This window comes from Cinclus cinclus, chromosome 2 (assembly GCF_963662255.1).
Source record: "Cinclus cinclus chromosome 2, bCinCin1.1, whole genome shotgun sequence".
Lineage (NCBI taxonomy): Eukaryota > Metazoa > Chordata > Aves > Passeriformes > Cinclidae > Cinclus > Cinclus cinclus.
In genome coordinates, this window is record NC_085047.1 from 86,254,868 (window position 1) to 86,399,046 (window position 144,179).

The 144,179-nt window shown below is 39.8% G+C and overlaps 1 protein-coding gene across 1 annotated transcript; it reads left to right on the top strand.

Annotated features, from left to right (window-relative positions):
* Positions 1-6,736: 6,736 nt before the first annotated feature.
* Positions 6,737-117,078, top strand: ATP10A (ATPase phospholipid transporting 10A (putative)). The gene is made up of 21 exons (XM_062514949.1): positions 6,737-7,179; positions 49,507-49,711; positions 67,198-67,283; positions 73,615-73,721; positions 73,826-73,957; positions 76,245-76,378; positions 77,937-78,189; positions 88,995-89,212; positions 90,694-90,888; positions 92,323-92,884; positions 98,172-98,275; positions 98,443-98,569; positions 100,759-100,943; positions 102,242-102,563; positions 104,845-104,921; positions 108,284-108,409; positions 112,608-112,808; positions 114,924-115,004; positions 115,095-115,199; positions 115,549-115,736; positions 116,376-117,078. The coding sequence occupies exons 1-21, from the start codon at positions 6,737-6,739 to the stop codon at positions 117,076-117,078; spliced, it is 4,554 nt and encodes a 1,517-aa protein (XP_062370933.1).
* Positions 117,079-144,179: the final 27,101 nt, after the last annotated feature.

Consider the following 144,179-nt stretch of genomic DNA (forward strand, 5'->3'; position numbering starts at 1 on the left):
TTCTACTCTCTGAACAGGCTTCTTCCCACACAAGACACCAATCAAAGGTATGCATTCCACAGTGTTGTAGCCGCCTTCCTTCTCCAGCCCCTTACACACAAGTCAGCCTCCATGAATCCCTCAACAGACTGAACAGCTGGGAGTGGTGGAGCAGATCCTGCAACATGTACCTGGCAGGATGTGAGATGCAGGCGCCCTTGGGGCATGGTAGATGGTAAAAATATTTCCGTGAAATATATGCAGAATGTAAGGGGCTCGCTAGGTAGCACTGCTCTCACTTCCAAAAGGTAGAAGCTGTTCCTCAATAATGTCTTACCATTGCACTGAAAAGGCACAGCAGGGCTGCTCAGGCCCTGAACAAGATTGACTTCCCTTAGTTCTGCAACACTGAACACACCTCTTTCTCACATGGCTCCTGCTCACCTTGGGACACAAATCCCCCCTCTCTGCCTCTGTTTCTCTGTTGAGAAACAAAGGAGTGGGATTTCTCTGGATGTAGACAGAGTTGTGTTCAATAGCTCTTATGTCCAGTTGGAGGTCAGTGATGGGTGTTGACCCCCAGGGCTCTGTCTTGCGACCAGTGTTCTTCAGTATCTTCATCAATTACATGAATAGTGAGATTCAATAACTAGGTGACACAAAGTTGAGAGGTACAGTGGACATGACTGAAGGAGGGGATGCCGTCCTGAGAGGCCTAGAAAACCTTGAGAAGTGGGTCCATAAGAACCTGACAAAGTTCAACAAAGCCAAGTGAAAGGCACTGTATCAGAGTCAGAGCAATCCCAGAGATGAGTACAGAGTGGGAGAACTTACTGAAAGCAGCCCTGCAGAGAATGACTTTGGGGTTCTGGTAGAGGAAAAACTGGACATGACCTGTCAATATGCACCTGCAGTCCAGAAAGCAAACCAAATTCTGGGCTGAACCAAAGGAGGTGTGGCCAGCAGGTCAAGGGAGCTGATTCTGCCCCTCTACTCACTCTGTGAGACCCCACCTGGAGGACTGTGTCCAGCTCTGGAATAAGTCCTCAGCACAAGAAAGACATGGACCTGTTCGAACAGGACCAGAGGAGGAGCATGAAGATGATCAGAGGGCTGGAGCACCTCTTCGAAAAAGTCAGGATGAGACAGTTGGGGTTGATCAGTCTGGAGAAGAAAATGCTCTGGGGAGACCTCACTGGATCCTTCCAGTACTTAAAGGGGGTTTGTAAAATAGAGGGACAGTAACTTTTTACACTGGCAGATATTGAAAGAACATGGGGTAATGGTTTTAAACTAAAAACCAAGACATTAGGTGTTAGGAAGAAATTCTTTTCTCAGAGGCACTGAGACAGGTTGTCCAGAGAAGCTGTGGACGCCCCATCCCTGGCAGGATGCTCAAGACCAATTTGGATGGGGCCCTGAGCAACCTCTTCTTGTTGGTGGCAACCCTGCCCATGACAGTGAGATTAGAACTAGATGATCTTGAAGGTTCCATTCCAACCCAAGCCATTCTATGATTCTATGAGACTGCTTGTGGTGTGTATATATATATATATATATATATAAACACACACACACATATATATATGCTTCTGTATGTGCATGTGCATGTCTGTGTGTATCTACATCCTGCAGACTAGAAGGAAATGAGGAATAATGCCATTTTGGCTGCTTTCTCGCCTCATCAAATTCTGGCATTTTCAGCAGCCTGTTCACACTGAAAGCCTCTTGCCTTCTTTCTGCTTGTTCAAAACATGTATGCCTGTCCCCTTTACAGGAAGCCAGATGGGATACGCCTCATCTGCAAAGGGCAGAACAGATTTTGTCTGATGTGTGGCACCATGTCTTTACAGTTATTTTTATAGTTCTCAAAGTCCTAGATTATGACTAAGGCCTCTGGGTGGTCCCATAATATTAAGCATATTAATATTAAAATAAGTCCTCTGGACCAAAGGAGAATAACAAGTAATTTCACAAATGTTTCTGGCGATATCCAACATAGGAAATCTTTATTTTAGGATCATATAGATATTACATAAGTAGCCTAGTAAATTAGACTATATTAAAATTAGGTTTGCTTCACTTTCTTATGATAGAAAGAAGCTAATTGTTAAAATGGAATAATGGTAACTCCAAGCTTTCCAAACCCATGACAAGTCAAATCAGGAGTTATTATATGAGTAATGTATATGCAATCTTAGGTCTGTGGTGTTTTCATCCTTAGCATTCAGGTGGATGCCAATTTCCAACTGTTTTTCACAGACATTAGGCTGAAGGCATTTTTTGGTTGATTCTTGCATACTGACAAAACCCAATGCCATAAAAAATAGTTCAAATGTAATCAGGGCTGATGATCCTGAAAAGAGGAATAAAACTGGTTGTCTGATCTGTAAGCAACCAGCCTGTTCAATAACAGTTCAATAATGATTTCAAGCTCTAGCATGTGTGGCTTTTAAAAGGCCAGGTTAATACAGTATCTTGAGCTAGAAAATCCTGTAGTTCCTTCTAGCCTTAATGGTAGTGTCATACCTTAAGGCTCAGCTTTTAGTGGCCCAGGCTATCGAAGAGCTCACTAGGTATATTATCAGCATAAGTGATGCTCAGAACATCTCTCCTTTTTCGATTTTAGTCTTTGATCTGAAGAAAATGTGCACAGTTAGAAAAAAGTCAGGCACTGGGAAAGGCTCTGGAGAGAGCTTGAAATTCAAGAGATATTGGGCATCAGAGGCTGGATTCAGGTTAATGGCAGGAGAAACAGGAGAGCAGATACCAAGCAAAACGCAGTGAGATGAAGGATGCTCAGAAAAAGCCATATGACAACAAAGGAAGAGCTCTGGATAGGAAGAAGACATCAATGGGTGCACAGGGAAGAATTAGAGCACAGAGCCATCCACAGACATCACCTGGGTTTAGTGCTTCACTCCAGTCATCCTGAAAAAACAGTAAAGAGTCCACATTTTAGTTCAAGTTATCTGGTAAATCTAGTCTTTGGCTCTCGGCTCCTCCAGCTTTTCAAAACAGTTTGCTTCTGTTTCTTGAGGGTGGTACTTTGTAGGATCCATGCATCAACCAGAGTAACTTAAAGCCAATTTCCTTACACCTCCTTTCCTCCAGAAAATTCCATAAAAGAGAGATGCAGGTCTACTGCAGATGACAACAAAAGCAACATACTTGTCTTTTTGTACTCAAAAGCTAGAGACAGACTTGTGCATGTGTATCTTGTACCAGCTGAAAGCAGAATTTGCTGCCTGCTTTCCTCTTATTTCCAACCTCGCATACTTGCACTGTGTGGGCAGGGAGAGGTGAGATATGAGTTTAGATACAAATACTCATGCTTTCTCAAACCCTTTGTGCACAATTTTATTTACAAATTGAAAGGAAGGACTAAATTCTTGGGAGTGTCTACACTGACAATTTTTTTGGCTAGAAAAGTCTAACAAACACTAGGATTTAAAGGATTTTTAAAGAAAAGTTAACTCTTGTTTTTATTTATCATGGATTATATTTTATCAGGTTTTAGTATAAATATCCAGAATTTTGGCTATTTACTTAGATATTCTGTGACTGCACAGAAAGCAGAGGAGTGCCACATCCTTTCCTCATGGCACTGCCTCGCGATACTTTGGCTTGCCTCTATCAGTTAAAAAGCAGTTTACTAGCAACAGAGAAAGTCACAGTCAAATGATACAAGAAGAGCTTTTTAGGTCTTTACCAGTGGGGTGTGGCATACTTCCCACATTTTTTTAGAGTGAAACTTTGCAAGGGTGGCACTTAACTCTGCCAATACATACTCAGATACAAAGGCTTCAAACTGCTTTTTTAAAAAAACAATTCAGCAAAAAAATGCGTAACTCTTCAGAGGTTCCCACCCAACTGTTATCTTTCTGCTGCTATATCTGTTTGTAAAACTTAGCTCATGGGAATTGCATAAAAACTTCCAGCTTCTGTTCAATATCTTTAAGTTTCTCTTCTGTTGCTCAATTGCAGAAGAAATCTTGTTAATGTGAATCCTGAGCACTCCAAAACAATGCAAGTAAAACAGGTTTTAAAGTGTAGCACACTGACATGTAGACCATTTCTTATAATTGTGGGATTGTAACTGACAATTTTGGGATATTTGGTGTCACAGGTTTGGCCAATACCACTAGGTGTAAGCAGAATTCTTCTGAGGTTTGGCTTTCCAAACTTGCTCAGGTATTTTCCTTAAACAAGCAGCTGCAAGGGAATGTGAAAATTGTCTTTGCTTACTTTGCCTTGAGCACTCTGTTTGAAAGTATGATGTTACTACATACCTAATCCTTGCATTCAGTCACTGAAAGTTTGCTAATATGCAGTGCTAAACCTGATCTAGACACCATTTTTTGATGATTTACACACCATCTTTATGTAGTGGACTCAGTGACTGAGCAACTGGCTTACTTCTCCTCCCAGCATGGGTTCTCACTTCTCCACAACAGTGGTGAGTGCAGCATCTTTCCACTCAGATGTGCTATACTCAGGCCATTTGTGAGTCACCTGGCATTGATAAAGATATGAACAGTTTATTCTAAGAGGTTATGTGATTTGACAAGAGAAAGGAACAACTATTACTGTAGCTTCTCCTCTAATCTGTGCAAATAGGTTGGAGGGCTGTCTAGAGGAAAAATGAAGCCTGAACAGTGCTTCAGCTCCTGGAGGCCTGGGGTGAACCAGAGCCCACAAAACAGTGGGCTGCAGAGGCTGGAAGGCCAGTGGCAGAAAGACCTGCAATTCACTTTTTGGAGTATCTGCTGTTGCCTGTAAGGAGCCTTGGATGGGTAAAGCTCAGTTTATGGGAATATTGCACAATGATAAAATGTCCTCATCCCATTTCAGCATTTCCAAAGCAATGAAAAGGGATATTTCTTAATTCCAGCTTCCCCTTTAAGTTAACCCCAAGAATAAGCAAATAAACAAAACAAACACGCACAGAAAATTGGAATTTGGAGGGATTTTAAAATTTGTCTTATTTTTTCTCTTAACATTTTGTAGTTTTCCCTTATCAACAAAGGATCAGACTTTGGAAAAAAAAAAACAAAACAGATATTCCCTTTTCCCCTTGCACTAACTAAAACCTTGTTGTTTCTATATTCCAAGAGCTGAGAAACCCAGGAAGTCCCTGCTAAGCTTAAAGTAGCATCAGAAGAGTAGACAGTAGGATTGGCAAAAGGGTTTGTGGCTTCAAACAGTACCCTAATCATGTCATGTGCTGAACTAGCACTCACATAGTGCCTCAGAGCTTGAAAAGGGCTCATAATTAACTAGACACTTTAAAGAGCAATTACAAACATACTGCAAATGAAAGAAGGAAGGATGAAAACACAGCAGCACAATACAATCTGTGAGGCTTGGGTAATGGCTTTCAATTCTTGGTCTTCATGGAATTTGCCATGGCAGCATCTGAGACGTGGGACTAGGCACTTTCCCAGAAAATGCCCTAGTCCTGTCTTGACCTCATACCAAGACTAGATGTTTGTTCTCTATGCCTATTTTCTGTGACAACAAAAAACATGCTGACAGGTATGAAGGGTTTGCTTTATACTCAATAACACCTTGGGATATCACAGGATCAGGAAGCAAGGGTTCCACCATAAAATGCATCCGTGCTACAGGTGAGACACAGCCTGGAGTCACCTGTAGCTGCCTTTCATGCTGCTTGTGGAATTCCATCTCCAAAGGGTCTGCTTTTAAATCCCAACCTAAAGCAATGCTGTAAAGACTCATGTCACACCTAATAGCAATGATTTAATTAGTCTCTTATTATTTGTTCTTTAAATCTCTGCATTTTTTACTACATTTATTTACTTGTGATTTTAGACTAAATCTTTCAATCTAAATTATCTATCATAACCTACAACTGCATCTTTCTCCAGGAAATGCAGAACGTAAACCACAGAGCAAGAGACTGGCATTTTCCAATCCTTGCTGGTAAAACCTACAAGGAAATAGAAAAATCCACGGCGGCGAACGTGCCTTAGAGCACACCCCTGCCAGGGCGTGTGCGGGAGTGGCAGTGCCTAATGCTTTCCATCGGAAACCTCATTTCTCTGGTTCCCAGCTTTGGGGCTGTCCCAGGCACCGTGGCCGCCACCAACAGACAGACAGACGAGTCGGGGGATGTGGCGCTCTAAGTCCCAGGCTAAGCACGAGGATGGGTATAAACGTGGCACACGGATTCAGGCAGAAAGTGCAGCGTTTCGCTGTGAGTCAGCTGGCAAAAACTCCCACCAGCTGCTGCCGGGGCACCGTGGATAAAGGCCAGTGCGCAGCGCCGACGCTTCAGTGGGAATTTTCTCTTTACCCGCTCGAACCTCTTCCCCCGTCCCACACGTAGCTCAGAGTCAAAAGCCGCCGACAGTGTCCCGCCGGGTCCGCGGGCCGGGCCGGGCCGGGGCAGGCTGTGTGCGGAAAGGCCGCTCCCGTTTCCCGCTCCCCCGGCCCTCCCGCGGGACGCCGGCCCCGCATCCCCCGCGGCCGGGACGGGGAGAGGCCCGCGGGAGGAGGGCTCCGCTCCCCGCCTGCCCACGTCCCCTCCCCGGCCAGGAGGAGGAGGAGAAAGCGAGAGAGGTCCCGGCAGAGCGGCTAGGAGCGGGTTTGAGAGAGCCCTCCTCCCCCCGCCCGCCCCCGGAGGGGAAGAGGAAAGGGAGCCGTGGCGGGCGGCGGAGGATGATAACTTAGGACAGTGCCTGCCCCTGGGAGCTGCCCGCGCTGCCCGGGCGAGGACTCCGGGGCGGCGGCGATGTCCCAGGGCACGGCAGGAGGAGAGGGAGCACCCCAGGTGCTGCCGGAGGGGAAGGAGAGGCAGAGGAAGGGGAGGCGGAGGAGGAGGAAGGAGAGTAAGACGCGGCTGGTGCGCTCCAGCCTGCTGTTACCTGAGGCCGAGCCGGAGAAGTCCAAGAGGACGGTCCTGGCCTGCAACCAGCTGAAGACCACCAAGTACACGGCGTTGTCCTTCCTGCCCAAGAACCTCTTTGAGCAGTTCCACCGCCTGGCCAATGTCTACTTTGTGTTCATCTCCCTCCTAAATTTCGTGCCGGCCGTCAATGCCTTCCAGCCGGAGCTGGCCTTGGCCCCCGTGCTCTTCATCTTGGCTGTCACGGCCATCAAGGACCTCTGGGAGGATTACAGCCGCTACCGCTCCGACAAGGAGATCAACCACATGGAGTGCCTGGTGTACAGCAGGTGAGACCGGGCGGGTGAGGGCAGGGGACACGGTGGCAGACAGCACTGGGGTCCCGCCTGGCACCAGGACTCAGGATGGCGGAGGTGAGGACACAGAGATCTGAGCAGGTCCATTGTAGAGGGCTTTCGTTTCTACTTCAAGTGCAAAGAAACTTCCAGTTGCCCATGGAACTGGAACTTAACTCAGAACTGCGGGAGTTCGTACAGTCCTGTACCTACAGGTGAAAGTGAATCCGCTCTGACGGGTGGGGTCCTGCAGTAAATCACTTCATGCAAACACTTCCCAGGATGTGCAGTAAATTACACTCGTGTATAGTTTCAGACATTCATTATCATTTCATTACAATAATATGAGAACTCACACAATCTTTAAATCTATTAACTCTTCAATGAGTGAAGGAAGGATAGAGGCCAGAGGTTTCTGAAGCGCATGTGATGGTTCATGATGTGAAATTAGCAAGCCCAAACTTTGCCTTTCTAAAGAATGAACCAATCTTTCCATTGAACGTTTACTTTTAAGTGAATGTTTTTTATTTATCATCCCAAGTGTCATCATTCCCTGTGACTTTGCTATTTCCTAGTGCTTGTGATGGAGCATTAGGTCATTTATGTCTCACAGAATTAGTTTTTCTAATGATCTGGGCAATACGTTTACAGCACTGTCTTGGTGTTTGTAAATCAGACTGAAATGACTTTTGCATCAACATTTATGTGCTTAGAAGCCAGCTTTACAAAATTTTTGTTTTGCTTTCCTCAGAGTGCCTGTCATCTCCTAGTAGTCTAAGGCTAAGGTTTCCTTGGGAGTGAGAAGAATATATTTTCTGAGAAAGCAGATTTTAGTTTCATTTCTGATGCTTCTAAGTCTAAAAGAAATGAAACACGTGCCAAGAAACAAACTCTGATTCCACGGACTGTCTGGGAGGGTCTTCTGGGCTGACGTAAGCATAAGACAGAGAGCAATTCTCCTATTGCAAGAAAGGCATGAGGAAAAAAATACACTGGAAAAGAACTCGGAAAAGGCTGCATTTCCAACATCAGCCGACTCAGCTTGTTATTTCACAAACTGATATCATGTAAAAATTCTCACCCAGGGATATTCCTCTGCCAGTAGATATGGATGCATGAGTAAAAGGGCCTTATTTCTGTAAACTAAACCAAAAACGACCCAGACAAGTCATGCACATAATTATTGCTTACCTGTGCCTAGTGCCTTGCCTGTAGAGCTCTGAACACTTCTGGTGTTGGGAAAGGTAGATTTCAGGAGGTCTTGTGAGGGGTTATTCATGGAGGAAGTAAAACAGTGTTAATAAGGATGGTTAGATTAACCATCCTTTTAAAAAAAAAAATCGGTTTAGAAATAAGCTCTTGTGTCTCCTAGGTTGAAAAGCACTAAGTGCCTGGTGCAGATGTTCAAAATATTAATAAATACCACTACTAGGATATTAATTCTGGAGTGCTTTTTCCCTAGCAATTTTCCATATCCCTCTCTGCTGCCAAAAAAAAGACATGACTAAGAGAAAAGGTGTACCTTTGTTGTTAATATCACTTGTGGTCTTTTGTGAGTCCCAGCTAAGTGCACTACCCTTTGTCATGCCTGTGCTTGTCACATGCAAAGTCAGAATTGTTCCTTTTACTGCCGAGTTTAGATTGCTGCTGAGTGACACTTAGGCAGATTAATTTGGGAGTGGTTTTCCTTTCAATTGGCATCAAAGGCACGTGTTGGCCAAATCCCTGTGGGGCAGTAAACATGGAAGTGTGAGAGCTCTGTCACCTATTCAGACACAGCTTTCTGATGGATGCAGAGCTGAATGATGTGTACTTACAGCCTGCAGCAGAAGTCTGGTCCCCAGCAGCAGCTGGCCTATTTTCACCTTCCTGCAGTCCCTAGGGAAAGCTTCCCTCCCACAATTAAAAATACAACAAAAACATGCGGTTAAAGTAATTTGCTCACATGTTTTTAATCTGCCCACTTTTCCTTCTTTTGTAGCTTTTTTTTAACCTCACCAAGTCACATTTTTAAACACCCTCTAGCTCCAGTGAGCGAGATGGGACTAGAAACTTGCTACTTCTGCAGACAAGAGCTAAGATTCTTGCTAACTCGAATGACGGGGTACTAAGATTGAGAGATTTGTATGAAGGTCATTGAAGTTGCTGGGCGTGAATTCAGAATAGCTGTTTTCTTAGAGAGGTGTCATGCCAGGAGAAACACAAGGGATTGATCCTGACTTATACTTTGTTTCCTTAGTCTCTTTGTTTCTGGAAAAATGTTGAAGCATGTCACATAAGGAAGTAGTAAATGACAGCTTTCTCCTCACATGGATTTAATGCTGATCCCTTATCAGTTTTACTACCTTTTGAGCAAACTAGTCTCTCCCTCCCCCTACTTGCCACTTTCTTGTGGTAGTGGCAGACTTTGATGCAAATGTTGTCCTCGATAGAAATGCTGCTGCTGTAGGTTAATGAACATTGCTGCAGTCCTTTGGTCCCCTAGGACTGTCAGGGAGCAGTAGCTCTTCTCTTGCTGGTCAGTTGTTCACATTTTGGAAAGAGGCCTTTCTGCTACAGCATTCTAACACACTATAGCAAAATAACATTGAATTTTAACAGTCAGCAATAGGAGACAGGGACTTTTGCTTCAGTAGTAGAGAAAAGCCCTCTGTCTCATGTTCCATGTTGTTTAGTGACCAAGTAAAGATTCAAGTTGGGTATTGTGTGTTCTGTCATGTATCTATTTTATGTATAATCCCTATATGCTTTCCTGGCTGCTGAACTACCCTTCCTCTGTTAAATACAAGCATTATTTAGTGATGCAAAAGCTACAGGGCAGAGAGAATGCAGGGGTAGGCAGAGTCGAGGGGGGCTCCTCAAGAGGAGGTTCTACACTACTGCAGCAGTGTCCACTGCCTGGTGCTATGGCACAGCCTACACAGGCAATCGTGTCAAGAACTGGTCTGGGGGAGAAGTCTGTTCTTCTGCTATGCTGACTGTTTGACAGGTTGGCTTTCTGGCCTTCTTCCTCCTGCCTGCCCAGTGGATTCGGATGACCCATTCTCATGGAGCCACTGCGGAATCAATAACTCTGTGGCTCAGAGTTGGCAACACAAGACAACAAAATAGCAAAGGATGATGCAACCTAAAGTAAGAAGTTGAAGAGAGATGAAGCTTGTTTTGACAGGATACAGTTTGCATTTAGAAATCCTGGATTTTGTGGAGAGTGGAAAGTACCTCAGAAGAATATTGCTTTTTAGAGTCAGATGGAAAGGGAAAAGACCTCATTCTTTGAATAAATTGAAAGAAGCTGTTGAGTTTGAATTGGCAGCTTATGTTGGGGAGTGAAGCACACAGGCGAATTCAAGACTTGTGTTGCTCTGTGATGGACTTTGCAGGTCTGTCTGTAAGAGCAGGCAGAGTCTTGAGGAACATTTCTTAGCCAAGAGGAGTAAGTAGGGCCTCTGCAGAGGCCTTTAGGGCACCTCTCTCATATGGCAATACAGAGGAAATGAGGCACTTACTTTAGGAGCACAGCTTCACAGGTCACCTAGAATTTCAATTCTGTACAGGTGCTTAAGCTGGGAATGCTGGATGACAGCCAAAACTCTTATTTGATTTAAATGGAGGGAAGTTACAAAGGCATTAGAGCCTAGCCTGCAGAAAATTGTTTTTGGAAACCTGTCATTACCTTAGTCTCCTCTCTTTGTTCCCCTTCCTCATTTCTATCACCCAGGGATTGAGGTTGAAGACTGGACATTATAAATTTGCAATCCTAGCAGTTAAATCTGTGTTACTATCTTGGATTTGGGAGGATGGAAGGGTGACTTTTTCTTTGCAATTGGTGTCCTCCAGTGCTCACTGGCTCTCATTGGAGTGGATCATCTGTGGATGGCACATGTAAATGTCCATTGTTAAGTATTTGATAGAACTAAATTTGTCATGGGGCCAGAAGCTTTGATTTCATTGTGCTGAAATATGGTATATGTTTACATGACATGTAAATAGAAAATGAATAGTGATAACTACAATCACGAGAAATAATGGTACTTGTCCATCAGGGAATTACATTTTATTACTGTCTCAGGGCTGTGCTGGTGGAATAATATCTGCTAACATTTTTCTATGAGCCATATGTTCAAAACCAAAGGGCTTTACTTTTTAAATCTACTCTCTTAACTGTTGTTGTGTCCGAGACTATTGCTTAAGAGTGTAATGCCTGTGCATACTGCTCAGAGGGTGATAACTGCTGCTTGTGTCAACCTGTGACTTAGAAATTCCATAACAAATTGCAATTTATGACTGGATACTTGTCACCCCTGAGGTGTGGAAAATGTTTAATGGGGCACTCAACTATCAAAGGAGGCTGTTTTACATTAAATGTTAATTTCTTTCTGCAAAACTGAAGGGGCAGAGAGAAGAGAGTTTGATGCAGCCAACATTTCCTATAATTTCAAAAATAAGCTTCCTTCTTCCCTTTGTCAACCCACCTGAGAAAGCAATTCTAGCCTTGGAGGAAAAAGATACAGCAGTATTACCAAATCCTCACAAAGGCACAGTAGATCCCACTCATGGCCTCGAAAATAGCCAGATGATGACTTGCTTACAACCACTTCACTTATTAGGTGCCTTATTTTGTTGGCAACACCAGTCTCTGAGAAATTAGGTTGTGAATATCTCCCACTACTACTATAGTCAAGAGCAGCTTCTTGTCCCAGAACATGCTGCTTGGTAAGACATTTCTCACTGGAAGAAACAAGCTTGTCCCCCTTCCAGAACACAGATGTCACTGGATGTGATTCAAAAGGAAACTACCTGGGATTACTCAGTTTCCACTGTGAGTGATTTGGTGCACAAAGAGCTGAAAGCAGGAAGTAGTGGTCTGAATCTGTTGGTGAACTCAGTGTTCCTTCCTTGAGTTTCAGAAAGATGCATCTCTGTTCATTTTACTGTCTTGGTCCTTCACTTCAGTTTGAGCCAGGATGACAGCGAGTAAACTCAGTGAGCAATGTAGTAGAGGCTCCTCCCCTAGACTAACAGGTGGCAGTTTTCTTTCTGTGGTATAGTTTATCCAAGTAGCAAGGGATGTCTGTGCTAATCTTCTGAGATGCAGCCAGCTGGAATGCACAGGAGAACCCATCTCTCTGTCCAACTGTATGTATGCAGTTTATTTGCTGTTCGGCGTAGGGTAAATTTTCTAAGTGCCTGAGCTTCTTTATTGGAAAAGAAAAATGCTTGACTCTTGTTCCTAAGCTCTTTCATTTGTATAGAATGTCATGAGGGCCATTGTAGGCTGTTTCACATATCTCTGGCTGACTGCAAAAGAAGATGCTGTTAATCTCCACTGAAAGACCTGGTGATGTCCCCAAATGAATTTTTGCTGTTACATGCTTCCCTGAGGAGAGACACTATAATCTCTTGTGCTAAGCAGACCATAGCCCAGAATTATAGGTGGCCACCTTGTGTGCAGATCTCCTTGCTTTTTTGTTTCTTTATTAACTTGAGACCATGATTATTGTTAGAGGTGGCCAAAAGAATAACAGCTCTATTTGATTCTGTCAGAGCGTATTTCCAAAGAAAGCACACAAGAGTAAAGAATTGCTTGTACTGTTCAGCTCTGCCTGGTATTGTGATTCTACCTTCCCTATGTCACGTAGTCAGCAGAACTGAAAACCAGAATTGAAAGCCATGACAGCCATGCAAAAAACAATATTTATGGAACTGTTTACTAGCTAGCATGCATAACTTAGCTAGGACATTCCTCTCATGAGCAGATCAGTCCTCCAGAAGTACTAATTGCAGAAAGAGGGTCCCTGTCACTGGGCAGGATTTTTGCAGGTACCTCCCGCAGGCTTACACAACCCTCACAGATGAGCAGGTTGCTTACCTTGATGCCGCACCAGAAGTCCAAGTGCCACATCTCCCTGCTGTGTATTCCAGCATGCTTCCAATTTAAGGGATAGTCACTCTGTGCAAGAGCAGTCTCAGGGGTACCTTTCCTCTTTTCCTGCAGCACAAGACCTTTTGGGAATGTGGTGCTTTTGTGTATGGGCACAGTAACGCCAATGCAACTGGGAAGCCAAATGCACAGTTTCAGGATTACACCCAGTTTGCAGGATTTTTACTGTGCAGGCTTGGTTTTAGCAATTGTATATATTGAAAGCAATTAAGTTCATGAAAAGCAGAACAGTTTGTTTCACTTCACGTAGTTGTGGAGGTGAACCAGTTTCCATGACTTACCTTCAGCCTAAGTGTTCTCACTTTGGGAGCTGTCACTAATGTGGCTGTGGCAGCAGCCAATCATGTTTGCACCCAGAAGAGATCCACAGCAGAAACTTGATTTGTACCCACCAGCACTGCCTCACTTGGTCTCACCAAAATGTGGAAGCAAGACAGATTCACCATGCACTGGGCCAGGGAGAGTGCATTTCAGTGAATGGCATGAAGTGAGGAGCCTGCTAAAAACCAGGATATTTGCCTCTCATGGGTAGATTTGTGTAGTCACAGGCAGAAGCTTCCTCTTTGCACATCAAACACAAAAGTTGCCTCACTGCCAAAATTCAACCACAGTACATACTTGTGAAAGATGCTAGCTTATAGCTTCTCCTAAGTGGCTGCTAGTGGTGGTGTGCAGGGGAGAAGAAATGCAAAGGAGGAGCTTGAATAGCCCTAATATCGAGATCAACTGAGAAAATTTACATTTCCAAATGTATCTTTGATTCTGAAAAATCAGATAAAGCAAACCTCAGATTTAGTTGGAGATGACGTGCATGTTTCTGAGTGAATTGGTTTAATCTTTGCTGTGTGTACAGGAAGTGGGAGTGAGGGGGCTTCAAAGTAAGAGCTTATAGTGCCTGTCGTATGTGAGGAACATCTTTCTCTTTTTCACTCTTTCAGGAATACACAGCCTATCCACAACAGGCTAGCCACCCAGCTAATAGGGTATTCTGTTCTATGGGCTGTTGGGAATAAACTAACCCTTTGAAGCTGGCAAACTACCATCTAGTTCTTTGCTCCAACAGGAGGAATATTTTAACTCTGTTTTGCAGGTGAATATCTCTGCCATGGTCAGCCCACTTCCTTCAGGCCACATTGGTTAAAGGACAGTCCTGAACTGACAAGGCATGCATTTTCAAGGCTGGGAAACTTCTGCCATCTCCAGTACTATTTTGTTAGAGTTTTATTCTTGTCTGACCACAATTTCTCAAGAGTGACAAGTAGGCCACTCTCTTCAGTTCAGTGGCCAACATTTGCATCAAGCCCAGTCATCTCATAAACCCAGACTCTGCTGGAGATTTGTTTTAACAGGCATGGAGGTCACTTGTTTTATGTTCTGGTTGTCTGGAAATACTGACCTACTTCAAGGAAGAGTTTAACTCCTTGACTGACAAGTGACTTCAGTTCTTATATGTCTGTGCTGATACATCAACACTGAAGATGTGAACACTATTGCAGAATATTTAGCTTTTCTGTATTTCCCATGGAGGTTTTAGTTTGGACTTTTTGAATAAAAAGAGAAGGTCCACTGTGAAGTGACATCTTCTGTAAGCATAGGTCTTTTATCTTTGCATATTATCTTATGCTTCCTGGGCTTTTCCTGGGTCTCATAGCCATATACCTATATCCTCAGTTCCTGTCTGTTCACTTTCCCACCTTCCAGTAGCAACCTGAATATGCCTGTTTTGGCCATGTTAGCTGATTTTGTGTGTTCACTAGCGAGTCACTGGACAAGTTCTTCTGAAATCTCCCAAAATATTGACACCAACACAGGAAGGTCGGAACAGCAGTCACCTTAATGCATCTGTGAGAATGTTCTCAATATCTAGACATGGAATAAGATGCCTCAGAAAATTTGCCAGTGAACAAAGTTTGACATTTTAGCAGGCAGATTAGCAGCCAAACCCTTATAGATGCAGGAAGTTCATTAACTATGTTGGAAAGATGTAATCTATTTTGGGTGAAAGTAGATTATAAGAAATCAAGTATAATCCATTTAAGTTAGATCCCACAGTTGTAGTTCATTATTTTTGCGTGGGCCTACACTTACATTTGGAGGTTTGTATGGTTCTCGTATTTTCTTTTTCTCCCTTTTTAGGAGTCCCATGCTCTCATTCTCAGGTTCTCCTTGCTGTATGACTGCAGAGCTGTGAAGCTAAAGCTTGATCTTACACCATTTACCAGAACAATGACATATATTGGATTTATCTGCATATTTGAGAGCCTGTAGATCTTCCTTCCTTCACAGTCCTATGTTCCAGTTCTATCAGAGAAGCATGGACTGGCATACCTGTCTCCCAACAAATCCACTGATTTGTATCTTGACTCTTCTGCAAATAGTTGCTTTCCCTATAAACATTAGTGAGCCAGTGATTGTTGCTCCCTTGCAAGAAACCCTCTTACATGCTAATTAGGTTCTCTCTGACCTGACAAGGGTCTTTCCCAAAGAAATATGCAATATTCTTTCTGGAACATGGGGTGAGATTTATTTCACATGTCTTTTAGCTACAAGGTACATTTCCAGTCTGACCAAATCATCTACACCTGTGCTAAAATCAGTGGAGAGCGCTGAATGGTTTGGGGGAGGAAGGGAAGAATCTGTCCAGCTTATTTGAGACACTTAGCTTAGGTAAGTTGGAATCAAGAGGTCCTTACCTCTCTCCAGTGATGATGCAGGTGAAGCTGAACTAAATGGTCACTTACACAGCTAAGTTCAGGTGAGATGAATCCCATTAGTAAACTTAGAGGGGGTAGATTTTACTTCCTGTCAATTAACACTCCCTATGATTTTTTGACTGTAGAAGAGTAAGTAGCTTATCCTACTCAATATACTTAATGATTAATTTAAGAACTATTTTTTGAGAGTCACAGATACGAGTACATTCACCTATCAGGTGAAAGGGATAACCAAGTGCTCAGTGTTTAATCTCCTGCCACATTCTGCCTTCGGCAAGAGCCATTAACTTATTGTTCATACTTGTGTAATTCATTTATATCATCTATTGCAGTGTTGAGAAACAATATAAGAGATTAGTTGTCAATAAATAACTTTCTTCGTTAATGATTATGTTTGCATTTCTATGGAGTTTTGCAGACTGTCCTTGTAATGTAGGGAATCTTGGTATTTTGGGCATCTTATTTGTTCTTTGACCTCAGATGCAGCTTTTGGAGATGGGTATTGAAACATAAGCAAAAAGGTTCCTTGTTCTCTCTTCTGCTTCCCTGGAGGTACCTAAATATTAGGTCAACTAAAACCACTTTGCAAACTGTGTGTCTAAAATGCAGAGGGGCTGTTGTGTGTTTGACATAATCATGGATGTTAGAAGAATGAAAGAGGTGTCTCATAAATATCAGATAGGACTTCTGGGTTTTGCCCAGTAGGTTCAGATGTTGCAGGTGGTGTTGCTAGGTGATCAGGGATTGAATCAGAGGAATCACTGGTGAAATTATTTTGCAAATTTTGAGCACTGATGATTTACCTGTGGTTACCAGTTTCTATGCTGGAATTTTAGCATCCTTCCCTATGAGACCATAGGCTCTTGCAGTTATATCATGTAGCCATATAAGAAGTGCAGCAGCTTAAGACATCATACCACTGTTTGCTATCTTCAGAATCCTGAAATCTGTTCATCTAATTGCAGCATTTGGCACTCAGCTCATCCTGATCCTTTTAGGCTTAAATCTACTGAATTCTATGAGGTTTTTCTTACATATAGATCTCATTTATTTTCAGTGCAGTTCCCTCAATGTCTGCTTGTTGTGGATCCAGGCTGTGTGTAGAAGCCCCTCTTGCTGTCAGATCCTGATAGCAAGAGCCTGAATTCCTAAAATTCAAGCTCAACAGAAAAGGTGTACCACAGCTGAGTCAACCATCAGTCTAGTAGTGCTGACATATAATCTGCTACATCCATGTTCCAAGAATCCAGTTTTAAGTCTGTAATAATCTTTTATGAACTGAACAATCCATGATGTATCTTCAATTTGAGGAATGCCACACTGGACTGATAGCTGCCAGCACATGCCAGAAAAATGTGTGTGTTACTGTAAGAGCCTTCTGCAAAAAATACTGCAGTGCAGGACCCCCAGACTGACAGTGTATCTCTGCATGTAGAGCTAATGAAGCTAGCACTGAAACGTAGTCTAGGTTGGAAACCCAACAACCAATGGATTTCTTTTGTGCTTGCGAAGTGTTTGGTTGTTAAAGTGGCTTTTATTTTGCTGGTTTTGTGTGTGCATATGTTTTTTCTTCCAGTTAATAAAGAGGTAGGAATTATAATTTAGTACCCCAGTTTCAAAACTGCTGAAGAATCAGCCTGATCTTTACCAATGTCACTAAAGATAATACGAATGAGAAAACTTATGTCCAAAGTACTTATTTCCTTTTAAACAGCAGTACTGAAGAAGAATCTAGCATGATTAATAGTGTTTTTGAAGCACATACAGTCTCTAGCTTTTAAAGCCTTTGCTTTGCATTTAAGTGTAAGATTTCTCTAAAATTCCCTATGGTTATTCTAAATTCAGTCCTCCTTGGAATGCAGGGAGCAGAAAAGGGGGAGAGTTCCTGAGTTTATTTTCAATGGCATTTGGTTTGGCTCAGAGGATTTTTATAATGCTAATTTGGTCCTTCCATATTAATTCATGTTCTTCCTCTGCTGCTCTTAAATTGGAAACTTTCCATTTTACATCTGGCAGTCTTGTCCTCAGTTGTTTAACCTTTATGCTTTATCACTAGAAATAGTTGTTTTGTGCATGGGATCCATCCCCTTAGTCATAATAACATTCCCTTCAGCTGTCCGATCTGGCAACTTCTAGAAAGGTTTTCAAGTTTGAGTGGGTTTGTTTGATTGGTTGGTTTTTTTCTTTTATTTTTTTAACCATGATTTGCATTTGCAGAAAGCATGTCTGAGTTGATGGTGCTGCACCCTACCAAAATGTTTTAAGCAAGAAAACTACAAAAAAAAAAAAATACTGTTTACCACTAGTGGGAAGTATAGAAAGACAACCAAATGTAGATACAGAAGTGGTTAAGACCTGTGATCCATTGTTCCAGCCATTTGAGCAGTATTCAAATTAGATGCAAACCTGATTGCTGAGCATTTGGGAGCACAGTTCTTATTTTTCCAGTTACTGAACATACATTCCAGCTGCCCAGGACATCTCTGGGATGTGTCCTCACTGATGTCTAGCTCCTTTCTGATCTGTTCTTGTAACTCATGAGTTCCAGTCAGATTCCACAGCAGTTCATTCCACCGAGAGCATAGACAATATGAAAATAGTCTCCTTCACAGTCTGTGAAGGAGAGGTTCCCAGTCAGTGTTTTCTGTAACTTTTATTACTGTGCTCCACACCTGTACATGGTTAATGGGAGCTCTAAGGTTGTGTGCAATATGCATCAGGTATTTAGAAGGCTTAGTCTTTGCATGCTTTTGCCTAAGTGTAACTCAAATAAGAGACAAAAGCCAGAAAAAGAGGTTTGTTTAGTTTTTTAAGGCGTGACTTTAAAAAACCAACTATGCAGTTGGTTACATGAATGCCAGTTCTTAAAACTCTCAGCTGTGAAAGGTGTGTTTATGCAGCACACGTTCAGCAGGAGTCACAGCTCTCCCAGCTGGTGCACCTCAACACCCTCAGAGCCCCATGCAGAGGTGCTTGCTGCTCTGGAAGCAATTTGGGTCATTACAGCTGTCCTGTCTCTTAGCAGGGTTTTTCAGCTCAAACACAGCCAAGTTCACATGACTAATATTTTCTCTGTGTGGATGGGGCACAGCTGGTGGGGGCAACCCTGCACCCTCCTCATTTATTGATAAAACCCAATAAAAAAATTTATTCAGTAAATGAATATACAAATTACATGACTCTGCTTAAATTGGGGGTTTATTTCAGTTTAACTGTGAATGGATAGTAAACCATAATTCTGGCAGCACTGCAGCACTGTTTCCCTAATAACTTTGGATCAGAAAGTAAATTGTATGAAATAAAATCCTGTCAAAACGCTCTTCTTTTTTTTAAGATACCTATAAATAATAAGTGTGATTTGCTGCATCAGCACAGATCAGATTATCGGGAGACTCATGATTAAGGGTTAAAAAGCAAGTGAAACAAACTGCATATAAGATTAGAGATATTCAAGTAAAGTAGGTGTGCTTCTGCAAGTACTTTCAAGCAAGTGCTACTGCAAGTTGTTATCCTTCTATCATATTTCTGCCATCTCAATTCATTTTTACTGAGAACTTAAGTGGAAAAGCTGATGTTAAATTCTTAGGAAGGGAGCACAACATTCTTAGGAATTCTACAAAGCTTCAAAAAGTAGCCTGCATGCCTCACAGCAGTGTAGGCAGTTCATGTTCCAGAGTAATGTTTGCCTTACAAGAAGTCTGCAGGAGAACTCTATTTGAGCCGTGAGTTTTCACCTGGCTTTCAGAAATAAGACGCTTTTTGCAAGTCAGACCTTCCTTATGATTGACAGGATCACCTCCCATGTCCTTAAGCATCACTAGCTTTCATACTTGACGTCTGTGTGCATCTGGCTCTGTTGTAAGTGCAGTCCCTGGTGATTTGTGTGGGGGACTCAGAGGCACAGTCATTCTCCTCCCTGCAGGGTGCTGCAGCAGGCTGCTGTGTTGGTGTGGGCACAGCCCTGCACAGGATGGCTCTGATGAGCATCTATGAACTGCTCAGTAGGGATTGACAGCGTGAGGCACGTAATGCCTTGGCACAGTCACACTGCTTGGAAAGGTCGCTGTACAGCACTTGGTTCAGAAGTCTCCAACTCGAGTTTCAAGATAATTTTGCACCTCAGAAGACTCTCTGAGTCTGGTTTACATACACCAGTCAAGAAGAAATACTGAGGTTACAATATTTACAGCTGGATATGTGTATACACCATGAAATCAGCAGTCCTTGGACTGAGAAAGTATTCAGTATATGATTGGGCATTTAAGAAGTCTTTAAATGGATATAAGTGGAGTCATAGCTGTTTCTCCGTAAGAAGCAGAGGGTATTTTGTAAACATCAGTTTGGGTGCATTACGACAGGGTAGGTACGTGAGAAAATGGCTAGGGTGACAGCTTTGATGTCTTGTCAAGAGAAAATGTGGCTTAACACATAACAAGTTAGCAGTTTGTATGGTGGGACAGGTGTCTTTTTGCATAGCTGTATCAAGAAATCTCTGGGCAATAGACAGCAGCCATTTTTGGTGAGCCATGATAAAATAGCAGATAGATCTTTTTCAGCAGGCCTTCAGAGTCCAGAAACTGATGGCTAGAATAACCAGTGTTTTCATGGTACTGAAAATAGGCAAAACACAACAGCCAAGAAACTGGAAATCCAGCATTTTTGTGATGTCCTGAGATTATTCTTTGGCCAGCTCAAACTTTTGGTCCTGGTTTTACATTTCCGAGAGAGGCACTTTACTTCTGAAGTTGTGTTTTGAACTCTTGGCACAGAGAGGGCTAATGGTTAACAAAGAGATCAGTCTGCAAGGTTGATACTGGCAGTCCTTAATTCAGCCTGCTAGGAGAAGGAAGAACAGAGCCAAACTTCATGCATCAGTAGCACTGTTTCTCTCCTGTTTCAAGTTATTAAAATAACACTTCAGTAATTTTTTAAAAGGCATTTTCCTAAATGTTTTCTAATGCCCAAAACAATTTTAGATGTTGGGAAGTAAATATTTTTTGCTACCGGTAGGTTTGTTTCCTTTTGTTTTTCCACCACTTGGCAAGCACTGCTATTTGGGGGGAGGGGGGGGGTGGTTGTATTATGTTTTGGTTATTCTTCTACAGCATTTAGGGTGAAGTAGAAATTAGCTTTGCCACCAACACCTTGCAGATACACACGCACAAAATTCTTGAACTTGCCAAAACAAGTTATTTTTTGCATCAGAATTCTTGAGTTTATTTTCTGCTTACATGTTCTCACAAACAGAATGCTTCTTCCCAGCTGCCTTGGACAAAACATTGTGTCTGTAAGATAAAAGAACAGTGGCTTTTTAGTTATTACTGCAGAGATCAGCTATGGAAGTTGAAGAAAAGTATGCAAAATTTGATTATTACAAAGCCACTTAAGACTGGTGTTAAGCTAAAAAATAAGTAAAAGACAAGTGTGGTTCCAGCCTCTAATATGAGTAAAACTAATTCTTCTTGCTTTGTAACTGGGTCTTGAAATGAGCCCTGGGAATAAAGTAGACCTCTGGAGTTTTGATTTACATACAACCATTGGTTTCTTTTTTGATAGGCACTTTTCTATAACATGACAAACTAGTTTCACCTCAAAAGCACGTGAACTTCCCATGCAGCAAGGTGAGAACATCACCTATATGTGAAAATCAGCAGTCCCAAGGCAAGCTGTATCCTCCCCACAAGTCAGAGCTTTGAGAGCATCAGTGAATGAAGATGTGCTTCCTGTTCACCCAGAACACTTTTAAATAACCCATTTGTGCAAGAGATGTGTTCCCTCCTGCCCCTTTTTTCCTTTATTTATTTGGTCTAGTGTCTTGCTGAATTGCTGAAAGAATTTGGTATCATTTTAGGAAAGAGGACAGTATCGAATCTTAAAGCCACTTACAGGGAGTCACAAGGTCTCCACTCAGGTCTTCAAAATGCAAGTTGCAGGACCTTTCTGTGTCTCAAAGTCATAGTCCTCAAAATGGGAAAACCGTGATTTATTTCACAGAGTTTTTGCAGCTTGAGACGGGACTTTTGAAAGAGGTCTTTGTTGTGATTTGATTCCCCTTAAAGCTGAATGGGAGTTCAGTGTTTTGATTTTCTCATTTCAGCAATATTCAAATCAGCTATCTTAAGTGAAAATGTCTAGGTGCTTTTTTCCTTGATTTTTGATTTATTAGTGATCTGATTTCACAACCTTTTCAAATGCAGTAGCAAATAGGCTATGGGAAAATTACAGTTTCAGTTATAAAGAAACCTATATCTACCATCTGTAAGGGCCAGATGAGTCCCAACACTACTGTGGTAAATGGATTATCATTATTGTACTTCACCCACAATCCTCATGGAAACTCTTAAAATAAAAAAAAATTAAAGAGCATTGTCAGGCACCCCAGGAAAAAAAGGTGGACATTTAGTTAAGACAAAGCAAAACATTTGGAAGTGCCATGTGCAGAAATAACCACTTCAGAAATGCCTTTACAGAAGAAATGTTACTGTACAATAACAGTTGCCAGCAGGTAGAGATGGAATACTTTGGAAGTAGAGGTGCAATTCAGAATAAAAACATATGTACAGTAACAAATTACAGGCAGAAAAAGAGAATATTTCAAGTTCTCCATCACGTTCCTTAGCTACAAATAATCCTGTGAAATATTTGTTCCAAAGGTCAAATAAAAAAATATTTCAAGCACAAAGGGTAATACTGAAACTGTATCTAGAAGGTTTATCATGAAAATATTTCAGGAGTTGGGAAACTTTTCTCATGCAATAGTCTGTAACCTAGTTATAGGTTTTAACTCTAGGTAATGAGGAGTTCCACAGACACCTGGGTGTGAGGATCACTTATCAGACTGAAAACAAGAGGGGGTGGTTTTGGAAAACTTGTTTGAAGAAGATGCTGATAAGTGAGGGAAACGATAAGCCAAATTCAGTGTTTGCTTACCTTCCCTAGGATTGGATTATGCAAGAGTTTTAAACTCAAAGATTAGATTGGACATTGAGAAGAGATTCTTTAAGGGTGGTGAGGCACTGGGACAGGTTGCCCAGAGGAGCTGCAGATGCCCCATCCCTGGAGGTGTTCAAGCCAGGTTGGATGGGCTTCTGAGCAACCTGATTCAGTTGAAGGCCCACAGCTGAGAGGTTGGACTAGATTGTCTTTGAAGATCCCTTCCAGTCTAAACCGTTGTCTAATTATATGCAGCAAAATAAAGGACTTGCACATGAATATTTGCTCAGTGGGAAAGCTGGGATTCTCAGAAAGGGTGAGTTTACAGCATAAATTAGCCTCTGTATCCACCAGCCAGTTTTTGTTTATACTGTTGAAGCTGCTTGGTGTTCTCTGAAACCACCTACATCCACATGAGATTTCTCTTGCAAGTCTTTAGCTATCTGGATATTAGGCATCCACTTCCACTAAACTTGTAGTCCTGCACACCATTGTAGGCAAAAAAGATGGACATCTCCAGAGAGCTGTTGGTCCTTTCCATCTTCTGCTAAAGAAGGATTCCTTCCCACCAAGGGTGTCTTCCCCCACCTTGCCATCTGCTATGGAGACATCTAAGCAAGTAGGACGGATGAGCTCCCTCACATCTGGACAGCTTGAATAAGGTGGAATAAAAACCTTGTGTCACCAGGGGGTAGATGTGGACATGCATAAAGCTGGTCTTAACAGGATGGTGTTTTCCTTTTATTCTGATGGTTAGAATATTGAATCATAATAACAGACCCATGCCCTGTTTGTTGTAAATATCAAACTTTGTTACCAGTTTTAACCTAAATTTTAGCAAGTTTTAGGTCTAATTAGTGCTGTTCTATTGCTTTATACAAGCTGGGATGTGCAGATCTTCTCAAGTCACTGCAGGAATCACTAAGATGCTTTTTGATACTAAATCCTGTGCTCCATTTTAAGCCAAATTTTGTCCAAAACTCCTGTAATTTTGTTAGTGCATCTGCTGTTTTTCTAACAATTGTCATGCTAATTTTTCACTGGAGAGATCTTACTTTTCCTGTCATGCGTTATTGAAGCTAGCAAACTGAGCAGCAAGTCCAGACACAGCCTGCATTGTTGGTGCTAAGGAAGCCCTCCAATGTCAACCTTGTGTTACTAGTGGATGGAGCCTTTCTGCCTGTGTACCTCTGCCACCATTCTCACTGAAAAACCACAGGCTTTCAAAAGCTGTCAGCATGTCTGAGTCCTACCACACCTATAGAAGGGCTTTGGACCATAAAAGCAGGGACTCAGCAGTGTTCAAGTCTGTTCCTTTTCCCAGCTCTGACAGTCAACCTGTGTGCTGTTGGACATCTCCTGAAATGCACCCAGCAGTAATTTTCCACCTGCATTTACACAAATCCCAGGAGATGCGGGAGGCATTACGCATAGATTCCGTGAAAGAGAAAAACAAGCTTTTTATCAGTAGCCTTAAAGTGCTGGATGTGTACTTCACAAGAAAAATGCTTGCACATAAAAAGTGAGAGAAATCACAAAAACCTTTGCTTTCACTTATGCCAAGTAAGGGGGTAAATTTCCTGCTGTCTTGTGTTTGTCTTGCAACTGCTTCCAGTTTGGGGAGTGTACACTGCAAAGACTACGAGACAGTCGCCTTATTTGATCCTATCCAGTTCAGTTATTTTGATTCATCTTAGCTGAGTTGCTGCCCCAGCACACTTTTGTGCAATTTTGGAACATTGCAAATATAACAAGTGGATAGAATCTAACTTAGTGCATTCTACTGGAAAAAACCCAACCTGTACTCAATCATTCTGTTATCACACCTACTTCTGTCATGCAATTGTTTATTTCCAGATAGGGCAGTGTTGAACATAAGAGGTGTTTGGTGTTTCTTCGGCATGAGAAGCTGTAAGTTTATTCTATAAATACAACCTAAGCTGACTTTTCTTTAAGGAGGGCTGTGTGGCATGCCTCAAATAGAGAGATCTTTACTCAACAGGTAAGGGTGATGAGTTAAGCCTCTTTATTCCAGCGAATACTTAATTGCTCTCTCAGGGGAAAAAAAATTGCCAAACAAACAGAAAATGGAAGTGTTCCAACTATCTGTAAAAGTTTTGTTTTCACACTATGCTTCAATCTCATTACAATTTTTGAGGAGTGTTGGTAGTCAGACATTCTTTGGATGGGAAGTGATTGGAGTGCAAATTGTTGTAAAAAATCACTATTTCCAGTAATAACACAGCAGGTGTTTTGAAAGAAAGCTGCTCTAACCTTTCAGATTGCAGAGGCATCCCAGTAATTCTAAGAATCACAATCAACAAATGCCTAATTTCACTACTGCATTCCTAATTAAGAGGGAAAATGGTGTAAAGAACCTGAATTTTGAAGGACATTCTCCTACAAATTAGCAGTTTCCTGTTTCTGATCTGTCACTAGAAATAAAATCATTTGCATGTAGTTTCAAGACCTCCATGCTGGAGCATGGCATGTTGCTAACATTGATGGGCACACCAGGTACAAAAACCTATGTTTTGATCAAAACAAAAAATATATAAAGGCAGTGCACCATGGAAAACAGATTACAGTTAGCGATATCAAGATAATTGTTGTCTGATAACTGTTGTCTTCAAGACACGGGGTGCAACTTTTTTAAAAGATTTCTTCATCATTTGCTGTTTGATGCAGAAAATTTTGTCTTAAAGGTTACAACTGAATGCAAATCCTTTTGAAATCATTCTAATGGTACAATGAAAAAATTGCACGTTGTTTTCTGTCTGAACTTTATTTGGATTTAGGTCTTTATCAATGTGCTTTGTTCTTTCCTTGCCTCATCGCCTCCCTCAGAAAGCCTTGCGCTGAGTAACTTAGCAAGTTTTGATCAGGTCAGTTCTTGTCGTTAATTAATTAATTGAATTGACCAGTCATATAGAAACTTAGTATTATCCCCATTATGTACAAAGTCAAGGAGTAGTAAGATTTTAGAGGTTTTCCTCCTTCATAGCTGCATAGTATCTGTTGAGATTACAAAAGCGAAGTTCTTAATTTAAGTGTTAATCTATTGACAACCCAAATTATGAATAGTCCCAAAAAAATCTAGAGGCTTTTCCTGCTGGGACTGAATAGCACAAATCTCAGTATTCCTAATGGATGTGGAATTAGTTTCCTCTTTTTGCACTGTAAAATTGTAAGCATCAGAAGTAATGCAAACAGTTAAAGAGAATTATTCTATTTGTCATGTTTTACGACCATAGATTACACATTACTTTGCACATGTTCTGTTTTTCACTACTATATTTTGCCAAATAGCCAGTCATCTATTAATGTAGGGGGAAATTTGCAGTGTCAGACATTGTGCATGATATTCTGAGCACATTCCCACCCATCCTAGCAAAAGCGCATAGGGGTTAGTTCAGGGACTTGTTTGACAGAAGTCTGAAGGCAGCAAAGATCTGCTCCAAAGCAGAAATCTCTGTGAAAAACCTCATTGACATCAGTGAGTTTGGGATAAAGTGCTGGAATTTCCTGAAAGGAAAATAAATGACAAATATTTCTAATTGTAATTAATTTTAAAGCAGACCACTTTGTTCTCCAAAATCACTTTTAAGGAGCTGCTAGAGACGAAGAACATGTATAATTTTATTAGTTTGATGTCTAGGATTTTTTTTTCCTGCCTACTTTTTTTAGTTGATGGGAAAAAAAATCTCTTACAAGCTTACCCCTGATTGATCACAGATAAATTAAAGACCTTTGATGTGGCCAGCAAAGCATACTTACTGATCTAATAACAAATACAAATGTTTTTGGAAAAAAAGCTCTTGGGCGTATACTGAAATTACATGTTTGTTTTTCTCCCCTCTTTTGAATAATAAAAAAATTACACCTTTTTTTTTTTTTTTTAAGGAATGTTTCCTCAAGCTGATTGTTGTGCTTCAGCTATGCACACACTCTATAGCAGAAAGGATAAACAAGTACAGCTTTGTACTTGTTCCAGAACAAGAAACCTGCATTCAAAATTGTTTTCATAAAAGCCACTGAGAACTTAACCTGTCTTAGGTTTCTCTTGCTTGGCTTTTCTTGTATGTAAGGTTTTCTGATACCAGGCCTATTTGCTCTTATAGTTCCCAGTTTTAGGGAAGAATATATATAGATTAGTAAATTCTCATTTGTCCTAAAATTTAAGGGTAAGTGATCAACTTTGCGCTCCTCAGGGTTTTGTTAGGCTTTGCTCTGTAGAGGGAGGGGCTGTGAATTGCAGCAATGTCTGATGATAAGCTCCTATGTGCTCTTTTAGCTGAGCATTTTAAAATCTCCAGTGCTCAGCATATTGGAAAATAAGGCAATGTAAAGACATAGGTGTCAATGCCTTACTGAGGTCAGTAAGGACAGAAACGTGGCCTGCCAGTAGAAGCCCAGGGCTGTCTAGGGGTCACTATAATGTCAGGGTCTTCATTTTCAGAAACTGTTATTGTGTGGCTGAGATGACATGTCATGTCATGTGGCTCATGGCACCCTGTCCATGCTACCTGTCAAATAACCTCCTTCATGAGTGCACCACACTGTGCCTTGAGGTGCCTGTGTACCCACTGCTATAAGGGCGCTTTCCTGTACCATCCCCAGTCCTCAGAAATCCCATTCTTTCCAGCCTTAGTTTTTTGATGGACACTTCTATACTTACTTGGTCTTACCCAAGGATTTTCCTCCTCGTGGATAAACACCCATTCTCTTCCTCTCAAATTTACTCTGATGGGAGTAATTGAGCGATTCACTTGGCTTTGTTTTGTTCCCCAATAAAACCACAGTTAGTGGAAAAGAAATATTTCTTTGATTGACTTTTAGATAATTTTAAAAGGTCAAAATGAAACCAGAAGCTTTCTAGTGAACACAAAATGATCACTAAAAAAACTTGTTCTTCATTATGGATGAAGGCCAGGTTCATTCAAGGCCAGGCTGGATGGGGCCCTGAGCAACATGATTTAATGAATGGCATCCCTGCCCATGGCAAGGGGCTTGGAACGAGATGATCTTTAAGGTCCCTCCAGCCCAGATCATTCTCTGATTCTGTGAGGTTCTAAAATTATTAGGGAACAGAAATTTGAAACAAAAATTGTTGTAAACCAGAAAAGCAACCAGCTTGTGAAAATGACAAATTTTCTGCCATCAAGCATCTTTAAGATTCACAGTGTACTGTGAAATAGCTTTCTCTTGAACTTTTCATTTTAAGATAATCACTGTTTTTCTTCTCTGATAATTTCATGCCTCTCCTCTGGACTCTCTAATGCTAATTTTTTGCTGGCCTCCTTTTTGCCCCTACCCCCTGGGCCCCACGTGTATACAGCAGGGCCTTGTACCCTCAAAATATTGCTTCTCTACCTATCTTTGACACAACAGCTTTTGGAGCACTGGGCTTTGGAAGGATAAGGCCTCTTTAATATTAAATTTGTAGTAAATTATCAGGGTTTTTTTAAAATACTAACTCCTCCCTTTCAATGTTAAAGTTCTGTTTGGAGAATTTTGGGGTTGATTTGATCCAGTTGTCATTTTTGTTGGGGAAATAACTTATCTGTGTGCTGAATGAAGAGTGGTTGGTTTTATTGAAAACTAGAAGCCCAAGTAGTTTTTTTTGTTATTTTGGTGCTCCCTTTTTTTAATCCCCTGAAGCCATCTAGTTAATTTATGTTGTGGCTGACTCCAGACTCCTAATGAAAACCAGAAAAAAATGAAGTTTTTGGGAGACACATAAAGCTAATATTAGTTCGGAAGGAGCAAATATTTATCCATGCAGAAGGAGATTACTTATTTAAAGACTGACCTAATTTATTATTTAGGAAAACCACCTTTCTGTATCTACCCTGCAGCTGAGAATTGTCCTTTTTTTTTCTTTTCTTTTCTTTTCTTTTTTTTTTCCCAGAGAATATTTTAGTTTAAGAAATGAACCACACAACCCAGAATATACTGGCAGGGGCAGTCTCCCAGAATGGAACTACTCATTAAACTTATTTATCCTCCTAACAGAGCATTCTAAGTGTGTTGCAGTGCATTAGGGACAAAGCTGGATCACTGAAAGGTCACAGCTCTCAAAGCCAATAGCTGTAGTGGATGTCAGTCTGGTCAGGGCTCGGTTTATACCAACAGTTTCAGAGATGCTTGTTCATGACAGACATCTTCATTTAGCAGTTCCATTCAACGCCTCATTTTTGAACTATGTGCCAAGTAAACCTCCAGAAAAATAAGTCTTGGAAAATGTGAAGAGGTCAGTGAGGTTGTTTTTGTTTTCCTCATGTCATACTCAGTTAAGGTAAAATAATAGATGAGGCAGGGTATCATAAAGAGGGTAGAATTTTTTATTTGAGGCTGATTGTTTGGTTTTGTTTTTAGTTCTTTTGTTTTTTATTTTTTTTTTCTTAATCCTGTGCAGTCTAGTAACAATAAGGAGCATTTCTTATTTGCTGGTAGTAATTGAGGTGTTGGATAGTTTGTGGTCCTATCTTAGTGAGCAGTGGACAGGCCACCACAATTAGTGGAAACTCTGACGCCTTCTCAGCCAAAAGGGCTTGCTCAGGCTCAGAGAAAGAATTGCTTGCCTCCAGCAGAAACATACTCTGTGACATAAAGCAGGGGACAGCAGTATGGTTACACATCCTGTTCTACTTGCAGCTGAGCACAGCAGATCTGGTTGCCCCCAGGACCACCTTCCACTCTGTCTTACCTACTCAATTTAGCTGATTTTAAGGTTTCTTCCTAGTGTAGTTCAGTCAAAATGATCCAGAAGAACTCCAACAGTTCTCATAGTGTGATTTTTTTTTTGTTGTTATAACTGACCTGACCTAAGAAGCAGCAGTTGTTCCAGCAATTGCAGTGATGATCAGTCACTTCTTACAGGAAGGCAGTGGTGAGCTGTCTGCGGTGAACTGCAGAGCCATTCAATTTGCCCCAGCTGTACTTAGAGCAGGCAAAGGCCTGTATTTCTAAAGCAGCACAAGGCAAACATGAAGTTCCACTGCTGTGCTAGTGCTCAGGATGAGCCATGGGGCTATCCAGCCGTCCCCTATCTCAAGTGTGAATAAAGTTTGTATCAGTGTGTGTGGGTGTAGTGTTGCTTGGGGACAATAGTCATCCTGATCTTGTAGTCTCAGTCTAGTAGATTGTACTTGTGTATTTGCTGCCCAGATGCAGCAGATGTTTGTCTGAATGGATTTTCATTCTTTTGCTCTATGCCTCTTTGTACCACACTTAAAATGCTTTCCCTCTTTCACTTAACAGCTCGCAATATTTGTAAGGCTATCACACCTCTGCAAATTATTTGAATGCACTGTGCAACTTAGTTATTTTTATATTTCCTAATAAAGATCTTTGCATGTTTGTGTTCTCTGAACTCTGCCCAGATTCTCATCCCTTTCATTCCAGGGACTGCTGAGGTCCCTGGCAATATTTCAAACTGCAGAGCAGTCAGAGGAATAGAAATCCCTGCTATGATGGAATAATCTCTGTGTTTAGCTACAACTTGTGCTGACCTTCATCTGCTGTGTTTAAAGGTAGCATTGCCATCCACACATTCGTCTTGTGTGAGTGGGACACGTGCTTTGGTGTGTTCTCATATCCTAATCTCTGTGTCCTCATCTACACCCATGACATGGCCAGTGGATATCACAGCCCTCTTCCATATATAGTCTGCAAGTCCATGCTTATGTGTTGTATTTAGGAGCTTATTTAATTTCTTCTTCCTGTGCATAATTTTCAGAGGTTTTTTCAGGAGAGGGGTTCTTCAGAGCTGATTAAAGTGATTGGAAGTCTTGTACTTAACCTGAGCATCTTGCCTCTTTCTGCAAGCACTTAATGAAGAACCCCTCTCTGAAATGGGAGAACTGAAATGAGGGAGCTGTCTTAAAACCAGACTCAATACAGCCTAGTGCTAATAAAACCATCAGTTTAATTTAACATGGCTATGCTGTGTAATAAAGCAGATAGAAGTTAGCAGGCATTCCTCAGTGACTCTCTCTCTTTCTACTGCATATGCTGTCATTTATTATTAACCTGTGTCAATAGCCCTTCCAGTAATTTATAAGCCATATTACACTGCTCTTTACACCTGATGCTATTAAAAGTAACATTTTCAGAAAGCTTTTGTGAAATACTATATTGATGACAGCACTTAGTCAGACTTCTAAGTGCTGTCTTTTCTTTTTGTATTTAAAAGGTTTTGGAAATGCAATCACATTTAGAATTACGTCCTTGCAGGTGTTTTTCTGCAGTTGTTTAATGCTGGAGAGGTCAGCCAAAAATCTGCAGTTGTCATCAGTGAGAATTTTGACATGAAACTCTTTGAAAAGTCTGTGATTCTTTTGATGTTGTTATTCATTTTGACATTTAATGTACTTCTTGATGTGTTATACCATCACCCTAAAAATAAGATTGCAAATTTTGAAACTCATAGTACACAAGTCTTTTTTTAAACTGAAAAAACCCCAGCCAAACTCAAAATTTTTAAAAAAGTGAAGATTTTGAGTGTATCTGTATACTCTATTATTGGTAACAAAATCTAGACTCACATCTCTCATCATGTCACTTAAGTTAACACACGTCACTTTGACCACAATAATAGTTCACATCTTTACATAAACTCCAGTTTCTCAAAGACTACAGCAAAAATTTTTTTACTTAAAAATTGGCCAGACACTATCAAATAATAATCAGTACAAGACAATCAGTAGTTTTATTCACAGGTATTTATTAGTCTAGACATACATGGTAACCTTGCTAAGTCATCTACTTTTGGCACAGAGTTGAATGAGACATGTTAACAGTTAAATTAGTCACAGTCTGCAGACAATTACATCTTTTCTCGTTTTTCCACTATGCTATTTTTTTAAAAATAGCATATGATTCTGCTTGAAGAAATTATTGAATATCTTTGTATAAAATGAGCCATAGGTTTTTAGTGTAAAGAAATCAGAGATTTTACCTCCATAAATTGTAGACATTATTACTGAATTTTGGCTAATTTCTTAGATTTGGTCAAAGTAATTGATCAGCCTTGGAGGAACACACCTTTTTGTACTTTCTGAGCTATATGGAATAGGTTTTGTTAGAGTAGGAATAATAGATCTAGTGATACTTAGAGATGGTATTCTATCCTCTGTTGACATACAGACATTGTGTCTATCAGGAAGCCTTTAAGACAAGTTTCCATTAAAACAAAATGATGGCAAGATCATTAAAATGTCCCAGGTGTTTTTTGGACAGGGAGACCTGCTACCTGGAGAGAATATGCAAACCTACTTACACAAATTTGTTTAAAGTGAGATTACATGATTTTAAAATACTTTGTTCCAGTGTTTTATGATCTGGCAACTTTGATTATTTTCTACTATATCATGAGCTTCTTGGTTTTAGAAAACAAGGTGTCATTTTTGGTAATTTTCTATGGATTTCAGATGATGATGGTTTTAGCCTTGTGCCAAACACAGCTTGTTCTGGTTTAGGTGAACCAGTCAGTTCCAACCACAGTCTGTCAGTACTTTGACACTTCTGTAGCTGGTAGATGCTTGAATTTGGCAAAGGCTCTCTCAGTTTTAGTGCTCTGCTGGACAGATTCACAGTCTGTAATAAACATAAGACTGCCAGAGTCCCACACCCATATTTAAAACCTTTCATTCTTAAGCAGTGTAAGTGTATGCTAGCTCAAATAAATTAACACAGTACAAGCAGGTTTTGCAGTCCAGTCTGGACTTGTGTGGCTTGAAATATCTTGTAATGCTTTGCTGGGGAGTTACTGAATCCAGCCTGAGTGCCAAGTACCTGAGTCCAGCTATATACTGGATAACTTTATGGGTAGCTGTCAGCTGAAAGAGCTCTGCTGAGTTCAGCACTGAAGTTTCAGGTGGTTAAGCCGAGTACAGAACATTCATTCCACTGCAAGGTTAAATCATTTGAGGCATTCTAACTCAAAGATAGCTATCAGTGTGCACATGTGAAAAGACAAAGGAATGGGATCCTGCTGGATCCCTGCTTTTCCATATGCTGCCATGATTTGCTTTCATCTCTGTTAAGGATTAAAGGATACACAGAGACTACTGTATCTGGGCTGATCAACTAAAATGATACAGCCTCATCTTGGTTTTGATTGCTGGATTTCTTTAGAAAAAAATTCACTCTAAGAAGAAGTACCCTACTGATAAACTATTAATTATAAAATCCCAGTCTATGGATTATATAGTGTTACTTCTATCCTTTGGTAAGACTTTTTCTCACCATCCTCAGTTTCCAGATTGATTAAAAATACATTCAAATTCATTGTAAATCAAAGCAGGAAAACTGGATCTATAAATTTTCTGTAATGTTTCCCAATTGAACTGATGTGGAAGTAAAAGTATGATTGATAACAAAGTGTGATAGGATTTATTGTACATACTGGGCACAGTTATTCCTGTTTCCTTTACTTTTATGTATCATTAAATGTACCGAACTAAAGATGCTTTACTGAGTGAACTAAGGCTGGCTGTGAAAGACACAAATAGAGAAATCTCTTTCACCTTCTTGTGTTTCTTGGGAGTAACTGCACAAATCTCTCTGCTCGGAGGTGAGTCTTTGCAACATTGACAGTAAAGTACATTTTGCTTCAGCCTCTCTCTGAAAATATGCCCTGTATATGAAACTGAATGTGAATAGTCCATTGAGGTTGTCTTTAATGTCTCCTGTCAGCTTGGATGAAAGTCACTTCAAAAGTACAGTCCTCAACATATCTTCAGATGTAAATTTATTTCACAGTCTACATCTCCAAAGACCATTGTGGCCCACAAATTGGTAGGGTCTCAAAAACTAACAACAGATCCAGAAAACAGAGCTGCACAGTACTGCCCTGTTCTGCAGGCTTAGCAATATAGCTCAGAAGTCCCCAGCAAAAGTGGAGTTACAGAGATAATATTTTATTACTAACCAGCCTTAGTTTCTCCCCACTTTCAAACTGGACTGATTTTTTTCCTAAACCAGAACTTCTGTGATCTTGTTTAAGTCAAGTGATTTCCTTAATAACCCTTCCTCTAAGTTTTCAAGTGGCCAGTAGGTCCCTTTCTGATTTTAACCTTCTTTACACTTTCCTCTATGTATACCTCACACTTCTCTCTTCTGTGTGTATCTCATGTGCCTCTTCTCAATTCTCATACACTTCTCTTTTCTCTGTTCCCATCTAGCAGACTCTTCTGCTGTCTGTCTCCTCATCAGTGTCTGAGACTTATGTGTAAAATCAGAGTTCTCCTAGAAAGGTATCGACCTCTCCTGGAAGGGATCTGCTTATTGATGCAGAGATGGTAAGAAAGGAGAGAAATTCTTCATTCTTCCTAGTCCAGGGCTAAAGGTAGGATTAGAAGCCCTCTTTTAGTCTGAATTGAAAAGTAGTTGCATTTTAACTACTGGTTTGATTCCACAGGTACCTTTCCCAGTGGTGGCTTCATTGCACTAAGTATCAAATGGAGTTTCTTGCAGGACTCCCATTTGGTGCTGCCTCAGACTAACCCTACATTACAAAAAGTGGTCTGGTCTTCTCCAGTGGGTTGCCAGCTGCAGTGGAGCAGCATATGGGCAGTAGCACCCGCTCCAAAACCTCTTTGCTCCCTTTCTAATGGTCCATTTGATAGTCTCCAGAATCTAAATATTCCTGTCATTAATATGTTCTTAGAACTGTAAGAACATATTTCTAACTGTATGTTAGAAATGAATATGTATGTGAAAAGCCCTTTAACCCTTTCATAACTCAGCGATTTGCTTTTGTTTTTAGAATTTATCAGGTTGGATTTTTTGAAGGTATGCTCTGTAGTCACAGGAGGAATTTGGAGCTGCCTACAGCATTTTTCCACCCAGATTAAGATCATGTCACTGTTTCTGCTGTGTGTTGTTTGAAAAGATGAAGGAAAATGATGCTCTGTATGTAGAGCTCTCAAACAAGGTTTTGGGCCAACAACAATCTTTTTTAACTCATCTTAAACAAAAAATAACTAAAGATTCTTTCAAATGCTTCATAAAACATTCTGCTTATTTTTATGCAGAATAAATGAATATAAGTCTAAAAATGTCAAGGAAACATACTTGTTTTGATTACATAAAAAAAATTTAGATAGATTAACCCTGAAGAATTTATACATCTTTCTCATGCCACACTCTTGCTCTGATGTCACAACTTATATTGTCAGGGGTTTCTGAAAGTGCCAGTGGCATATGGCTTTTGCCTCCATAGACAGACAAAGATGCAGGCAGCACACAAGCCAGTAGCATGCTGAAAGACTGACCTGATGTATTTTGGAACGTGTCTAGACTGGATTTCTGTCCTGGTGGCAGAAGTAACTCTTGACATATGTTTACACAAGAAATGGATTGTGTTGAGGGTAGCCGGGAAAGCATTTTCAGAATTTGTGCTGTGCGTTTACAAAGCAGCTTGCTCTGAGTTAGTGCCTGCAGATAAAAAATTATTTTCCTCTCATGAGTAAGATCCACATCACGAGGAGATTGCAACCATGACTTTTACTTTTAGGAATTTTACAGGCTGGGGTGTCTTCCTTACAAAGGCTTCTCCTTAGTTAACCTCACAGTTATAGGAGCTAAATGCAATCCGCTTAATGTCTGGAAAAGTGTTTTATCCGCTAGAGGACTCCTGAAAAAAATATATACATAATCGATCATAAGGTGCTAACAAGATAAAATCACTGTCTACAGAGATATAGCAAACACTAGATAAGGAGGGAGGAAGGTGTTTTGGAGAGGATTTAGCACTCAACTGGATGCAGCAATGAGGAGCCATTGCGTTCAAAGCCATTAATTGCTGCAGATAAAGAAGGAGCAAACAAAACAATTATGGAGAAAGCATGGAGAAAATACTGGAAGTGAATGTCTTGATAAGAGTTTGCTTGAGGGGGAGAAAGAAAGGCACACATTTAAGTTGTGGTTTTTTTAGGATGGGGTTAAAAGTGGAAAATAACCCTCAGTTACAACTTTGTGTAACAGATATGATAACGATCATGTGCCAGATCTAAAAAGTTGAGATTCAAATATTTTAATTTCTTTTGAATTTCTTTCAAACTGGTGAGGAAGGGTTGTGGGTAAAAATTTCTTTTAGTAGGTCCACAACTTTTATCTGCAGGACTAGACTGATTTAATTTGGAATACCATATTTTGAGATCAGACTGAAGTTCAAATTTAGAACAAGTACTCTCATCTTTAAACTAGCTTCTGCTTAGAGGTTGTGACACAAACGTTTTGGTCTCTGTCTGCCAGAGTGCCAAATACTGTTTTTTCTATCTATGACCAGAGTGACTGCCACTTGCTGAGGTGCTTCAGGTCTCTGGGTCTCTTTTAGCACCTCTTTTAGGCTGCCTGTTCCCCTTCCATGATTCAAACCCTTTCAATAAACAGTCTCTTTGAAACTGCTTGCTCTAAGCTCAGTTTCCGGGTGTTTCAAGTCATTCATTTTCTTCTTCTGGCTGCAGTAAAGACCTTGAAATTTATTTTTTTTCCCCCCTAGAATATTGAATTTCAGTGTTTTATCATTTTTCCCTCAAGGAAGGTATGAATGTGAACTACAGAGAAGTTGTCATTCTGGAGTTTGGCCAAAAAGAGTGCTTTTCTGCCTGAGTTTAGACATCTGTTTTGATGTGTTTCTGAATTTGGGCCAAGATTTGTAGCCTGGTTTTGGAGTTGAGTGAACAATAAGTGAAAATCATGCATGAAAATTGGATTTTTTTAATGTTTCTCTAAATGTGGGAACAATATTTGCCAACAAATTATTCAGTCATTTCCAAGAAAGACTGAGCTTGATGAGGTAACCTTTCGTGTAAAAAGAAACAAAGGACAATCTCTATTCCTATTAGTTGGCCTGCTTAGATTTTAAATTCTTCAAAATTAATTTTAAAAGAGTTCCTGTGAAACAGTGTTCACAAATGACACTATTTCTTTGTAATAGAGCAGTAGTGATGAAGAGTATATTTATAAGCTTTTTGTTTAAATATGTACAATATGTACATATCTGTCAACTAAAAAGCTCTTGAAAATATTTGGGTTATAACTGACAATGATTTTTTATAAGTATGGATAATTATGGTGGAAATTATTATGGTAATATACACTTCATTTTGAAAATGTATTGTCTGGTAAAGTGATGGAAATGGGCTATCAAAATTTGTACTGATGGTGTGTTGTTCCTCATAAATTAGCTTTTTTATTGATGATAGTTCAGAAGTTGTGGACAAGTGGCAAAGATGACATGCTTTCCTGCAGAACTCTATAATTACAAGGTCTCTGAAGAACTATGCTAACAGGTTGAGATGCACTGTCTGCGTGAGCTGACTGTATCTCATAATGCCATTGGAATTATGAGGTACATAATTCATAGTCATTGGGATTGTAAATCAGTGGAACAGGAAAGTACTACATTTCTCTTTGTGAAGACTTTATTGCGGAAAGTATTATTCTAGCTTAGTATTTCAAATTCAACTGCACTCATTGACTGGCTACAGTAAGTTTGAAATATTAATGAAATGAGGACCATCATCTTTAATTCAGAGGAAGCAGAAGGTAGTGTAAAAACATAGTCAAGTTGACATTAAAAGCTTTAAATGATTTTTTCCTTATTTTTTTATATGTAGATACCTGCAGTATCAGTCTATTTGAATCTGAACTACTCAAATGCTACTAAAGGCAGCCTACATTTCCTTTGAATAGTAGGATTTTACATTTCCTGCTTCTCATTTCTTCAATATCTCTATTATTTACTTTCACCAAGAATTTCCAATATAAAATTTGCATCTTAGGCATACTTGTTTTGACTCAAACCTTCAAGGATTCATATCACTGCATACGATTTGCATGGAGTTTGGTCTTCTAATTCTTCTTTGATGGACGTGAGGAACATTTTTATATTCTGTGAATTTCTGTAAGATGGCCTCATATAAGGCTGAATTCAAATTGCGTTAGAGCATATCAAGTCGAGGCTTACACACACCCAGATTTCAATCAAATGTAGGATCCAACCCAGTCTGTGTACTCAGGTAGGACTGTTGGGAAGTGCTCCTAGGACCCAGTTTAGATGGGACTTTAATGATTGTCATTAAGAAATGTTTTTGGGAAATACCTTGTTATTATTTTATACCAGAATTTTAGGGATTTTCAGATTTTTAAATTTTGTTTTGACAACAATATGCTAATTTAAACATGTCTTAGTGCTATGATAGAGCCTGAGGCTGTTTGCTTTTCCTTGCATTTGTATTCTTGTCTTGTTTGGGCAAGCAGTGATCCAGAAATGTAAATATAGGCTGTATAACCTATGAGAGCAGCTGAACACAGAAAGATTGGCCAGATACAGCCTAAGATAAGTCACTACATTTAAAACTTCAACTGTGCTTCTCAGATCAGCCTGAAGTACAAGTTAAGACCTATTCTCTGCCAGCTACATGGACAAATTAGGATTCTTCTGAGTTGTAGTCTTTTAGTGCTCCTTCCCTCTTGAGAATGTACTGATGCTGGAGATGTTTCTGCTTCAGATCAGGGGATTACAGTTGTTATGCATCTGACCAGGGATTCATCATAGAATCCTTTAGGTTGGAAAAGACGTCTAAGATTATTGAGTCCCAACTGTAGCACTGCCAAGTCCATCACTAAACATGACATGTCTCCAAGTGCCACATCTGCATCTCCAGGGATGGTGACTCTACACTTCCCTGAGAAGCCGGTTCGGATGCCTAACCACCCTTTCAGTGAACCAATCTTATTGAACAACCAACCTAAGACTTCCCTGGCACAGCTTGAGGCCATTTCCTCTTGTCCTGTCTCTGGCTTCCTGGGAGAAGAGGACAACACTCACCTGGCTACAACGTCCTTTCAGGGGGTTATAGAGAGCAATTAGTTCCTTCTGAGCCTTGCTTTCTTGAGACTAAACAACCCCAGGTCTCTCAGCATCTTCTTATCTACCTGTGCTCCAGAGCCCTCATCAACTCCATTGCTCTTCTCTGGACATGCTCCAGAACCTCAGCATCTTTCTTCTCACACAGTGACTTCATAGAGCTAAATTTAAAATGTCAGGCAGCTCTCTAGCTACCAGTGCGAGCACTAGTGAGAGCACTGCAGGAACCTGCTGCTCTTCCATGTTTGGTTCAGTCAGCACAGTAGAGATGTCTTTTCTGAGAAGTCTCATAGCTCTTGTGTGTAAGAAACTGCATGGAAAAATAGCAGCAAAGAAGAGATAATAATAGTAAATGTTAATAATAAAAAAAAGCTTTAAAAGAAAGATCTTTATGTTCATATTTCAGGTCCTTAGCCATCTGTTCTGTTTCTCCAGATTAGGAAGAGACTTCTGAGAACTCAGTTGCCACAGACTTGCTGCCCTGCTTTCTGCTGAGCCGTAGCTAGTTAGGAGGACATTAGTATGATGGGGCAAGAGCAGTGGCTCACAAGCAAAGTTATACCTCACCCTACTGGGAATTTGTCTTGGGGTGTAGGACAGCCAGTCATACCTGTGCCAGGGCTCCAAAAGCAGCGTGCAGCATCTGATCAACGAAAGTTTGCCAGATGCTGTTGAGATATATATTTTGTCTGACTTCTGACTATTCTGGGACCTCTTCCATTTGCAAGTCGGCATTCAAGGTAAGGTCAACGTTTGCCTACAAATGCTGCCAAACCTCCCCTCCATCACCATTAGAAGCACACAGAAGTGTTCCAGTTTGCTTTGCCTGATAGCCAGTAGGCATCCACAATTGCCTGGTTAAACTGCCCTCTTTGTTGTACCTGCCTGGAGGTGTTTGGTGCAGTCTTCTAACTGAATGGATGTGGAGACAGAACACAATTTTATCCAGGATAGCACCTCAAATCTCCCTTTGTACACTTTGGTGTCAACATAAGTGTTCCTGAGTGTGCCTGAGTTTGAGGTTTTCCTGTTTATTCAGTCTAAATCCTCATCAGACAGTGGAAAGGAATTTCTTAGTAACTCTGCAGTTAAATATAATTCTCGTTAATTGACAAGTAAGTGCACCAATACATGTTTCTAATATCCTTGAAAATTGGTAACCCACATATTACACAGTCTCGTACTTTTCTGCTAAGTCCTACCTCATAGCAAAAAAACTGTTCTGCAAATATATAGTAGTATCTAGAATTTTCTTCTGCAAGATTATTCCAGTAATATTACAGCCAAGAGTTTCTTTCTTTCTTTTTCCTTCTCTTTTTTTTTTTAATTTTTTTTAATTTTTCTTTTGATAATACCAGTTCTTTAAGCAGTTTAATTTTTAAGCAGTTTAATTAATGTGTGGCACTGTAATTGCAAGGTCTGGTGTATGGGCTAAAGCTAATTTCTGGAACTGCTGCCAGAAGAAGCTCTGAGGCAACAATATGGAAAACAATCTCAGTTGTTCTGAATGTAAGCATTGCATCCTGGAGCCCACTGAGATCTCAGCTGGTACACAATATTTTTTTTGCCCTCAACCTGTACTTTAGATTGTCCGGATGAAAACAGGTGAGAACATCCAAATGAGATGGATGTCACGGATGGATGTTGCCCAGACAATAACAGAACTGGAAGGAAGATGTAGGACTTAATAGTTTTAGGAGTACCTGGAGAAGGTTGAACACTTGTATGAGTCTGAGATGTTAGTTTTACCTATTAAATGTGAAAATGATGAATTATTAATCTTCTTGTTAACATTAAATAGCCAAACTGTATTAAGTTCCAGAGTGCTTTATTGCAGTGATTAGGTAAAGAGTGGCCTTTAGAGTTTTAAAGGAGATGTATGGTACAGTTACATACAGAAAAATAGTCTTCCTAAATGAGTATCAGTGAAGAACTCCATCAGGACTGTGCATGCAATTAGCATTGATAAAAATAATTTCAGTTTTTACATGTTTATTTAAAAGAACTGGAATATTTTTTTCAAATAAAAATTGTTGCACTTCTTAAGAAGTTCTTGTCTTTAGAAGCTCTTTACGAATGGCTTTTTGTGAATACCTAGTGAGTATATCAATGCTTTTTTTATGTCCTGGGTCAAGCTGTCCTGAGATTAAATGAGGCAGATGTGCAGAGCAAGAGGAATGAGAAAGAATAAAATTTCCACTCATGTGTTTAAAACTCTCAGAGAATGGGATTTTCCTCAACAAATGTGCAGAGCCATGCCTAATTTCCCTTTTGAAATGTACCTTTAAGATATAAAGAGCTCCCTTGGAATGGTCATCTGATTGCATTGCCTTAAATGTAGTGGGGAAGCACCAAAAGGAGGATTTAGTACACCAGATTTTTTCATCTGTCTCATACCTGAATTTTAGACACTCAGACAGTATTCCTAAGTCTCCTCAAGCCATTAATTATTCATTTAAAGGACAAGGACCCTGGAAAGCTCCTGAATGGAGCTTGTATCTTACCAAAATTTGGCACCTAAGTTCACACTAGGAAGAGTTCCTGCTTTTTCTTTAATTGTTTAGGCAGCAGGCACAGATTCAGGAGCTTTGTGTCATAAAGTATCTATGATTTCAGTGGGTTCCCTTCAGCAAGGCATTATTTCTTCTTCTCTGTTTGCAGAGCACCAAGCTCTGCTGAGTCTTTTTGCAGTGGCTTGGAGCAGCACTTTAATGGAAATATTCAATGTTAATATCTGTGATGGTTCTGGTGGAAAATCAGGATGAGACTCTTACCTGGCTGTGAGCCAGGCCACATTCAAGCCGTTCTTCCACTTCCACCTCCTTATGTGATACCATTTAGAAAGCCTCAATACTAACCATGATCTATCTGTCCTGCTGTATATAAAGCAACTGATATTCTTCTCTCCCAATATATATATTCACTGGGAGAGTGATGGGACTTTTTTTAGCACTTTTGGCAGCAAACATAAGAGGTTGAGAATCATACCACTTACAGAATCCTTAATACTAGATGTCTCTGCAACAGACTTGTTTTAAAATCAAGTTCTAGAAGACAGCTTTTTCTTTCTTCAGTTTGTATAAAGTTTCATTACATGTTCTGCATTTGTGTTTCATGTTGTTTTCACAACAAGTTTCTTGGCTGAAAAATCATTTATTCTGGGTAGTAAATGTTTCATTATAGTTAACAATAGTGAGGTTTCTTTCAACATGAGGTATAATGGAGATGACACTGCCAAGAGAAGTTAAATTACTACTTCCACATTATAAACCTGAATCGTTGAGGTTTCCTGGGTACATTTTCATAGCAAGTTTCACTAGTAGCAGAAAAATTAGCAATTTTCAGAATGTATCAATTTGATAAAAGGCACCTTTATGCCTCATCATCGCTATTTGCACAGATTTGCTTCTAGCAACTGTAACATACATTGGCATGTGCTAATCCTCAAAAAGAAAAAAGAAATTTTTGAAGTGCATGAAAATAATGCCCCTAAAATAATGTGAAGATTATGGAGTCTATATAAAAACTTCAGTTATGGAGAGATTTCATTCTCTTCAGTGTTTCTCAAAAACACACTCTACTAATCTGTTTTGTCTGATCAGTATCAGAGTCTCTTTGTGATTTATTTTCATAGAAACAGATGTTATCATTTGTGGTGGAATGGAGACATACTCTGGGCATTATGTAACCTCCTTTGGCATTTACTTATGCTACATGTTTTTCCTTCATTTTGCTGTAACATTGTAATTGTACCCAAATGGTTCTTAACATGTTTCCATAGATACTTGACATGTTCGGGCTTTGTGCAATGTATGCCTTGGTCTCACAGATAGCTCTTGTTTTTAAACTCTGAGATATGCTGCACCCATAGTTTTCAAGTCTTAATTGATACTGGTTATAACGCTGCAGTTTTGTTCACATATTTAGTGCTGTTCATCAGCTCTTGTTTTGTAGCTTGTGATGAATTTTGCAACATCTCTGCTTGCCACTGAAGTGTTCATAGAGTGATGTGGGCTCCCTTAGTGGGAGCCCTCTCTACACCAGCACGTCTTGGGAGGGGAGGTGGGGGACTGAAGGTGAAGGCTTCAGACCAGGCAAAAGAACAGATCTTCAGAAAGGACAGATGATTTGGGAAAACTGTATGAGCATAAAGGACCTATGGAGAAATAGCTAGATGATGGAGCCTCCCTAAAGATAGTGCGGCCTGAAGTGACTCTTCTGTGTTTGCATTAGTTTGAGGTTCTCCTTCAGAAGTTGCTGCTTTGTTTGGGTCCTGCTAATAAGCTCCCAAGTTTTTTTTTAGTTAGCTCATACTCATACCTAAGCAGAAGATTTATCACAGCATTTGTAGGCAATTGATTGGAACATATTTCAAATCACTGGGAGCAGAGATGTACCTTAATCATTCTTTTGGACTACCCCAATCTATTTCTGCCTCCTGAGATGAAAAGGAAGGACCCGGCTGACATCAAGAACAGATACAAAGTAAGCTTTGTACATGCACAACGGCTCTTTGACTGTCTTTTGTGGAGGGCTTTTCATCTTCTGCAAGACTTAATTTCTTGCTGTTTCTTTAAAATCCTACTGGCCAACCTCAGCTGGCAGGGAAGGCAAAGGAGTCAGATTTCTTTTGAAGTAAAGACAATTGTTACTTCAAAAGCAGGTTAGCGGATGGGCTTGGACTGGGAAATGACATTTTATCTGGATGTTTTGAGAGGCTTGAAAACCTCTGGGTTGCAGCTGGAAGGTATGTAGGAAGGGTTATGCTCTATAAGCCAAGTCAAACAGGCTGAACGCCCCAAAAAGTAGAAGAGAACGTCTTCCAATCTTCTGGTACATGTGTTTTACAAGCCCTGCTGAGGTGAATGTGGGAGCCTGTGCTGGGACTAAGCTAGGGCAGCACTGCATAGAAGCATGGGTGCCCCAGCCACTGGATCTGATGGAGCAAACCTTGCATCAGCCATTGCCACTCATTAACTGTAATTTTGTCAGTAGAGAAGCACAGGAAGTAAGAAATGATTACCTAATAGTCCCCATCCTCTCAATTTTATGGCTAAAATTTCTAGGATGCAGACCTTACACAAGTGGAACAGATTACAGCTGCATGGCCTTCGTATTTCTTTGCCAAGTATTGCTTATGATAATTTTCCCAAACTTGAAAAAAGAAATTTTAGAGAAAAGACAAGATATATTTTATCTTAAGTTTATTAATATATACATGTATGTATGTTATCTTAAGTAATTTTTAATAATTACTTATGCAAAAAAAATTAAAATACATTCAAAAGAAGTAAACAATTATTTCTGTAATTACTGAGGAGAGACAGTTTGAAAATCTTCAGCCTTTTGTAGATATCAAGTGGTGTCCACATTTCCAGAAAGCAAAATTATGAGCATGATCTTTTATCAGCTCATGTCGCAAAGGAAACCAGAAGAAGAAAAAGCATAACTAATATGAAAAGAAAATGTCCTTTATGAGTTTCTGTGTTTCTAAATTAGAAACTGACTTTAAAAAAAAATCAGCAATGGCTTTGGTTTATTTAGTTTTTGCTGAACAAAGTAGCAGTTTTGCTGCTAACCAAAGTCAGTCTCAAATTTGGCACAAACCTGTAGGCTGTTCTGCTTCAAAACAGAGCATTGGCCAAATAAGCAATAGAGTAATGGTAGACTAATACAAACTTTTAAAAGCAAAAAAAGTATTTTTCTTTGTGTTCATACACTTGAAAGGATATTTCAGACTTCTTGTATGTATATTAAAGAGCAGATATGCCAGGGTAGTGGCAATTTAGCATTGCAGTTTGACTCCTGCCAGGGCCACATTTGCTGTTGGTTAACAGAAGTGTTGATGTCAATGCAGCTGTATCAGCTGACTTTTCAGCTACTCATATTTAGATTTCTTTCAACGTTTGACTGTAACAATATGCTCAGAAAAGTGAAAGCACTGGAAAGTTCTACATCCAATTGTGGCAGAGATAAGCATGAAGATATATGTAACCGTGGGTTTAAACCACAGCTGATGGATACATTCTTCGTGTGCCAGTGTATTGATAAAGACTAGATTGTGTGCAGGAGGATGCATGCTTTTAATATTTGAGCTCAACAGAACATGTTACAGTAACTGGGCATAGCTCTCTGAAATTAATAGTACATCATCGGGATTTTACTAGAGAATAACAACAATATCTGTTCCTTTTGCAGAATGGCATCAGTTCATGGCAGCATATTGATTTGTAGGACTTTTATCTAACTCTCCAAGCTTGAAAGATTTAGTATCTCTGACCTCTTCCTGTGGTTCATCATGGTTTGCAGCATTCATTTCTTGTAGCATCAGCCTTAAGGATATTGTAGGTAATAAAATGGGATTTTCAGGCTCCTGATAAATGAGTGCAGGTAGAACTAGAGTTGTGGGGTGTTAGCTTCTGGGCTAGATATCTGTATCATGGTATCCTGTGACCATTGTAGGGGACTGCACTCGCTGAAATGGTGCCTCCCATTCCTGTGTTCCTGCTAGAACTCTTTGAGCCTTTCAGCAAAATATTCCAGGAGGGTTGATGATGTTTAAGTAAACTTGCCAAAAGCTTTTATTAACAAATCCCTTTCAAACGGTGCCTGCAGCTGCCACAAATGAGTGGTTTAGGCCACTCCAAGACTAATAATCAAAGGTATTACCAAAAGTAAGTTTTAATATAAATTTGTGAAAGCATTATTTAAATGAGTTTAATGGCAAGGTTTACTCTATTACAGAGATGAAGCATACAGGGAAAGTAGAATTATAATGAATTTTGCATGATTTACTCAAGGGCCAGGGTAAGAATACATGGGGTAAGGGAGATTTCCCTGTTGGGTCATGAGTTAGAGAGTGGAACCCCTTGCTTTCTAAACTTCTGATGGAACCTAAGTGCAACTCAATCCAAACCTCATCTCAGCATTCATCCATGGGATATCTAAAGGATATTTGCTTTCTAAACTTCAGATGCCGCTTAGGTGTGGCTGAGTCTGAGCAGTCTTTGCTTCAGACCTGGGCAGTGGTTTATGTCTAAAGGGTTTAGCAGCACGCAGTAATTGACTAATTTAATATTTACAAAGTGATTAAATTGGATTAACTTTAAATCAAAATAGTAACTGAGTTATCTGAAGGGTGTTTAAATTAATTCACATGTGCATGCACACAGACACAAAGATGCATGTGTGTATATATTTATATATATGCACAAAGGTACTTGTTAAAAATTCCACTTTGTTTCACTGGAGGGTCAGTGAATTACTCACATTGCATGTCTTGGCATTTCTCGATGGGAGAGGCTTGAATGTCAAGGACTGGGGGTGTCAGCCCATGCCAGCTCATCAGCTTTTGGAGACAGTCCTCTGAATACTGCAGTTTGATAGTTTGCAAGCTCTGAGTGGAATCCCACTCTTAGGGGCCTGCTGGTACAGCCTGCCCTGCTCTGGTAGAACTCAAAGGGCCTCACTTAGGCCCAACGTTTATAGGGTCACAAGATGAGTGGCATTTTTTTCATTAGTCTATTTCCATCCTGACTGTAACCCAATTCAATAATTACTGAAATTATTCAAAAGCCCAGTTTCACTGGGGTTATGATTCAGGTGGATAATGTTCCAAGGCTATTAAGGGGATGACTGATTATTTCTCATTGCTCTCCTTGGTCAGACAGCACATGTCTCTGATATGAACAGTGCCACTCCACCTTAGCCATGCAAGGGTTCCTGGTATGTTCAAGGGACATTTCACTGCCCAACTCATTACACAAAAGCCAAGACCTAATTAGAATTACTGAAATTTTAGAGCAGGCTTGAGGAGGTAGAGCAGACCCCAAGAGGGGTTGGGGATGCACCACCACAGAAGCCCTGTACTGAGACTGCAGAGGACTGCTATCCTTTTGAGCTCCTTCTCTTATAGAAAGTCTGTTTTTTCTAACTCTCTCTATTATATAACTTTACTGGCACAATATAATACCAAGAATAAACATTTAGTAGGTAATATAAAACTTGGACAACAAAGTCCTATCTCTGCAGAATCAATGGGAAAAGCTTAACCTTATCAGTGGGGTCATTTGGTGTGTTTGTACTGGCTACAGAATATGATGGCTTTCTGGAGGTGAGAACCTGCATGTTCAGAGGACTAGGCTGAGCATGTTAAAGGAAAGCTTCAGAGAGCCTGATGTATTCATCAGATGTCCCAAATGGGTTTCTGAACCACCTCATGTGAAGACAGTGCCATATTCTGCAGAGAAGCCTTGCAGTGAATACTCACTGGCTGCAGTGAGACAAGTCTCAGTTCAGAGCTCTGCTAGAGGACACAGAGCAGCCCAATTTAAAGAGGATTATGAAGTAATTTTCCATGAAGACAGTAATTTTTCATCCATTATTGACCCTTGTTAGCAAAGAGCTGATCAAGTATAATATAGAGCCAAATTGTTCCCGTGTGCCTAATGTAGGGGGCTGTGCCCTGGGACCCTGGTGCATGTCCACGAGGTCTTACATTCATAGATTTATTGAATTATAGTATGGTTTGGCTTGATAAGGATCTTTAAAAATTGCTTAGTACAATACTCCTGCCAGGAGCAGGGACACTCTTCAATATATCAGGCTGCTCAAAGCCCCATTTCAAACACTTCTAGGGATGGGGCATCCACAGCTTGACTGGGCAACCTGTTCCAGTGCCCCAGCAGCCTCACCATAAGAAATTTCTCCTGGATGTTTCATCTAAACCTATCTTTTTTTTTCAGTTTAAAACCATTACCTCTTGTCCTGTGGCTACCAGCACTGGTAATAATTGTCTTTTTAAATCCCCTTTTTATATTGAAAGACCACAATAAGGTCTCCCTGCAGTCTTCTCTTTTCCAGGCTGAACAACTTCATTTATTCCAGCAGAACCATTTGGCCTTGTGTTGCTTGTTATCCACCCTTCCTGCCACCGTGTATATAGTTGTGGCAGTTGCTAAGCATGTGAGGGATGAGGAAATGCTAAAATAGCAATTCTTTTCGAACAATAGAAATTAAATAAAAAAATAGTAGTGCTTATAGTATAGTATGGGACTACTTGCTATTTTTATCCTGATCGTGCTTTTGTACTGCTGCTCCTTGTACATGCATTTGTACATCTCCCAGTTTCACAGTTAAATTAAAAAGGATGAAAAACAACAGACACATGTAAAGGGATTTGGTGTTACAGATTGCAGAGCTAACAAACCCTTCAGATCTGCAGTGCGGTAATTTGTCCTGTATTATGGCACACTGGGTTTCAAAGCAATTCATACTCATTAGCAGAGAAAGCTAAATGTTTGTTTCAGCCTGAGTATGAATAAAATGTGTAATTTTGGCACCTAGTAGGTGTATTACCTGCCTTTGTTAGATTATCATGATTTGCACTTGGTTCATACTAATCCTTTTCAGGTTGTATCCAAATAGAAATCACAGCCATATTTTTGATTCTTTCCCTTATAAACTGGATGTTATGAAAAGGCAATGAAGACATTCTGGGGATAAAACCTAATCTGACACCCGACCCTTTATTGTTCAGGATTTTGGTTAAATATATTAATAAATGCCAATTAAGTTATAATTCCTCTAACACCAGTGAAGGTATAACTATCAATAACTCCAAAATAACAACATTGTCAGGACTTGGCTGTTTCTACTTTGCTACTAATTTATTCACATTACTGCTGAAAGTGATGTTTTTTGAAATAATGCACTTTAAACAACATAAAACAGCTTCCACTACCTCTCTCCACCCATCATCAGAATCCCATTTTGCCAGTTAAATTGCAGTCCCAGGAGATGGTCTCTGGTGACAGTGGCAGCATTGACAATTGTCTTGGTCCTCACAGATCAGAAGACCTTCTAATGGCTTACAAAAGTATCAGTGTGTTAGCTTCCCATTTTCAGGAGGTATTTTAACAAGTCAATACTGGGGCTGTTATGAAATTGATTCCTTTCAAAATCAAAGCAGAATAAATCACTTTCCATAAACGCCAAGAAAGCACGTGAGTCTGTGCCTGCTGTGAAACTAAAATCTGGAATTCTAGCTAAAATTAGTTAAGCAGTCAGTTAAAGTTTTTTAAGTTAAAAACTAGAAAAGTAGCAAACAAGCATTACCTTTAAAGCTAGAGAGATTTAGTGTTTATACTCCAAAATGAAAGGTTCAGAAGCAGGAGCTACGCAGGAGTTAGCTATGTAACAGACAGCACTTCAGCTAGAATGAGAATAGCACAGAAATACTTGAAAGAAATTACAGTGTCCTTTCCCAGTAGAATAGTTAGGATTGCATTTTACCACACAGCATGTCCTTGTAGGTTTAGTTATGAATAGTGGAAATTCCTCTCAGTTAGGGATCTTTGTCCAGCTATGACATGCAACAGTACACAGAATTTGTCCCTGATGGAAGAAGGGAACAAGGGGAAGCTATGTGAAGGTGCATCAGAGGGTGGCACATGAGGGAGAACAGTCAGGAGCCATTCCAAGCAGATGTCCTTCCCCCAGACTTGTTCTAGTTTTCTCTCTTGCCCTAAAAGTGACTCCTTTTCACAAAGGTGTGAAGCTCCTGTTTACTCTGCTTAGTCAAGTGTGACATCAACATGTTTTCCTCTGGATCTTAAAAGAGGGTCTTGGTAACTCAGACCTGGTTCTGAGTCACTGAGAAATTGCCTCTTGGCACTCTGCATTGAGTTTTCTCAGAGTAACTTGAGAGTTCCTGAGTACCTTCCAAAGGCGCTCCTGTAACAGGTGCTCCTGTTATAAATCAAACCACATTTATCAGAAACATGTCTGCCTGTGCATTTTTTTTTCATTAAATTCTTGAATATGCCCTGTTTTTTCCTTTTTTTTTTCAGAAATGAGAAGAAATATATAAGCAGATACTGGAAAGAAGTGAAAGTCGGAGACTTTGTGCAGCTTCGCTGTAATGAAATTATACCTGCTGACATATTGCTGCTCTCCTCAAGTGATCCTGACGGGCTGTGCCACATAGAAACAGCCAACCTGGATGGTGAAACTAACTTAAAACAAAGACAGGTGGTGAGGAGGTTCTTAGAGCTGGTAAGTCTCCATTCCTAACTCGCATTTAAGATAAGAATTTCTTCCAAGTAAGTAGCTGGTTACCAATACACTCCACACCAGTTAAATCTGCTTGATCTAGTACTGCTGATGAACTACTGTTATGGTTGTCATTAAAATGCTAGCACTTGCCAACAACTGACCTCATCATAGTACCAGAAGTTTTACCATCGTTTTTCCCTGAATCTGAATAGAAATTATTTGGGGCAATTGTGTGTGGTTGGAAAATGTTGGAGGATTTTAGTAGCTTCTATTGTAGCTGGATTCTTGAAAACACATTTTAACTGCCCAAGGAGAAGATACTTAAATATAAACATGTACTTTTCCTGCCTGCAAACCAGATCAGTTTCATTTATGAATCTGCCTAAAACTCTGTGTTGCAGAATATCCCTCCAGCACTTGGAGCTTTAAAACTTGTAAGATTTAAAAGGACAACAAGCATTCATTCTGGAGGTATCTGCTCAAAAACTGTTTCACTGCTCTCTCAGTGTGCTTATCTCTCCCCGACAGCCCTATTTGGAAACAAAACATAATCCAGATCATTTACTGTCAGCAGAATTAGAGGAAATTACCTGAAGTTTTACTTGCTTTAATGATGTTATTGAAATAGTATTTATTTGTATGCCCTCCTTTCCCATCCCTCTTACCAGCTAACTCCAGCTTCTGATATTTGTCAGGAAAAAACCCTGTTTTTTAGAATTCAGCTACATTGGTTGTCCTACTAGTACTTCTAATTTGAGGGATTCTGTAAACAATGGGAGCTGTTACCCTTACCACTGTTGTCAAAGGTAACTACAGAAGCCTGTGGTTGTACTGAGAAAGACCAGCATTAATGAAGTTATTATCCAACCAACAGGATAAAAGTCACTGTGCCTTCCAAATAATTATTTATGGTAGGTAGTCCTTTCCTCTAAATAGCTTGTAAAAACGTGAGATAAGGACTTGTTTAATGATTAGTGATTTCCACAGAATTTAGACATGACATAGCACCTACCATGGTGGCAACAAGCTCAATCAGCTACAGGCCAAATGTTTCAAAAATTCTTATTGTTTCAAAGTTAATTGAATTGCTACTCAAACCTCCCATCCTGTTCCTGCTGAGAGGAAATCTTTCCCAGCGGATAGAGCTTCAGGGAGGTGCTTAGATGATGTATCACAGTTTTCTGCCAACACAGACTTCTTATGCGACTTCAGGTACATTTTGTAGGACAAAAACTGAAGATCTCATCTCAACTGAACACAGGTGTGTTTTTGCATTTGTGGGTATAGTTATAAGCTAAGGGCACATTCCAGCTCTGTCTCCAAGGGAAGGCACCATGTCCTACACTCATCCAAAGGAGATGGCTGGATTTCTGTGATCTGAGGTCACTGGACATACATCATTAGGTGCTGGTAAACATGGTGAAAGGAATCAATATGTCCAACTACAAATTATCAGAAAACTGGCTTTCAAGACCCTTGCTGCCTGAAGGAGTCTCTTATACTGTCTTGGGATCCCCAGCTCCCTGGGAGCAGAGTAGTGATTCAGCATTCCTGGGAGCTATCAGGCTGACGACACCTGCCAACCCTACAGACTGACCTGCTCCTGTGAGCTGTGGCACCTAGATGTGTGCCTGAGCCCATTAGTTGTGGGGTCACTTCTGTGTCTTCAACCAGCAATCTCATGCATGCATTAACACAGGAGGAAAACCAGGAGGGAGTACCCTGGCAACATTATGTTTGGCATACCCTATGAGGTTTAAATTGCTGATCCAAACCAGGCAGCTAAAGACTTCAGCTCTGGGCTTTGTACAGTTTGGCAAGACCTGTAACCTTTAGACTGTTGTGTGGAAATGAATGGCAGTGCCATTTCCTCCTCAAATGTGTTAAAGATTATCAAAGACTGAACTGGGCCTCATTGAGGAAGAAGGCTAAGGAAACAGTTCCTGCCTAGGGAAGCATAGCTAGCTCTGTGTGCCAAGCACATCACTATATATGTGGCATGGCTTGCTCAGTATACCCTGCTTTACTGGGGAAATTAGTTGTGTAGATACTTGCAGTCAGTTTTGTAGACACCTAGGACGCTTTGGATTTCCAGCGCATCCTCCTTCCATATCTTGGTTCTCTGTATCATAAGATCATTATGGAACTTTTCTGTCTCAGAAGTGTGCTCAGAAAAATGTGGATAAATATTTTTAAAAAATAAATTTCAGATCACAAGGTGCCAAGCTACAATAGCTGTGAGGTCCATAGTAAATTGTCAGGGGTTAAACTGAGGTCAGTGACAAAAAGCTCATTCATTACAATGAAAACAGGACTGGCCCTCAAGGAGTCAAGTATTGAAAGAGAGCTTGTAAGAAAACCACATGTGATTAACTCCCCTCTCTTAAAATAGCTGAGAAGGCAGGAAATATCCAAGCCTCGGTTCCTACATCAACTAAGTTGTAGTCAAAGTGCTCACTTGCAAGTAAGAAGTCTTCAGCAGCTGCAGCATCACAGAACCTCTCTGTAACGACACCCCATATGTTATCCAGCAGAATACTTGCCATCCTCATGAAAGTTGTGGCCAAAATCTCTCTAAGCATATTGTTAATTCATGCAGCAGCATTAGCTTTCACACTCCGTACTTGCAGGGATAGGCTCTTACTAATTCTTGAAGGTATTGCCTTGCTGAGAGACATTTGGCAGTGGGATAGAGGGAGGTGTTTGGAAAATGTTGGATGAATAGTAGGACCACAGCCAAGTAGCATGGAATAAGGAGGTGATGCCTATCTGTTGGACTGAAGTTCAGTTCCTAACTGGATATGTCTTAAGCTGTCACAACTGGAGAGAGCTTATTGTTAGATCTCATTAAATACTTCGGATGGCCAACATTTTCTTGCACCTAGTGTTAATCCTCCTTTTGCCAAGCCTCAGAGTAGCTTATTCCCAAGTCTCTTACAAGACCTGCATCCCAACCTATTCATGCATTGACTGAGAATACTTTTATATTTTTGTGTTAACACTGCTCAGAGCAATTCTGTTATGTTTATAGCTGTTTGGTTCTATGTCATCATGCAGCCCTGTGTTCAAGCAGGAAAACAAACAAATTATGTAGTCCTGACCCTCTCTTTCCCACACTGCTAAACACTTTCCCCACCTCCCTGACAGAATGACGTCCCTTGTCATGTGGCTTATCACAGGACAAAAAGGAGATTTTTTGGAAGCTTCTTTTCAGAGTATCAGCTATTAATAGCTGTCTTTGAATAATGTCTCTGTATCAGTATATCAAAGTTCTTAAAAGAAAATTTTACGAAAGTTGGCTTGTCTGTGCTTCATATATGAGCTAACTGATAACTCTGGAGCACATGCCTGTGAAACAGGTCAGTGAAGGATAGCTATTTCTATACCTGTCACTCAGCTGGGCATGGGAATGGAGTGGGGGTGGCAGCAGGAACTGTTGTTTTAAGATGCTTTCTTGATTCTGTTCCTGCCCTGTGCGCACCCACACAATTTACAGCCCTGCAGGTCTGTGCTGAGCTCTCAGAGAGAGCCTGGTTGCCAATCTGGGGTCACTGAAGTGGCGTGCGTGCTGGCCACTACATTTTCTCCAAAGGCCAGCAAGGCCAGCACTGTTATGTTGGGTACAATTGTTCTCTGGAAAGGCTGCTGTTCCTCCAGCATCCTCTGAAGGATCTTCGTGTGTTTCTTTTCATCAGTAGCAGCATATAAGGTCCATAGTCTCAGAGAGGAAAAGGCCTTATAGTCTCCCTCTTGCAAACCTTTGTTCAGAAAAGTAGCATTCTGATACCTTTTTAGCCTGACTCTTAAAGAAGCAATAAGAAATTATAGAAGTTTTTCTGTATCCTTGTCTCTGGTGCTTTGCAGGCATTATTTTACTCTGAACATATGCTCAAAAAGTCCAGGAGCAGCATTTTTGTGCTTGGATTGCATCTCCCCACTTGTGAATTCCAGGAAACTGTTTTCCTTTATAGTGCAAGTGACCATAAATACTGCTTATTTTAGTGCTGGTTTGAATTGTCTGAGTAATTTATAGTACACTGGGAACATACTGCTTGTTAGGTTTGCATGTTTGTTAATGAATGCAATCTGTCAGACATAGGCCTGTACTTTGTGTAAGTGATTCTACACCTTATCAATGCACAAGGTGTGAGAAGAGTCACTGATATATTCCTCTGGCTTCCATTTCTGAAGATACCAGTTTGAATTATACCTTGTTGTTGTGGACTCAAAATAGTCAAGAAAAAAGAAAATCACTCAGTGAGTAGATTAAAAAAGAATAAAAGAAAACAGGAGATTTTACAAAGGCCTTGACATTTTTTCCACCGAGACTTTAAATACTGTGTTCTTGTTATTCTGCTACTACAGCAACAGGATGTGTTAGAAATGTTTAAAATATCCAGAAACACACTTCTTCATGCTGTATCTCTAAAACAAACAGCATAGTGGACTGTCTTCACCCTGAAATACTGATCAGATCCATGTGTGCAGCCCGAGTCACTGGCAAGTGCAGCTAGGAGAAAGCACTGGGCTAAACCCCACTGTTTGTGGTCTAACAGTGTTAGCCATGACCAGTAAACATCTCTTGGGGGAAAAAAAAATAAAACAAAAAAACCCAAACAAAAAACAAAAACCAAACCACCTCTCTGTAGGTATTCTGGCAATTTCCTTCTAATTTCAAACACATCCTCACTGCTGCCGAGTCACAGCAGCCATTTCTGGTGTGTTGGATCTAATAGGAGACACGGTAAGCAGGAGGAATCAATGTGTTTTCTGTGCTGCTCTGCAAGCTGCCGTGCCACCACACCCTCTGCAGTTGCTTATGGAATGTTTTTCATCCATCTGAGACGTCATGTCAGCCGCTCTTCAGAGAGTGGATAAGCAGATGCAGCTCGGGCTGCAAGAGCTCAAAACTCCCTTTCAGATTTCATAAACGTGATTTAGGATATTTTGATAGTATGAATCTAGACTCATGAAAAACATTTACATTTCCGTGCTTCACTGTTTTTACTCAGTATGCCTTTTAACAAAATCCACAAAGACTCACTGTGGATTCTGGAGCAGCTTATGGTTTATTAACCACTGCCCCTGTCCTGGATGTTTATGTGGAAAACTTCAGTTCAGCTGAAAGCTGAGCTAAATGTAGCAGCTTCCATCCCCTGTGAGAAGGTGCATGTATCCCTGTGGGGGCTGGTGGAGGTAGGAGATGCAATTTTTTCCTTCTCATTTTCTCCTAAAAGTAGAACTTCATTCAAAACAAACTTATTACTAGCATGATTAAACAGGTTTAGATAAGCCTTGCAAATTACTTTGTGACTGCTTATTTACTTCATCTGAAAAGCGCATCTGAATTTGGTGTCTGCCTGTTTGGGAGGTTCATTTGCATGCAAACTAGCACCAAAATAACTGATGAATCTGATTTCCTCACAAGTCAGTTTGTGAACACTTCTGGAATATGTATAAATGCAGAGCCTGTGCTTACTGCAGGCATAATTCTTCATCAGTCCCAGCCTAGAAGTTGGGCTAAATTGACAGCTAGCTTTTGTTCCAGCCCTTTTTGGTCCTGCACTGTGCTGGAAATACATTGGATACAGCTGGACTTAGAGAAACAGACAGCCCCACAGCTCCCTGTTTCAAGCATTAAGCCATTTATGCAATTCCTTTTTTTCCCTGTGAGTCCCAGGCAGAAGCTGGCTCAGAAGAGAAGATGGTTTTCTAGTAGAGCTGCACTATAAGCCTGACTTGGTGGCTCCAGCCTGCTCTGTGTATGAGGTACTTTAGCAAGGGCAATTCATACTGATTGCATGTAAACAACTCACAGGGCAGTCTTGGTATCTCAGTGTAGATGTTGCTTTTGCATCCAGTTTTTACTCACTCAAAAAAAAAAAAAAATTAAAAAAAAAAAAAGAAAAATTTTCAAATGTTAATTCAGCCTAAACTGAGCTAGGATTTCTTGTGCAGCAATCTGCATTGTCTAAACCAGCCCAGTTTGAGCTGAGAGAACAGTTGAAGTTAAACCTGTTGATAATGAGCTTCTTATCTCAAAGAGCCCGAATGTGTCCTCTAAAGCAAGACAAGAGAGGTATAGCCATATTCTTCCTGTTGCTTCTTGCCTTACTAGTATCCTCAGGCAAACATCCACTAGCAGTTAGGGAGAATACTACACTATTATAAACAAGTAGATGGGAATTAACCAGCATACTCACTGTAGTTTGACTCAGTATTGTTTTGACTGTGAGTACTTTAATAAGATAGAATCAGGCCACAATAATAGCTACTGCCTCTCTGGCATCTTTTGGGGGTTATCTCTTGTGCATTTCTTTTTTGCAGTATTTTGAGAAGATTCAGAAGGTGATGAAAATTGGCTTGAAAATTCCAGTAATGCACATGTAAAACATCAGATCAGTGCTCCATCCCACGGGTGATGCCAAAATTAATTTTCCCAAGGGAAAAGAAAGTTAAAAAAAAATGAACCAAACAAGCAAAAGTAAACAATAGTTTTTGCTATGCACTACCAGAATATTAATTTTAAAACTATTTTTTTTTTAGTTTTACAGTTTAGCTGAAGATTTTAGAGAAGGAAGTCTTGTGAAAAGACTTGAGTTTGTCAGTGCAAAATGCAAGCATGTCACACCCTGAGAAGGACTTTTGTCTGAGGTAATGCCTTGAACATTAAGTAGGTTTCTTTGATAGGGGTGAATTGTTATGAAAATCTCTACACCTATACTGTTGTATCTTTATTTGCATAATATCTTGTTCAGAGATGATTTGTGTGGAAACTGTGGATATGTCAGGTTAAAGAGGAAGCAACTGCTGTCTCTCTAACAGAGAAGCAAACATGTAACAGATGCATGCAGAATGACCTGGTGCAGAGAATGACCCAAATTGGTTCTGTGGCAAACTGTCTGAGCTAAACGTGCTAAAGGAAGAGCGAGAACAATTTTTCACTCCACACCTAACCATGGCACATAGTCAGCAGTCCCACACTGGGAGGCATGGAGAAGTAAAAAACTCAAGAATGATGGTTCACTTCCTCCTTGGTCAGTTTTCGGCATGGTTATCATCTCCTTCTAGTTTCCATTGCACAGGTGTCCAGGCCACAAGTTTGCATTTTGAGAGAACTTTATTAGAGAGACAAAGAATTTGAATAACTGTAAGAGAAGATTGCCTATAGTAGTGTGAGCAATAGCAGGGAGGGGGAGAACAGAGGAAGAGTCCTGAGAGTCTGAAGAGTGCTGAGTAGTTGTCTTTTGCCATTGGCATTAGTTGTTTGGTTTTGTGTTTAAATGTAGGTTAAAGGGGCTAAATTGATGAATCTAAGTTTGAGTGTCATGACTGTGAAGGACGTCTCATCCCTAGGGTAATCCTTCCAGCACTAGTTGAGCAGTGGTAAATCCATGTAAGGAAATGTATTATGCCAGGGCTTGTGCTGCATCAAAGCTCTGTAGAGGCAGGAGATTTCATTCTCTGTATCATTAACCCAGGATTTCTCCATTTTGCTGTTTCTCTGAAAAAGTATTAGAAAACAAAAGGGCATTTCAGGTCCACAGAGAAAATAAAATGCTATACTGCTTTCCTGTTACAGAAAAATAAACATTCACATTTAAAGCAAGTTAGGAAGAGATTTTCCTTTTTTTTTTATCTTGAATTTTCTGATATAGCCTAATTCAGTTTTACTGATTAAGTGTTTATTTCTAGAACTGTTTATTCCTTAGCCATTCATTGGCCTGAGAACAGGAAATACCTGGAATATATGTTCTTGGAAATGAGTTTTTGTAATATAACACTGAGAACTCATGGTTTTTGAGCTGGAAACACATCATATTACACTGGTCTCTGAAACCACAACCCCAGATGGCAGTATCGCTGGTTAGGAAAAGATTTAAAGACCATATTTTCCAGAGCAGAATGGTTCACAGTGTTGAGCCATGTATTACCCCAGTTACACTGGTACGGTCTCACTTTCCTTTGAAAGTACTGAGGTAGAGAAGGGGTCTGCTTTTCTGGCAGAAAAGGTAGAGGAACAGTATGAGGATCTCCTGTATTTATTTCAGCATCAAGGATGGGAACTCTCATCCCACTTCTCTTTTCTCCACCTGCTGTTACCCTCCAAGTCTTTTACACAGTTTAGTGGTGATAAGCCATGGAAGTCATTAGAAATTTGCATTGAAATGTTACATGGGAAGGCTGTATGTCTCAGAACTGCTATTTCAATGAAATAATGAACATTTCTGTTCACTGGTTATGCTTGAGTTCATACTTTCAAGCTCTGCTATGACTCTGTGATGGTCAGATGTTTTCCATTACATGTGTGTGCTCATGAGAGAGAGAGAGCGAGCTGTGGTTGTCCTGCAGGTACGCAATTGGACAAGATACTGCTCTCCACACAGCACTATAATGCTTACACTTCTGTTTGGTGTTGAGTTAAATACATCAGTAGTGCATGGTGATTTATAGCCAGCTGTGCTAATACCCTAATTCAGCTTTCTTGATGGTACAGAAGATAGACTGATTTACATCAAAGCAGGGAACACAGCCTTTTGGCTTCCCAGAGAAAGAGAATTTGATGAACATGCAGCATGGTTCAAAAATTCATGTAAGTTGTCTTAAGCATTTTCCCTTCCTCTAATTAACTTTTCCAATCTTCTCTACTTACTGTATTTTTGGTATGACTTGATTTAATACTACATTGAAAACTATACCCCAAATGGCCTCATATACCTGTACAGCAATGTGGCCTCTATGACTGAGATCATGGGGATCTGACTTACAGGCTGCTGCAGTGTAATAGGAAGGGGTAAAAATTACTTACTCCTGCTATTATCTGCATGGAGGTACATCATGTCAGTTACTATGAACCAAAAAGCAATGGACTATCTCCTTGTACTACATAGGAAGCTTGTGATCTTTAGGTTAGATAACTGATAATGCCATGGAAGAAAAATGAAACAAACTATTTCATCAATTGATGTTCTCCTTGTTGGTCTTTTGTCTTGATATTTGTTCTCATTGGTTGCCCTTCAACATCTCACATTTTTTGAATGCTTATAATACTGAATATATGCATAAGAATAATATAATCATGGAGTAATTTGGGTTCCAAGGGAACCTTCAAAGACCATTTAATCCAACGCTCCTGCCAAAGGTAGGGACATCTTTCATTAGATCAGTGCACTCAAAGCCCTGTTTAACTTCAATCTGAATACTTTGGTGATGGGATAGCCACAACTTCTCTAGGCAACCTGTTCCAGTATCTTACCATCCTTTTAGTAAAAAATGTGCATTTTTGTCTGATATAAATATACTCTCATTTTAAAAATTTTGCCCCTTGTCCTGTCACTGCAAGCCTTAGTAAAAAGTCTCTATTGGTCTCTCTTATAATCTGCTTTTATATATTGAAAGGTCTCAGTGAGGTCTCCTTGGAGCCTTCTCCAGGCTCAACCATAGCTCTCTCAACCTTCCTTCATAGAAGTGTTCCAGGCCTTGGATCATTTTGGGGCTGTCCTCTGAAACCACTCTTACCTGTTACATTTATATATTTATATTCATATAATATTAATTTATAATATAAATATATATTTATGATATAAATATATATTTATATATTTATACCAGAGCGGGACACAGCACTCCAGGTGGGTTCTCATGAGAGTGGAGTAGTGGGGAAGAATCACCTTCTTCAACTTGCTGGCCACACTTTTTTTGATGCAACCCAGGATACAGCTGGCTTTCTTGGTTTGCCAGCACACAATTCCAGCTCATGTCCAATTTTTCATCCATTGCTATCTCCAGTTCTACTCTCCAGGGCTGCTGTCAATCCATTCATCCCCCAGTCTATTGATATTGGTCCAGTATCAATTGGTCCAATCCAATTGGCCCCAACCCACATGCACATGGCCTTGTTGAACTTCATGAGGTTTGTATAGACCCACCTCTCAATCCTGTTAAGATCTCTCTGGATGGTATCCCTTCCTTCCAGCATGTCAAATGCACCACACAGCTTGCTGTCATCTGTAAATGTCCGAGAGTGCATTCAATCCCATTGTCTGTGTCTGATGAATAGTGCTGGTCCCCCAAACAAACCCATGAGGGTCACCATTACTGGTTTCCATCTGGACCCCAAAACATTGACTGTAACTCTTTGGACATGGCCATCCAGCCAATTCCTTACCCATCTAACAGGCCAAATCAAAGCTGAAGACCATATCAAAGCAGAAGTTCAAGTGTTTGACTTCTACACAGAGGGTAAGACAGGTGGTGAGGAAAGCCTACACAAGAGTAATAGACTCTGCTGCACTGCTGTAATCTAATTCAACAGGTGATGTTGAATATACATATACATATACATATACATATACATATACATATACATATACATATACATATACATATACATATACATATACATATACATATACAATGTTTGATTTCCACACATCTGAACAAAGGTGAAGACAAGACTGTGCAGGAATGTTGTAGCCATTGTGCTTGCCTGAAGTATGAGGCTGTCTAGAGAAGTAAAAAGGCAAACAAACCTCACTCTCTGCCGTAACGATACATTTTCATTCCCCTCAGCTCATTTGCCAGTTTTGGAACCGACAAGGCCATTGTGAGTTTCCTTTCATAAGATTCATACAATCAGCTGGTGTCTGAAAAATAAAACACCCTTGAATTCCTTGAGAAGGTGTTCTTCATTATGCTAGGGGTGGCTCTAAAGAAGCTTGTTCAGTAGAACAGATAGCAGATGGAAATGGAACAGAGGGGAAGCTGCTAACTGAAGTGTTCTGCAGCCATCCCAACTTCCCCCCTGTTCTGTGTATGCCAACCACAGCCTGCTGGCCTCAGACTGTTAAATCTTCACAGCTGCACCTCTGCCCTCTCCACAGAGCTAAGAGGCAAGAACAGAAACAGCTGGGATTAAGTGGAGAAGGTTCACTCTGAATGCCATGTTTGCAGTAGGGCAGGCATGTGATGGTAAAAGTTGATAAAAAATATGAATCCAAGCAAAGACAGCATGCCAGTGTCCATTTTGGGGAGTTTTTACTTGATTGTAACACCTTTTCACGCTGGAGATGCTTGTGGAATGGCTGACAAAATTGTGAGAGTGCTGATATAAATGATGCCCTGTAGTATTTGGAATAAAAAGTATCTTTTCATTAGGACTGCTTCTTTCTGTGCACCCCCTGTAGTTGCAAGGGGCTGGAGTCTCAGCTCCTTGGGCAATTGCTGTATGTTACAGGTTTCCCTCACATCGTAGGGATATTTCTTAAACACAATGCTGTGTAAGGTAAAGCTGCTTTTATCTAGTCTTCAGGCTGAGGTAGGATCATCAAGCTTTGGTATGTTTAACTGTATCCTGACACTGTAGCTGCTACTGCTAGGTTTTACTGTTCACAAGAAAATCCCTGCATTACCAACCACTCTCTTTCCTGTCAGGACTCTGGTGTTTTGAGTTTTATTTGTGGAATGGTGTAAGAGCAGTGCTTGGCATGTCTCTCTTCTGGGTGAAGGATCTTAGTCCTTCCCATCACCATTTCTTCTGGCAGAACTTCATCCCACAAGAAGTCACACCATCCAGCAGTCTGAACTAGAGAAGGAGCAGGACAAGGTATATTCAGAAGCTGATCTAAGCTGCTGTGCTACTACTTTAAAATGACTGTGCAATGTTTTTGCCACTAATCAACTGGAGTTTTCTTCCAGCACTTAAGAAATGGAGCAGAAACACTGCTAGATATCTTACCAGAAAGGAGAAAGAGATGGAGAGTGGGGAGAGTTACATCTGTCTATGAGCGTGTAGTGAAAACCTCTGCAGGAGCAGGGTATACAGAGTTTTGTGAGTCCTTGAGAGGCTTCATTTATGGTTTAGTTAAAGCACTGAGCTAATACTGAAGTTGGCTCTTACAGACTATGCACCCATTCATTTATTTCAGTGACTGGCTTTTGGAACAGGCAGATACCACTTTCTTAATTGTCCAGGTCGAGGTCTGTATGTCAGCCTTGACATACACTGTTCCCTTACCACTCTCCAGCACTACTATAGTCTATAAATTAATTTATTCACACCGCCATAATTTTCAATGCATTGCTAAGGGTGGCCATCATCCTGAGGGACATTAAAACTTGCCTGTGTGTATTTTCAGTGTTGTTAACATATTTTTGATGTTTATTCTGTGATTGACTAACAGCAGTTTCTTCAGCTGGCTGTTACAGAATTATTGAGATCTTCCTAGGCCTTTCAAGCAATACATTTTTTTTCCTGCAGCCTGGATATTGCACTGTTCCCTCATATTATTTTCTACACAGAGGAAAACTTTGGTCACCCAGAGGGAGATCAGCCCCCTAAAATGTATTTTACTTGCACAGTTGTTCCAGCGTTTCTGAATACTGAACATGTGTTACTTTTAAACAAACAATACTAAAAAAATCCAATTACAGTAGTAAAGTGTGAGAAACAGAATAGTTGAATTCTGATGTACAACTGGTTCTTCTTAGTTCCTAAACAGTGTAGATTCAACTGTTTCTTCATTTTCTTGTGAATTAGCAGCACAGATAAATTGCGACATAGAGACTAATGCAGTTTAGACATGAAAACATTTCACTCCTTCAGTATATAAACAGTTCATATGCTTTGGATACATAACATCAGCATGTAATTCCAGTTGCACATTAATAAAAGGTCAAATTAATTTTATATGGTAAAGGCAGGGTACTGCTATAAAAAGCAGTAACAGTATGGACCAATGCTTTAACAGGGTGAGTTTTTAGTGCACTTAAAAGCTTTCAAACTGGAAAAGCTATTTTTCTGGCTGAGGCAGATTTTTGTCTATTAAATATTTTCTTTGACTTGTCCCCATGACTCCATTTCTCCTTTTTTTTGTTTCCTCCAGACATACATGCCAAAACAAATCTCAGAGCCCTCATCAGCCCTGCACTGCAGGGAGAAGTCTGGATAAGATCCCCAGCATAGCCAGTAAACCCAATGTGATAAGCGGGTAACTGTCACTGTCACCCAAGGGTATCCTGGGTACCCATTGCTGTCCTCTTGGAGGGAAGGACTGAGCATCAGAGTCAAGTTTCTGCAGCAGTAAAGTAGGGCAGATGGATAAAGGAAAACATTTTAATAACTATGCATTATTAATATCACTAGCATGCTATTAAATCACCCATACAACAGGCATTTAATGAAGGGAAATATGTTGTTTGAACATTGTGTAATTGTCAAACTGACTCATCTGGCATGCTTTGCTTCTTGAGCTATGACAGTTTCGTGAAGTTGCCAGCAGAGCTGAAAAGGTTGGCATTTCACTGTGGAGATTCAGAATCATCTTGCAGCTGAAGGTACGAAGTCATGTTGGAGACAGCTAAATGCAGTCTGCTTTTTTGTGACAAATCTTTATATTGTCTTCATCTGTCTACCTGTTGGTTTCCCACTCTCTAAAGGCATTGTAACATTTTCTTCCCCTCGACACTTTATCTTTTTAGGGTATAGACAAAGCACAATTATTTCAGACACAAGATATTGTTTTAAGTGGAACCTTTTTTCAGATTTAATAGTGCATTGTTAAAAGGCTAGTCACAAAACCCTTTGTATCTGCAATTTAACTTTAATTTGAAATTCAACTTTGAAGGAATCAATATTTAGCAGGTTTCTGCAGTTTGGCTAGGTCTGCTTATGTAAGGAAAACAAGCTTTTTCATGGCTGCATTTAGACTAAGAATGAATTTCCTGAGGTTTTAAGAAAGTGGAAGAAATAGGATTTATGTATAGGATATTAAACATTTTCCTAGCAAGACGAGTCCTGAAGAAATGAAATACATTCCGTAGAATCCATGAGTATATAAATACCCAAGTTATCACCATGAAACTCTTGACAAGTTTCAAACTTTCAGAAAGACCTATGAAGGTATTTTGACTTCTTAAGAAGTCAGCAGTTTTTTTCCAAGAAAACAGTAAACTAAAGCTATCTTGGCAAAATCAAAAAGTGAAGTCAGTTTGTTATCGAATTAAAGCCCTTCTTTTTTTTTTCTTTTCCTGTTTTTTTTTTTTTCATTTTGATATGACATAATATGGCAGAAGAGTTGAGCAAGAAGTGGATTTTAGTCCTCCATTGTATCTCAAGCATAATATAATACTCTTCTGAAGCACAGTAAATTATTAGAACATGGGACTGGGCTCCATGTTAAGCACTATGTAGTAGCAAGTCATCTGCCTTGAGTGAAAGCAGCAAGTTTTGCTTTATTTTATGGGGGCTTATCTTTAGAAATAGTCATGGCAAGTAAAATGTACATTGTAGTAGAAGTAGAACTTGTTGTTCAACAGAAATAATGTGACTGACATGAACGGAATTTAGCCCTGGCCTTTACTATCCAACAGTTTCGTAAAATACTCTGGGGAACTTGTGTGCAATCAGTGAATCTCTCCAGTGTTTATCAGCCAGAGTCAGTTGTCCAGATCAGTGGTGCACAAGGTGCAAGTCTGGGACACCTGCCGAGGTACCAGATAAAAAATTATACATTTTTAATGTATGCCTTCAGAATATTAAAAAAGTGCCCCCAGTTGCTTTTTGTGTATGACCCAGCCTTGTTGCTGTGCATGGAGGGATAATGACAACACCACAGAAGTCAATATTTCAGGGAGATTAGGCACTGAAAAGCCTCATCTCATTGCAGTCTGCCTAGGCATGGAGCTTTTAATCCCTCTTGTTACTGGAACAGCTTTAATGCCCAGCAGTTCTCTAAGTGGGAAGTAAGAAACACCAAGTCAGGCACATCAGATAACTACTGCACGAAGGTCTGGGCCAGTTCAATGTTTGACCATATTTTGATCTTGTTTCTTGTGTCTTACCAGTGATGCAGAAATCCAGTGTAAGAGAAAAATTAAATGTAGTGGTGGAGATTTTTTTTTTTCATGGACTTTTACCAGAAAAAAGGGCAAACTGTGCACTGTAAAAGCAACACTATTAGCTTTAACTTCTGCCTAACTGCAGCTTCTCTTAGCTGCTAATACATGAGAACATCATCACAGTTTGTGTTTCAATTCCTGCCAAAATGTGACTATCAGCACTGAAAAGAGTAAAACTTTGATCATCGTGAAATCTTACATTAAATTTGTGCTTCTTTGTAACCACTGAAAGCAGTCACACAACTGTGTTTACATATTTGTTCTTTCATTTACCAAAAGGTATTTTCACATCAAAACAGCATCATCAGCTGTAATATACAGTGTATATCTGCCCTTCCATTTCACAGGGAAGAGATGGAGCAGTTTGATTTATTAATAAACCAAAGGGATTTTGTCATAAATCAGAATTCATCAGCTTTTTTTCCTTATGTAAACTACTATTCTAATTGGATTTTCACTCCCAGATATTATCTGGGTAAAGACCATATTCACTTATTTCAAGTTAATTGTAACAGAACACAAATATACAGACAGATTTAATGATAAAGGACTTTTAGTTCCAAAACTGAGTCATAAATGAAATCAACAAACAAAGGAGAGAGAAAGACAATATTGCATGGTACTGATGGGGAGATCGGGTACATTTAGTCCTCTCTGAGCTTGACAAGATCTTTCTTTTTTTGTGAAGACTTTAGAAGCCTCTAGGTTTAAGTACTTTTTTTCTTTTTTATCTTTATTTGTGAAACATAAACATTGGTGGCAGGTTTTCTTAGCAGAAAGGGAATTCAGCTGTCCTAGCTGCTCTAGAAGAAATTGTCCTACCACACTCTCTCTGCTGAGTTTAGCAGCTGTACAAAACCTATATTTACTTACATTGAGTTTTATTATTAGGTATCTCTAAGATTCCTTCACATTCATTAAAGATGTTAGGATTTGTTTCTTTTCTTTTTTAACACCACTGAATGCAAATTTGTGCTAAACTAAATGTATTATATATTTCTTTTTATAATAAGGAGAAAAGAGATGTTTCCCATTCCATCCAATTTATAAATGCAGTTTAAGCTACAGTGGTAAATGTTTGTAGAATTTTTTTCCAATACCTTTTATTTTTTTTCTTCTGTCAAGGAACATACTGGGGCAAGGAAGGAAAATATCATCCTTTGGGACAGTAGAGCAGGTGTTATTTCTTGCTAAAGCTCAGGTTCTTGACTGCCAACATTGATGTAATTTGGGGAGTCTGATTCTTTGCAAAGCAGTCTCTATTCAGAGCTGTCTTTTGGTTTTATTCCTTTTTTTCTCCCCTTGTTTACAAGCTGAATTCTGAAAGTCAAAATTTTTCTTTCCTCCAGTGGGCTGTAGCTGTCTCTAAGTGACAGCCCATTTTTACAGTTCTCTTTATCATCTCATGTTTCTTGAAAATACAGAAAAGGTTTTCAAAATCTCAGGCGTGGGTGGTTTGAATTGTCACCTATATAGTGTCTCTCTTTCTTCCAGGTGTAACCAGCAGAAAAAAGAAGGGTGTTGGTTTTCATGCTAACTTACCCTCTAGTTTCTTTTATCTCTTCCTCAAAATCTGGTTTATTTCACCTGAGTAGAGTCAACATCAAAAAATCCCAGAGAAACCTGTGTGTTTCAGAGAAACTGGCAATAAGATCGTGTCTGTCCTGTGATTACTGGTAGTCAGTCAACCATTCTCATAAGTTTATTCTAAAAAGTAGTGGTTGGAGTCTCCAGCAGCTGAGCAGAACCATTATAAAACGTAACATATGAAGTGCTGTCACTACTGAAAGCTTAATAATATGATAATTAGTTCTTTTATTCAAATGGCATTCAAAGCAGCTTTATTAAAGTAGTCCTCATTGATTGAGATAAACAGCCTTCTCTGCAGCACCAGGATCAGATATGTCTGCTTTCAGTGTGTAGTTTGATCTGGCAAAGAAAGGAGATCCCTGATTTTTATTTAACAAAATAAAGCAATTTTGCTGTGATACAGTGTTTTTTCTCGTACACAAAAAGGTGTTAACTATAGGTAAACTTAAATAGTCAGCAACAATACCAGCTTCAGAATAATGAGCTAGACAAGAAGGTTTTTAAAGTGATAATTAATAAAAAATTATTCTGCTCTATGTGTGTAATTTACTGTAGATTAATTTATCTCTGTTGGTATAAAGCAATTAAGAAGTCTTGCTAATATTTCAAAAGCTCATATTAGCTTTTTGATGATTGGCAGTGTATTGACTTATACTGTCCTAGATTTTCACTGGCTTCGCTGAACATGAAGGATAATGATAATATTTCAGATTTTGAGATTTCTAGGTAAATTTCATTTTTCCACTGCAGATCAAATTCATTTGGCATCTTCCAGTTGCAGAACAGAAGTCATCTTTGTAAGGGAGATTATGGGAGGCATCTTTGTTTTTTTTCCCCAGGTGCCTTTGATTTTTCAGTGCCACAGGTCTGCATCTTTGCTTTCATTGCCTTTGGAAAAAAAATGGACTTTATTACATTACAAAAACTAGAAAGGAAAATTATTTTGGATATAATTTTCAAGTCTTTGCTCTAAATAATGAACACTCTTATTATTCCAGGACTCAGAATTTGACCCCTTGAAGTTCACCAGTGTGATTGAATGTGAGAAGCCAAACAATGACTTAAGTAGGTTTCGAGGTTACATGTGAGTATTTCATATAGTATCCTTCAGTATACACTTATTTTCTCTAACGCAGAATAAAATAAATGCTTGTTTTCTTTGGGCTGTCTTCTCTAAGTTGCATCATCGTCACATCTAAATAGGGCTGTATATTTAAGGTTCTTTTAGAGGATCCTCACTTCAGGGTGAGATGGGAACCTCCTGTTTCCATTCCTTAGGATGGCTTTATTTGCTACCTTCAATCAGCTTACACTGCAGAAATGAATGTATGAAGCACTGCAGTTACAGGCACTCTTCTCCTCTTCCTCCATGGATCAACAAACCCCATCTGGAAATGGGAAGAAATAGAAAATAAGTACAAGAGAGGCAACAAAGAAACACGATCTGTTATACACTTTCATGAAGATGCGTCTGCTGGATGTTTCTTTTAATATATGTGTCATTGAGGAAAATCAGAAGGCAAAACTGGTATTTCTCCAGCCATGGTGCTGTTCCTTTCTTCTCATTCAGATAAAATGAAATGATTGGCTCACATGATAGATATGCTTTGTGCATTACCACATCACCTATGCCCACTTGACTTAATTCTAAACAAACAGATGAGCACAGGGTGCTCATCTCTAGCCAATCAGTCCTGCTCAGAAACAAATTAGGGTTTTAGGGTGTGCAAAGCACTTTGCTTATTATGTAGCCTGGTCTGTAGTGTAAAGGTATGTTGCTTGCAGTGGCTTAGGAGATGCAGTCTTGTATGACTTATTTTTCTACAGTCTCTTAACCACATGGAGAGTGAGAGCCCAGGATACATAATTTTTGCCAAAATTTTAATGATGAAAGTTAAATTAGCACTAATTCTGTTTCAAATACAATGATTTACCACCCATGTTGATTAGGAGTGATAAGCAGTATTAAATTGTGTAAATGTCACAAGGTAAATTGCTGGAGCTCAGGTAGTTTTTTATAGTGATGCCATTTACCACCAGAGTTACTACTCTCAGATGTCACAGATCGTGTAGGACGTACTGTCAACTGGTGTAAATCAGGACAGTTTCTTTGAAACTGCATCAAGTTGTAGTGTGGGAAAATGTGCTCCTTTATTTAGCAGCACAAAGCCCTACAGTTCATGTGAAGAAAAAAGTTTAGTATTAGACTACTGCATGAGGGTGTGTAATAGAGAGCTTGCTCTACTGCAGACATGCCATTTCCAGATACGGAAATGGAAAGCTTGGCAGCTTTTCTAGTACATTTTATGTGTGAATCTTAGTCCCCAAAAATTGAACAGAAAGATAGAAAATATGCATACATTTTTTCTTCCATTATATATTTACTGCATGTGGAAAAGGTCTGTGGCATGTAAGATACAGAACCATTTGAATTACATAGCAGAAAACAAGGTAATATCTTTTTGATGGCTATTGTTTAGTATTGATAATACTTAATCTTCTTTATATTTTATAGTGTCACAAATTATGTGAATATGTTTTGACAAAAATTTTGAATCTGGCAGAAAACATCAGGTGATTTCCAGCTCTCATCAGTAATGTTCCAAGAGATTTACAGCTAAAGGATATGGGCTATTAGAATTAGAGAGTGGGGACCAACCCCTCAACAAATAAATTCTCAGTCCCGTAACTTATCACAGAAGAAGGCTTTTCCCCCCACTTTTTAGAGTTCCTTCATTAGTATAATGGAATCAGGAGTCTATTTTAAATCACACATTAACAAGATGAATAGCAATTAACACATCTGCATTGAAACATGTCCTTGTCAGATCAAACTCACATCTTAATTCTTGTTCAAAATTTTACCAGTAGTTGCTGCTTGAAATAATGGATCAGATAGCTACCAGCCAATAATAGCTCAACTGAAAAGAAATTATACCAAAATATTTAAATAGGAATCCCATGAAATAATAGACTTTCAACAGATCCACATGTAAAAGTAATGAAACATTGCTACCAAACTTTCCTTGACATTTTGACCACTTAGTAGGTTTCCAGTTTTGATTCTGATTTCTTTTTCCTGTATGAAATGTAGTCTTTGGTTTTAATGTCTCTGCTGACAAATCTTTCAGAAAATAGAAATATTTGTATATGTATGCTGTAAACATGTAAAAAATTCTGTTCCCCACAGTTTTCCTGAAACAAAATCACTATAGGTAGCCAATGTAGCACAGGCAGTCCAGGATAAAAGGAGACGTGATATTAAAAAAAAAAAACAACAAGGTTACGCAAAATTCATTAAGATGGTCCTAGCCCTATCCTATATCTGAAAAAATATAGCATACACAATACTGCATCTGAATTCTTCATCTATGTTGTCACAATCTGCATTGAACACACCAGATGCACAGGCATATTACCAGTTCTGTTCAGGTCCTTGCTTTAATTCTCTTTTGCAGTTTCTGCACCCCCAAACAACCCAAGCACATTCCCTCACTTCTGTTTCTCCTATAAAAATATTCTGTGTAAGAAGAACAGAACAAAACCTAACATGCCCCCTTCCCATATGTGTCTAGCCAGATTATGTAGAGCATGCATGGCAAACATTCAAAAATCCAATTCCTGGTTCCAAAAATAGCAATATTTACTTCAAAATCTTGCTTGTACCTTTTTGTGTGTATATGGGCAAGGGAAAAAGAGAAGTGGTAATTGGGATCCTGACTTTTCAGCTTTTTGAAAATAATAATTTTATTCTTAGACAAGAACATAAAATTTTATCTTATCATACCAAAATAAGTATAGCTTGGAATTGTAAGAAGAGGAAGAAAGAGATGAATACATGTGTGTAATTATGTTTCAAAGGTTGTCATAAGGTAACAAACCCAAATTAATATAAAATCATGTTACAATTTTTTTTTAAGAAAAAACAACTATAAATCTGTTGTTATCTCTCTTTAATGTACTATAGTAACAGCTCCACTCCTGGAATACAAAACCAAAACAACCTAGATTAATTTTCATCAGCTGAGAGTCAGGAAGTTTCTGACTGATGATGTTCACTGAGACCATGTTTAAGATTGTTGAATATTTTCTTTGGGAGTGTCAAACCTTGGAAAGTAATGCCAGCTCTACCATTTCCTTTGTAAGACACTTGATAAACCAAAAAGTGAAGGAAAATACTCTCTTTTGAATACAGTTATAATTGGTCACCTTGTTATTTAATGCTGGTAGATACATAGCAAATTAAAACACAATAGAAAGCTGAAGTGAACTACCATCAGGGTAATTTTTGCATTGCTGTGTTAAACCAAAGGCTTTCTTCTCTATAAACACTTTCAGAGTGCTGTAGCATAGTAGCAGTTAACTGCAAATGATCTGCCCAGTTCTCCTAATTTGTGGTGCATTTGTAATTTAGATGTGAAGATAACCACATTTTTGCAGTGTCATCCATGTGAGAAATTGCAGAGAAAAAGAGCATTGCACCTGCACTTGCCTGTGTGTTTCCTCACAGCTTAGCCTTTGCATTCCAAGCATTTAAGTGGCTCCAGCCAGACACTGTCGTAAAGAATGACAGAGAAAATTTTCCTTCTTTACCTGTAGCTTACACTGGCCAGAATCCAGATAGGGGAAAAACAGACTGTTCAGCCTTTAAAGCAAGCGTAAGGTTTATAACTCTGCAGGGCTAGAAATGGGAACTAGGCTGTCTCTCAACCCAGACTCAAAGTTTAAAATTGGCAGGTTTGTTATCACAGTGAGCAGTTTTATCCAAATCTAGTATTCATTATTTTTAAATCCAGACCTGTATGTCTGTAGTTTTTTCTTCCTTTTATCATCAGTGGCTGACTGTTTTGTGTATGTTGTGTTACTGAGTCACTGGGAGTGACTGTAGGCAAGAGGCAAATGAGTTTCCTCCAGCCTCTGCTGGCTTCTTTCTTCCAGATTTTGATTTCATCCATGTTTTCTTAAGGTCTGATGAGCAGCAGTTGAGTTTTCTGACTTAATTTGGATACGGAAAAGTAAAAAGCAGTAACAAATGCATGTAAGGATGAGATGTGGTTAGAAGGCTCAGTTTGTGGGTGAGGGCAGTAGATTGGGGTTTTAGCACCTAGGGGTTAACTTCAGATGTTGCACAATTGTTATGGAGTTGTTTGTAAGTTAAGATAGTAAGAACAAATATATAATTGTATAGAACAAATACGGAAGTAATTGTATATGAAGTCTGCCATGTGCAATATACCTGGCACAGTCCACTGTTAACTGTGAAGTGTAAAAAAGTGTATAGTTATAAAACTATAAGCCAGAGCAAGTACCACTTAAGTAGGTTTATCTATCTCTGAAAAGTCCCATTTATTTACAGGAATCATATGGAGATTTTATTGGAAATTCAAACATTCTCATGATTTATAAGAAAGCCTAATGTAGAATTTAGCCTTAAAAATCAGAGGAGTGACAGAATCCTGGTAGCCATGTAATTTCAACAGTATGGAATCATTAAGAAATTATTTCCATCGTTTAAGCACAGACAAATTGACACCTACTGACATTCTGCCAGAGGGAAGTTGGGCAGCCCCCAAACTGATGCTGTTTTGGCAAAAGGTGAGACACTGGGTTAAGGAGGTTTGCAAAAAAGAACAGAAGTAAAGGCTCTGTTCTTTTATCTGAGGGAGGATGGGCTGAGCAGGGGAAGTTCTCTCCTGACTAAAAAACCACCTTTGGCTTTTGTGTCAGAATTGCAAATTTGATGTTATCTACTTCTTTATTTCGTCGTTTCTGGTCCCAAGTCAGATATTATCACTGCTGCTGCTGCTACCTCAGCAGTCAAACCCAATGCTTTTTCTCCATCCCTGCAGAGAAAAGCTAAGCATGCTTGTCAAAATAACCAATACTTTTAATATATATGTATATATTTTTAGCAGAAGGTGTGTATAATATGTTGTGCTGATCTAAAAGAGGCTGTGTATGTGTGTGTATATATACACAGGTATATTCTGCTCACTACAAGCATTGTCTATTGAAGTTACATAGCATAACCAGCATCACAGACTAATCGGCAAGTAGTCCTATGAGACTGGGACAAGTACAAAGAACTCACCAACAAGAACATTTTCTTCTTACAAATCTCTGGGTATTTGGTATAGTTCCTACGCCTGAGATCCGAGAAGTATGTACTTAAATTACAATTTTGGTCCTCACTTAGAAAAAGAGAAGAATCGAACTGGGAAAAGCATGAATGTATAACCCAGATGTGAAGGCTTAGAAAATAGTTAGCAAATAAAAAGAACTCCACCTTTACGTAAAAGGGACAATTTTAAGCCAGTTTGCAGATTTCAGGGGGCATAGGATTTTAAGTGCTCAATTCCAGGTAGATATAAAATTTGGTGTTGCAGCATCACAATGCTAATTTTAATGTGGTGTATTGAAAGTGTGATAGTATACTGAAAGTGAGGACATTTAAACAATTCAGACTTGCTTTAGTCTTCTATGAGGCATTAGGGTACTTCATTTGATAAAATGAAATTTTATTCATTTGAAAGTGGTTTTAAATTATTATTTGGTTTGTCTTTTTTACATAACAAAAAATCTTATACCATTTTAATTGCTATTATTGTTTAGCATTTCCCTGTTAATTCTCGTAAGGCTATTTTCTGTATTTCTCTGTCAGCTGAAATTTCAGTCAGTCCATGCACAGCAGTTAATAAGTTGTAGTAGAAATGTGACTTCATTCCATTTTTCTCCTGTGTTTTGGTGCTAGTCAACAAGAATCCTCAGTGTGCAGGCCATTCTTAGATGGTGAGAGAGTTTCTGAAAATAATTTCTCTTGTTCTCACTGATGAATGCATGGCATATTTTTCCTTTTCTTTTCACTCAACTAATGTGTATTATCCCTGGCACATCTTGCTTAGTATCACTGCTTCTGAAGCACAGTCATTTCCCAATTTCACCAAATCTCTTTCCAGCATTTCTTTAGTAAGCACATGCGAATAGTGGGTTAATTATATCCACTACGCAGCTGCTTTTAGGTGGACTGGATTAACTGTGATTGCTCAGTCAGTTTACACATGCACAGGAAGTCCAGTGCATTTTCCAAGCATTAGCTAGGCTGCACACATGCTGTCGATTTGGCCCACGTATCTCTAGTGAGCATTTGTCCAGGACATTTGTGTATCCAACAGCAACTGGTACTGCTCCAGCTGGGCTGCTGCATGTTGGGGATCCTTGGGTAAGTAAACTCAGTTTTCAAAATCCAACAGAGAAGCTTTCCACAAGGAAGATCTACTGAAATATTTTGCCATCAAATTGAAAAAAACTTCTTAAACTTTAAAGATGTTTCCTGGGCTTGTTATACTGCAAGTATGATTTAACAAGCTAAATGTTTTGACATGCTGTGTTTTGTTCTGTTTTTAAATTTTCTTTAGTATTCATGAAAGTGGAAAAAAGGATGGACTGTTCAAAGAGAACCTTTTGTTACGTGGATGTACCATTAGAAATACAGAAGAAGTTGCAGGAATAGTAATCTACGCAGGTAAGAGCTGGTTTTCTGTCTTACAGGGCATACCACCTTCTAATAGTTTTCTTAAAATAATAGCAACATTTCATATGACACATTTGCTGCAATTCTTTCTGCAGGGCATGAGACCAAAGCATTGTTAAATAATAATGGACCACGTTACAAGCGCAGTAAGCTTGAAAGACAGATGAATATTGATGTCCTTTGGTGTGTCCTCATACTTCTAATCATGTGTTTGTTTTCTGCCATTGGTAAGTGCTCTTTACTAGTAGAAACTTAAGTATTGCATTGTCTTGAGATTCATGCACTTAGCTTTATCAAAAACTTACATGTCTGCCGACACATTAAATCCATAAAGCTGTCTCCATACTTATTTTTGTCAAAAATCAAAATGTCTTGATACACAAGCTGATCTAAATATCTTCTTAATCTCAATCAAATATATTCTATTAGTACCAGAGATCTGAAGGCTTGTATTATACTACCCGGGATAATGTCCAAAAATATCAAGCCCAAAAAAGCCCTCAGTTCATATGTAGTCCCTTCAAAATTACAGGTGGTAGAGTGCAACATGGCGTTAATCAGTCAGTAGAGTTATTTATGAGCAGAGAATAAACATTATCAGCACAGTGGTATTACCCAGTACTACTTATTAAATTGAGGGCACACTGCACAACATGGACTCACTGTCCCTAGGGCTGCAGCTTTAACTTAGAACAAATAAGAACAATCTGCATAAATCCTAGCAGAATACTCTTTAGACTTCTGGGAGTGTTTAAGGAAACACTGCAGGTCATGTTATGTCTCTTCAGGCCTTTTTTGCATTCATTTGTGAGAAAGAATGGAGTTTTACATTTGGCACCACAATTGATTTTTTTGTATGGCATGTGAAATCCATATCCTTAATATTTGTGTGTTCTGTAATGTTTGCATGTGAGTCATATGACATAAACACCAAAATGTTTCTTAACAACCGTGCTGTAGTTTAATAACAATCTTATGCCACTTTAATACATCCCTGTGTGCCTTTTTCCAGGTATTGTTAAGTGCTTAAAGATGAGTATTTCCAGCTGTGAATCAGCCAGCTTATTTGTTTCCACTGAGTTCATGACACGCTGTTTCAGTGCTGGAGAGCCCAGTGCCCAGGGCTGAAGTGTGGTGGTGAGGCTTCATGGCAGGAGCTACTGCCTGCAGCTGTCCCCTCTGCCACTGCCCCCGCGGTGTCCCCCGGGAAGCAGCATGGTGTGCCTTGTGAGTGGCTTCAGTGTGGCTGGGGCTCTCCAGAGGTGTGGACCTGAACAGGTGGAGGTGGCACTCAGTAGGTGACAGATGCGCCTTCCCTTCTGTCCACTCTGCTACAAGGCTGGAAGCCACCAGCAGAGGGCCTGAGCAAACTGCTCGAGGCGCTGACAGCCACAAACAGCTGGAAAGAAGAAATTTGCTCGAGCCCCTGGAGTTGCCTGATGCTTTGTAGAAGTCAGACCATTTTTGCACTTGCTGTCAATAAAATATAACTGGAGATATGACATGTAATTCTTTTGAAAATCTAAGGGTATTCATAAAACAAACCTTAATGTAGGTCATTCTCAGTGTGGAGCATTCTATTTTTGCTCTAAAGAATAAAAATATATACATCACTAAAGACCTCATGCATGTGATCTCATATTGGTAGTACAGGGACAAAATAATATGCTTACTTAGATGCTTTTATTTTTTAAGCATTCAATACTGGATTTATGTATCAAGATGTAAAGGGTCTTGTCAAAGGTGGTTTACAGAAGATTACTTTTAAAGTAGACCTTTTTTCTGATTTTCAGTATACGGTGATTTTTTTTAATGCTTTTTTGTTGCAGAAGAATTCTTCCTTGTTTTTTATGCCTTAAAAACATCAGGTGTATCATTTTAGGGATTTTGGTGTCATTTTCCCAAAACAATAACAATCTTACATTTATTTAGTTATAGGCACAATCAATTATTAAAAAAAAAAACAAAAGCATTTTGAGCATGACCTAGAATTTCTTTTGTTTTTCATTCCTCAGCTTCAATGCTGTTGTCTCCATTGATACTGTTATTTCATTAGTTCTGTGCATGTGGTGGATATGATTCACAGAGTAAAATTAAAGTCTCTTCTAAAGCTAGTTTACTGGTAGCTGACTGGTGCTATATCTAGTACAGTCAGAGGAGTTCTTTCATTTTAACACACAGCGTATCATTGAAATTAATTTTCTGAAGAGGTGTAGTTTTCTTTGGTGATTACAGAAAACAGTCTAAACTACTAATTTAGACTAGCCAGCTCACTTTATTTAGATAAAGTTATGTGAAATGAGTTTTGCATGGCTTAAGGACAGCCAAAGTTCTTTCTCAAACTCCCAGTCCCAAGGCAGAAAAAGACGTGGGTTTGGGGCATTTTTCAGAAGTCATGGAGAATATTTGAAAACAAATACCAATTTCTCACATAACTCTTGAGAACAAAATCATACCATAACCATTTTTCCTTGGAGTTAATTTGCTTTTTTCTCTCTTCCAATTCTTCTGCAGGTCATGGTCTATGGGTATGGCAATATGGTGAAAAGAAGAAACCAATTTTTGATGTTCCAGGGCCCGATGGCAAATATTTGTCACCTGTTTTGGCCTCAGTGTATTTATTTCTGACCATGATCATAGTGTTCCAGGTAATCAAGTTGTACATGCTGTCACCTCTGTTCCCAGTTGGCTGCAGTAAAGTTTCATATATGCAATATGTGTAGTGCTCATTTTACCACTGAGGCATGTAAGAAGCTAATCAAGCACTCAACAGATCCCAGAGGGCTGTAATCAGTAGCACAGGGTCTATTTGGAGGCCTGTCAGTAGTGATGTCCCCCAAGGTTCAATACTGGGCCCAGTGTTGTTTAACTTATTCACCAATAACGTGTATGAAGGGGCAGATGCCTCCTCAGAAAGTTCACTGACACCAAGCTGGGACAAGTGGCCAATACCCCAGAGGGCTGTGCAGCCCTTCAGAAGAACCTTGGCAGGCTGGAGGGATGCTCAGAGGAGGACTGCCTGAAATTCAACAAAGGCAAGTGCAGGGTCCTGCACCTGGGGAGGAACAGCCCCATGAATCAGAAAACAGCCTTTAGTCTTCCTGTCTACACGCTGTGGAGCAATGCCTCAAAGACTGAGGATGCCAGTACAATGTTGTGGTATGAAAATAAATTTTTTGTTTTCTAACAGCTTTTTAGATATATTCCTCTTAGCAAAACCATATGTCAGGCAGGTAACAAACTGTATTAAAAGTTGGTTAGTCCTGAGGAAAAATATCTTGAATAGGGAAGGTGGTTAAGTTCAGAGAAGTAAAAGAGCCTCATGTCACTGAGATATGTGGAAGTTTGCCTAGTGAGACACTGGAGGAGGTTGCTTTACTGGAGGCAGCAACTTGTTTCTAAAAGGGAATGGAAAAGACTGTAAAAATAATTTTTACCCTAAGGGATTGGGTTATGGTATTGGTTAAGAAAATTCACCAGAGAATTCTTTAAACACCTACATCTCACTGTAGTTTCTGTTTAAATGACCACATTTGCCACTTACAGACGTGCTATATTTTCTCACTTGTATCTAATTCAGAAAACTAAACACTGTAAGCAGTCAGGAATTTTTATCCTGAAAAAAAAATCTGCAGAGAAAAATTCAGGTACAATTTAGGTATATTATGTATTATATTATGACAGTCCTCAAGAAACAGTTGAAAGTCTTTTCATGTCTCCTTCTTAGCACTTCCAGAATGTCATCATCATTCAAATAAGTTGCAGTAAAAAAGCCAAGGCCAAAGATAATGTTCCTGTGGAGAGATTAACATTTCTCATTTTGTTTCTTGTATTCCTGCAAAGTGAATTTGTAAACAGTCTATTATTTATGCAGAACAGTATTCTGATTGTATGGTCTGGTTTGGGTTGGAATTTTTTTTTTCTTTTCCTTCCCCAGCTAGTTTAAAGCTCAGTTTATTAGCTTATTTATTGCTTCTTTCCATGTTTTGATAATCAGTTTTCTGGACATAATAATGCATTTCACCTCTGCAATTCACCATAGGTTTTCCTCATCTCAGTAAATAAACTCTTTAAACACGATAATAACTTGAGATGTTTAAAGTACTTCCTTATGTTCCAGTCTAGTACCAAGCTAACTAGCTTTAATAATTCATTGTGTTCTTGCTTCTGTTTTCTCATAATTCTCTTTCCTTTTGTGCATTCTAGGTTCTGATTCCAATTTCTTTGTATGTATCTATTGAAATAGTTAAAATCTGCCAAGTATACTTTATTCATCAAGATAAAGATTTATATGATGAAGAAACAGACTCTCAGCTGCAGTGCCGAGCTTTAAATATCACAGAAGACTTGGGTCAGGTGCAGTTTATCTTTTCAGACAAGACTGGGACACTTACTGAAAACAAGATGGTTTTCCGAAGATGTACTGTTTCTGGAATAGAGTATTCCCATGATGATAACGGTGAGCTCCTGGCCACTTTTCTATCTAACAGTTGTACTTCAGGCAAACTGAAGTAGTCATAAAAGTTGCCATAATCTTAAATCAAAAAGGGAAACAAAGGAAGTTTAACAGCTGTTTTCAGATCAATGTAATTCAATGGCTGTGTTCAGCTAGCTATGACAACCTTACCAGAGTGTTCTGTAATATCTACAGTGTGTTGTCAAGACATTTAAAGCTTTTAGCTTTATCTCCTGATGTAATAAAGCACTTGAGCACATGGTCAAAGTAAGAAAATGGAATGGTGCTGCTGGTATCACACTTGTTTGGTGTGTTTGAAGTATACAGTGTAAAATAATGCTTTTATGCATCCGGCCAGATTAGTGTCTGATTGAACACCTGCAATGAGATTATCCTTTTGTACAGAGAAATAAATGCAGACAAAGATGCCAGTTTTCATATTAACAAGAAACATGATCTTATGGAATTGCATATTTTGTTACCTTGGTCAGATTCTTTTCAGTGCTCCTGTGTGAAAAGTGTTGGTGCCAGGTATGTTTGCTCTATGAACACTGCAGTTGAGAGAATATCCACAAGAACCAGCCTCTTAAAACAATAGAAAATTACTGGTTTTCACAAGGCAGTGTGAGAGTTGTCCTCCCTGTGTTGCTTCTTCATCCTTTTAAAATTATGATTTCCTATTTTATGATATTTGTAGTTTGTGTTATTTTTCTCTAACATACTATCATTATCATTTTTGAAAGAACAGATCTTAACTCTTCAAATCATATTTTGTATTCAGGAAAATATTGATAGCTACAGTATCCCTGTTTGCAAAAAAAAAGTTTCCTATTCTACCAGCACATAAAGGTCTCTGATTAGGAAGTTTTCTCAAAGAACACTACAGAATTTCAGCTTACAAATAAGGTACAGGCTAAGGTAAAGAATCAAAATAGACTGGGAACTTTAAAACATGCTTTAGAAAGTTGATAAGATCTTAAATTGGAAAAATATGTTTTGAAGTAGTGGAAGTGTACTGTTCTTTTTTTTCTCCTACTTTAAAGTAGTACTGAGACCTTAGATTTAAGGCACTTCATTTTAAGAAACTAGATTTTTGGGTAGTGTTATAAGTGTTACGGAAAGGACTTTGGGAGAACCTGTGACTTCCTACCTCTGTACGGTAGGTAAGAAAGAGAAAAGAATAGAACTTGGAGTGTGTTGCTGGACTCCTAAATCTGCTTGTGACACTGTAATTATTCATTATTTTTTGTTTCTTCTCTGCCACTGGTTGTTTGCTTGTTTAAACTGATTTCAGAGTGTATTCTGTTCCTTGCAAGAATGATGTTATTGCCAATTAAAACAATGCAGTAACAGTGCAGGTATTTTTATGAGCTTGATATCATCAGATGATATGTCGGCTAAACTCAGGCCCCTGAGTTTAAATGCTGAATGTTGAGATCTTTTTTCTTCAAATGTAGTGAATTTAACAGAAATACATGTTTTTGCACGCTTTCCTCTTATGATTTCATATTGCAACATAAAAGTGAAAGAAAACAGAGTGAATGTCACTACAAGAAAGAATGTCAGATACATAAACTGATAGTTTTTTTCACTCATTCTTTTCACCCGTGGCTTTGTTTGAGTTTCATTGTAACTCCATTCAGTATAAAATTTCTGACAAATATAATTTTTAAATTGACACAGAATTTTACACAGCATTTTATTCTTTTGGTTTTTTTCCCTCTAGGGAAAATAGATCTTTCTCTATAGTTCTTTATACAAATTGTGATAATTTCTATTTAGTTTCTTCTCTATAATCAGTAATTATTATCAATAAATACTATTCTTCATTCAAGTATTTTGTTAGCTCTGTTCTGCAGTTTGATCTTATAACCATCTATTATCTTTTTTGCTGCTGAAGCCTTCTTGTTTAGATATGATAAAATGTCTAACACAGCTCTTTCTAGTTTTATGGTGTGCATGAACAGCATTTCATTGCTGTGTGCTTACTTGCAAATGATTTGTCAGCCACTTCTCTGTACCTTATACCAGAGTATCTGAATTTCCTGCATATGTTATAACTGATGCCATCCTGCTCTGCACATCAGGTTTTGTTGAAAATTACATGAAATAGAAAATTCTAAAATCTTTCACTTAGGAGGTGATCTGAGTCTGCCATATATACTAGAAAATCAAGTAAAATGCATTTGCCTTTTTTTATCTGTTTCAAAGATGACACTATATCTTCACATATCAAAGGTTTTTTTTCATGCACAGTGATTTATTGCTTGGAATCAAACTTTGAGTAGCATTTTTTATGAAGAAACTAATTTAAAAGTATTGTACATGGGTCATAATGCACAAGCTGCAGATAACAGGTCATTTTCCACTGTAAAAGTAGATGTCTAAGGATGGAAATAACCTTGCTCTGAGCTCTTTGACTTAAGTTTGTTGTTCTGCTGTGGTGGGGTAGCAGTGCCTGTCATTCCAGTTGTTTGACCCTGCTCATGATAAGATCCTGTTTTCAGATTTGGATAGCTGTACAAAACTTCTAACTATTTGGTTCAAATTTATCATGCTAGATATTTACCTCAGGCATAAATTTTAGGAGAGGAATTTCAGTTATAACTGTACCATGCAGCCATATCCAAGAACAAGGCTAAGATATAGCAGACATTTTTTTCCCATGGCAAGATTTTCTGGCAAATTTTCCACTGAAGTCGTTTGGAGGCCCTATATTCTTGGGCTAAGCTGTGCACATGCACAGAGCAGAAAGGTTATGTCTACACTGGAAAATTGAGGTCTGAAATTTCATAACTTTTGAACTTTTGTTTTCTTTAAAAGCATTTTTTTCTGCATAATCTAGGACTACTTTATATCTGTTAATTACTCAAGCAGCAGATTGTGAATAGCCATCATAAATTTTCTCTATGCTGCTTTCTAAGCTCTTTTCCCTAAAATTTATTCAGTTATGACAAATTATCCCATTCTTTTCTCTTCTACAGGGATTGTTATTATGCTGCATTTGACATGGTCGTATCTCAGTTCCTTGTACTCAGAGAGTGCATTAAGCAATGCACATTGAGTTCCATGACATGTAGATTGGTCTTTCTTCTTCTTCCTCTCCCTGTACATGCAATGCACAATTTTTGGGAGGTTGGGAGCTACTTGAAAGTGTATGCTATGCTGTGTTCAGTTTGGCTTATTTAAGGTGGCACATCTTTTTCTTGAGTGGTGGGAGTAGCCTTTTTTCCCTTGGAAATTCCTAACACGAAGCTGTATAAATTCCCCATGTGAAAGGTGACCTTTATGATTATGAGGGAGAGTTCTGTTTTGCATCAGATATGGGCACGTTAATTATGATTTTCATCACAGAGGTTTATGCAGACCTTGCAGGGTTGAAACAAATATTATATTTAAATTTACATTATATATAAAAACTGAAACCCTGAGTGAGACTCAATACGTTTTTGGGTACGGGAAACAAGTTTTCATGAATGTTCTGGAGAAAACATTTTCCTCCAGAATTCTCTATAAGCTCTAAGTTTCTTATGACGTGGATGGTGCTTTGCCCAGAAGTATTGCATTGTTTTAGTCTAGACAAGAGGTGACAAAAACATGAATAATAGTGGGCAATAAATTGCACTTGTGTGGGAGAGAATCAGCTGGAGTTAGTACAAAATATTACTCTTGGGTACTGCTATGCAAAAGCTTAGCACTGAAGAAGAATCCAGGAATGTAGGGAAAATTGTGAGCATACTTAATAATAGTTCCACGATGGAAGTGCTATGAAATACTCATCGCTGTTGAGGTCATTTACAGTATTTTGGTTGTGGATTATCCACTGATTTGGATCAAACTATGGGAATTTGCACTGAACATTTGGGCCCTGTGGAGACTGTATTGACAAGGATGAGATACTAGTTACCTAATTGCTGTTATTTGCATGGCAGATAGTAATTTACTAAGTTTATAGTTACAGGAGAAAATTAAACATTTTTGGGATGTAATTTCTCAGATCTTTTTTAGACATCTGTGATGGTTCTCTAATATGTGCCTATTTCTCTGTGGTGTAGACTTCTCTGTACAGACAAAGAGAATTCCCACTCACATCTGTATGACTTACCTTCTCCAAAGGCCCTTCTTGACTGGCAGTGTTAATTCAGGAGCAGGGTATGTCATGGACCACTCCCTGTAGAAAAATGATTTTCGCATTCATAAATGTCCTGGGTATTTATAGAATACCCATTGGCACTAAACTCTGGTTAAATCCCAGAATTATTCTTCCAATGAGTACTACATTCTAGCCCAAAGGATTCTTAGCACAAAAAAGAGGAAAAAATGTGTTGTTTCTCTATATGTCTTGAGTGCCATAGCAGCACTCTTCCATTCAGGATAGGAGACAGCTTCTAATGATTCTTAGAACTGGCCATGCCCCAAGTCTGCCTGCTAATCCCAGAGACAGTAGGTGCTCAAAAGCTGACTGTGCTTCTGAAAGTCTTTGCATGATTTAGCTGCAACCAGATGGTCTTGGCCTGACATTTTTTGAAGTTGTTTTCCAAATGTTGCATTAATCACCCTCTTGCCTATGGGATATGATCTCTGTTTTTCTAGTTTTAGCTGCCCATTGTATGAAGCTGTTGACAAAACACAAATTGAATCTCCATGAATACAACCACACAGATCTGAAAAATCTGAATTTTTCATTCTTTGAATTCCTCCCCCTTCCTTCAAATGACTGAAAAAACTGTAGACAGCATAGAATAAGAGAAGTTTGTGGAAGTGAAGGTAGATGGTAAAACCTCGGTGATTTTTCTTTAACAAAGTTTCTTAGTCACTAAATCAGAGAGAATGAGTTTCTGCTATCCAGTTTTTCTTGATGAAGGTTGGCTAGCAATTAATTTTCACAGGAAAATACATTATGTTAAAAAAAATATTTTCCTAGTTTGGGGGGCTGTTTTGTAGTGGAATGTTCTTGCCCTTTCTGTGTGTAGTCATGAGAACATAGCCTGCATAGTCCAGCCATATTAGAGGTTTATTTTTTTAAGGCATAGAAATTGAAAAATGTTTTCCATAAATGTAGTGGTTGCTTCCAAAGGGATTTGTTATCTGCCACCTTTAAAATCTGTCAAGCTTCAGAAGTCAGGGTAGTCCATCTAGTCTTTCCTGGAAAGCTGAAAGCCTTTAGCAGAACTGGGTGCTTCAGGCATTCTGTGTAGCTTTTTTGTAGTTTCTCTTTACCTTCCTTATTGGTTTTTGAAAATTTTAAATTGGTAACTGAGGAGAGAACCAGTATGAGCAGGTGCAGAACTCAGTACATAGGGAGTGACCCATTTCAAATCCTGTAAAAGACAGAATAACTCATACCTAGAGACAATCACTACCTTCCTCTAAGCACATAACCTACACCAACAATTTCTCTTAAAAATCTCAAGAAAAAGAGTTCTCTCAGTTTCTGAGTAAAGAGTTCGTAATAAAGGACTTAAGGTTATTAAGCCCCTGGGGATGCCAAGAGGATAGAGGGAGGGAAGTCTTGGTGTTTTCTTATCTCAAGACTTGCTCTTATGGGCAAGTTCTTGCAAAGTACATTAAGATTATGTTAGCACTCTTGTACAAATTTATAGCATTCTAGCTGCTTGACTGGATCTTATGTAGACGTTAGAGTGCACTTCAAAGCAAAATAAACTTGCACTTATAAAATAATAAGGAAATAAGGTGGTGTGATGGTGTAAGTGCTGCACATCTAGTTTTACTTTGTGACAGTTCAGTAATGAATGGTTTGAGGCAAAATGGAATTTTTCCATGGTGAAATAGTGCCCACACACTGACAGCTTAAGTATTCTGGTTCAGGGGGTCTGCATTTTTATGCTGCTTGAAAGGAAATTCTTTACGGGTTCCTAATCCCACATTTCATGTTAGTGGAACATCTGGTTGTGTGGCAGCAGTGTTTCTGTCAGCCTGCAAAATGGACTCCTTATCATAGAACATATATGCATGGAAGGTAAAACAGAAAAAAAAATCAAAATCAAAATTAAATTAGAGATAAGGGTTTTTGAAATAAAATAATTTATCTTTAAGAAGGTAAAGAATTTATCTTTTCAATACTTGGCAGCTAATACAGGAATTTTATTTATAGCTTACTGCTGTCTTCTGAAAAATAAAAGGGTTAATAGAATAAATATTAACTTCTGTTTCTTCTTTGTGCCATAAATATAAAGTGAAGAACAGCATAGTGAAATTGACTTTCATAAATTGCATTGCTGTGTTACCAAAGTTGTTTGTGTCTTTGCCCTTAATAAGAAACTAGATTGAAAAAAAAGATCAAGGCCATCAATTTTCAGTGCTGAAACTGAAAAGAATCCCACAACAATGTCTTTCAGGTTTTAATGTTCACAGGAAAAGGTTCTCAATTGGAGGGAGCTGAGTGGGTGGAGAGAACAGCATGTTCCCAGAGAAGCACGCACTGCACAGCTGTAGCAATGTGAACCTTAGCCATAGCATAACGATTGAACTGGGTTTCATTATTTCTTTAAAGTCCTTAATTCTTGCTGCATAATGTGTAAGACTGCACTTGAGAAAATGTTGAAAGGTGCTCAGGCTTGTTTTTTTGGTGTTGTTGTCAAGTTTCCCTTGGTATAAACTGAAATAACACCAATTGTATCAAAGGAATTGCATTTGATTTGGTTAAATGAGATTCTAGTCTTGTTCCTACTTTCCCTTTTCCTTCTTTTTCTCAGTGGCAAGGACAATTAAATGGATATGCTGAAATAAAACCTTTATAGGGAGCAAGAGATAGCTATTATTACATAGTCTAAAAAGAACCACGCTATCAGTGTAATGCTAATAAATAAACTGAGTGCTGCATTAGGAAACAGCTTTTGCTATGTTGAATAAAAAAAATGTATAGATGTAATGCAAGAAAGTAGAGCAATAAGGAATATAGGGATATGGTATGCAGGCATAACTTCATGTATTGTACATGAAATGCATTCTCTGCTTAACCATAGAGGTTTTTATACAGGGAATAAAATTTTATTCAGGATCTTTGAGGTCTTATATCTCAAGACGTATTTTCAGAGCAGAAGCCTAAAGTAGGTATGATTATTGAAGAAAATGTATTCTTGTAAGAAAACCTCTTCTTGGAAGGGACTTGGACCAGCTGAGTAGCACATTTGCAAAGCTGAAGTAATTGTAGCCAGTCCCTTCCCTGTCAAGGAATGTTACCTGTTAGGAGAAGAAACAGCACAGATTTGTCAGCCTGCCATTCAAATGTCCAGCATCTGTGGTGAAAAAATTATCCCTATGGCAAATCCAAACTTTTCCTATGCTTTTCCTGAAAGTGACTGTGTCCATGTGCTGCACTAGTTCTGCTTGAACCTGGTTTTGCTGCTGAGGGCTCTAGTGAAAATGAGGCACAAAAATGTTTTTCTTATGATTGATTTAAATATTAAATGTTGGTAAAGTGCAGAAAACCCTACTGCTGTGGCATCTTGAGCAATGTTCTTTCAGCCTGGGGTTAGCAGCATGTGACTAGGAGCCTGTGGAAGGTAATGAAGACAGAGGATGCACTGTCTGTCTGGGCACTGCCCCCACACAGGCCTCATCCCAAGGTGTGCACTCCATCATACCTCCCCAGATGTGCACTCCATCATACCTCCCCAGATGTGCACTCCATTATACCTCCCCAGTGGAGAGAAGGACAAAAGCTCTTCAGTGTGCTGCTCCATCCTGGTTCTTGAGGCATCAAATTAATATACTGTGATATCCACATGGCTCCATCCTGGAATCCTGGAATCCTTCCCAGAATCCTTCCCTCCTGGAATCTTTTATTCCTGGAATCCTTCCCTTCCCTTCCCTTCCCTTCCCTTCCCTTCCCTTCCCTTCCCTTCCCTTCCCTTCCCTTCCCTTCCCTTCCCTTCCCTTCCCTTCCCTTCCCTTCCCTTCCCTTCCCTTCCCTTCCCTTCCCTTCCCTTCCCTTCCCTTCCCTTCCCTTCCCTTCCCTTCCCTTCCCTTCCCTAAACTTCCCTTCCCTTCCCTTCCCTTCCCTAAACTTCCCTTCCCTTCCCTAAACTTCCCTTCCCTTCCCTTCCCTTCCCTTCCCTTCCCTTCCCTTCCCTTCCCTTCCCTTCCCTTCCCTAAACTTCCCTTCCCTTCCCTTCCCTAAACTTCCCTTCCCTTCCCTTCCCTTCCCTTCCCTTCCCTTCCCTTCCCTTCCCTTCCCTTCCCTTCCCTTCCCTTCCCTTCCCTTCCCTTCCCTTCCCTTCCCTTCCCTTCCCTTCCCTTCCCTTCCCTTCCCTTCCCTTCCCTTCCCTTCCCTTCCCTTCCCTTCCCTAAACTTCCCTAAACTTCCCTAAACTTCCCTAAACTTCCCTTCCCTAAACTTCCCTTCCCTAAACTTCCTTAAACTTCCCTTCCCTTCCCTAAACTTCCCTTCCCTAAACTTCCCTTCCCAAAACTTCCCAAAACTTCCCTTCCCTTCCTCCCTGGAATCCTTCCTTCCAAGGAACCTGTTTTTCTGGGGGAGCAGCAAGCACTCTGGCACAGTCTGGCTCTCCTCTTGATTCAGGATCTCTGCTTAGTGTATGCTGTAGTTCAGTTTGGACCCTCAGTGTAGACTGCTTCTGATATAGACAAACCTATAATCAGTTGAATTATATTCACACTACAGGGATCTGCATTTTCACTGGGAAAATACAAAGAAGCTTACAGAGCAGAAGAAAGTCAGAATTGGTGGGCAAGAGTGACTGGAGAGGTTAGAACTGCACTGGCCCAAATGCAAGAAATTGCAGAAAGCAGCGTTTGGAGGTGAAATGTACTTCATTTACTTGCAGCTCATTACCATGCAACAGAGGGACCAAGGAGACCAGTGACATCCTAATTCTTTGAGCTGTCCTGTAGGTTCTGTAATCAGAGAAATAGGCAAATACTGAAAGGATAAGGCAGCAGTGCTGCCTGTTCTCTTGGAAGCTGTGTGGCTCAAGGAGCTACATGGCAGTGAACATGCTGTTGCTCAACCCCTTTCCCACCATATAACATAGAGGAACATGTATCCCACCAAATAATGCTAATGAAGGAAACTCCCCAGTCATTCACCATTAGCCTGCATCAGCCTCAGGACCTGGGCTGCAGGGATCTATTTAAGCTGTGGGGCAGAAGTGAACCACAGTGTGTCCTGCAGTCTTTTGTGTCTCCAAATGTGCTATGGTCCCTTCTACATCCATGGTCTGTATTTTTTGCCAAGAGGAGCCAGAGTGCAGTGGAGAACACTGCATACTTGGGCACAGAGTTAGAGGAGTGACCAGGTGTGCAGTCACAGCCAGGACTGAGAAACTCCCATTTCCCACATTTCAGACAAAGCCTAATACGTGTTTCAAATGGAGTCGAAAAAAGCCTCTCATGCACGATACTGTAGTGATAGAGCTATCACCATGTACTGTGTGTGGTCTGGTTTCAACTCAGCCATTTTCTGACAGCTAAAACATATTTGGAAATTGCAGTGGATAGTGAGGGTGGGTTTTTCTTTGTAAAGCTAGCTACATTAAAAGTGATCATATGCCAAACTCACCATATATAATGCAAGATTTTTCTCAGGAAGTATTTTGAAATATTTTTTTTCTTTGTTTATAAAGGCCTGAATAATTAACTTACATGCTAGTGATTTATCATTTGCTATTAGGAAAATGTGATTTGTTACACTGGAGAACTGAAGCAAACTGAGCCACAAGTATGTTACTTGTACTGTATAGTGTGGATTATTTTGAACACCTAATGGAAAGCTTTTCAATGAATACGTAATGTAGGAGTAAAAGAGTGGCATTTGCCTGCCTAATGAATCACCCAGATTACTAAATGCCCATGGTCTTTAGGAATGAAAAAATATGTTGTATATCAGTTAGAGCTAAACAGCCTGTCATTAGATGGACAGGATTCCATGGCTGTTTCACACCTCTGCTTTCTGTTTCCTTTTCGATTTCTGTATATCAAATTGCCAGGATTGTTTTCTAGCATTAATTGGCTTTGTTGGGTTCTTCACTGAGGAAGCATTCATGTAAAATATATAATTTGGAAAAACTCTTTAATTCTGTGTAAACCAGGAATTGGTCACTGCAGCAGATGATGATAAGAGCAAGTATTGCAGGTGAGGTTACCCTGGTTTTCATACTGCATTGTCCAGTCTATCATGCAGAGAAGAAGGGACAGGCTCCACAGTGGTTTTAACACTAGGCTAGCAGTCAAGAATCTGTCTCCACTCTGCAGCAAATGGTCCTGACCTTCAGCAAGGTTTAATGCTCTCTGTACCTCATCTCTGTGTGTAAAACAAATGCAGTAGTGCTATGTAGGTGTGTTGTTCTGGGTACATTTCAGATGTCAGTAACTGGTATTCAGTAGATGTGACATTTTTGCTGGAAAATACTTTACTTGAAATTTGTGTTGGAAATGACAAGAAAAAATTCAGGATTGTTTATTTCCTACTCAGATTTCAAGTGACCAGATTATTTGGTTGATTTCATGAGGCAGATCTGGAGAATAGTCTTCAGGGATGCACTGAATTACTGCAGAGTTTAACTGCCTTTCATAGAGAATGTGATGATAAGGGAGGCAGTGCATTGTGTTACATTTGTAATGATGTTATCTGCATCCTTCATTAGCTACTACCATTCAATTAAGACTACACTCTATTTTCTGGTAATGCAATCATTGATTATTACTGAGAAAGCACAGCATAATATTAAAATCAGATCACCTGGAAAAAAGTCACCATTGTCCCTCTCCCTCTTTCTGAGCCACTTTTAACATATACATTTGTCCCTCTCTATTTTTATTTATAGCCAAACGCTTAGCAATGTACCAAGAACCTGATTCTGAAGAAGAAGAGGCAGCCCCAAAAGGAGGAACTGTGTCCCAGCGTGACAGTATTTGCAGCCATCAGAGCATCAAAGTGATACACAGGAGCCAGAGCACTAAAACCCACCGGCGCACAGGTAGCAGAGCTGAAGCAAAAAGAGCAAGCATACTCTCAAAACATACTGCATTCAGTAGCCCAATGGTAAGTCATGAGAGCTAAATGCACAGTGTCCTGTATCTTGTAATAGAACCACGTCCTGGAAAGGAACAGGTGAAGAAATCTGTAGCACATTGTGTGACTCTTTATAGATTTCATCTTGGTGTTTTTACTTTTGTAGTCACAGCTGTTTGTACAAAAACAATGAAGTGTTAGCATAGATCTTATCTAAATGCCTTTGTGAGAACAAGCTGAAGGTGAAGACAATCTGAAACATTTGTTTTCGTTATAGTTTGATTTTGGAAAGAAATGTATGTTTTCCTTTTATCTGCAGAAGCTGAGAATAGCATTGAGCTCAAGGATTTGAATTGCTCTGCATATGCCTCTTCTCTTTTGTCAGAGGATTTTAAAACAGAGGATTTTAAAACACCCCTAAGTGCTGGGGTGGACGCCACATATTCCAATTCTTAGACACAGCTGATATACACCATAGCATAGTTTTGAGTGGTTATCCGCTGACTGCATGTGTTGTATTTTAAGAAGTAAACATCTTTACATTTCAAAATGTTGGTTACTTTATGTCATTACATCTTCATTTGATTTATTTTATACTGTAGTAACTCTGTAAGTTTTACATGAGCTAAATGGTAATGAGAGGAGAGAGGAGCCAAGTCACGGGTTTTGCATTGTTGCACTGTTGACACAAATTCACCCTTACAGCAAATTACAAATATAGACAAAGAAAGATGCTGTTTGCACTGTTGGAATTTCTTGATTTCAGTCAAGAAGAGTAAGCTCTTTTGATAAAATTCCAAGCTAGAGTTTTCATACATGGAGTTCTGTGGTTGCCTGTATTCATCAGCTGCTGAGCATCAGGAGATAAAATTCTACTGAGAAAAGAGGCTTAGATCAGTTTATCTTTTAATCTTTTGTATCCTTGCCTCCCTCTGTGTTACAAAATACTGGAGTTTGCTCTGAGAAGAATTATATTAAATAAGTGGAAAACACTAATGAAATAGAGTTGAAAGGGCTCAATGTTTCAATGTAAAAAAACCCTCATGAATTAACTTCAAATGTGTGGATGATTGTTATTCTCTAAGAAACAGTTGAATATTATTTCATTTTCTTGTGCTGATATAAAGCCAAACTTTAAATGTCATTGCTGTTTATTTTTTTCCACACCTCTGGTCTCTGCAATGTACCATACATTAGTATTAGATAATAAATGTGTTGAATTAAACAGGAAAGAGGGACGAAAATTAGTATGTAACTCTCCTCCTTTCCACTACCTTCAAAGCAGATAAATATTGCTGCTATAAATATTTCACATCATTTCTACCAGTTGGCTCATTGTTAACTGTTTATTGTCTAAAATGGGTGTCTTACAGTTCTCTCCGCCTCTACTCTGTGGTGTAAGGCCACCACAAAACTCTGGATATTGACACTGCTTTGGATGCTTTAATTGCTTGTTGCTGCTTTGGAAATGTGTAGAAACATAGGTATTAATCATTGGTGTTTGTTACTAGGAGAAGGACATCACACCTGACCCAAGGTTGTTAGAAAAGGTGAATGAATGTGCAAAGCATCTGGAGGTCATGAGGAGCCACGAACAGCCATTATCCCATCTGAGTCCAGAACTATGTGACATTTTCGACTTCTTCATAGCTTTGACCATATGTAACACAGTTGTGGTTACTGCACCAAATCAGCCCCGACAGAAGGTAAGTTAAAGAAGAAGGGAGTTCAGGCTTATTTTGCCTTGATACTAAGTTACCCTGTAAGCTAGGGAAATGAAAACCCCCTGTTCTAGTGAGAAACAACTAGAGGGAGTTGTGAGATGACTCGTAGAACCACCATGTGACTGAGTGAGTTTAATAATGCATTAGCTGAATGGAGTATGTCAGCTATTTCACTTGCCTTCATGGCAAGATATGCTTTCATCGACAATTTCAAGATACCACTGAAACTCTCCTGATTTTGTGTACTGTAACTTACTCATTTAATAAGCATAAATATGTAAGTATGTGTGGAAACTAATTTGTAAGCATGCATTTGTAAGCATTCATGTCAGTGAATAAATATTTCATATGTATGGATTAAATTAAGAAAAGCCCGAGACATTTTTTAAAAGTTTAAAAAGAGAAATACACTTGAAAAACATCACTTAAAACTTTCAGATTATGTAAAATATGCATGTTGGGCTCATTATGAGAAATAATGGTCATTAGTGCTTAAATTGGCCTTTAACTAGTTTCATTGATGAATGATAATTTCAAGAATGCAATCCCAAGATGATCTGTATCTGTAAGACAAAACTATAATGGAATGTAATATTAAAGCTTGCCAGCAGCTGCAATTTCCATTCTGGAGAAAATTTTGCACTTTGCTTCTGTTCCAAATTGGAATAAAAAAGTGAACTAGTATGCAAAATGATGTGGTTTTGTGCCAAGGAAACATTTGGAGAATGCTCAGTTCTGCTGTTTCAGGAATGCTACACTGTTACACAACAATATAATATATATTACTATGAATGTGCTATTACTAGTAATGCTACTGTATCTTTAGAACAGATTTGTGTGAACTGCAATGAAGGGTAAGTCTGAAGCAAAATGCTTCAGTGCTGAAAGAGATGGGGGAAATTACTTATCACAACATGTGTCTTTTGAGAATATTTTCAAAATTGGCATACTCTCATTAAACTTTACTTCTATGAGATACCACCCTTCTCAATAGAAAAATACTGCACTAACTTTTTTTGCTACCTTTACTGAGTATACACAAAGGATGACAAGGTTTCATACTAATGGTACATTTCAGTATGCACTGCTGATGGTGGTGGTGCAACTTTGATAGACTATTCGTTAGTCATATCTGAGGAGATGAAGGAAGAAAAAACTGTTTTAATGCAAACATATGTGCTTTCATACACATGTATAATTCTGAAGTTCTAGTGAGTTTTTCTGTTGTTGTTGTTGTTGTTGTTGAGTCAGTGTTGTCCATTTACTTTCCTTTCTCAAAATACAAATACCATTACTTTTTGCCCTCAAAGAAATTTTACTCTTTAGTTGGAGATGCTTAGACTGATTATCAGTGTCAGAATTCTTGTACAGCTTTTCTTTGCCATTTTTTCATTGGTGGGTTTTGTTCTTCTCAAGGTTAGAGACCGATTTGAACTAAAATCTCCCGTAAAAACCATTGAAGATTTCATACGGAGATTCACTCCAAGTCGCCTGACCTCTGGATCTAACAGCAGCAGTTCCTCTAGTCTAGCTACAAGCAAATCAATGCACAGATTTGGTTTAAGCGTGCTTTCATCTACATCTACGGATAGCACTTTATTAAAACTGGAAGAGAAGCTGGCATACTCTGCACAGATGAATAACAATGGCTACAGCTCCCAGCAAGGCAGGACAGCTGGGGCGGGTGCACCTGAGGAAGGAGAACTCCGTTATGAAGCAGAGAGTCCAGATGAAGCTGCTCTTGTTTATGCAGCAAGGGCATATAACTGTTCTCTGGTTGGAAGGCTGTCTGACCAGGTATCAGTGGAGCTACCTCACCTGGGAACCTTAAACTTTGAAGTATTACATACATTGGGCTTTGATTCCATCAGGAAGAGGATGTCAGTAGTGGTCAGGCATCCTCTCACAGATGAAATAAATGTTTACACTAAAGGAGCAGATTCAGTTGTTATGGATCTTCTTCTCCCCTGCTCTTCAGGTACACCTCTTACTTACCTTTGGGGGGATTGGGAGGCAGTTGGTTGCTGAAGATCTCATCATATATTACTGCCTTGTCTAGCAAGAAGACCTGCCTGCTTTTCATTTTGTAGAATCACAACCATTACCTTTCTTTTATAATATTTTGTAATTATTGCAAATTTTCTGTAACAAATTACTGGTTCTTTACCTCACAAGAATGAGTGAAGATAATTTCTGTAGATCTTCTACAAGCAAACTTTATTTTAAAGGAATTTCTTGAAACTCGGCCAAAGCAATTCACATTTCTTTAGAAAAACCTGCCTGGCAGTGCTTGAGCAATTGAGTGTTTTATATAAAACTGAAGTACTTCTTATTGCTGCTTCCCACTGTTTCATTTGTATGTCCTTACATCCTTTTGCTGAAATGTTTCATTAATCAGAACATTTTTTTTTTGTATTTAACTATGACGCTAAAAGGTAATGTTAATCAATCAGCCATCAAAACTGAAAGATTGTGGGAAAAGATGGAGAGATGCTGTTCAGACAAGAAATCTTGGCTTCAAATACATAGTTGACTAGGAAGCAATAGGCCTGTAGCTGTGAACATGGAATTTCCCTAAAATGTGGAAATTCTCCAGCACCCAAATGTCCTAGGAAGCAAGGATGACTTTAAGTAGCTAGTTGTAATCAGCTGGTTTCAAGAATCCTGTAAATTTTCAGAAGTTAGAGGACACTCATGGGTTTCAGTTTGCCTTAATCAGTTTGCATCTAATTTACTGTATTTTCAACACTGAATTTCATCTAGTGTTTAAAGATTGCCCCAGTATGAATGGACAGAGCCCCAAAGTGCTAGAGGTACTTCCTGTGTTTCACTAATGCATTGACTTTGTGGTTACTTTGACATTAGTTGGAGTAAACAATTGTGAAAGGCTTATACTGTGTAATTTTAGTTTAATGAAACAGAAAAATGTTGGCATTAGTTTTCTGGTTTCAGCCATATAAATCAAAGCTGAGCCAAAAAAATTAAGAACAACTTGTCCTTAACTAACAGCAAAGTATTCATGAATAATTTTCTAGCAAAGATCTGATATCACAGGAGGCACGTAGAGCATCTATAGACACTTCTTTACTTCCAAACTACTAATAGAGAATTTTTAGCACTGAACATTTGCAATACCTAGAAAATAATTATTGTAAATGAGTTCTCAGAATGACAACTGAGCATTTAGAAAAGAAAAAATATTTTATGGCAGGTCTTAAATTTTTTGTCACCATATAACAGATCGTGTTCAAAGCTGCAATGTCCAATCACAGTAGACTCAATGGATCAAGGAATTTTCTGAGAAATTTCAGGCAGGTCTAGGACCCACCTAGGTAAAAACAGTAAGGTCAGTTAGAAAATTTTAAAATGGCGACATTATCAAAGGTGATATATGTCAGAGAAGAAGAAGCAGCAGAGTTACCTGAAGGTGACTGTGGGAATGAGCAATGTCTGTAGCTGGGCAAATACAGATTCCACCAGGCAAACAAATTGTAAGCGGTTCTGAAATTGTGCAGGAATTTTTTTGTTTCGGTTTGGGTTTTTTGTTTGTTTGGGGTTTCTTTAGCCCAAATTGAACTGTGAGTTCTGGTGTGCTTTGCTTTTGCATGTGATGTAAAGTGCAGCCACTAGAACACCATAATCAGTTCCACTTGTTTTTTCTAGTCCACTTGAGCCCCTGCTGGGTGCAGTAATTCTGTGTGTTCCAGCAGATCTGTCTGAAAAACATTTGACATTTCTCTTGAGTATCTTTCACTCCTGAAACTGAATTCACTGTCTCTGCCTGCAGTATCCTAGTGTCAATAGATGTAGAGGGAGCCTCAAAAGATTTATTCTGTGGCTATTATCTATATTGGGAGATTTATCTTTGGTGTTATCCAGTTCACTGGTGATGGTGGGACATGTGTGTGAGAGGAGATGTAATGCTATAAGAATTCAGTCATTTATCATTTTAAGGAAATGACTAAAACTTGAATGAACATGACAACTAATCCCACAGCTAATCCCAAAGCTTGGTTTTTGCTCTCTTACTGCTTCAGGGACATGTGAACTGTACATTAGTCAAGGGTGTGTCTTGAGACTTGTGCCCTTATACTGAAGTACCAAGGCAGCACCATGTCTGTAATCTCCCAGCTCAAGCACCATGTGGCATGAAACAAAGATTCCTGTTTGGGAAGAAGAGTATTTTAGAATATATCAAAAGAAACAACCTGAAATCAGAAGCAGAAGTATTAGATTTTAGTTTCCTTGCATCTTATAGAAAAGTATAAATCGTCATGAGCTTCAAAGTTTAAAAATATTATGAATTGACTCCATTTGCTCTGCCTCTATATCTAGTTAAGACTGTGGAACCTAGTGTATTGTGATAGCAAACAGGTATTTCCAAAAGCCTTGAAATTATTCCCAAGAGTGTATTGTTTTTACTTTATCTCAACAGTCACCATGTTCATAAATAAGAAAGTTACTGTTTGAGTCAATACCCAGCTCGCACAGGAACTGTGAACATAAATCATTGAGAAAACAATGACTGTGCTGGCTTTATGCAGCTCAAGATTATGGAAGGAAATGAAGAAGCAGAAGGCCGCTAGCTCTCTATCATTCTTCTGGAGGAGACTTCTTTCTGTTTTTCACTGACCTGGTGCATGCGGTCACACTGCTCAGAGCAGACACTGCATCCCAACTAAAAAAAAAATCTTCACAACTGGGTTTTGTCTTCATGAGATTCCTTCCCCCCTTCTAATTTCTGAGCACAAGATAAACCTCAGGGTAGGACTGATGAGGTGCATGGACAGCTATAAGGGACTTTAGCTGTCATTGGTATGCTGCAAATGAGAGCTTGCACAGACAACAGTATACACATCTCTACTTGTAGAGACTTGCTGTCTTTGTTCATTGAAGGAGGTATGAGCATCTGACATTCAGACAGATCTGAAGTGATTAACACCACTTAACCTTAAAGGGATAGAAACAGCTTTTGATGTGTTTAAGCACCTATTGAAGTTCCCATCATTTGAAGTCAGTGAGCCACTGAAATGGCCACTCCCATAAGATAATTTCATGTGGAATATTCAAAAATTATGGCATTTTTCTCTAGAATGTTAGTGTATCACAATAAATTAGGAAGAATGCTTGCCAGCTTTATTGTTCTAAAGTTAAAAAAAACCTCACTAATACAAGAAACCTCAAAGAAGCTTTGCTGCAGTACTTCTCCCAAAAGTCACATGTGCCAAAAATGTTATAATGCACTAATAGAAGGGTAGCAAAATAAAACCGTGTTAGGCTGCTTGTTCCTTATATGCATCTTTCCACATATAGTGTAAGAAAGGGCTTTCCAATTGCAAATAATTTATGTATGGATGTCTTTCTGGAATAATATATCTGTACTGTCCCGTTGAGCCAATCAATGGCGATAGCATAGGTAGTGTAATAGGTAGATGGACAGGCCCATAAGAATATTCCTACCAGTCAGTTCACCACATGACCTTAATTAGATGGAACTGAAATGAATGTATGCAGGAAATACCACAATCTTCACAGACTCCTTTAGGAACATCTGTGTACATACACTCCCAGCTTTGCAAATCTAGAGAGGATGGAAAAGTGAGAAAGGTGAGAAGATAGCTGTACAGTAAGTAAAATGCACCGATACGTGGTTGAGATAAATGGGACAAAAACCAGAATATTTGGATTCCGAACTTGCAATTCCCTTAGTTCTACAAAATCAATACACGTTTGTGTTTGTGCTGGATCATCTGAATGCCCAATTGCTCACTCTTCTGCTGTATAAATAGGAAAGTGCTGAATGCTATGTAACTTTATAGACAGATATATGTAAGCAGTCCACATATAGCAAGATCAAATTCAGTATGAGTGCACGCTGGGTAAATGGGCATTGAAAAGTATAAACAGTAAGATACTTATGCCATCTAATTTATATACATATATATATATATATATATATATATATATATATATATATAGTGCTTAATATAATGGCATAGTGCCCATAGGCTCTCAGTATGAGAGGTGAAGCACATTCAGTGCTGAACTGAGTACGTAGTAGGTATCTTGAGGTGCCCAGACTTCTGGTGAGGAGTGGTCACCCAACTCAGTGACTGCTTACTGTGCAATTACTGGTACCAGTAATTCAAACATTGCACTTAGGAGCAGCTCCAGGTACAGAATTATATCCCAAAATTATTCTACATCCCCCTAAAATATTCAGACTTTAGTAAAGAAAAGTGTATCACATCAGGGAGTAGGAAAACCTGCCAGAAGGTACCAGTCATTCTGACTCAATGTTCTAATCTAAAAATTTACCCCCTTGTATGTTTACTTAAGTGCTAACCTTGAAATTCATATTATTAAAGATTACTACTACAGTACCTTTTTCATGAACTTTTCTCAATCCTAGATGACAAAAAAGATGCATTATCACTCGTTTTTAATTTTTGGAGACATTACATGTAACGATGGAACAAAATGTGCTGCCATCATATTTATTACTCTGTGTTGATCACAGAGTGTGCATACTGCACCAGTCCCAGCTAAAGAGAGAAAAGAAACAGATGCTCAGTCCTCATTTTGAGTAGTTACATATGGCTTTAAGTGAAGGGTGAAGCTAAGTGGAAGTTTTGCTGATGCATCTGAGGTAGAAGCTAGCTGTGAGGTCTGCAAGTACAAATTCTCCTCTAAATGAAATCACAGTCATACCCAGGACATCTTGGGTTGACTTAGGCTGATAGGAAGTATCACTACAGCACTAACAGACAAAAGAACCTTTTTGCACTTAGATATACAAAACAGAGCAATATTTTCACTTCTTTCAAGATATTAGCCTTGGTGGAAGACTATTTTTAAGCCTCATTTTTTTGCACATGATGAGCTGTAGAGAAGCAGAAAAACATTTTCAAGTAGTGTATTTGAAATCATACTAATATTTCTGACAGTACTGTTTGCTGTGAAGATTATCATGATTTCTTAAAATATTCAGGCGAAAGAAAGATTTAAGGAATAAAAAAAGAGATCTTTCTCGTGTACATTCACAGTGACTTTTTTGAAGAAGGAAGACAGAAAAGAGAACAAAACTACAATTTTTTTTTAATAGAATATTTTATTTGAGTTTCCCAGGAAATATCAACACCTCTTTAAAAGTATCAATTATAAAGTGCTGGTACAGTAAGTACCGTATGCAAGTTTTTATTCTTTGAGGCAATTCAGCTGCTGTTATTTTTCAACAAGTAATTTATGGTTTTATTCTTATCTAGATGACCCTCGGGGCAAGCATCAAAAAAAAATCCGAAGCAAAACCCAGAATTACCTTAATCTTTATGCTGTAGATGGGCTGCGGACCCTTTGTATTGCAAAAAGAGTAAGTAAATGCAGGCTTTTAGTTTGCTTTTAAGGAGAGTCTTGACAAAGATTACTGAAGGTATTTATTTATTGTTCTTGATTCATAACTTCTTTTTCACTTTATTCAGTAAAGTATGAATGCCTTTGCATCATATTGACTGTGCCCTCACATACTCTTTGTAATAGGTTCTCAGCAAGGAAGAGTATGGCTGTTGGTTAAAAGCTCATTTAGAAGCAGAATCCTCTATTGAAAATCGTGAAGAGCTTCTGTTTCAGTCAGCACTGCGGATAGAGAAGAATCTGCATCTGCTAGGTAATGAAATGAAAGCTGGACATGAAATTAAAATGTGATAAAAATTCTGAAAGCTTGGCTATGAAGTCCGTTCTTTCCCTTAAATTGTTTCTGACAATGTAGAAATTGGCTTCCGTGGGATTTTATCATGGCTGTCATGTGCAGCACCACAAAGGAATAGGATATAATTACATAAAAGATATACCCTGTTTTCCTTGTTCCTGCCAACATTTTATCACTAGTGAAATAAGTGGAGTAATACCAGGGATGAATTTGACACAATATCATAAATGGGAACTGCTGCTCTAAACAAGAGGAGGACTTAGCACAAGCTGTCTACAGAATTACATTAGTTCAGTGCTGCTTCAACATGTCAGAGACTTGCCTGACTCCAGGGGCACCAGAGACATGCATAAAGCAAAGCTCACAAACTGCATCTCTGAAAGGCATCAACTTTCATATACATCAGGTTCAGCACATGCACTCAGGGCCTGTGTATTCTGTGGCAAGGGGTTGCAGTTAAAATTAGTGTATGTATAGAGCCTTGCAAGAGCTAAGCCATGCTCTTGTGAGTTGAGATGTTGCAAGCACTGAGATTCTAAAATGTATTTGCATACACTGGTATTCCATGTATCCAACTGCTTTCTCTGGCAAAGAAACTGGGACAAACATAACACTGTTGGAGAAAACTACCTTCATTAATTGCCAGCATGCCTGTCTCTGGGGACAGATCCCCCTAACCCAACTTTTAATGCATCTACTACAGATCTCTAAGGCTCAACATGTAACCAATGGGCAGACAAAACAAGTGTAGTTCATTTGGTCTGACTTAGATATCTGCTTTAGGATTAGATGAATCATGCCCTTGAAGTGTCTGGTTCTCTTCCCTGACTTAAAGGGGGGCACGAGTTGCCTAATTCAGACCAGAGTAATCAAGATCCCACCATGGGAGTACCTGTTGGCTTTGGCTGCAGTCTGAGGTGGGGAAAAAAAAAAAAAAAAAAAAAAAAAGTGAAATTATGCTGCTAGACAAATAAGTGAGCTCTGGCCAGTAGCAAGTTATCAGTTCAGTCATTCCCCAAGAACCTCATACTGTGGTTTGTAGCTTGCAGTGATCAGTCATCATTAGGTTGTGGGAATAAAAATTCAGTATGGAATATATTTGCCTTCAATTGGATAGCAGTAGCTTTCCCAGCATTGCCCTAAGAATGTGTTTTCATGTAAATAACTGGTGCTCAGACTTTAGGGGACTTGTATTGTTAATTTTCTTTTTTTCCCAAGGAAGAACCATAGAAGAAATAATTAGCTGAGAAAACTTTATTTTGTTGTTCGAGGTAACTTGCATGTCTGTCACTTCCTCATTTGCTAGTGCTAGGGCTTGCATTTCCTCGTGTTGAAGTCTCTCTGACACTCAGTGGAGCACTGATGTACCGGTGGTGACACTGAGCTTGGTCCTGAGTGGCTTTTTGCCACTTTTCATATATAGGAAAATCTTGTCTCAGTCAATTGATCTATGTAAGCATAAGACAGATACCCAGTCTCTTATAACAGGTAGAAAGATGCATTTAAAGCATGAAAATACACATTTTACTCTCATATCACTGTCACAGATGTATGATTTATTCTCTGCTCTATCTCATTTGGTCACCAGTGTCTTTCTGCAAGAGCAAAGAGCAGCAGCAAAGCACAAAAAGGTTTATGTTTGCAGTCTAATCTGCTGTTGCCAAGCTCCAGTCCTGCTGTTATTCCCCTTCAAAAGAGGAAATTCTAGTGACCCACTCTCTTCTTGCTGAGAAAAGGCAGTTAAGATCTTTAGGAAATGAAATGATCTCCAAGAACCAACAGCTTCTCTAGCAACATTCAGCAGAAGTGACGCAGATATAGAGGATAGAGACAATAAGCCTTGTGAACCTCTGGGACTAAGAGTGGCATCTCGTTGCTTTTGACATTTCAAATTCTGGATTTGTTGTTTATTGTTGATGCAACTGTTTACCACAGCTACTTTCCTTTCTTCCTCCTCAATACCCCCAAAAAAGCTGCCCAAATCTTGTACCCATTGGTAGTTTAGCTGTCTCCCAGTAAAAGTGGCGGCTGGTTGTTTTGAGTTTTGTTTTGTTTTGTTTTGTTTAATCTAAGCTTAAAATTTAAGGGCAACTTAATTTAAGGTGTTCACTTAATATGGAATATTTTGCTTTTTTTCACGTGTTTAGGTGCAACTGGTATAGAGGACCGTTTGCAGGATGGTGTTCCAGAAACCATTGCAAGCTTGCGCAAAGCTGGATTGCAGATTTGGGTTCTTACTGGAGACAAGCAAGAAACAGCTGTTAATATTGCATATGCCTGCAAGCTACTAGAACATGATGAAGAAATCATCACTTTGAATGCTGAATCACCAGTAAGCAGATCCAATATACAAGTTGCCTAATGAATTAGTTTTGCTTTGTTTTCAACTTGTACAATTAAAAATTTGTTGGCTTTTTTTTCCTTTTCCTCTTTTTTTTCCTGCTTCTTTTCCTGCTTCACCCATAATTTTCAGGTAGGACATGTCTTTGAATACTTTTCAGTGAATCATGCTTCTAAACCATAGGCTCATGCATCATAACCTTACTGAAAACATGTAACTGTGTGTAGTGAACTTCACCATGAATGAAAATATGTCATAGCAGCATAAATTCCTTTCTTTGGTATGCATTCTCAAAACATCCTTATTTCTGTTTATTGGTACTAATGGGTCTAAAAAGCAACCTCTTATTAAATACATGTTGAGAAGGAAAGCAATTGATAACCTGCCGAAAATTTGTGTTTTATTTTATGCCACTGAAATGTAGTATTTAGATAACTCAGTCATTAATTTTTTCTCTGGAGATAGAAGCAAAATTTAAATTTTGATGCTAACAGTAAGAGGCAGAAAACCACATCTACAGTAATGCCTTGCTTCCTCACAGACCTTTTCTAATCCTTCTGAATTACTGACCTTTCCTGTGCTCAACTTGTTGCAAGCAGTCACAAAGAATTTACAATACAGTCTAACATACAAGGAACCAGACTAATAGTGCTGTAGTCCTTTTATGGGGTGATAAAATTGGACTTCACATCAGCAGAGGAGAGGTAGGCCATCAGTATTCAACTCCAATTTCTTTCAAAAAGGAAGAAAATATATCAGCTTTTTCCATTCTTGGGTGTATCAACTTAACTGGTAAATTAATTTTCCATGGTTTTTCTTTTTAGTCATACTTTGCTGTAAGACCAATAGCATTTCTTCTAAATGTTCATATAGTCTCAATAACATCTTCTGATTGAGTATGGCTAGGAGAGAGATTTCATCTTAAATAACCCTTAATTGGCCTTTAACAATGCATAACTCTTTGATCTGAGTTGTAGGCGTATACATGGTGTTCATCACCATACTTAACTTGGTACCAATTATATATCATTTCCCAGCACTGTTATTCTGAGAAGGAGCTAAAAGTGCATGTTAAAGAATAATTAGATTTTAAGCCTTTCTATGCTTTACTGTTATATCTTCTGCAAGAATTGTGATCAGACAAGTAGAAGATTATTAGAAATTAAAACTTTAACAGTGCAGCAAATAATGTATTCCCCTTATTAGTTATGCCTAAACATACAGCAAACAGAAGCCTTTGAATACATGTTCTTTTCTCTCAAGCATTTTTATTTTGAATTTTTTTTCAGGAGACATGTGCTGTCTTGCTGGAACAGTGTCTGCAATGTGTAGAGTCTAAGTTTTCAAACAACACAATAGACGGAGCTACTGGAAATATGACTGTTGGCTTCACCCCTCTCTATCCATCCTCTTCCCCTGTGCTTTCCAGCTTGGGCCTAGTCATTGATGGAAGGACTCTAGCTTATGCCCTGGAACCTGCACTAGAAGATAAATTTCTTGCAGTAGCCAAGCGATGCCGTTCAGTACTGTGTTGTCGCTCTACCCCACTCCAAAAGAGCATGGTAGTGAAACTAGTCAGAGACAAACTCAAAGCAATGACCTTGGCAATAGGTAAATACCTTCGTTTATACAAGTCTGCCTTACTGTATACTGTGTCTCAAAAATTTTGATTTTTTTTGACATGCAATAGGACCCTTCCAGCTGAAACAGCTTTCCAGTTTTGTCTGAAAACCTATTGGACAATTCTGATATATTTGTTCTAAGATATTTACTCAAAGCCAGGATATAACTCTGGTGTATTATTTTGGATTTCTTCCTACAGAAGTTAGATAATCAGGACCCGGTTATGCTAAGAGGTTTTGACATGTCTGAACACAGCTGGGTTATCTTAATGCTGTGCAAAACACCATTTTGCAATCACTGTATTGCACCCAAAAAAATTTTGCTCATTGCTGTTTCATCTGATCATGCTTAAACTCAAGGTTCTGTGTTTATCATCACAAGTCAGACATACAGCACAGGCTATGATTTGGCCTTGTCATTGTAGAGAGTGAATTTACAACTGGTGTCATGCCAACACTTACACTTCTTCCCATCTAGACATTCAACTGGCAAAGGGGAGACTTTGGCAGTCTGTCTGTCTTAAAGTTGACAGGAGCTTCCATGTTTCTGTGATTTTACACAAGTCAACCACCTCTTCTTTCCCTATCTTATGTTTAGGTTCATGTTTCATTAGAAGATACGATTTCAGCATGTACTGTTACAAATACACTTGCTTTCATCTGTGTGTATTGGTTAATTATAGCTGGAACATGTGGGTGGAACCTGCCCATGAGAAATCTTAAGTACATATAATAATTGCCAGACTTGTGTGACATCAACATCACCAAGTGTGTGCTGATTATCACATGCTGCATGCTCAGTTATTATATCTTGCTCAAAAATGCCTCCCTCCTACTGAATTTGTATATCTGGCTAATTGACTGTCGACATAATCACTTGCATATTTTGTATAAACATCTGGCTAGTTAACTTGAATTATCCGGAATGCTTAAAAACACTAGTGGAGACTGGGCAACTTGTATTTTCATTCTTTCTGAGCATCTTGAGCCTACAAGTTGAGCTTAAGCTCCTGCTCTGGCTTAAAGCCTAGCTGTATGTATGCTCCCTTTTAAACAACATGAGCTAACTTGGGTTGTAGCCTGGAGAAAAGGAGACCCAGAGGTGACCTTATCACTCTACAGCTTCCTGAAAGGTGGTTGTAGTGAGGTGAGGGTTGGTGTCTTTCTGCAGGCAGCAACTGACAACACAAGAGGACACAGTCTTCAGCTGTGCCAAGGGAAATATAGGTTGGATATTAGGAAAAAGGTTTTTACAGAAAGGGTGATAAAGTACTAGAATGATCTGCCTGGCGAGGTGGTGGAGTCACCATCCCTGGATGTGTTTAAAAAAAAGACTGGATATGGCACTCAGTGCCATGGTTTAGTTGAGGTGTTAGGGCATGTGCTGGACTCCATGATCTTGAAGGTCTCTTCCAACCTAGTGATTCTGTATCACACAGTCACAAAGATAGTTTTGTCTGGTGAGCAGATACCACTTTTATACGTGCCAACAGCAGGGAAGCTGCTGATATGTAGTATGCACATCAGCCACTGAAGTTTAAAACCAAGTGTCCTGTCATAAGCTAATACAGTAGCATTTTCCATTAGTATGCTGGCTGTAAATTTACGAGGTTAAGAACTAGATGCATATCTTATTCTGGTATCCTGTCTATGGTGCCTATCACTTTTGGTATCGTCATTTGAAGCAGAGCAGGGGGTGGTGGCTCTGCAACCAATCCAATTAAATCTACCAGTCTTGGGTGTATTAAAGGTCTCAGACTGGTCAACCCTACTCTCTTGACTTTTTCTTTCATTCATCTGCTTTTTAACTTCCTTTAGTATTTTTACGGTGTAGACATTTCCATTGGCTTTAGGCCATCTTGCACATTTATTTCTCAGACATACCTGATTGCAGGCAGACTCTTAATTAGGAAGCAGAAGTATTGGGGATGCTTATTCTCAGCCTTCTACTGTTTTACTATTGGTGCAGTTCAGGCCTGATACCTGAATTTTAGGTATTATTGAAAAGAGATGGATTCGTTTTATGGTTACTTTCCTGTGATAGAAAGGTCAGAATGTCTTGGAAACTTTGCAAGCTTTGAACCTTATATTCTAAAGGTGTATCCTTTTCTACCACACATCTCCCTTACTATACCCAACTGGCACTTAGTAAATGTCTCTCTTAACTATACTCAATCAACACTCAGTAACAACTGTTTTTCCTTTGTTTTGTTGTTGTCAGCTGTTGTTGGTCTGCTAGTGACAACAAAACTGCATTTTGTCATCTTTAGGTGATGGTGCTAATGATGTCAGCATGATCCAAGTGGCAGATGTTGGTGTGGGGATCTCTGGTCAAGAAGGCATGCAGGTAATTGTTGCTTATCCAGCGGAAAGCAGTCCCATGCAGGCATGAAACAGCCACTTTCTGTAGGTCAGATTGTTCAGACTGCCTCTGGATAGTCAGCACAAATAAAGAAAAAGCAGCAAGTTGTGCTGAGGAGTGCCAGTTGTGTCTTATAAAAGTTCTTTCAGCTTGAGTTTGAGCTCATGCTTGTTCTGAGATCTGTTCTGAGTTTACACACACTCTGCCTTCTCAGAAAATTGAAACTACCAGATCTCTCTAAGTAATATGATTAAAGAAATAATTAGCTAAATAATTGTTTAAAGGGGAAAAAAGGCTCAGCTATGCATTCTTTAGGAAATACAGGTTCATCTTATTCTGGCTTTTATTCTTCTCTCTCCTGAATTGCTTGGGTATACTTCCCCTATGGAGTGACTGCACAAGCCAATACAACTGATGTAGCTTATTTGTGTGGTGTGGTGGTGACCCTTAGCCCAGCCACCCACACATCTCACTCACTCAGCTTATTTAGACAGCAAAACAGTGAAGAAAGTAGAAATTGTGGCCCTTTGCAGAACCACTGCTTCTTATGCCTTACAGCGAGTCTTGGTTTGGCCACATTTCCAGTCACAGGGAATAGCAGGATGAGGGTGCACTTGCCTTGTAGTCTTCTGGTTATGTTCCACCTGTGATTACTGCATTTACCACTGTGTAAGAGGCACTTCTCTCATCCCCAGAAGAGAGGATGTGTATGTATAGGATGTATGTATTATCTCAGCCTCCTCTACTGCTAGTGCAGATCACTTGCAGTGTTATGACCAGACGTGGCAGAAGGACACAGAGAATGAGGAGCATACCTCATTTCCACAACCTGCCTTGTGTTTGGGCAGGCTGATTGCATGAGAAAACGGAGTAGCTGAGTATATGTCAAATAGCTCTACAGGGAAAGTGGGATGTGTTTCTATCCTGAGGACCTGAGCAGATGAGCATGCTCCTTAACTTAGTTACCAGTGGGTGGTTCTCTGACCCAAATTGCATTTTTTGCAACATTGGCTGGATGTTTTGCTCAACAGGGGAGAGAGTCTTCCTTCATACAGTGCACAAGTTGGCTATAGAGTTTTATTTCATGGGATTTAATGAATGCTGTAATTTATTTGGGTCAACACACAAACTTATGAAACAAAAATTTAACTGAGCTATGACCTTGGGTGTCAACTTTATGCGTTTTCTGACTCCAGAGCAGCAGAAGCTAGGACAGGTCACTGGAGAAAAGTCAGTAGATATTTTTCTTATTTGTCAAACACTTTTCAATGTATATGCGTCTTCAAATCCTGCATAACTTCTGCATTATCACTCTGCAAGGCAGTCCAAGCTTCAGAGAGCTCAGAGAAGGCTGGTTTTGTGGGCTCCCTTCCAAACCTATCAATTCAAAAAAGTCTGCTACAAACGTTTTTCTTGGGTCTTACCACCTCTTATGAACTTACTAATAAGCTCTGTCATCTGTGTATTAATTCAGATCACTTTTTTTCCTAAAGCAGACATAGACTGCTCATAGCATTTTTTTTGACTCCTTGCCCCCTTATGCCACTTTCAATTGAGCTCATACACTTATAATCACCAGACCTCAAATCCCTTCACTGGCTTTTGCAGTGTATCCAGGTCTGAAATCTATTTTCTCATTAACTCATTAAACTACCTGTTTTTATTTCTAAATGAAAGTTCAGCAGACTGAAAAATGTTTATAGATCCCTTCCCTTACTGCAAGTCCTACGGAACCACACAGACCTCTTTACTATAAACAGCTGTCAGAATTGTATACATGCAGGTACTCAGAAGGCGTTGAGCATTTAGATGCCTAAGGCAGCACTACTTTCTGATTTATTTTCTTTCCACATTCTGTGGAAGCATGTGGAACTGAAGAAAAAAAATGTGAAAATCAAGTGGGTATTCTGAGCATAAGTAAACATGCAAATGTAATTGGATAACATATCTTTTTCTCTGTGTTCCTCACCATAATAAAAATGGAATAAAAAAAGAAAAAAAATCATGACACTTCTCACAGTCTGCTGAGAAGTACTATGTTAGAAGCACAAATGAAGCTAACAGTTTTGTTTTGACATTGGAATAGGCTGAGATGGGGTGGAGGACAGGGAAGCAGACATAGCATAGCTGTGTTCTCCTACAAGATAGCTGTATGTCTGCAAGACAAATCAGACTTCTGTGCAGGGAGGTTATAATAAGTGTGTCTCAGTACCTGAGAAATCTTAGGATGTGGCAACACGTTAAAAAGTGCCTCAGTCCTTATATATCTACTGCTTAAATTGGAATGCATTCTTACACCTTCTCTTGCATACTGTTTGAGAGTTTATTTTAATAGCTTCTACAAGCACCTACTTGGGAAAACTGAGCCCTTTTGATGTTTTACCAAGAAAGAGAATTAGGAAAACTTAAAAGGAAATATGTCTCTCATTTAAAAATGCAACTGAAATATACCCAGCAGAGTGTAAGGAAGATACTGCTCCTTTGGAGGTTTTCAGCTTTCCTCCTGTTTTTGCTGAACCGAATTGTGAGAAGAAAGGTGATACCAAAATCGAAAATGAAATGTAAAATATTAAATTAAATCTTAATGGGATCCTAGGGATAAAGAAAATCATGAAACAACCATGATAACACAAGTAGGTCTCATCTAGATATACAGTACCCTGAAATTTAGTCAGAATTAGAGAGAAACTGTGATTCATTTTGTCGGTGTTATCTGACAGTCTGCACAGTCCCAGAGGACTCTCATCTAGTGTGATTTTTTGCCATACAGTTACAGAAAATGTGTGACTTCAAAAATCCCTCAAAATACTGATATCTCAGGCCAACCAAGTAAACTATAAACCAGGTCTGCAAATTAAATTAAAACTAATATTTTTATTGTTTGGTCTGTTAAAGTCAAATCATTATGATGTAACCACTTGAATTGTGCTGTTCTTATCTTATTATCTGGAAATTCATTTTGCCCTGTAAGTACACTGTAGTTTTTACATAGAAAGGTCTTCACACATGTACCCTGAGCCTTCATACTTGTGCAACTGCAACTGCCAGCCATTCTCCCACCGCTTGCTTTTTGTTGTTTCTTATCACCATCTACAGTATAGGCTGTAATATCCTCTTGGTGAGGACTGGGTTGCCTTGCATGCCCTGCCAAGCCTCTGCATTTGGGTATTTCAAATGGGTGTTTCAAATCCATGCAGCAATAGCTGCATTTCATAAGCACTGTCATGAATTTCATTCTTCATGAGTACAACTTCCAACACTTTAGGAGTCGAGAAGATGATTAGATTCATTGTTAGTGTTGAAGGTGGTGCTTTACAATAATGATTCCAACCTTTGTTTCATTAAAGGCGGTGATGGCAAGTGACTTTGCAATCCCAAGGTTCAGGCATTTGGAGAAGCTTTTGCTTGTTCATGGCCACTGGTGTTACTCCCGACTCGCCAACATGGTGCTGTATTTCTTCTACAAAAATGCAGTAAGTATTTAACTTGACAGCACTATGACACCACATGTTTCCAGGGTTTATTTTGTGCTAAGTGAGCATTAGGTCAGCCTTCAAATGGTTTATAAATAAGCTGCAAAGAAATTTGCAGAGCTGAAAGACAGCTGGCTGCCATTTGCAGAAATACGGGACCCACTCCATAACAGCTACAGTGTGCTGCTGAATGTGCAAATTAAGTAACACAAATAACAAGCACTACTGAAGAAAAGTTTCTTTACAGAGCAGTTTTGCAGAATTTAGCTGGCTTGGTACAGGAGTCTTCAATGCCAAAGCCATCCAGCATTGGCCCCAAGTAGCAGTTAAGTGTGTTTTCCTGACTGTATCTGATCGTTGTTTATGAATCACTGTACATATTTCCTAGTGACTTGAGATAACTTGAGTCCTCTCTGTGTCTCAAATGTGGAGACTGGCAAGGATTTTTCTTGATTTATCCTATTTCCAGCTAATCAAGAGTTCATTTGAAAGGAAGCACACGGTGGTAAAGAACAGACGACGGGTCTGTGTTTCCTCCCTGGTGTATGAAACAGGACTCAATCCACACTGGGCAATGAGCCAGAAGCAACTCAACTCTTTGGCCTCAACAAAGGCCCTTTGCATTGATCTTGGAGTACAAAGATGATTGATTGAAAACAGCCTAACAAGGAAACCAAGAATACCACCAGCTAGGTGGGAGTCACTGGCAAGCACATATATTTGCTCACTTGAAACAGCTACAAATTGCCTTGGGAGCAAGGCATATGAAGAAGCAAGAAAAAGAGAAGAGCTAGAGCTCTCATACCTCTGTTTGTTTCAGAGGGCAGTGTGTGAATTTTGTGCGGGAGACTGGATTTTGTCTTCAGTAGCAGAAAAAAAGTGGCTTTCAGTTTTATAAAAGTTGCTTTCCAATTTTAATCTAATCCTCAATTTTTATCAGAAGAAAACCATAATTTGCTCAAAATTTTGAACATCCCCAGAATACAAGGGTGCTAAAGGATTAGTGAAATGTCTTTTTGTTAAAACAAGCATGTTAAAATACATTCTGGGGTCAGAGCAGGGACTCCATGCAAGTGCCCTTTCAGACACAGGAGAACCATTCAGAAGAATGAAGGGACTTTGTGATCTGAGCTGCTGCTTGAGTCAGAAATAGCAAGCAGATTTCTATAGTGCTGCCCTGAGTGGGAAGCCACCTGTTGAAGTACAGCAGTGAAATATGTGGTAGTGTTCAGATGCATCAGTTTTAAGGCTTGATCCTGAATGATGCTGAACATCTGTACTCCTGCTCCCAATGCTGGATGTTTCCAAGATACCCATTGACAGTTTCAAATTTGAACTTCCAAGAGGTGTATGCATAGCCATCTTATATTAAAAACTTAAAAAATAAACACAGAAGTAATGCACATAAGACACTCCAGCAATCAGCAGCCAGAGATGCTGTTGATATATCAATCCTTTTGTTCATCTTGGGTAAAATCTTCCATTTTCTTTGGAACAACTGCCCTTGATTACAAGTATTATTTTTCATGCCGTTTTAATAAGATATTTTCAGAAGCTACTACCTCAAGGCTAGAAGATAACTGAAGAGATCTATTTGCATTGGCTGTGTTTTGTGTGTGTTTTCAAAGCTTTCTGAGGAATACTTGTTGCTTCTGACTCTAAACTGTAGTTGGATATCTAGCGTATAGACATTAGTATATCTGACATAGTGCCTTCCCTTAAGGAAAGATTGTTAAAAATGGAAAGATGGGAGCACCTGAACCTTTTGCAAGGAGACTATTCTGGATGATTCTCCACAGAGAATTGAGATAGCTACATTGCAGATGTTCTGCAAGTTTTGTTTCTTCAAGTGTTTTTTTTTCCCCCATTTGTTCATACTATGAAATTTTCCGTTCTCCAGTAGAACCTATCTAATTTAAAATTTAAACTTCACATTGCTGTAAAAGCCATTTGGAAGCTTAAATGACTTACGCAAGAAGATGTTTGGCTTCATGGAGATTATAAAAATACAAGTAAAATATAAAATAAAACACAGCATGACTGGAAATATGTGAGCTTGATGAAAAGGGATTTCATGTAAACAAAATTTTATCTACACATCTTATTCCCATTTATATATTGTCTCTGCAAGACAGTACTGAAAATTTTTTGACATATACTTCATTCACTGGGAAATTCTCTCTGGGATCACATTGATAAAACAGTCTCATCTGGCAGGGGAAGAAGGAAAACTTTTTTAATTTAAAATCTTTATGTAAATTTGTTTTGTCTCTTTCAGAGAGGTAATACACAGAGGCAAGAGAGAACATTTGAAATTAAATTTTAAAACTTAATACAAAAAAAATTCAGGAGAAATTTAATTTATTTCTATAGCTTTCTTCAACAGCACTATTAAGACCCATAATAGAGGTGGTAGGAAGATTTTCAGCTGACTATATTTTCATCAATCTACCTATTTTTGCCAGAGACAGACTGTTTCCAAGGCAATTCCAAGGTTAGCAAGGCTCTAGAGAGAAAATTTACTACGTCCAGGATTAGCTGCATTTTGTTTTCAAACAGTGAGAAAAAAGTACATAAATACACATATTTATTGTAATTTCTTTCTGAGAAATTACTCAAGAAATTTTGTTTGATTTTGGGTGTGGAAAATGTGCTCAATTTTGGAAGGAAACTGCCATGTCCCAGACAACTGTACTGAAGAGGGTAAGCTTTGGTAACTCAGTCTTGTTTGGGCCAGAGGAGGATATTTTTCTTGAAATACATTTACAGGAACATTTCTAGGGATTGTGCTTACAAAAATACTACTGTTTAACTTAGGTTAATTTATAGAATGGGCTCACTAACAGTGAGGTGCATTTGCTGCTCATATACAAGTCACTTCAATGTAGTGTGTAAACTTCGAGCATTTATCTACTTCATGTGTGTATATATATATATATATATATATACCCACACACACATATACATGTATGTACTTTTATGTACTGCAGGACTGACCTCTTATTCTGTGGCAATTTCCCTTTGCAAGACAGGTTCACTCTCCTTAAAGCAGCTTTCACTGACTATGCACACCCATGGCCTTGTTTTTCCTTCTGTGTTTAATTTTCAACCACATTTGAGCACACAGATAGAACAGATCTGTATTTTCCTCCGTATATCTAAAATTCATGAAGGATTAGCATTCTCCACCTGACTGAAAGCTTTTTGAGAACAGAATACAAAAAGAAGAGGATGTGAAAGGAGAGGTCATGTCATTTCCCATCTTCATCATTGAAAGGAGGAAAACCCTCAAGAGTTTCCACAGTTTTCTGGTTTTAATTACTTTACAAAGAATAATAAAGATTTTACTTTAGGAGAACCAAGCCTGGGAATTTATTTCCTTCTCTAGAAAGCTGGCCATTTTTTTCTAGGCCTCAAATCTTTCATCAATATCTAAAATCAGCAGCTTTCCTGAGCCCTCTGGATTCTCCATGCTGAAGAGACTGTAGAAAAACTGCATTGTGTGGTTTGTTTATTTTTGGGTGATTCTAACCAAAGTAGATGAACAACCCCTCTGCAGCTGTGTATGCACCTGATTTCTTCATAGAGCTGAAGAAGAAGGGAGATCAAGGAATCTTTACAGCACTGCTAATTTGCTGAATGTCAAAGCACAAAGACTTAATAGTTAAGACAGCTTTTCTAGATGTCACAGTTTCATCTTTCTTACTGCTGCTGGTCTCATGTTGGTATTGCAAAAAAAAGGTCTGCATTTATCTGTTGTAGACCATAAAGGTCTCCCAAAACATCTCCAGCCAGCAGAGGATATTATTGTGGAAATTCTTGTTCTTACAGTAGTCGTGTTAGTGGTGTGACATCAGTACTCATTTACCTAGAGGTCAGTGGTGGCTGGGACAGCTTTTCACAGTTAGTTAAATTGCACCTCAGTGTTTCACTTGAACTGAAAGTTAATTTTGTGTGATTCCCAAGATCTGAGGTTCCAGCAGCATAAAGATTTGCAGGTGTGCCAGATGCTTGCAGCTTAGCCAAGTGGTCCATGTATCAGGAAGTGAGTGAAAGAGTAGGTATCCTCACAAGAATTGCTCACGTGTTCAGCATTCATAGATTAAGTCCTTGCAGAGCTGGAATCAAAATGGTTTCACAACAAAGTGGGATGATGGTCCTCCTTGTTATATTTAAAGCATTGCTTGTTCTGTTTCAGATGTTTGTGGCCCTTCTCTTCTGGTACCAGTTCTACTGCGGGTTCTCTGGCTCATCAATGATTGATCAGTGGTATCTGATCTTCTTTAATTTATTCTTCTCTTCTCTTCCACAACTGATTACTGGTGTGCTGGATAAGGATGTGCCAGCTGAAGTGTTAATTGCTGTACCTCAGCTTTATAAAAGTGGACAGAATATGGAGGTAAAAAATTCTTGGTTACTGTAATTTCTTTCCTGGACATCTTTAGTTTCAACTGAAAACCAGCCCTGCTCCCAAAGTGTAGATGACTGGTAAATACATCAGAAGTGTATTTATATGAGAAGTCAGTGTTATTACTTTGTGATATTTCTTATCTGAGTCAAAATGCCAGAAGTACACCTAAACAAACACACAAACAAAGCCCCAACTGGCCATATTTTTAATACATGACAGGAGACAAGGCTGGATGATTTAATTCAACCTAAACTGAACACCTCCTTCATGGTCCAGGCTCAGAAATAACCACAAAAATAAAACAGATTGCACCTTGTAGCTAGTGCAGGCTTTTACAGAATAACCTCACAGTACTTATTTGAAACTTCAGTTCCCAGCCCTTTACAAAAAGAAGAGAAAGATGGCCTTGGTAGTAAGCATGATAAACTTAGTCTCTGAGGGATGTAGTCACAGATGACAGATTCAGCTGAAATATCTGTTGAAAACACCTTGTCCCCATCTGCTTGAATTGTGCAATGAAAACAGAAGGAATTGCAGGAGGAATTTGAGCCAAACCATTCCTGGTAATTACAGGTACAGTGTACTGTGGGAAAATCTTGCTGTTTGGCAAAACTATCTATGTGGGGATGTTGTTTTGAAGGAAAAAAGCCTTCTTAAAAGTGTCTTACAAAGCTGTCCTCTGAGAGGACACAGTAAGTGGTTTTTGCCTCCAAATGTACACCTGTATTTGGTACTCCACACATGTAGAGGCATTGCTAGATACTCTCCTGGAAAGATGAAAGGAGAATTTGAGTGTACTTTATTTTAGTCCATTAGTCCAAACTCTGTCCTTTTCATCTGTTGTTTTCTGTTTTCTACATTTCTTCTGTTTCAGTGCATTGCACTTGAAAGAACTGTACTATTAATACTTTCCTCTCTTGCACATTTTTAGGATGATAGAAATGTTGTAATGCCTTAAGGCTTGTTGGGAGGTTATGTCTGCCTGTCTTCAGCTGGCAAACTGAGAAGTCTCCCAGGTTCACAGAACAGTTATTTCTCATAGAGAAGCCCAGAGATCATTCTAAGTTTTGTTTTGTTTTGTTTTGATTTTTAATCTGTTGATTGTATTCTCTTTATAATTACCTAAAAAGGCATTTTAAAAACTTTAAAATCCTGTTCCAGGTGGGATCTCTTTCAAAAAGGGCCCATAGTATTGTAGAATAGTTTTGATGGCTCTGGAGGCCATCTGATCCAGAGCCCTGGTCAAAACAGCTTCAAACCTGGATGAGATTTCTCAGGTCTTTAACTATTCCAGTTTTGAATGTCTCCAACACTGGAGATTCCACAATCCCTCTAAGCAACCCAATGCAGTAATTAACCATGTTAGCTCACAAGGACAAGTAACACCATGATTCTTTCTAAGCATCTTTCCATTGCCTTTTTTAGTGTGCAATGATATTTCCACAAAAGAAGACTTGATAGAATATATACCAAAATTATATAAACATTTTTTGCCATTTATATACTATTTTTCCTTATATCTAGGTCCCTTGTATGACTATCCATACCCTTGCAATTGTATATTTCTGTAAACCAAAATGTTAGTTTAATATTGGTTTTAGCAAGCAATTGTATGCACATACTTTGAGATCTGTGTGTGTATATATATATCTGTGTTTTATATACATATTTTTAGCATGTATTGCCACTAAAGACCTTTGTTGTGGATGTTCTTTAAGAACATGTGCATTTTCTGTTTTCTCTTCTGCTAATAAATACCCTGTGCTTATGTGATGTAGAACCCATTTATTCATGTTCATTACTGGTCTGACTGTAGTGCATAAAATAGGGCACCTTCAAAAATGTTTTAGCATCAGATTGAAATTAAACCCTCTGCCAGGGAAAAAAAATGGCAAAATACTTTCATCCCAGAACAGAGTGACTTGCAGATAGACTGTTCATGCTTCATCCCCCAGGGTAGCTAAATGACTGGCAAAGTTATGAAGCTATTTTCCCAAGCCCTTAAAACTGCCCTTGAAACATGCCCCTCAAAATACCTATCTTGGCAGATAGGATCTTCATTATGATCTGATTTTCTTAATTTTTATTTTTTTAATGACACAGGAGTACCAACCACACATGTTTTGGATGAACATGATTGATGCTATGTATCAAAGCCTGGTTTGCTTCTTCATCCCCTATTTTGTAAGTGTTTAGTTTAAGCCATTCTATTTCAAGCATTTGGAGGAGAACTGGCAACACATCTTGGGCTAAATTCTGTCTTCTTTCTTGCAGACTTACTATGATTCAGAGGTGGATATCTTCTCTTGGGGAACTCCCATCACCACAATAGCTCTTTTCACCATCATCCTGCATTTGGCTATAGAAACCAAAACTTGGGTAAGGTACCCACAGACTACATAGAAACTCACTGGCATAGACATAATTCTTCTCTTAGTGCCACCTTTCAAAACCGTAAGATGGTTGCTTTTTTCCCTCAGCACATTCTGTTTTTAGCAGTCAGTTTAAAAAAGCATGGAAAAAGTTTTAAAATATGATCTGCAAACAGCTTTGTAGTGTTATATTTGTAATAAGAATTTTTAAATATAAAAGGCTCTAAACTCTTTGCTGTGCATGGGTTTGACACCAGAAATTAAGAAGTTTTAATTTAATTAAGTCACTGTAAATATCTCAGAAAGATAAAGAATCATTATACTTATGTTGCTGGGTTTTTTGGTTGTTGTTCTAGACTTTTCTCCACTGGTCATCTTGTATCTTCAGTATCATTTTGTTCTTCTTTGTGGCTCTGGTTTACAATGCTTCCTGTCCAGTCTGCCATCCTCCATCCAATCCCTACTGGACCATGCAAAGGCTGATGGAAGACCCTATATTCTATTTCACTTGCATTTTATCACCCGTTGTTGCATTGCTGCCCAGGTATTGTAACTTCTCTCATATGTAAAGGCACTTTATGCATATGATTGGGAGAGCAAGAATATTTTCCACTCCCCATCTTTTGTTTTGCCTGCCAGCCAACTCAGTTTCTTTCAGCGGCTGATTATTTGAAGCCAGGTTGTCTAACCTCTTCTGTGCTCCTGACCACAGTTCCTGGCCAAGACCACAGGAATGGGATAATTGTAGACTGTTGGTCAAACCTCCTGGCCATGCAGAGGTTTGCTACCCTGTGAGGTTTTCTGTGATGCTTCCAGATTCAGTCCATCCTCACATAAAATGCACAGCACCCAAATTCTGAGAGTATGTAATGGACCTACTTGCCTATTTGTAGATGTAGGAGGCTTGCTCTGCAGATTTATCCCCAATGTCTTTCCTCATCACGAAAGATGAAAGACAGTGTGTAATCACAAGGTGGATCACTGGCTAAAGATACAGATTTATTACATGCCTAATTAAGTTATTAATCAAAATATTAGCATAGCATTCAGAGCTGTCCATCTGCAAGCTTTCTTGTGTAGAGCATTATTTTTCTATGTTGTACTTTTGTCTTGGATATTTTCCCTTAACTTATTGGTATTTCCTTCTTTCAATTCTTTTCACATGCCCATTCTCATCCTGCAGATTCCTGTACAGAACCCTTCAGGGAACACTATTCCCAACCCAGCTTCAGCTTGGACGCCAGCTGAGTAAACTGTCCCCAGAGACTCGCACCCAATTTCTCACCAAGTTGAATGTAAAGGAGACAATATGTCAGACACGACTCTTTGCAGACAGCTTCTCCCCAGGCCTTGGCTCAAATGCTAGTGATTCTTATAAGGCTGATAAACAAAGCACTCCTTTGCCAACCTCTCCTCAAACAAGGGAGTCACTTTTCCGAGAGCATGCAAAGGCAGAACATAAAAGAGATAAGACTGCAGCTGCCTCTTCCCAGGATGCTATGTTGTGTGAGGAAAACAAGCTCCCCTCATCAGCAAGTAGTCTGGAAAGGTCCATGGGGTTTCATGAAGTTCTATGTGGCACTTCAGAGGTGGAGTCGTTGCCTGTAGGAACATTCCCGTGGAGCTCAGCAGTCGACCAAGCAGACTTCAGTTTGTTGAAGTGGATCACATCAACTCCACTGTTCAGTCACATGGGGACTGTTTTACAGGTGTCATCAAGCAGTTTACAAAATGAAACACAGGACAGTATGTGTGTGCTTGGCTCTTCTTTGCATGTGGACTTCAAAGGCATAAAAGAAGAGAGCTCAAATAACTTGCAGGACAAAATGAAAGGAACCCCAGTTGATCATTGTAAAAATGACAATTCTGAGACCACCTTTTTATGACATGGGCCATAAATATATTTATATATTTTCTATTTGCACACATTTATAGTGAGATTACTCTGTTTCCAAAGGTGAAACAGAAAATCAAAGGTACAGAAGGATTATTTAAGAATGTTTAAATACAGTTTATTGAAATAAGAGCTTTAAATATAAAAAGAAACACTTGAAAGTTCCATTTATATTGTTTTATTTTTTCATCTCATTTTGTAAAGAAATTACTTTTCTTTATTTTTCAGATGCTTCTCTTTTATTCTGACACATACTGTAAAAGCAAAGGATCTATGTACCATATTTGAAAGGATTAGATTCAGCAATAATTATTGATATCATTATAGGCCATTCAGTAATCAAGGAGGAAAAACCATGATAATAAAGAGTCACTATATTCCATCCATCATCTGCTTGCCAGTGTATTTTGTCACTGAGGCAAAGCTATGGAATTATTATACCCCTGTCTATAAATGTTAACAGTGTCTTACCACCACATTAATAATACTGATATTTTATAAATGACACCATGTTCTGATATTGCAGCCATAGCATTTGATGTGTCATGATAAAAAAATGAATAAATGACCATCCATATTGCAAAGTGACTTCCCAGTCTGGCATTAATTGTAACTCAGCCCTTCCCTTGGAGCAGCTTGTTTTTGGCTGGGCATGGCCTTACACCATGCTGAACAAAATGCTTGCTGCTTGTTTTTAAGGAAGGACTTGGTGCAAAGAACTGGTGCCTCATGTCTGCTGTAGGGTTTGAGCTGGGTGATCTTGGATGCTGGGAGCACTACCACCACCACTGTTACTGAAGAGGTCTTTTCTGCTTGCTAGTGGGGTGACAGACTGGCAGAGTGGAATTTTGTGAGACACTTTCCTCTTGTTTCAGCCAGGTTAAATCGAGTCCTTGGGGATGGTGAAGCTGAATGACCAGCTGTGAGGGTATGTGCTAGGCAGAGTTATGTAAAGCAGGCCAATTCCAGCCCCAAAAGCAGGAAGCTGCACTGCTTTCTGAGGTTATCTCTGAGCCGACCTCACTTGGTTGTAAACCTCAGATTGCCACTGGCACATGGGTGTGCAGCTGCCCTGTGCCACCCTGATGGATCCCCTGGGCTTTATCCTGGCACATTGCTTGGTTCTTTCACACCTGGTCACCATGACCACATATGAACTATCTGCTGCACTTCTTTTCCTCATTACAGCTTTTCATGACCTTTGTATTGCTTGCCATCAGTTTTTCTAAGGCCACAACTTGTTCGTGCCATGCTCTGTGCCTGGCAACCTGCCTGCCATGTGGATTGGCTCAGCGTGGTAAGACACTCCACCTACCATCTGTCACTTGCTAATTCGCTCAGGATCTCTTTTTCTAAAGATTTATATACACTGGCCTCTTTCCCAAAGGCTGAATTGATAATGTGATACTGTAAAATGCCATTGAAAGGAAGAGATGAAAGCAATGTAAATAAGAGCAGTCAGCCTGTAAATATGTTACCCTCATGAAACATGACACATCCACATGCAACTAAACTGCATTTGGGGATTAAAATTGACTAGGGACAGGGGAAAGGCACTAAGGGACTCGCTACTGCAGTCTCCTGTGAACAGCTTTTAACATATGACTGATTTGGAAAAAAACAAACCTGAAGCTGAACCTCTTCCTTTTACCCTTGAGATAAAGAGGAATGTTGGTTTGTATATAGAGGCTCTAGTGGAGGAAAGCACACCTGTTGCCTTATTTGTTACTGGCTCTAAAGGTGCTAGCATTCCTCTGCTATGTTAATTGTGATAGAAATGGGGCAGTTCAAGTGCCCACTCAGTGTCCACAAAGGCAGGTGGGCCCCTGCCCTGTCAGTGCCAACAGGAGCCAGGAATGTGGGTCTTGTCACACCCCCCTGAAGCAGGGCAGATTCTCACTCTCCACTCACTGGCCTGCCTCACAAGACTCAGCTGTAGGAACCTCTTTTGCAAAGATCTCCTCCCAGTCAGGTATCTCTGCTCTACCAGCCTGCCTGATCTTGATCATAACTGTTGGGATGACTTTGCAGGTGAGTATATTACAAGGTTAGCTGGCTCTATTTAACACGTTCTGTGCAGAGACTGACATTGTAAATAACTCATCTGTGTGAAGATGCAGTGTCTCTTAATGTCAGAGGAGAAGTAAAATGACACTTTGAAATGTGTAAATGTTGCCATCTGGCTATAAACCTTCATTTGCTTGTAAAACAGGATTTCACAGAAGGACACAGTGTCAGATTCCAGGTGGGCAGAGTTCATAGTTTTGCAGGATGTTAAATTCAGTCTAAGAGTGTCACAGGGTCATAGCTGGAGCTTGCCAGGGATGTTGCAGGTGTGTGCCCTCTCTCAGTTATGGTAGCAGCCCTAACAGCCAGTTGATGATCTCCTGAGCTTATTGACTCCTCTGCATCAGGAGTCACCTCCTTTTCACAGCAGGATTGGTGTCCCACAGGCCTTCATGGGATTTGCAGGCAGCAGAAAGGGCTGGAGCATCACTGGGCTTTGGCTCAGAGCTGCATTTAATTGTATTCTTTTCAAAAAGAACCTAAATTCCTCTTTGGCCATGCCTTTGCAGCACATGATTTGGTTTAGTTGTGCTTTCAGTGTTTCAAAGATAATTTCCATAGGTGAGGGATAGAAGGGCTCCTTTGGGACTGAGAGGTGTTCACGGATGTTTTAAGTTTCCACTGTGGGTGTGACTTGTACATCTGCATCATATATTTAGGGAAACTGTAGATCTCAATCCTCAGCAGCTGTAACTATCATAGAGTCTCCAATATCTGCAAACTGGTTTACCCCAGCTGGGAATCTGGCCTCCATAACTGCTCTATTTTGTTGCAAAATTTAAAAAAAAAAAAAAAAAAAAAATTAAAAAAAAAACCTTGGAGATTTATTTTGAAATAGCTAAGGTGTAAATTAATCTTGTACTAAAAGATAAAATATCTTTATTGTGACAGCAATCCTTCAAAAATGTATTAATTTAATCTTAAATAAACCAAATAACCTGCTGACCTGAATGGAGCAGGGGCCTCAGCAGGGCTGCTGCTGTGCCTATGGATAGGAAGGAAGATGTGCTCCACTGAGGCCAACATGTGCCAAACCAGTACAGCGAGTTACCTGAAGGCAAGAACCAGGTCAGCTGGATGTCAGCAAGCAAGTTGTCTTCATTTTCTTTTGGGAGATACATTGTAAAATAATAGCAGTAAAGTGTAATTTAAACTACAGTCTGGAGGGGGGAAAAAGCCCAAACAGATTTCACATTTGGAAAGAAAATATTAAGCAAACTAATTATTTACATTTTAAATCAGTCCTCTCTTCAGCTGCCAGAAGATAAACACATCAAAGCATGTTACTTGCTGGGTTTTAGGACTTGTCAACATTTTGAGGCTGCTATTAATATTTGAAACATTTTAGCTAAATAAATACTAATTTCTTTTTGAAGCTGTATACATTGATTTTAATAAAATAGAATAAACTTGTAAAGTTATTCCTGTTAGTGCAACTGAGCAGTTGTTATAGCAGGCAAAACAAAGCTTTAAATGTGTGAGGCCAATCCACAAAAAGCATGCAACTCTTTATGAAAAGATTCCACAAGGCAATTAAACAATACCCATTTTGTGGTCTTTTACCAACAGCAGCCCCCTGTACACTGATTGAAATATTTGCAATGAATTCTGCAAGCACTTCTGTGTCTGCTTGATATTTCTGGCTCAAGTAGTCCTGATGAAATTAATGACTGAGGAGATCTGTGAATTAAGCATCACAGTGTTCCATGCATCTTAGTCTTATTTATGTGAACCAACTTCTCAGTGACTCATCCATTTCAAAAAATCCTTCTGGATGTATAAGGTTCTAGAAACAGCCAGAAGTGTTCTATCAGGATGTCTCTCTAATCCCAGAAATTATATCTCACACATATGCCAGGGCACTAGATCTGGGCATATAAATGTCAAAACAGGAAGAAAACAACCTTCCAGTGTTTTTTCCAGGCTTTTTCAGCTATACATCACTGTTCTGTGTGCCCAGTCATGAATCTGCTTGCCACCCTCCTGCACTGGCTGTGAAACCACAGCCATGCACCCTAATTAAAATTTCCTCAGACCTTCTCAGATTATTCAGAGACTGCTCTTGCTTCTACTACATGACTTCTCAATGGCCTTGCATTGAACTTTGACTTATCATTTATTCACACCCAATTCTCTGCTCAGGGCAGCAGTCTGTGCTTGCTCCTGAAGGCTCTACCCACTTAATCAACAATCACTGTTTTGTTGTGCCTTGAGCCACCTCTCTAGCGTCATGCTCACCTTCTGCTCCACTCCAGGCTTGCACATCCTAAACATTACTGACTGCCCAATCCACACACACAGGGTATGGAGGATTTGTGGAGGTATACTCATTCAAGTTGCCATATTAAAGGGTTCTGCATGAATACTGGTTTCAGTAAATGGAGATGTTCAGCTTAAAATAAACTGTCAGAACTGTGTGTGCTTGAGTCATCTGGGAGTGACAATTTATAAAACATAAACATAAATCTGCATCGAAACTTGAACTAAACAAATACATTTTTTAAGTCTCATGTTTTTGCAGCAGCTGGTTCTTGATCCAGACTGATCTATGCCTTGGGTATTTTTCAGTCCAGCATTAAATGAAGCCATATGCTTTTGTATGGGAGCACACATGGCAGTTCTGAAAACAATGCTGATAAAGCCATGTACTGTGACAGCACAGTTAACAGGTCTGTGTCAAAGGCACTGCAGAAGCCATAAGAAGCAGGGGCATGCAGGTGTAGCAAAGTGGGGAAGGGAAGGCACTGCTGGATGCTCTTCAGAAGTCCCACAGCTGGTGGAGCAATAAGGGGATCTGCAGAGCTTCCTAACTGCTTGTTTTTTTGCCTTTGCAAAGGTTCTGCACATTGCCCTCGCTGGCTGCTGGCAGACTTGACTCCATTAAGCTTCAATTTTACTGGAGCTGTACCACAAGTGAATTTTGTTTGGTACTTGCAGCTAAGAATGGATAAGGGTTTGGAACTGAACTAATGCTGACTCAGTTGGAGGTAGGTTGGCACTAGCTTTGCAAACAGGAACGTGCTGGCTGTGCCCTGGTCAGGAGCTCTCCCAAGGGACCAGGGCAGGTCCCACTCTGGTCCCACAGTCCCTCCCTGTGTTGAAAACCAGGGTAGGAGCAGAGGGACCCCAGTGCCCTCCCAGGGCAAGCAGCCTTCCACTGCTCATTAGGCTGAGATTACAAATCTGTCTGCAGTGTCCCAATAGTGACCAGGAAGGGAAGCAACAGGTAACATGGCAGAGAAACTTCCTGCTTTGTGAGCAATCTCCTATGCCATTGCATAAAAGCCTCCATGTTTCTTTCCCATGCTCTGCAGTATGAATCCTGGCCATCAGAAAGCCCCAGGGATGGCTGCACTTCCTGCAATGGAAGATGCTATGGAGAGTCCTCTGCTGCCTCCTGAAGGGGTCCCTGAAGCACCTGCACTGAGGCCACTGCCCAGGGATGACAGGCACCTTTGACAGTAGCAACAGCTCCATTGGTCACCCCACGTGCTTCTCACTGAGGGTCCTTTCTGCTGGAGGAGACTCCATGTGGTCACAGCCCACCTATCTTCAGCTGAAAAATACAGCAACAAAATGTTTTGCCCTGGCTTAAGAGGTTCAACAGGTAAAGATTTACAAATATCTCTGGGTCTGTACACCCATATCCAGACATGGATTTTCCAGCTGTCCTGGGCTGTGAAACCCTGTAGTGTACCACACACTCAAAGGGATCATGGTGCTTTGTGTGCTTTAAAATTTCCTGTGGTTTCCTGGGAGCCTGGCCACCCCTAAATCTCAAAATATAGAATTAGAAGCCACTGTTGAAAATGGCAGCAGACCCATGAAGACTATGCTTGACATGTATTTATTTACATGGAAGAAGAGCAGTTAAAATAAAATACTAATTTTAAGGAAGATTTTTCTATATAGCTGCATGAGGAATTCTCTCTATTTTGAGCAGCAGCTTCCATATGGCTTTAAGTACAGATGTTTGCTCTGTGCAGTAATGTCTCCCTTGATACAAGAAAGTGCAGTGCTACATAAATCCTTCCAAGATGAGGTGTAGCATATCCTCGCCAGGGCAGGCAAAGACAGCCGGGTCCTGCAGCCAGCTCTGCTGCTGGAAGGACTTTACTTGGGTCAGTGTTGGAACCCTGGAAACTGAGAATTTTAGACTTTCTGTGCTGACAGGCACTAACCCCCAGGAAAAGACTGCCTTTGACCTGAGGCCATGGAGAAGGCTCCCAAAATTGAATAATCAAACTGCTATCATGAGTCTGTAGTTTGAATAAAGGTGTGTAATATCACACGGCAGAAAATTTAGAATTTCAGATTTCAGAATATAGCAATATACAAAAAGCAAGATGGAAATTTTGGGGTGGAAGTTTTGTCCTTCTTCTTTACCTTCTTCTTCATGAGTTTGGGTGATCTTGTTTAATTAGATAAAAAAAATCCACATTGCAGGTCACGAGTGATTAGTTATTAAGTTAAAAGTAAAAATAATTTCAGTGTCTGTTCTTAATTGGATAATTTGGCCTTAAAAGGCCTTGTAAAGAGAGAAATACATCTCCATTTCTAGCTTGTTAGCCAGAAGTGCTGTAAAACTCACTGTAATTTAAATAAGAATTAATAAACCTGAGTCCAAACAAAAATACTGTCTCTTGAACATTTAAGCCCAATTCTAATAAAGAAAAAAAAGATAAAACACAATAAAAAATAAAAGCTCTGAAAGTCCTGTTTCATCAGCTCATCTTGCACAGCACCTGTCTATGATGTTGCCCTGTGCAAAGTATGACTAAACAAGAACCTCCTGAAAAGCAGGTTAAAGGCATCAGCATTTAGCTTGCTCTTGGCTGTTGCTGCAGCGTGGAAATGCACAATGCATGGAAACAGTCTGTTAGTGAACACAAAACGCTTGAAAGAGCCTCCTGAGGGACTTGGGAAAAAGTGTCAGGGAAGAGCTGGCCAAGGCAAATAAAAGCTGCTCAGACCAGGTGGAGTGTCCATTCCATCTGTAGGGAGACATGCTGGGGCTTTAATTCCTCTTCATTATCTGGGCAGTTTCCCTAGTCAGGACAGGGTGCAGGGTTCCAGAGGCAGTGTTGACTGAGAGCTGCCCCTCACTTTGGCCCCACACCCCCTAAACACAGTACTGCTGTAGCTAAAGTTATCATTTCCTGGCCCAAAATTCCCCATGGTATATTGTTGGTGCTTGTTCATCACATTTTCCAAAAGCTGTAGGTTTTTAAGTCTCCAGTTTATTCCTGGACCACCCTTTTTATGTGCTTGAAAGCACTGAATTGTCCCTGCAGCCAGACTTGGTTGGATGTAGTTCCTACCTTTTCACCCTTCCTCACTTTCCTTCCCAAAACACAATGCCCACAAAAGTCTACTTGGACTTTTAGAAACCCAAACCACAACAGAGATATTGCTCACCATTTGCACGCCTAGAAACAAACCACAAATGTGCTAATGAAAACAGCAGAGATGCCTCTTGTTTAAGTAACATTTTGGCTGACACGTCCTCCACACCCCCCACAATTGCCCACTGAAGGGCCTGATGCTGTTTCTCATCCTATTCTTTATGTGCAAATGCTTCAAAACTTGAGAGCAAGAAGGGGGATATTGAGCTTTTCACTTTAAAAACCTGAAAATGCAAAGCTCTTCCTTTTTTTTTTAAACCAAATTGCTGATGAAAATGTGGAGGTTATATTTACTAAAGACCCAAATTACCAACAAACTCTCAATCAACCGTGTGTACTGTTAGAGCTGCATGAACCATTTTTATCCCGAGTGGGCTGGGTGTTTGCAGTTTGTAAGATCCCTGTCATTTTGCAGACACAATTAACTTCATAGCTGGATTGTTTTGCTTAACACTCAAGAACTCAATAAAACCATTATAGCTAAAAGCTCCTTGTAAGATGATGGAAAGTTTGAGTAAGCATCATCTAGAAACTGAGGGCAAATGATGACATCATGGGAGAAAATGCAGGCAAAGACTCCTTTCCCCTGGGCAGCTATGGAAATTATCTGTCACTTTTAGGTACCAAGACCTGCAGTTCATCTGAAGTTTTCTGAGTTTTGAAGATTAAGAGTGCATTAATTCATTTATGTCCAAATGTACTGGCAACCACCAAAAACAGGTGACAGCATTTCCTGCCCATTGAGTGCTGCTTTCAGCAAGGCCCACAGTGCAAGGAAGCCAGGCTCTTGGATTATTCAGTGCTAAAGAGAGAAAGAAAGATGTCAGCTTTTCCAAAAATACCCCATGTGGTTTTATTGCATTCAGTTGGCTGCTGTTGTAGCCCACCAGCAACCACCCCCTTGCCAGATGGCTCCTGCTCATCCAGGACTGAAGTCGAGCAGTGACTCCTGTCATGAGGTTTTGGGGACACATCAAATGCTGAGAGGTCTCAGTGGATACCTCTGCCCCTCCCTGTCCCCAGGAAGTGGTCACAGTGGGAGTGGGGGACTGTCCCAGCCCTCTCCCAGCCCTGGGGAAATCTGCACCTTCTCCACTGTATGGAGCACCTTCTGGCCCCATACATTCCCCTCCAGAGGCAGCAGCACAAGCAGAGGAAAGTCATGTCCAAATAAATTTCTAAACAAGTATCCATGAGCCATTCTCCTTCCTGCAGCTCTCTGTTCTCATCCCAGTCTGATATAAACATTTACTGGGATCTTGCTTCAGCCAATTTTACTTCTCCACATAGCATTACCACGATTTCATCCCATGCACTGCAGACAGGGTTTGTTCTTTCTCCTGGGGACCCTTTAGAAAAATAAAATACAAAATATCCCTTTTTTGGGAAGGGCAACTGACAAGGGACAGCTCTGGGACACAAGTCCTAAGTCTGTGCACCGGGAGGTGCTTTACCATGTGAACAATTTTACAGGTATAGGTGCACCACCACTATTTTCCATTCTGTGGAATGTGCAGAGAAAACCTGCTTTAAAAAAAAAAAAAAAAACAACAGGATTCATCCCATCTCCTTCTCTTCTCCAGTACTTCTTTGAATGTGGAATTTCTCCTGCCTGGCAGCCCTGGGCCAGGGACAACTAACTATTGAGCTCATCATCCTTGTCCATCCTCAAGGATGTGTCCACAGCTGCCCCCCTAGCACGGTCTGGAGGTCACTGTCTCTGGCTGGGCCAGGCCAGGGGTAGCTCTGTGCTCAGGAGCTGTGCAAAACACTTCTGTTTTTCAAATAAAGCGGAAGGAAACACGCAGACTTTGTCATGTTTAAATAATAGACTTTTGAACACTATTTAGAGGTAATTCAGAGTTGTCTGAAGAGAGAAACAATTTACATTTTCTTTGTTTGGCGTTTGTTTGGAGCAGGAAAAAAAAAACAAACAAGAAATATAAGTGACTGTGTTATCACAATGTGGCCTTTTCTTTTTAATCACATGCTTGTAGTCCAAAAAACCCTTGTATCCTTCTGTTCCCATCCCTGGCTTTCATTTCCAGCCACTTGTTACCTACAAAGAGAAAGTGCTTCTGCATAGAGGGAGGGGAAAAAAGTTAATAAAAAACCCCTGTATTTGAAAGCGACATGGAGATTTTAAGTCTGTATCTAGGTGTCTTTAGAAAAAAGCTAAGCTTCAAGGGTCTCCAAGTAGGAAAACTACATTTTGCTCATTATGGAATCAAAAAAGAAAGTGTTAACTAAAATCAGTAATATTTTAAATTATATTTGCTTCAGATTTAAGCGAGGCTTATCCTTAAGAAACCTGTTTGAGACAGGTTTGTGAAGACTATTTAAAAGGTCGGGATATTTTTTACACCACTCGTAATCTGGAAAAAGGTCATACTACATTGAAAATTGAGCTTCCCAAAATAGCACTCACAGTGCTAACTAACCCTATGCCTAATTACTACTTTTGTCATCCTGTCCCATCCCCTCCCCCCATCTTTTAAGGGTGTGGGTTTCTGGGAGAGCTGTCCCCAGCCCGAAGTCCCCGAGGGTGCCTGGGCTCCGCACAGGGCACACCCAGGTGCTGGGTGGTGCCTGGGCACAGCAAGTGCCTATCTGTGTCAGGCTGTGACAAACCTCCAAAACAAACCACTGCACAAAGGCAGCCTTGTCTGCTGCCCCACACCAGTCACCAGGAGTTTCCCATGCAGGCTTGCTCTGTTCCAGAGCTTTCCCTTGGCAGTGCAGGGCTAGCAGGTGGTCTTTAGACCCAATAAAGAAATAATGTACAAGCCAGGAAAAAAGAGTAATAGTGGGGAGAATTGATTTTTTTTTTCCTAGCATTAATAAAGAAAAAAAGATGCCACAGTGCTGCTGAGCTTTAGTAAGGTGGTTTTTTTTTTTTCCATCTCCTTGATAAATATGTGGCTCCATAAATCTTGGCACTCAGGATTCCTCTCTGCAGTCCTTTGTAACAGAAGAGGAGATGCCTTTATACACTGGCCAAGGAGTATAGGCAGCCATCTCCCTGCACTAAATTACCCCAGTACATATATTCAGTCAAAGGCCACAACTGAATAAACCACTCCACTCACATTTGGCTGCCATCTCTACATGACTCAGGGAGCACTGGTTGGGAAGGCAGAACCTTCCCCCTACACCAGCACAGCCAGAAAGAGTAAATGAATTCAGCTCCAGTGACAGGGCAGCAGGCTGTAGGCAGATGTGATGGGATTCAGCAGGATGCTACAGGATGCTGTGGAGTGCCACAGGATGCAGCAGAACCTGGTGGAGTACAAGATGTGCTCTTGTGCCACAGATGCTGCCACGAGCTCTCCAGGCTACTGGCAGGAACGGGATGCCACCCCTGCAGAGGCAGCTGCCACCATCCCTGTGTAAATTCCTGATGGTAGATAAAAGCCCAGTGCAGGTGCAGGGGAGCTGGGCACGCAGGCGTGTTAGAGCCTGCTCAGTGTACAGATGCCAGGTTTACTCCCTTACACAAAACCTGAGGGGTTTGTAGGCAGGACTCAGAGATGAATGAGTTCCTGTCCGAGGCATATTTCTCATCTCACTGAAAAGGGCAGCGCAACTTGTCATCTCATTTTGGCACCCACCATGGCTGTATCTTGTATTTGCAGGCCAGAGCAAATTGCCTCAAGGCCCATGTAAGAATTATAGACTGAACTGGTCATCCATCAGACCACCAGGATGGAAGCTCCCTGCTTATTTCAGCCACTGGACCAGGAGGAAAACTGACTCCCACTCAAACTGTGAAATGAAGTCCAGCAGGCACAGAGCAGCTGTCCTGACTCTCACACCACCTCCCACCTCCCAGCCATAAAGTCCCAACCACCTCTGCAGACAGAAATTCTCCTTTGGGAAGCACCCAACAGCAACAACAGCAACCCCTTCTTGTATGTTCCGCATGTGCTGGCTCCAAGAAGGTAACAAGCTTGATATCAAAGCAGGACCCTCCGTTGATTGCTGACTTGGGACGTGGCACAACTGGGAAAAAAAAAAAAAAAAAGGCTGAACTAGACACACAGACTGCCAGACTGCACCTACCCTAAGAGTGAACTTTTCATGCTCAGCATCCTGCCTCTGCATCTGTGGAGACACACACACACACACACACACACACACACACACACCCCCTCTTTTTACACCCCAGTTCACAATCATCCATCTCTTTCCACCAACCTGAGAAGGCACATTGATTAAACAATGAAGCTACAGTTAGCTGGGGAAAGCTTGATCCTTTTTTCTCCTGTTACTCCGCAGGCTACCTTAACTTGAAGACACTCCAGAATTTTTTTCCACAACTCATACAAAATTGTATTTTTTTATTATTATTAAACTACTAGCACTTTTATTTGCTTTCTCTCAAGTTAATAGATTAATTTGGGCTTGTCTGTGAATTTCTGGTTTCTTTTTTATTTTATATTGGGTTTTTCATGGTAAGGTTGTGTCAGTGGGGGACTACAGGGGTGAGAGGGTGCCAGGCACTTCCCCTGTGTCAATGAAATCAATGCTATCCAGCTCCAATAAAGACCTGCTGCTGTCCAAACCCAAGCCCATTGGTGGCAGTGGGATAACAGATTGAAAAATGGACAAAACACCCTGCACAACAGCAGCTGAAACAGAGTGAGAATGTGTGAGAGCACCAGCCCTGCAGAAGCTGAGGCCAGTGAAGCAGGACAGGGAGGAGATGTTCCAGGCACCAGAGCAGAGATGCCCCTGCAGTCCGTGACAAAGACCATGGTGGGACAGCTGTGCCCCTGGAGGACCTCATGCCAGAGCTGGATACCCAAAGGAGGTTGTGATCCTGTGGGAAGCCCACACTGGAGCAGGCCCCTGGCAGGACCTGTGACATGGGTCCCCTGTTGGGTCACAGTTCCTGCCAGCAAACCTGTTCCAGTGTGGGACCCGCTCTGGAGTAATCTGTTCCTGAAGGACTGCACGCCATGGAAGGGACCCACACCAAGCAGTTTGTGTGGGAAGGACTTGTTTTGGAGAAGTTCATTGAAGACTGAGGTTGAGCCTGAAAGAAGAAAGAGGCGGGGGGCAGCTGTTTTAAAATTTGGGTTTATTCCTCGTTACCCTACTCTTATTTGGTAGATAATAAATTATAATAAATTAAGCTTCTTTCCTCAAGATGAGTCTGTTCTGCTTGTGATGGTAACTGGTGAGTGCTGTCTCCCTGCCCTTATCCTGACCCACAAGCTGGTTTGTATGTCTTTCTCCCCTGTGTCCAGCTGAGGAGGAGAGTGATAGAGCAGATCCTGGTATCCTGTCAGGATCAGCCCACTCCATATTTATTCGTCTACTCTGTAAAATACCATCAAGAAGTGCTTGTGACCCTAAAAAATACCCAAAAGCATATAAAATCAAGTACTTTTTTCTTTACTTTGATTGCTGTAAGCTGTATCGATTTAGGAAGGTGGCAGCTGATTTCTGTATTTTTATTATTATTATTATTATTATCTTCCAAATGAGTTAGAAAATTAGGTAGAAAACTGAGTTTTCTAGGGTTACTGGCTACAACACACCCCTGAGGCAGAGCCAGAACCTGGCAGTGCATGACTACAAAGCATCCCACCCCAAATACTGCTTTTAAGCCTGGCCACTCCCTTGTTTTTCCATTTTTTATTTTTTTCAGGGGCCTGTATTCATACTTGGTTATTGAAGGAAAACTTCTGCCTGAGGATTGGATCCTTCCTCATGCTCTTAAAAAATGAGGGCCCTAGTTTATTCCCTCCTCTCACTGTAGGAAGATATATTCCAAGCCTTGCTTCATGAGGAAATTCTGATCTGCCCGGGCAGCATTCTGCATATAACAAAATCTAGGAGCAATTCTGCGTTCCCTCACCAAAGCTGCCATTACTCTTATGAACCTGTCATCCTCCTGGGCAATGTGACTGCTGGGGATACCCTGGAAGCATGAAAAAGGCCAGCATGGTCTGATTCAGAGTAGATTAAAGAGGGATTTTGCTATTGGAATTTTTGAAAATAAGGGTTTTTCAAAGCATGGTCACTTGTGGTAGTCAGATCATCTGACAAAAGAGAAAGGATTTAGGAGGCTTGAGCTGAAGCACTGCCCCTCCTGACGTCTGGGTTTGTCCTATTTCCTTCAGCCACTAACTGAAAAGGATCCTTTGTGCCAATAAAAATCCCTTCATTAGCTGGTGTGCTTACTTGAAGCTCTGAAAATGCAGCCTCGGGTATTTAGACCACAACAACATCATGCAGCTGGGGAAGTCTGTGGGAAACACTGCATTTTGCATCCTTTCTTTTTTCTTTTTTATTTTTAGGTACAGCTGTGACAGTACAGCCAAGAATTCTGCTTGCTAGGAGGATGAGATGTGCTTGGGCCAGGGCTGTGGGGGTGAGGCTGTCTTTGTGCCCTGCAAAGCTACCATGGGCCATAACATCAGAGGAGCTTCACAGCCTTAGAGAAAACTCACCAAGGGATCTCCTTCCTGGGGAATGATCATGGTCTGAGCCCACCCTGGGCAGATGCAGAATACAGGGTGCCAAGACTCCCACATCCAGAAATAAAAAGTCTCTTTTTGTCCCCTTCTCCTGAATATGAAGTGCTTAAAAAAAAAAAAAAACAAAAAAAACAAACACGATCTGAGCATCATATTGCATTACTTTAATTTTCTTCCATGCAAGTAGCAGTCACGGGTGGGGCTGCTGAAAGGATAGGGGATGTGCAAAAGCATAACCTGCATTAGGAAACCTAGGAGGGTGTCTGCTCTACACCTGAGGGGAGTCCTGCAGTGACCAGCAAGATCTACTTGTCTTGGAGGAGGAAGTTATGGCCAGTGGTGAGAAACTTGCTGGATCTCTGGGCTTCTTCCATATTGCTCCTGCCCTGAAGATTTCAGCTGTGTCTTGGCAAAGTCAGCTGCTGAGGAGACCCACAATGCCATAAGAATTTTTCTGTATACTTGCCCAGAAACTGAATACAGTTTTTTCCCTTTCCCCCTTCCCTCAACCCCACGCCCTCCCAATCTCTCCTTGGGAAGATATCTCCAACAGGGCTTTAATGTATTTTCTTTCCTGGGAATCACTCTCTTCTTGCTGGCAAAAGGTGGGAAAATGGAGCTGCCCTTACTGAGAGTGTGAGATTTTTAAACCCCAAAGCACCACCCTGGGGATGTTTCAGCAGCTACATCTGAACACGGGGCTGAGGGTGCTCCCCAGAGCCCTCTGAGAATGGAATTATTTCAGTTCAGTCCATGAGACAAGTGCAGGGTGAGGCCAGAAGTCCAACACCAGGAAGAAATCCTGCAGCTTAACCAAGAAACAAAACTCTGGGGAGCAGCACCTCACTGACCCAAAATGAATGGGAATTCATGGCAGGAATTGTCCTGAAACATTACAGACAGGGCCTATAGAGACATTTATTCTTGAGGTTAGCGAACCTGCACTTTAATTTGTGCTAAAAAAACCCAAATTTTTTCCAAGTTTCACCAGTTTCTGGTTGAAGTTTTGGACAGAGCACATCACTCAGATGTGAGGAGGCAGAGCTGAACCTGTGCTGCTGCTATCAGAGGTACCACACAGCAGCTGCCCTGTGAGGTGGCTGCCATGCCCTGAAATGGCTGGAGTGCCTGTGAAATGCCAAACCACACAACCCCTGTGCTGTCTAAGGCAGCACAATCTCCAGTCCTGCATGCAGAGCTGGGCAGACAATGGCTCCACACCTTCAGATTTCTTTCCTGCTTGTCCAAAATGCATCCATCCTGTGTCATACTTCCTGGAGCAGAAATGTGATGTCCTTTGCTTTCGCTTCTCAACCCTCCTCAAAAAGCTGCTAAGAGGAGGACAGTAGAAAACCTCTGTATTCCCTTTTTTCCTTTTAGCATTAAATAGAACACAAACAAGAAAACAGATTAAATAACATGCCTTTCAGGGCATATGTTGCATAATACTATAGAGAGCACAAGCTTTTAAAGCAAATCTCTCCACTAAAATTAAAACAAACTGCTCTAAATAGCATTTTCTAGGCTCAGCGGGGGCAGGGGGATGCCGATTTCCATGCTACTCCTCTGCAGCTTGTTAGCAGGCATTGAGAAACATATGCACTTTCCTTAAAAAAAAATGCACTTAGGCACTTATTATCCAACCTTCAAATCATCTGACAACCTGTGCACTTGCATCACCATGGCAAAGGTATTCTGCACCCTCTTGTGTGCAGGTGTACAGAAAACAAATAAATCAAAGTTTTATCCTTTGTTTTTTTCATCCCAGCTCTCAGCACCTGGCCTTCAGCCCAAGGTACAGATGGGGAGGTTGGTCCAGAAGCTGCATGTCTGTGGTGCAAGTAGTTATTTGTCAGTGGGGCTTGTTTTCATCCCTGCAGGGGCAATAATATAAAAACTGCATCAAGACTGAGATGAGAGAAGAAACTGCAGAGGGCCTGGAGTCTTAGGAAGGCAGATGGGACATTAACAGTTGGAAATGACATGGGGTTTTTCCAATATCCACATGTTCCAACTAGATTTTTGCAAACCATGCACATCTTTCAGAAGAACCTTCCCCACAAGAAAAAAAATATATATATTTATATATATATGAAGAGCTATAAAAATTTAAAGTGTTAAGGCATTATACACTTCCATTTTTTAATTTTTGAAAAGTTGATGGTAACAGAAATCCAAGTACAAGTATCCCAAGAAGAAAAAAAAAATCATCATGAATGAACGTTATTTTCAAAAAACAACCTGATTTTAGGGGTCAATGATAGCTTTATAACCCTGTATCTTGCAACTTAGCAGGGCCTGAAGCAAACAGTATGCCTGACTTCCATTGTCTTATATCCCTTGGCCAGAAAACACCAAAGAAAATCTGAAGGACTTTCAGAGGTACCCCAGTACCCTTAGCATCAGCATTTCTCTAACCTCTCCCTCAGTTTGAGAGCAAACAAAGCCCAATGTGAAATCCTAGATTGAGTAATTTTCATTTCAGTCATCTTCCAGTAGAGACCCCATGTGATTTCAAAGAGCAATATTGATCCATATATATATATAGATAATAAAAGTATGCACTATGTTTGCCCAAATAAAGCACTTATGGGTAGGCTTTTTTTTTTTTTTTGGAACCTGTCTGCTTCAAATTGTATTTTGACTGCATGGAGAGACACAGGTTTTCCACATTTAACCACTGTATTTTCACCCTGAGGGGCATTTTGTTCTATAGCAATCCTTTAATACTGTTAGCAACATTTAGATCAGCATGGAGCATAATCATAGCAACCATTTATTTACTTGATGGAGCTGGTAAACTGGAAGAAACACATACACAAAAGGAAGGAGAAGAAAGGGGCTGAGCCTAGAGAGCTACAGGAGCTACCAGCTGCATTCTGAAACTACAGACTTTCACTGGTAAAAGGTAAAAAGCAGAGTACTGGATTTCAGGGACAAAAATATGACTAAGAGATTTGATTCTTGATCTTTGAGGCTACAAGTCCTACAAAGATGTAGAGATTATTGCCCTTAGCAATAAGCAGCAGAAAGCTTTAATGTAAAAGTATAGCAAGAATTCCTATTTGCTTTGTAGACATAATTCAGAGGCTTTTTACATGGTTAAACTGAAGATACTTGCTCTAAAAATAATTAAAACTGGACCTGAATATCATCTAGTGCTCTGGGGACCATCCAGACTTCCCCAGCCTGCCTTGTTTGCAGACCAACCTAAATTAGAAAGATTTTTCATTCACTTCATTATCTTCAAGGTGGAGAAGGCAGGCCTCTGTCAAGAGGATGAGTGCTGTTGGTCAGCACAATGGTTCTCAGCCCTGAGTTCCCTGAAGGGCTGCAAATGTCCAGCCTGGCTGGACCTCCTGGCTGGGCACTCAAGTGCATGCCCAAGGTAAGCACTCAATAGGACCAAGATTTCTTATTTCAAGTACATCCATCCCAGTCCCAAAGCTCTTCACCCTTTTTAAGAGGATCTAAATGGTATTACTCCACATTGTCAGATCAGAGACTTTACTGGAGAGGGTTTCCTTGTTAGAGAAACAAGATTGTCACAGGCTTTGTGCCAAGGTCAGAGGACATCCCTTGGGCTGATTGTGAAGCACTACTGCGTCTGCCCCAGAGGGCTATCAAGGGACTTCAAGGAAAATGATGCACCTCCAGGAGACCACCACAGCAGCAGTTTGGCTCCCACATACTTTTGGATGTGCAAATTGCTCCATGCAACTATTTCCAGCAGAGCTGTTTTGCTCTTGATAGCAGTATAGGTACTGGAAAAAGGTACATGCTTCCCTGTTCATCATAGAGGAAATCTCCACTGTTCCTGTAGAATGATGAAGTGAAGCTAAAAGGAAAAACTCTCTATTTTCTGAGGATTTTTCTCTTCATTTATAAAGTTAGTGATGTGAGGGCCAGCAGCCCAGAAAAATCTGGTTATGCTTGGGACTGCAGGGGTCAGCACGTCCATCCTGGGGCATCTGAACTTCTGTTTAAGCTTGGGAAAAGGACACTGAGAAGTGCCTGGGCTTTTGAGATAGCTGCATGTGCCCCAGTGTAGTGGCTGCCTTACCCTGGAGGAGTGTTTCCAGGCAGAGACAGCTCCAGGGCAGGCCCAAGGGAGCACCTGCCCCAGCAAGCAGGTGGGTGGCCTCTGTCTTAGGGATTGATCACTCCCACTCACTGCTTAGCTGTGTGGTCTGTGCCTACAGATGTATGGGCTTGAGCTGAGACAACCTCTGGGGGCTTGTTTAAGCTTCCTTGAGCTCACTCACTCTTACTTTTGTCCTGCCACTGCATCTGCCAAGGCATGATGATATCCTGCTGCTCTTTTGGGTGTTGCTGCTGTCATCAGACCTAGGCTATCCATCCATCCAGACTGCCATGCACCCCCTGTTTGCTGGTTCTAATACAGGTTTTCCAAAGTACTGGAGAGGTTTATTACTATATAATGCACTCAGCCTAATCAAAGGAGCTTGGTAGAGCTGAAGAGGGGTTGATGGATCTTCCCCAGAGGAAAGTCACCTGCTTGGACGTGGCCTTACAAGCAAGGAGTGATATTTATTCACTCTATTACAAGACAAGAATAAGCTGTCTGGAGCAGATCCAAGATGACCTACTTCACTACTAAAGAAAATGCATCAAATCTAACTGTTGCATGTGCCTTTGCTCTCAACCTTTAGTGGGAATTAGTATTTCTCATGCAGCCTCCTCCTGTCATTTTGTCTTCAGACAGTGGCACTGGGCTGGTGAGATGATCCTGCTAGCTGACCTGAAGGTTGGATCCCCTGGCTTGTTTTACACTATGGGAGTGCTCTGCTGCAAATGTGGGAAGTGGGGACCACTTCCTAATGAGGGAACTCACCAAAGCACACAGATAGAAAGTGCACCACAACACCTGCTCTCTTCCTTCCCAAGGAAAAGCAATCCTTCCCTTCTGCAAAAATCCTTCCCATGTTGCATCCAGTCCCAAAGGTGAGTCCCACATATTGGAGGAAAGCAGGCAGTGTGGTTTTTGTGACTTACACCTCTGATTCTGTTACAGGAGAGAAAAGTGCTTTCATTGCCTGATTCTCACTAGTCTGGCACCTGGATTTCTTGCCTGTTGTTTTCACCAAGCACATTTTTTCAGTGTGCTGGATCTCACCTGCCTCAAAGCATAAATACAGTTAAAGTGTGTTTCACAAAAACCACTTTCCCTACTGCTCACAAAAAATGGGAAGGGGGATATTTTTGTCCTGGTATATAATAAAATGTCAACATTTTTCCTCAAATAATGCAAATCAAACTTGTTTTCCAGTCAACCCTCCTTTCTCAAAATCAAAACCCTTTGTTTTTCATAAGATATTCAAGACTACAAAACCTGGTATATTTTAAGCAGAAGATAGTATTTCCAATGAGGACTGGGAAGCTAGTCACAATACAGCCCCTTTTTTTCTGTGGTATTCATAGACCTATGTACAACATACATTTTAGGAGCAGGTAACCAAAAATCTACCCTGCATAACTCACATTTGTGGACAAGTTTATAACAACAGAGATAGACTGGACTCATAATTTCCCTCTGAGCCTTTCTAATCTGCAGAAGGCTTGAGCCCATGTAAAAAACTATCTGATGATCTCTAAGGTCACTCTATGATTCCATGCCATAGGTACAGGTACAGATATAGATATAGATATTTTTTTTTTTAAGTAAGATACACTTTTCCTCTTCAGAGATAGATAAATAAATGCATCCAGGGATGCCTGGCTGTACCAGCCTCCAGAAAAATATATATGTAATCACACATACACTCACACATGTTGTCTATGTGTAATATTATAGGAATATTAGTTTTCAAGCTTCCTCTGTTTCATAAGTGCCTCTGCAGAACTGCATAAACAAGCACAATATAAGGATATAAAGGGTGTGGGAGTAATTTTTTATAACAGACGGTAACACAAGTAGCTGATAACAGCAAAAAATAAGTGATTGCCTCAGGAGCTAGAAGTCTCTATAGCTGAAGGGTGCATTTTCTTCTTTTTGACCTCAAGAGCATTCAGGAGTAAAAGGTGATTGTCCTGCTTTGCTGTCTCGTTCAAATCTGGTGCTGCAGCTGAATTTGAGCACTGAACGTGTGCTCAAGGATGCATTTCTCTCCCGTTTCTGCTCTTATTTGCAGACAGTCAGAGCGTATTAAATATTACCAAAAAAGGGATGCCAAAATTAAATTCTCAGAGGAAGGCATTTTTCAAAGATTCTTCATCATTGATAATAATTTCATCTAGTAATATTCAGGAGAAAAAAATCAGAAGTGTTTCAGCTGGTACCTGAGTTCCATGAATGCTCAAATTAAGGAAGCTCAGAAGTGAAGGGTACATTATCAATAGTAATCATGTTAATAGATGTGATTGCTGATGGATGTGGCTGATGGCCTTGCAAGTATTGCATAAAATGCCCTTCTTTTTCTCTTTTTTTTAAATATATTGCTTGGCACAGCTATCATTCTCATTTTTCTGAGCAGGTTTCAGAGCAGTGTGGTCTCTGTGACATTGAAGAGCTGCAATAAGGCCAATGTAGCTTCAATAGACCACATTGCCTCTTAGTAGAGCACCTCCCACAGCACATCTTGCTATGCTGCTCCTTAGTAATGATTGATCACTCCAAGAGAGCTGCCCACCAGATGATATCTGTTACAAATACTGATACAGCCCATGCTAAGCCAGTTACTGGATTTGGGTCTGTTCTCCCACTTCACAATGTCACAAAAACATAGGTAACAAATGCTCAGGGGATGAGGAACTGCCCCTTTGCCTGATGAAGGGGCAGTGCAAACAGCAGCATTCAGTTATTGGAACAAAAAGCAAGGTCAGCTCCACATTCCAGCAGACATGCAATGAGCTGAGTCTGTTTGTTATCTGCTAAAGGGACTCTGGATGACTGTGCAAGATCTGAACTTAATAAGACAAATCCCACCCTTGGGAAATACAGTGCTTTTTCTGTATTGCAATCTCTTGGGCTCATAACTCAGGGGTTTTATGCTGCAAGTGCAGTGTACTCTAGACCATCATCTGGTTCTGCCATGGGTGCTCCACCTGCAAGCAGCATATCCCTCCTCAAATCTCGTTTAAATATTTTGTACAAGGTTTAAATATTTTGCCATCTACAAACAACCTGCGAGGTCTGCTATTGACAAGATCTTATTTTGAAACCATTTTAAGATAGGACTAAACATATCTTTTTTTGCCAAGAAAATATACACTTACAAAAATAATTACCCCTCCCCAGCTCTGAAGTGTGATAACACAAATTGCAACATTTCAAACTAAAATAATTTCATTAGGAAGATAAGTCATATCTATCTCTCTTTTTTCATCACTCTGAATGACTTTAGCACAGCAATGAGATATTTCTCTCCCTCCTTCCTCCACTGCAGTCACCAAGTATTCAACACACTTGCTGCTAGATCAAAGGCAGCCAGATGATTCAAAGATTTATAGTATTACTTAGTAAGGGCAAGTGCGAAAGTCAAATGGTAACTTCCCAGGAGACTGATTGCTCTGAACTGCAGCTAATACAATTCACTGACAGAGAGTTATGAAGACATTAGTTCACACCAGGGCAAAATAAAACTGCCATGTGGGCTCTGGTGTTATTACCAAACCCCTATCAACACTGCTGGCAAGTTGCCATTCAGAAATATGGCTGTTTTCAGCACCCATGGACCCCCGTATAGTCCACCTAAACTTTCTTGGAAGTTGTGGGTTTCTCTGTATTTTTCATTGGTGCTGGGTTTTCATAGCTTGAAATGGTGAAGTGCTCTGTTTGGCATTGCATGGCCATACCCCTTCAAAGCCCTTCTGCAGTTCCATTGTTTACAGCTCCACTTATTCCGCTGTTTACAACTCCATTTAATCACTGCAGAGGCAAACTTACTGCGTGTTCCCATGAAGCTGATGTACCTCTGTGGCATTTCACTCCATCCCACCATGGCTGCTGCCAATCTGAGTGCATCTGCTGTTACTAAATGGCCAACTTAGGCTGCTGGTGGACACACTGCCTGCACATAGTTCTGCACCCAGCAGTGGCCCGGAACTGTGCTTTGAAGAGGAGACACGTGCCTCATTTCTGTTGCCCACCAGCTTGTTGCAGGGCTCAGCATCTCTGCACCCACTTCTGGGACTGCTTCTCCTTTCTTGGTCAGTCCCAGCTGAAGACTGGGTGGATGGTCTCACTGTTTGCACCAGGGCTCAGCTTGGCCTTTCCCTGTAGTGAGCAAAACAGGAAACTCCTACCTTTTTCTATTTCAGTTTTAGGATTTTTTTTTTAACAGGCCAGATGGAGAGAGAAATAACAGGGAAGGGTTGAACATTTTTCTTCATTTAATGAGTTTTGCACTTGCCCTAGGAGTCTGCTCAGGAGAAAAACCCTTGCAGGCTTTAATTTATACAACAGCAGAAAGGGAAGTTATGAGGAGTGGGGGAAGGGTGAATAATTCTGTTGTAGCCTTTCTTCCATTTACAGAAATAAAATGTATTGAGATCGTGGGAGTGTCTGTTGTCTTCTGGGAGCTTAAATTATCTGCAGTATCACTCAGGCCAGGGAAGACTAATAGCTGAAGGAGTCCTCCACCGATCACCTCATTACCCTTTGAGGACCATCAAGGGAATAGGAACCTCTGGATGAGTGTGAACCACCATTTCTAGGGAGACATGGGGAGTTTCATTTCACTGCGATGCAGGTTTTCTGTTTTCTTACAATTAAAAATAAAGTACCTCGATTTGCAGAGACTTCCCTGTAGTTCTCTTCACAAGTGCTGCTAGTACACCTCTCAGCACAAACCCACCCTGGCCCGTGTTCATGTCTCTTCATTTATTCTGGCCACTTCTTGGTGTGCATCAAATTCTTCCTGCTCAAGCTTAGAGCAGTGATTTTTACACCCAGCAATGAGAAAAAAAAAAAAGGAGCCTTATCACTGAATATGTTTGCTCTAGCCCTGTCTCCCTGGATAACAGCTATGCAAAACAGAAACCTATTTATTCCCTGTTGCTGCTACAGTCTTTACCCTACTTTGCATTTTGCCTTCAGAGGGTGAGTCACAAAGATAGCACCTCCCATTCTTTCCCAAATGCCCTCACAAATCAGACCCCATTTTCTGAAGCAGAAGCAGATTTCCACCTTGGCAAACCAGACAATTTAGTGTCCTGAGGTGATGGTTTGCATCCACACAGAGCTGGCGCAAGAACAAAGGGACCCCTTAAGACTTTGGAATGGCCTTAAGAAGGACTCAAACTGCTGGAAGAAAAAGCTGCCAGAAATAAGTGCTGGGACTTCTTCTCATCCAAGACATCAAGCTTGAATCCCATCTCACAAGTCCTTTTGCCAGAGGAAAGGAATGAACCCTGAGGAGTCCAGTTAAGGAAACCCTTACATTTAATCCTGACCTTACTGAGCAGAGTTAGACCACAAGTGAAGACCTTTCAATGAGCATCTCATTAATGGATTGGGTGATACTGATAAAGGGAGGACTAACAACTTTTTCTGTGGTCTCCCCAGGTTAGCTGGGTTGTTTTACATACAGGATCAGTCACAGTGAGACAAAGCCCTGTACCTGTGACATTAATGCTGAAAGACAGCAGCATTTCATAGGGACATTCATACAGCAGGGATAGCCTTGCAAAATGAAATGGGAAAAATAACTAAATGTTCAAAGCACGAGCAAAAATTAAGGAATAGTTTTGAAGCACCATGCTGTGTACCATTTATTCTGATAAACATTCAGCAGTGACTTCTCAATGTGACCTCAGCCAAAGACATACATTGCAAAAACATAGGCAAGATTACCAATTTTTCAGAGCCTACTCTTCATGACAGGTTAAACCATAATTTTGCTGTAATTCATTCCATCGCTGAAGTTGCTGGCATTTATGACTGTGCTTGGAAATGTTGATATACCCAAGGATTTCGCAACATTAGCTTTGACATGCCAAATTAGTCCATTGGCTCCTTCCAAAGTGAATCTGCGATGCAGTGGATGAGGACACAGCAGCTGAAGGCTGTGTGATGTCAGACAAGAGCTGTACTAAAAATCAGCCACTCAGCCTCATACTCTCTTAGTAGTGTATTGGGAACCCCCTCTTTAGAAGTTCCCCATGCATTAAGGGAGAAAAAACTTGCCTACTGTTCATGACAAATGACATTTAACTGTAGCACAGCAGAGATGTGGCAAGTGTAAGTGCCAGCATTAATATTACTATAGATGTGAATCGTAGGAGGAGACCTCAAGGAATTTCCACCTGTGTAGATGATGTTCTGTACCATCCCTATGGTAACTGAGGGAAAAATAAAAGGTCAGGGACTAAGCAGACAGTGCTTTTTTGTAAGAAAACAGGGAACAGAAGAAGCATGACCTGCCTTTTTAGGGTCTCACAGGAAGAGCAGCAGAGACCCTTACATGTCCATCTGGTCATGCTCAGGGAAAACTACTTCCAGCAGCCACTCTGAGTGCACAGTCTGGCTCCACCTTTCATCCCCCTTCCAAAAGGAAGAGACTGAAAAACATGCTGAGGTTGGATTACACCTGCTGGCCTGATGCCAGAGAGCAGCTCCAGATGTGTTTAATCCATCTGTAACATCAGTGTCCTGCCCTGTTATGAATATCACATTATGCATTTCAGTGACTTGCTGTGTTGAGTCTGACTATCTGTGTTGAGTTCACCACGCCTCAAACTCTTTCTATACTTTCACTGTAGATTTAACAGGATATTTTAAAACATCATGAGTGATAGTTTATTTGCTGTGAATCTCATTTTGCACTTCCTAATTGGCAGCTCAAATTCTACATTTCTCTGATGAGTCCGGCACTCGGGTGAACTGTAATGCTGCTGCGTATTGTCATTGATAAAGTCTTTTATTGGGCCTGCAATTACCCTCAAGTGAAAATGAACCTTTCCCAGTGCTCCCTCACTATAAAATTACAAAGTTACATTTTATTCAGGACAGAAGAAAACACAGAGGATTACACTGGTGAATTCATCTTGCTTTATCAGTAGTGAATTTGTTGTTCAAACCACTTAAGTCTAGTTACTGGAAATTCCTGTTTAATTATAACCCAGATATTCTCAACGCCCTCTTACCCTCCTGCACAACTTGGCAAGTGCTACCCAGAGGAAATGCAGTTCCACAGTTTTCAGGGTTAAGATGCTCTTTGGAGGACACACTAGGAGAGCTGGTCCACTCAGAGGGAGGGTGGGGGGGACCTTAGGTGATCCTGGGGGCCTCCTTAATGAAGGCAGGTTGTAATCCTGAGCCAAGAGGTGGTTGCCAGAAGGGGGTGAATAAGCAACTTCTCACCCCTCACTGGGGTTTGCCATATGAGCTACTGCTGTCTCCTGAAGTGCTGCTCTGGCATGGCACCTGCAGATATACAGGGAGACTCGTGGTCCACAGAAATGCAAGTGGCATCCCCAACCCCTCTAGAGATGTCAACATGACTTCTGTTTTACTTGCACTCTTACTGCCCTGCTTACTTTCTCTTTTACTTTTTCTAGGCTATCATATGTATTTTGTTGCTGAGAAAGTGAAGCAAATGTATATTTCAGTTCCTATCAGTCTAAATGCTAACTTGTCTTTTAGGCTAAAATCCCTTCAATAAAAAGCTTAGAATTCATAAATGACCTGTAAAGAAAAGGTGAACAAAGACTTCTAAAGACATACTCTGTACAAAGTATATAATGATGCTATTGAACTCATTTGCCACAGAATGCTGCAGAAGTCAAAGTGGATGTTTCATGCACTGAAACAACTTAGTTTATCATGCACTTTGGTTTTTCTCCTTTCTCATCTATCCAGATACTTTTTGTTTTCTTTATAAAAGCTAAGCATTTGGGCAATTTTTTTATTTGAGCATTTTAAAAAGTTCTCTCAAAAGAAGGATTGCCAAGTGTTGTGAGATTTATTTTGAAGGTTATTCAAATCTCTGTGAAAACCTTCACATGGATATGCCCATGGAAGTAGAACTTAGAAAAGAATCTAAATTTTAGATTCTTAACAATACTCAAAATTGCTTAATGGTCTCTGCTAATAGAAACTAATTGTCTCTGCTTGATAGAAACTAATTCCAACACCTCTGAAGGATGAAGTTTGTCTTCCCACTTGGCAAGGGTGAAGTCTTAATTAATTTCAATATTCTCCTTTTTCTCAGGCATGGTCTAATGAACCTGCTCAGCATATACTATAAGAAACAATGGTGAATAAATACATTCATTTTTTCCCAATTTAAAATTAACTCCTGAAAAGTTCCAAGATTTAAAAATACCACATCCTCCCTATAGATATTGTACATATATTTTTTCTTTTATAATATTTCCACTGATAGTCCCATCACTATTACTTGGACTTTAGCACCTGTACTTACTGTTGTTTGTGTTTCTAAGAGGATATAATATTAACAACTGCAGCATCTTCCTGAACACATCTCCCAAGTATGTAGTGATTTCCCTAATTCAGACATTAATTGTGGTACAATATGGAGTTCAAGAGAAAAAATATTCGGTGTAGATATAAACACCATGTTGATAAGGTGACTAATGTTGTGGGACACTGAAAAATCTTCAGAAAAGCAAGTGCCTGGTAATTCATGTGAACAGGATGATATTGAAAGGTCAGGTGTTATAGTCAGAAAGGAGTTTCTAAAATATATAACTTCTGCCTCTGGAATTACATTTCCAGTAGATCCTTCCACTTTGATCAGACACTGGATTGATTATGACAGATCCAATTTCTCTTTAATTTTGGCAAATTGTTCTGCTGTTAGATTGTTAGACCAGAGGAAGATTCTGCCATCCAGTGGTGAAAAATTGCTCTTTTAAGGTCACAGTTTCTACTAAAAGCATTTTCCACCTTTAATAAAATGAACATGTTTGAGCAACTGTAAAAGTTTTTTCTTTTGTTCCTGGACGAATGAAAAAACAGATATAACAATTTTGCAGGGCAGTACACATACACTGGTAAAACTGGTGGGGGTGTACGCATTGTTGATAACTTGGGTTTCTTCTCTTTTGTTACACAGCGCAGTTTAGGATGCTCATGTGCCATGATTTACAACTCTTGTGTGAGCAGGCCAAGTCCTGGGCCGTCACACTCCTGTCACCATGTGTGCCAC

Excerpts from the sequence above, each read along its gene's own strand:
- ATP10A (XM_062514949.1), top strand. The coding sequence starts at position 6,737 with ATGTCCCAGGGCACGGCAGGAGGAGAGGGAGCACCCCAGGTGCTGCCG. Across the intron at positions 76,379-77,936 it reads CCATGATCATAGTGTTCCAG|GTTCTGATTCCAATTTCTTT; the intron begins GTAATCAAGTTG and ends TGTGCATTCTAG. Across the intron at positions 100,944-102,241 it reads CTTTGAATGCTGAATCACCA|GAGACATGTGCTGTCTTGCT; the intron begins GTAAGCAGATCC and ends ATTTTTTTTCAG.